The 101,469-nt window shown below is 42.7% G+C and overlaps 9 protein-coding genes and 1 long non-coding RNA gene across 11 annotated transcripts; 5 read left to right on the forward strand and 5 right to left on the reverse strand.

The window, feature by feature from the left end:
- The first annotated feature begins 14,798 nt into the window (after nt 1-14,798).
- si:ch211-13f8.1 (uncharacterized) lies at nt 14,799-27,982 on the forward strand. The gene is made up of 10 exons (XM_063219896.1): nt 14,799-15,804; nt 17,011-17,080; nt 17,841-17,978; nt 18,245-18,264; nt 23,353-24,534; nt 25,577-25,727; nt 26,214-26,460; nt 26,818-26,933; nt 27,168-27,337; nt 27,708-27,982. Exons 1-10 carry the CDS (start codon nt 14,799-14,801, stop codon nt 27,899-27,901), a joined length of 3,294 nt encoding a protein of 1,097 aa, XP_063075966.1. The 3' UTR covers nt 27,902-27,982.
- A 513-nt stretch (nt 27,983-28,495) lies between these two features.
- Nucleotides 28,496-37,307, forward strand: LOC134465224 (T-cell acute lymphocytic leukemia protein 1 homolog). Of its 2 annotated transcripts, none has more exons than XM_063218771.1 (4): nt 28,496-28,524; nt 30,769-31,319; nt 31,833-31,924; nt 33,221-37,307. In XM_063218771.1, the coding sequence occupies exons 2-4, from the start codon at nt 30,856-30,858 to the stop codon at nt 33,730-33,732; spliced, it is 1,068 nt and encodes a 355-aa protein (XP_063074841.1). In that variant the 5' UTR covers nt 28,496-28,524; nt 30,769-30,855; the 3' UTR covers nt 33,733-37,307. The 2 variants fall into 2 exon arrangements, with proteins under 2 accessions (XP_063074841.1, XP_063074840.1); XM_063218770.1 differs by lacking the exon at nt 28,496-28,524 and adding an exon at nt 29,476-29,566.
- A 6,052-nt stretch (nt 37,308-43,359) lies between these two features.
- On the reverse strand, nt 43,360-46,200 carry otol1a (otolin 1a). Its single transcript, XM_063218773.1, has 5 exons — nt 45,965-46,200; nt 45,514-45,709; nt 45,257-45,356; nt 44,884-44,955; nt 43,360-44,328 (listed from the first exon to the last, which is right to left on the reverse strand). Exons 1-5 carry the CDS (start codon nt 46,195-46,197, stop codon nt 43,448-43,450), a joined length of 1,482 nt encoding a protein of 493 aa, XP_063074843.1. The 5' UTR covers nt 46,198-46,200; the 3' UTR covers nt 43,360-43,447.
- Nucleotides 46,201-49,383: 3,183 nt separating this feature from the next.
- On the forward strand, nt 49,384-50,704 carry LOC134465228 (uncharacterized). The gene is made up of 2 exons (XR_010038122.1): nt 49,384-50,273; nt 50,437-50,704. It is a non-coding gene; the product is annotated as an uncharacterized LOC134465228 (long non-coding RNA).
- Nucleotides 50,705-52,832: 2,128 nt separating this feature from the next.
- Nucleotides 52,833-61,988, forward strand: ppm1la (protein phosphatase, Mg2+/Mn2+ dependent, 1La). Its single transcript, XM_063218772.1, has 4 exons — nt 52,833-53,824; nt 58,120-58,294; nt 59,506-59,667; nt 60,803-61,988. Exons 1-4 carry the CDS (start codon nt 53,426-53,428, stop codon nt 61,153-61,155), a joined length of 1,089 nt encoding a protein of 362 aa, XP_063074842.1. The 5' UTR covers nt 52,833-53,425; the 3' UTR covers nt 61,156-61,988.
- An 820-nt stretch (nt 61,989-62,808) lies between these two features.
- Nucleotides 62,809-65,920, forward strand: arl14 (ADP-ribosylation factor-like 14). Its single transcript, XM_063218774.1, is given in 1 exon segment — nt 62,809-65,920. A coding segment is annotated over 1 exon segment (663 nt). The 5' UTR covers nt 62,809-64,561; the 3' UTR covers nt 65,225-65,920.
- A 1,077-nt stretch (nt 65,921-66,997) lies between these two features.
- Nucleotides 66,998-68,883, reverse strand: zmp:0000001127 (uncharacterized). Its single transcript, XM_063219898.1, has 4 exons — nt 68,878-68,883; nt 67,771-67,857; nt 67,337-67,459; nt 66,998-67,129 (listed from the first exon to the last, which is right to left on the reverse strand). The coding sequence occupies exons 1-4, from the start codon at nt 68,881-68,883 to the stop codon at nt 66,998-67,000; spliced, it is 348 nt and encodes a 115-aa protein (XP_063075968.1).
- A 1,279-nt stretch (nt 68,884-70,162) lies between these two features.
- LOC134465231 (schwannomin-interacting protein 1-like) lies at nt 70,163-79,300 on the reverse strand. The gene is made up of 7 exons (XM_063218776.1): nt 79,104-79,300; nt 77,819-77,928; nt 75,780-75,897; nt 75,252-75,458; nt 72,470-72,593; nt 71,685-71,778; nt 70,163-71,129 (listed from the first exon to the last, which is right to left on the reverse strand). The coding sequence occupies exons 1-7, from the start codon at nt 79,131-79,133 to the stop codon at nt 71,084-71,086; spliced, it is 729 nt and encodes a 242-aa protein (XP_063074846.1). The 5' UTR covers nt 79,134-79,300; the 3' UTR covers nt 70,163-71,083.
- Nucleotides 79,301-81,376: 2,076 nt separating this feature from the next.
- On the reverse strand, nt 81,377-85,084 carry LOC134465229 (uncharacterized). The gene is made up of 4 exons (XM_063218775.1): nt 84,567-85,084; nt 84,187-84,302; nt 81,576-83,717; nt 81,377-81,481 (listed from the first exon to the last, which is right to left on the reverse strand). The coding sequence occupies exons 1-3, from the start codon at nt 84,973-84,975 to the stop codon at nt 81,576-81,578; spliced, it is 2,667 nt and encodes an 888-aa protein (XP_063074845.1). The 5' UTR covers nt 84,976-85,084; the 3' UTR covers nt 81,377-81,481.
- A 7,852-nt stretch (nt 85,085-92,936) lies between these two features.
- On the reverse strand, nt 92,937-97,891 carry selenot1a (selenoprotein T, 1a). The gene is made up of 6 exons (XM_063218777.1): nt 97,720-97,891; nt 97,005-97,115; nt 95,402-95,528; nt 94,448-94,535; nt 94,176-94,342; nt 92,937-93,616 (listed from the first exon to the last, which is right to left on the reverse strand). Exons 1-5 carry the CDS (start codon nt 97,869-97,871, stop codon nt 94,218-94,220), a joined length of 603 nt encoding a protein of 200 aa, XP_063074847.1. The 5' UTR covers nt 97,872-97,891; the 3' UTR covers nt 92,937-93,616; nt 94,176-94,217.
- Between the last annotated feature and the right edge of the window lie 3,578 nt (nt 97,892-101,469).

Raw genomic sequence — 101,469 nt, forward strand, 5'->3', positions numbered from 1 at the left:
CACAGTTTTGCTCAACATTTTGCAATGCACACAACATTATGGATGATGTAGGCCTATCTCAAAAATGAGAAATTCTTGGTGCACGTGTAACTGTTGCATCTTTGACTGAGACAGCAAGTCTTTGTGATTTATCAAGAGCCGTAGTATCCAAGGTAATGTCTGCATACAACCAAGATGGATGAACCACATCCAACAGGATTAACTGTGGACGCAAGAGGAAGCTTGTAGTTATAATGTTCAATCTCTGTGCGTGTAAAACTGAAGACACATTATCTTTAAAAATATATATTTCAATAATGGAAACAAATTAAATTGCACACATTTTTTATTTGAGAAAAAAGTAACCAGATGTTGGCAAACAAATAAGTAACCAAATGTTGATAAACAAATAAATTAAATTTCACACAACTAGCTCACAACTTGCAAACTAAAAAAGTAAGAACATATTTACCCCCGCGAAGGAGGCAAGAAAACAAGAAAGATAACAAGAAAGACTTGAGATGAAAAAAAATGGTTTGAAACCCCGGACTTTACCCCACCACCAAAGTTATGAACGAATTTTGATGCAAATTTGTGGAGTTGTTGGCAATGTCAAAAGGAACAAGTGATTACATTTTGGTGGTGATCTGGAACACGATCCAGATACAGGAATTTAAAAATATATATACTTCACCATTGCGGGACAAGACAAATTTAGACAATGCCGTTTCTAACTCCACTAAATCAACACAGAAAGACTTGAGATGAAAAAAAAAGGTTTGAAACCCAAGGCTTTGCCCCCCACCAAGAAGGCAATGTTTTCGCTCACCTTGCTATGTTTTTCTGATTTTCTTTCTATTAGCAGGATAACTGAAAAAGTTATGAACGAACACATTTTGATGTAAATTTGTGGAGTTGTTGTAAATGTCAAAAGGAACAAGTGATTAAATTTTGGTGGTGTTACGAAACACGATCCAGATCCAGGAATTAAAAAAAAAACTTCACCATTGCATGACAGGACACATTTTGACATTGCAGTTTCTAACTCCACTAAAACAACATACAAGCGGATTCCAAAGAAGTTGGGACACTTTGTATTTTGTGAATAAAATCAAAATGCTGGCATTTTCAAAACATCCAATATGTTAATAAGGTAGAGCATTATGTACAGACAACATATCAGTTGTTAAAGTCGAGCAGAATTATTGTTTTGAGGTAATTATGTGATCATTTAAAATTTGACACATGCAACAAATCTCAAAAAAGTTGGGACAGGGCCAAAACATGTTGTAATAGTTGGATCATTCTAAAAATTACACAAGGAAGAATATTTTAAAAGGAACTATATTGACTGCCAACATGAATGCACAAACAGAATACCATCACATAGAGGCTGTGGCACTCAGCAGCGAATATTTTGAGGGACTAATTACTTATCTATTACACAGAAAGATTGAATTATCAAAATTGCAGGCATATAAGGCCTACTTCCGTAACATAGAGTTCTGAGTAATCATTGTACGAGTTATGAGATCATGACATACTCGTGGTAAATAAGCAAACTATGACACTCCAACAATGACAGCTCTCGAAAAAATGACCATAAACACAACACTTGATTAATGCACATGATGCAGACATTAATCAGTGTTGCGTGCAGAAAAGCTCATTCTATGGACATGTGGACCATGTGAAACTGTCCTCTGATTACAGAATGGAAAATATTTAATCCTTTTTGAAAATTATGGAGTCATGCACCCTCTAGGTTATATAGAAAATGAATACTTCAGCTTGATTTAGTGGTCAGTCTGAAAGACAGCAAATATGATGGTAAGGGGGTGCAGAGGTGACTTGGTTAGGGTCTTCTTACTCACGTAGAGCATTAAAATGAATGTTGAATGATACATACAGACTTTAAACAGCAAACATAGCTACCAAGGCATTATATTTTGGAGCACCGCCTTTAGATATTGCCCCATAATGGTGGCAAATTTCAATCTCTACGATGTTCCAACAGTGTGGTTCCATCATAAGAGTAAACAGGTCACAAAATTGTTTTCTTGCAGTCAGGATATGCCACACATTAAGCATAACAAAAAGGTAAACAAGTTGAGGAACACACCTATCAGTTGAGCTGCTGAAATCATGTCTCGCATATCAAAATATCTATTTTTTGAATAAAATTACGCCATCAGTCAAAGTATTTAACTGTTCAGTCTCATCCCTTGTGTTGTGTTTAGTCTTATCCAATATAAAAAGCATTTTATTGGCCCTGTCCCAACTTTTTTGGGATTTGTTGCAAGGGTGAAATTTTAAATGATCACATAATTACCTCAAAACAATAATTCTGCTCGACTTTAACAACTGATATGTTGTCTGTACATAATGCTCTACCTTATTAACATATTAGATGTTTTGAAAATGCCAGCATTTTGATTTTATTCACAAAATACAAAGTGTCCCAACTTTTTTGGAATCCGCTTTGTAGATAAAAAGTGGTTTGAACGCATTGACCACTTCTAGTTATGAATGAAAACGGGACGCGGCCTTAGCCACCAGATCAGTGGTATCAGGTCTTGGCACTGGGGCGATGTTGTGGAGCAACCTCCGAGTCCGTGCTGGACGAGGAGGTTCTGAGTATATGACGGTTGTGTCATCTCTCCTGTCCAAGACACGCTGCATGAGGTTGTCACGGAATGCAAGGCAAGGCAAGGCAAGTTTATTTATATAGCGCATTTCATACACAGGTGCAACTCAATGTGCTTCACAAAGTTAACAAATGTAAATGAAAGGAAAACAGGGAAATGAATTACAGTCAAAAAAACATTTAAAACATTAAGATAAAACATAAGGTAAAAATAATAATAAAATAAAACATAAAAAAAAACATAAAACCTTGAAAAACATACGCAGTCTTCAGATTTTAACTGTTCGACGACAGAGGAGTCTGGCCTCCTTTTTTCCGTTTACCTGATAGGGTCTAGAATTGTCAGGGTTTTGTCTTCTCTTATTTTACCGTCTTTTCATTCAATAATTTAAGAAAGCATCTGAGAACAGCGTTGTCTTGAGTCTAGATTTAAAACTATCAATAGTGGGTGCATTTTTTACGTCATCTGGAAGCTGGTTCCAAAGCTTTGAAGCATAGAAGCTAAAGGCTGCCTCTCCACACTTTGTTTTGACTTTTGGAATCACCAGCAAATTCTTCTCCATTGACCTTAGTGACCTGGTCGGTGCATACAGCTGAAACATATCCAGTAGATATGTGGGTCCCATTCCATTTAATGATTTAAATACAAGTAGCATTGCCTTAAAATCAATTCTGTAGCTTACTGGGAGCCAATGCAGCGATCTTAAAATTGGAGTAATGTGGTCAAACTTCCTTGTCTTTGTAAGAACCCTTGCAGCTGCATTTTGCCTGTTGCGTCTTTCTGTAGATGGGCTTGGCAACCCAATGGTCGCTCTGCTTTGGATAGACAAATCTGTGCCTAAGTTCCCCTAAAAGAAAGAAGAAAAAAATATTTAATGCCTTATAATGGCTTATAGACGCCATAGACGTACACCTTCTTTCCACGTGAAGCAGGGTCAACTTTCAGACATGCCACCTCAAACACCTGTCACTGATCATCAATGGTGCTGCTGCAGAGAGAGAGACAAAATTACTTTCAGGGAACATCAGAGGGGGCCTCTCCTGGAACACCAACACTTCCTTCACAAACTGAAGCTGCAAAGTGCACATTCAAAGAGTGACCATCAACAGCATCTTCTCCATCCGCATGACTGTATGGGGAGGAAGCAACATGTACAAGAGAGCCATGCAGTGAATGGTGAACACAGCTATGAAGGCCAAACAGCGATGCATCCCTGGACTTCCTGGAGCCTACATTCCCAAACCACTAAAGTCACCAACAGCCTATACCCCATGGCCATGAGGGAGCTATGGTCTACACCATAGGCGCAGGCAGGGGTGGGCACTTGACATCCAGGCCCACCCCATTCACACTTGAAAGTCAACTGTTGCCTCATTGAACTATAATGAATGGCATAGCACTGAGCGATTATGAATCATTTTGTCAAAAGTCTGGTTCATCTTCTGTGATTTCTATTATTTCAATTTCAAAGTATCATTTTTGAGCACGATGTTATAATATCTACCTACGCGTTTTCGGGTTGGGCCCGTCCGATTCAACATCCCTCATATGTAATTATACCTTTCAGACTTGCATAGCATGTTATTGTCCACCTTATCCCGGTCTAGATATGGTATAGTGAGAAATTTAATTTTAATTACTTTCCATGTCCATAATATATGAAATAACCAACAATAAACCGGACTTCGACTCTTTCTGCCTCAATATGCTTCATGTAAATATGACTGGGACAGTTGAGTTATTTACACACTGAAAAACATGTTTACTTTGATAGCTAAGGGTGAAAAACTGTCATATTAAACTTGCATAAGACATCTGTCCAATCATACCGTTTTTGCAAGTTGGGTGCGGGCCCTCATGCCGTCGTAGCCGTAATGCACCTGTTTCTCCGCATAGCAGACCATTAGAGATTAAATATTTTGTATGTGAGTAAATGAATACCTGTGAGCTTGCAGAGCGCCATTTGATTCAGGTCTCTTTGGAGGTTTTTATCCATGACTACTGTCTGCAGTCCAAGAAAAGCAGGCGAGTTTTTGTCCAGCCACTTCTTGCGCTTCTGCTGGTCCTCAGTTAGTGGTGGATGTGGGCAAGCATATTCGGAATCACCATCTTCCCATCTGTGAATTCCGCTGATGTGTTTGAGGAGAGACATCCAACGACCAACGCAGACCTTTGAAAGGCAGAGCCAATAACAATCACAATCATGTTATACAAACAGTAAATTCAACAAAGGGATCTACAGACCATCAGAGGTGTCAAAAGTAAAAGTGAATTCATGGTGTAAGTACAACACTGGCAAATGATATTACATAGCATTTACACCATTTACTCCATTGTACCTAATGAGTTATATAATAGACTGTGTGTTATCGAAAGACACTAAAAAACAACAAGAACCAACCACAAACTTGATCCAACCACTAAAAGAGTCAGCTGATCCTAACATAAGTACACAAATGTACTGGTTACTCTGATAATTTACAGGTGTAGGTTTGACACCTCTGCAGAAACATTTCCTTTTTACAAGGATTGAATGTGTAGACCACCTATGCAATCATATTGTACAATGTATGCCTCACAGTTTCCCATTCACACACACTAACTAAGGCAACCATGCAAAGCTGCCATACACAACTGCAATTTCAAACCTACCACATGTATTATCACCATGCCCAAGATCTGCTTTGATTACATTATAGTTCATCATTACCTCTTTATCTCCCTTGGATGAGCCACATGAAAAGTACAAATGATTTCTACTGGATTTTATCCATGGCTGAAGGGGTTTGTTGTCCTTGTTTGAAATGGCCATCAGCTTTTTCTTCACACCTAAAAAAAAGCAAAGGATGTTTCGTATTTTTCATAGGCATACAACGGCAAGCATAACTGTACAGGTGCAATTTGCTAAACGGCGCACAAGTTATTTTTCTTATATTCATTTCACCTTTCGCGACGTGCCAAATGTCAAATTCGTGTTGAATACTGCTGTAGTTCTCCCTCATGACTTTGCGAATTGACGGCGATCTGTCAGTTGTCACAGCACCAACTTTCAGTCCCCTCTCCAGTAAATAATCAAGTCCCCTCTGGAACCCTGTCAGCTCCATTGCAACAGAACTGGATACCTCGGTAACCTGGAAAGTAAGCACATCATCTTCACAAAAGTTCATGCACAGTTGACAAGAGTTTCTGAAATTACATTCATTTGCTAAAGGATTTACCTGGACCAACTCAAAGTGCACAATTTCTTTTGTGGCGTCATCAAGAAAGCTGTAAGTGCAATACTTGCTACTGAAACCTGTTGTAATAAATGGAAAAAGATAAATGATTACAGAAAGTACATGCATTTTTGCAAGAAAAACATGCTTGTGACTTGTGTCACTGTATGGCCTTCCTGTGAGTGTGTGTATGTGTGTGTGTGCATAGTACAACGGCAGGCCAGGCATATTGTAACACCAGAATTCTAAGGAGGTGGTGTTCATATGATTGCGTGAGAAAGAAAGAAAGAGTGTGTGATAGTTTGCTGTGTGAGAGAGAGAGGGAGAGACAGTGAGAGTGAGTGTGTGTGCCCAAGTGTACTTATAAGTGGTAAAAGTAGAACAAATAAGTACAAGTCCCTGTCCAGCATCAGACTCACCGGGGCTGTCACATCTTGCATCACCACTGAGGTCAATTGTATGGCACGATGCACAATGTTCCAGGAGACGTTTGATGATTTCTTCGTGCTGGTCTCTGTAGGCCTGTTGTACAGCCGGTATGAGGTAGACCTCTTGCATCTTGTAGAACTGTGTATTCTTGGGGATTGGTGTGTGTGTAGAAGATTAGCCCAGTCCATAGGGTTGTGTGCGAAGTCCCAGTGAAAAGTATGGATGCGCTGATGAGGAGGTTATTTTCAGCCATCCCTCGCCGATCAGGACAGGAAGCCCACGTACCGGAGTGATTATTCAGGCAGATCCACTGAATTTTTATTTGGCTTGAATGAGTTGTGGTCCTCGTCTCTGCAACAGCTACACCACATACTGTACAGGTTACACAAAGTTGAAGGAGTCTTGATTCAGATACCAGCCACTTCCTTTCGGCCCACCCATCTCCATTGGCAGAAGCTGAACCAGAATCACTATCAGGACTTGATTGAGATGATCCACTGGAAGGTAAGTAGCTGACGTCTGAGGGATTGTCCTCCAGTGACATCTCCTGACAGCTCACACTCATCTCTGAGGCAGCTACATCTTCTTCAGCTTCCTGTGGAATGTGATCATATGGATGGCATGTTTACAATTACATTGTAGGATGCTATGTTGGAAATCATGGCCAAATTGTAGATAATTAAAATCACTCACATGTATATCAATCCATGTTGATGTGTTGGGGACCATCAAATCCTGTGTTGATGTTGTGGCACTGGGATCCTTGAATATAAAATGTACAGACGCTTATTTATGAGATCAATGACAATGAGGGCTACACATATTATGGGTTTGGAAACACGATGAAACCATGGCAGACTTACAACTGTTTGCTTGCAAGAAGGAGGTCTTGCTTGGTACATCCCAGACAGTGATGGCCTAGTTTGTGTAGTGGAATGTTCCAGACTTGTGAGAAAGAGTCAGACTGTGTTGGAAGTTGGCTGTTCCTGATGTCCTGGGTCCGTGTGTAGCCTTCGTTTCTGTAGACTGTGGGCATGCAGCTAATTCTGGTCCCGAAACAGTGGGAAACTCACCACTCCTCTAAATATGAGAAACAAAAAGAGGATGAGTGACAAGAGTGACCAGAGGATGAGTGACCAGCTGGCGGCTAACTGGTCTCATAGAAGTCAATGTTAACTGCTAACTTGAAGGTAAAATTGGCACTGCCGTACTCAGAGAATGGTTGAAAGTACAGGAGAAATATAACACTCAATTACTTAACTCAAGGGGAGGTGTAATATGAGCGCATTTACAAAAATGGGACAGTATCACTTTAAAACCAAACGACTATTGTGAACACGAAGCAAAAAAAATATGGGGCAAATGTTAACACTATTTTAATGGTTCGCTATTACAGTGGATCTACCACATTAGGTACAGAGTAATAACCTAGTAACAATATTCAAATGTAATCCCAGTATCAACATGTAACACCATGTACCAATTTTGTACTTACATCATGTATTTGTGTGTAACTGGTATTACATATTACATATTGTTACACTGGTATTTAATTTGTATTACATGGTATTACATATTGTTACACTGGTTATTACACTGTACCTGATGTGGTAGATCCACTGTAATAGTGAACCATCCAAATAAAATGTTACTGGGCTAACCCTACTCCTAACCCTCTCAGATACACACACTCACACAATGGGGCACATCAGCATTATCCTTAATTTCTTATCCAGTGTAACTCCTTAGCCTACTATACATTCTGTCCTGTGGATCCAGTCCTGTTTCATGATCCAGTCCTGTTTTCATGATGGGCAATCAAACATTCTCCAAATTCACAATTTGTATAGTAACTGCCAGTGTTAACTTTGAGCTCGTTTTATTGTTTTAACCAAGGTCTTCCTGCATGCCACTCGGGGCTTGAACTCGCGTGCCCGGTCCAGTTTGGCATGGGAGGCACCGGTACAATACCACTGAGCTATAGGCTAGGTCTAGGCAATGTTACAGCATCAGTCTATTAGGCTTCGGGAGGGAGGTCGCATTGTACTGCCAGGAGGGATTGTACAGGTTGCTGTTAATACCTGCTGGGCATTGCTGCCTGTCGCACCTCCTCCGGTGCCCATGGGTCAGCGAGAGAAAATAGGACTTGTGACACAAACATCTTTATTGTATCAATTACTAGACCAGTGGTTCTCAAACTTTTCCCATCATTCCCCCCTTCGGAGGGTCTGGATGCTTCCGAGCCTCCCCTAAGCAACAGCAGTACTCGCGCAGACTGATTTTACGATCGCTGCGCTGCACAGAACCAAAGGATAGGTGACCGGTGAGACAAAACAAAGAGGGACGTGTGTTCCTATGCTATTTAAATTCACGGCAATGATGGTGAGGGCTTACAATGTATTGCTTATTGGAGAGACAGGAAATCATTTCCTTGGGGGGGGGAAACCAAAATCAGATGTCACACGCCCCCCCTGCAATGCCTCCGCGCCCCCCCAGGGGGGCTTGCGCCCCACTTTGAGAAAGACTGTACTAGACAAACATAGGGAATGCCCATTCATAATGCATGCACAGGAGGTGCCTTCCTCAACCACCTTCGCAGGTAGCTGTAGCCTTACGACAGAAGCAGATGTCATCAGGTGGTGTCCAGCCTTCTCTGTGGTGTTTCGGCCCTGAACCACAACACTGCCCACTCCAGCTGGTGGGCCCACAGTGAGTGGCCAGTCTCACTGCCCATCTGCTCCTGGCGTACAGCTTTCCTCCTCTCTCTTACACCAACAATACATACGTTCCATACATTTGATAAGCATAAAAAATAATAGCTAAATAAAAGGTAAAATAAAGGCAGTTGAGCTGTTTGGTGTTCGTTGGCTGCTGGCTTTAACCCCTTTTAGCAGTTGTCCTCGGGTGCGTTGGTTGCTGGGGCGGCAACAGTGCTGGGTGAAAGGTGCCGAATGCTCCGAATGCTCCGAATGCGCCGAATGCTTACTGACGAGTTGTTTGTGAGGCAGTTGAGCTGTTTGGTGTTCGTTGGCTGCTGGCTTTAACCCCTTCCAAGCAGCTGTGCTCGGGTGCGTTGGTTGCTGGGGCGGCAACAGTGTTGAGTGAAAGGTGCTGAATGCGCAAGGCGGTTGGGAGATAGGCTTGCTGTTCCCTGCAGCTGCTGTCTGGGGTTAGGTGTTCTACCCCCAGTTTCTGTCCTTCCTCCGCAGCCAGAGCCAAAAGCTCCCTTTCTCTGCCTCCTCTGCCAGTTCCTTTGTTGCCTTCTTAAGCCACCTTCTGGTGACTCCCACGTCCTTTAGGAGGCATATAGTCGACAACACCATAAAGCCTCTGCATCCAACCTCCACTGGGTAGATGGTAGTCTTCCAACCCGCCTCCCGGCAATCAGGAGCCAGTTCAGAGTACTTGGCCTTTTTCGATCAAAGGCAGCCTCGATCCCTTCCTCCATTGGCATGGTGAGCTCAATGAGGGCCATCGCTCTTGCCTTTGTGGACCACGCCACTATGTCTGGGCGGAGAGATGTGGTGGTAATCTCTGTGGGAAACAGAAGCTTCCTGTCCAAGTCGACCTTCATGCTCCAATCCTGGCCGGGACTGAAGGGCCTTGATGTTTCTCTTTGCCTGATGCTTCTGATCCCTCCTTCCGCAACAAAGGTGGTGGGGTCCTCTGTCGGCGATGGTATCGTGCTATCCTGTCTGCACTCCTCCAGTACTTCGGCTAACTTTCTCAAGACATGGTCGTGGCGCCATCTGTAGCGGCCTTGTGATAGCGCGATGACAAGATATGCTGGAGGCTTGCATTGGGAGCATTGCAGAGTGTGCAACATTCCTCATTTCCAAACCACTGGTGGAGGTTCCGAGGACAGGGGAGCGTGTCATAGGTTGAGCATATAAGGAAGCTGAGTCTTGCCTGTGGGATCTTCCACACGTCTGACCAACTGATGTTCCTGTTTGAGATTCCCTCCCAGGTTGTCCAGCTTCCCTGCCGTCCCTGAGACACAGCCTTGATCTTGTAGCAGTCTTCCTCCATCCTCGTCACCTCCGACACCACCATCTCCTTCCTTTTCTTGGTGCATCTCCCCATCCTAGGCCTGCTCTACCTACCTGCACTCTGTCTATGATTTCCTTGTGCTGCAGCCGGCTTACAGCTTGGTCGACCTTGGTCTGGGTGTTCCACTTGTGGCCAGTCAGGACCCTGGCGTTAGCCTTCCTGACTGATTCGTCTGTGGACTCCCGAAGCTCAAGGACCCACCTTGCCTTCTCTTGCATGTAGCCCAACTGTAGTGACTTCAGTGGTAGTTGCAGCATATTTCTTCCGAAGAGGCTAGCTTCAGATAGGCAACGTGGCAACCCCAACCACTTTTGTATGAATGAGTTGGCTTTCCCATCCATCTTAGTCACGGTTGATGAGGGGATCTCGCTCATTTCCAGGGGCCACATTACCCTCTGGTAGAGTGTAAACTGGTAGCACCAAACCTTGTACTTCCCAGGGAGTTGGCTTTGGTCGATACTTGCCAGGCCTTCACATAGGTGTTTCATGACGGTCTTTCCCATCTGTTTATCAGATAGTTCCGTGCTGTACTGCCTCCCCAGGCTTCTGATGGGTTGCTCGGCAAGAAGTGGTATCTTTTCCCCTCTGACAAGAAAGGTGGTGCAGTCATTCCTGACTTCTTTCCGAAGTGACAGGCTGCGAGACTTAGCGGGCTTGATCTTCATTCGGGCCCATGACATCAGCTCATCCATCCTTTTCAGCAGTCTTGCTGTACATGCTGCTGTCTGAAGGAGGGAGGTGACGTCGTCCATGTAGCTCCTTAGTGGGGGAGGCCTCTGACCATTTGGCAGTTTGATCCCTCGGAGAAATTACACATCCCATTGCGATTCCGACTTCAAGCCGTTGCCACCTAGTGTTGAAGTCTTGTATGGAGAAGCACATCTGCAGGTTACTGAAATACTCTGCTACCAGGGTCTTGACACAGGTGGGCATGTGAAAGAAGTCCATGGCGTAGTTGATCAGTTGGTGCGGGACTGATCCATACGCGTTGGCAAGGTCAAGCCAGATGACATGCAGGTCAGTCTTCTCCCTCTTTGCCTTCTGAATCTGGTCCCAGATCATTGTGGAATGCTCTACGCATCCAGGGAATCCTGGCACCCCTGCTTTCTGACAGTAGGTATCAATATAGCCATTCTCAAGCAGGTAGCGGTTCATTCTTTTGGCTAGAACTGAGAGGAAGATTTTCCTTTCCACGTTTAGCAGGGCGATGCTACGGAACTGGCGGATGTCCTTGGAATTTGTTTCCTTCGGGGTGAAGACTGCTACCGCTCTTTGCCACTCAGATGGAATGATTTTCTTCTTCCAGGCAGTTCTCATTAGGTACCATAGCAGCTCTAGTACCTTGGGGCACCTTAGCTTGTAGGGGACTCCATTGGGGCCTGGTGCAGAAGAGGACCTCGCCTTCTCCACGACTTGCCTGACCTCGCTGAGCTTGGGAGGCATGATGTTAAACTCAGCTGTTGGCTGTGCAGGCTGGGGTACATATCCTGGTGCTCCAAGGGGGACGCTCCTTTGCGGATCGCTGTACTGTTCCCCGACGTGCTGCTCCAACTGCTCCCTGTTGGTTTCAAGCTTGCCAGTCTTCTTCTCTTCCAGCAGCTGTCTGGCATGCTTGAAGGGATCCTTGAAGAAACTGGCTCGCTCGTTTTCCTTCTGCCTGTTGCGCTTCCGAATACGTTCGGCTCTGCGTAGTCCAGCTAGTCTTTTCCTGGCCTCCTCTCACAAGGCTTTGAGCCCCTCTTTCTCCGCTTGGGTTGCCTTTCTCCAGTTCTTGCGGAGTTGCCGCCGCTTTTGCACGAGTTGGAGGATTTCCTTCTCTCTCCTCCCCTTCTCTCTTAGGGTGGTCCTCTATCTGGGGACAACCTCGTTGAACCTGTCCTTACACGTCTGATATATAACGTCCCCAATCAGATTAAGCTTAGTCTCTGCCCCTCCATGCAGTGATCCCTCTAGGTCTTGATCAGGTCTGCATCCAGTGCTCGCCATGCCTCTGCTTCACTTGACTTTGGTCACTTAATCTTATTTCTTCTTGCTGATTTCTTGGGCTCTGCCTTTGGCTCTGTTCGTGTGAGGTGGTGAGGCCTGGGTCTTCATGCTCAAGTGAGGGCATGTTCTCCACCAGTGGGATTTCTTCCTCTGACACTCTCATGCCTCCAGCAACATTGAGTCCGTTGGCACTGTGGTTTTTGTCCTGGCTTTTGGTCCCTCTTGTCTCACCTGCTGTCGCAGTGCAAGGTTGCTGTTGGCCCTTTTGGCCACACTTCGCTCTCCCCTGGTGGATCCGGACGCCTCTGAACGTGGTCACTCTCTCCCATCCACATTCACACCTCCGGAGGATCTTCTCCTCGTTTCCTGGAGCTCTGGTATTCTCGAAATCCGTTTCTGTTGCCATCATCACCGTGTGGTCCGTCCTGTTGGGCCCATCTTCCATCCCACCTCTCGGAGGGCCCCCGAGCTGTTGCTTCTTACGATTCTTCGTAGTTGGGGTTGGGCTTCCCTCTAATGAAGGAGCTGTGGGTTGGGTAAATAGCCGCCCACGCCCGGTGCAATCTTTCCCTGCTGTCATCCTGTCTCTCCTGGACGTCCTCCAGTCTTCCCTAGACTCCAACTGCCCTATATTCACAGTAGTCACTGGGTTTGTCAGAACTTCAGGATTGTACAGGCAGCTGTTGTACCTTCTGGGCATTGCTGCCTGCCGCACCTCCTCCGGTGCCCATGGGTCAGCGAGAGAAATAAGACTTGTGACACAAACATCTTTATTGTACCAAAATTCTGTAGGCCTATGAATGTACCCGTAAGCCATATAGTCTTCTAGGAATAGAAATATCATGCACATTATAAGGGCCGCTGACAGCTTTGGTCGGACCCAGGACAAAGACATCTGAAAGGCCCCCCCACACAATACAATGTAATGAAAACCAAATTCTGAGCCCCCTCTGTCCCTGGGACCGGGACAACTGTCCCCTTAATGAACAATTGAACACATTTATTGCTTATTTAGGCTATACATCACACAATGGAGATGCTGAGAATTTATGTGAGCAAATAAAAATATGCCTACTATGTACAACCCAAACTAAACGCCATCAGCCCAACTAAATCTCGTGTAGTCTGTTCCAAATTGCATTGGCCTATAGGCCTATGTTGAGGGCAAAAATGAACTACCTCTCCAACCCCGCCCCCACGCACGCACACACATTGCATCTCGAGGCGAAGTGTATTCGCATCCACCCTCCTCTGTGCTGATGTTGTTCTCTGAACTTTTCTGGCAATTTTTTGGTGCCGTTGTTATGCAAGGACCAGTGTTAACGCTCACTTTTACATAAACTCACGATGAGTATTCGTTGTGATTCAGGCAGTGAAAGAAGACTGTGAGTAGTTAATCCGATTATTAACGGAATAATATCTCACGTAATTATAACCATAGACTATCTCGGGGAGTGCATATGTTCACATGCGCTTTCGGTCAGTGACAGACAGAACTGACACCCAAGTCATATTGTTCTTTTCTGGCATGGCACAACTGTGGTAAGAAGAAACAAGTCTCATAGTGCTTTTTGCTGTATGTTAACTCTATTTGGGAGAAACTAAACTAGTAAGAATTGCGCGGATTTACGCAACAGAATGCTACAGTTGGCAACAACGGAATTAAAGCGCGCATTTATTTTCCATTTTTGTCTAATCCGAATGATTTCTGCGGGGATTAACAGACCAATCATGAATATGGAGAGACAGTATGTGTAGGTTAGAAGTAGCTTTGCTCACTGCTAGAGTGCACTGGGGACGCAGCTGGGCAAGTTAACAAGGAATGCCAAGGTTATGCCCATTGGGAAGAATTTGTTGTCCAAAAGGAACAAGCTTGAGTGACCCACATGACGTTGACGCTGTCATATCATGCAACATGGAGGGCTATATGTCTTCTTTTCTTTTCTGTTGGGAATACGGGAGCAGTGAGCCGGTGTGAAAAACGTCTGTCGTGAAATTGCAGGTAATAATCTTTACACCACTGCAATAGGAAATGAATAGCCGCACATGGCATGTCATTTTATTATTCTCAGTGATGGAAGCGTTGTTTTGACACATCTGTGATTCTGTGGAGATTCTCATTCATGTGCATTTGGTGAGACAGTTGGCAGCACAGTATAGCCTTAGTTTGCTTCATGTAGCCAAGCCTATGGTTTCCTGTTAGTTGTGTTTCAGCAGGTAAAACTTCCATGGATGAGGTCATTTCTGAAAATGAAGTCAAAATATGATTTTCATTCCCATGTTGACCTCATCCATTTAGGCTGTTAAGTAACATCATTTGCATTATGCAAACTTTGACGCATATGAGAACTGCCTGAGTTTTTAATCCTTGTCAAATCAGTAGGCTACATATGACACTCAATCAAAGCCAGTATGTTGAATGGCATGGCATAGTCTAAGAGGGATTTCTGCCTGTTTTTAAGGGAGAGAGATGGAGGGTAGAAAAATTACGATGGGAGCAAAACGTCCTCCACGGCCAGTGCTACAAATCAAGGGACCAGAGGCAGTGACTCAGCTTGCGCACAACATGCAGGACATTCTCTCTGTGTCTGAGCCAATAACACCTTCATCCTCTTCTTGCTCGCCGTGTTCCTCCCCTCCTCCTCCTGGATCAGCTGTGCACGCCTTACAGTCCAAGGTTAAGGCCTTGTCTGAAAAGGAACCACAAGAGACCAAATTGCTCCTCACACAAAATAAATGGGAGGAAGCCTCTACCTCTTCCTCAACGCATGCCCCCGAGTTGAACGTTTCAGGTGGCAAGGATGGAGATGGAATGTACCACGTCCGCAGGAGCGGTTTTGTGAATGGCCCTTCTCCTCTTGGAGAGCCGAGAGCTCCGCTGGCAGCCGAGAGTGACAGAGACCAAGATAACTTTTTCATCAGTGCAGTCGGCCAGACTCGGGGTGTTGGAGAGGGAGCAAGCTTAGAGAGTCTTCTGACAGATGACTCTGCAGGTTTGCAAGGGGACAGCCCCACATCCAGGTCCACATCCACATCCTCCAGGACCTGGGCACCACCTAAGGGCTTCTGGCGAGTCGCCCGCCCAGAGACGCTCCTCTTTGACGGAGAACACGTTTCGGGGGACATGTTACTGGTAGGGGGCGAGGGACCCCCGAGGAGGCCGAAGATGAAAGCGACAGGTGTGGAGCTGCGCCGGAACCGCAGGGAGCTGCACCATGCCGACAGCCTGGAGTGCCACCACCGGAGGCGCTTGCAACAGGAGGTGAGAGCAGGGGAATGTGGTGAGGAGCTGTGGAGCACTGACAGATTGGACGTCAGGAGTGCTACGGAGAGTCAGGGTACACCCACTCTGTCTGAGAGGACGGAGCGGAACCAGGGTGCTGTCAGACAGGTGCAGTCCCTCCGCAAACACCACACCAAAGGCCTGGAGGTGGCAGCGGCCGACGCAAACATGCAGCATTGTGCAGAAGAGGATGCCAGACTTATGGACAGTTCTGGTAAGAAAACATATACTGTATGTTGTAGCCGGATAGGGTAGCATGTCTCTAGCTGTACCCTGGTGAAGTTTATTGGAATCATTTACATGCTGAAGTTGACCTTACACTATGCTAGTCTTTGATCCGGGCTCCTGAAACATATGTCCCCGCACTCTGTTTTATCTCCCTAATTCATTTTCTATCCATGATGGCATACTCAATTGCAGCACAGTACTGTACATGAGAAGTGCCAAACAATCAGGTTGCTTTTTAGATTTAGTTGGAACCATTTGTACATTTAAAGGATTTTGGTTGTGTGCTCGCTCAGGCATCTTATTACACACATGCTTTTGTACAGAATGTACAATGTGCATATGATGACCATCCAATCCTCAACTCTGTTTCAATCTGGCACTGGTCACGAGCAGGTCAGAAAAGCAGAGCCCACTGTGTGCATTCCAATATGCGACGTCGCGTCCTTCACTTGGGATTCTGGCCTCACATTTTGCTGATGCCCTGCCTCCGTGGAGAAAACCACTTAGTTTCCCTGCTGTCAGCCTAGCCAAAACATTTTAGGGGACTATTCTTCATTTACTATCTGGTTTGCAAATCGGAAAATGACTACAATTGAGCTTTTGCGAGATATTGAAATATAATGCTATTGTCAGTGATTTCGTCACTATGTATTACTTCCTGGTACGAGGCCACAAGCACAAGTGGAGGACGCAAGGCTGCATATTGGAACACACCCACTCTCTGTTCAGAAGCCCCAGGGAGCAGATGTGCTGCTGCTGCCTGTTGGTCGTGATTACGCGGCCTGGGGGAGGGGTGGGCGGGAGAGCCAGAGCCGGAACAGGAGCTGCACTGCCCGAGTACAATCACACTGTACTGTACACTTTTAATACCACACAGCAAAACTCACAGCCTGAAATCTGCCCGGCTTCCGCTGCTCAGTCCTGCCTGTCCCGAGAGCCTTATGCAACCAGATGTGCAGACTCCGAGAATATTCACGTCAGAGAATATTATTATGTTTTATATTCCCCATTGTTCCATCAATCCCCCTGAAGTGTCACTTGAAAACACATGGGTTCACCGTAGCAGTATAGACATTCAGATTGCTAAAAACGAAAATCGAAATGCTCTGCCACTTAGATCTGTTGAATGGTTGAAATATATTAAATGTCTACAAATTGATGAAGTGATATAATATTGATTTCCTATCCTCAGGCATGTTTAGTGATGGAGACAGTGAGCTGGTGTACACTGTGTCGCCATACGAGTTCGAGCAGATTTACAGGTAAACCTAATAGAAAAGGAGGCTGATCGTCATGCTCATCTGCTGTAACTCAATAATAACTGGTGTGAGAATCATTATTTGTTTATAACATGTGTTGGTATAGCCTATACATATACATATTATAATATGTGTTGGTATAGCCTATACCCATTGCAACAGACACCGTATGTCTGTGCATTGCCTATATTTCATATCATGGCATGTGTACAAGGTAATTTATGTCTGGGACCACCAAGTCTTACCACTGCACCATTCTTGTGGTGAATGTGTTTGTGAGAGAGTTACGCATGAAAGACATTTGTAATCACCTCGAGATAAGATCAGCTTTCCTATGCACAGCAATAGTACAGTGTGGCGCTCGTGCTTTTAAAGAGATTACATAAAGCAGCTTTGCAAGATGATGGTGTTGATATAGCTGCCACACCCAATGGTTTTGCTCTTCATATCGAAGTGCCCTGCCTGAGTTCACACCATTGACAGCTTTAATCTGTATTTCCTGGTTATCAGGCGGCAACTAGTGTTTTTCATCAACATTTACTGAAAAGAAATATGTTGATGTGGAAAAATGACTGTGTAGTCGAAATTGAGTCATAAAAGCTATTTTACTCTCATACAATTTGAGTGTATATATTAGATACTTAATCATACTTTCCATGTTCGCTATTACAGCAGTCAACATGTAGGAGGCTATATGTATAAATCATGCCTGTGTAAAGAATGGCCATTGGTCCACCACGTTTTTTATGTATTGTCATTTCAGATGTATAGTCACAGATGACCTGCCCTTGAGCCCCCGCCATGAACAAGCCAAACGTTTGCTTGAAAGAGCGAGGCTGAAAGCCCGATGTCAGTTCTCCAAATCCGAACAATCAGCCCGCTCGTCTCCAGGAAAAGTACCGTAAGTGAGCTTCAGCTGCTGTCTACCTGTTTCATTTCTGGTGGTTCTGTTCAGGTGTCACATTCATTTTGGAGTCCCCTCCCTCCCAAAGTGTTGGATTTTTTTTTTAAAGATATTTTTTTGGTCTTTTTCGACTTTATTGATGACAGGATAGTATGTGAGGTGGACAGGAAGCGAATGGGGAGAGAGATTGGGGAGGGGTCGGCAAATAACCCAGGCCGGGAATCGAACCCGGGTCAGCCGCATGGCAGACAAGTGTCCTGTAGGCCACGGCAGGGCCCAAAGTGTTGGATTTTACCAAGGTTGTGTAATGGTCTATTTGACTCATAATCATAGCCCTTACATTGCGATTTACACGCAATATGATCCCTGAACTACTGTGGGCTGTTTTAGTTATGTAATCTTGGTTGTGATATTTCATGATTATTTTTCTATGGCCATGTTGTTCCACAAATCCTGCCTTATGTTAAGAAGTGTCGACAAGTGACCATATGTTCCATTCACTTAACATTGGAGCATCTCTGAGAACTGGTCAGTGCATGCACTGCATTGCTTTTGCTTATCACATATATCATATATTGCATAATATCTGCAAACATTGCATAATTACCATGAAGTACTATGCCGTTAAATGGACTATGATATTTCACCAGTAGCTATGTGTGTGAGTACATCCCTTCACATTTCTGTAGATTTGAACATGCATGTTTATTTTTGTGAAATTCAGCTTTTCAACTTCCCAATGTTGACAGCATTCATGCTTCCCCAAACCATGTCAGTCCCACTACCCTGCTTGACTGTAAGAATGGGTCACTTTTCTTTGTACTACTCTCTTGGTCACCACCACATATGCTTGACACCATCTAAGCTAATTTGTTTTGTTCACCTAATTTGTCCATTGAAAAGATATACTTACAGTGCTGCAGATTGAGTAGTCTGATTTAAGTAGATATATGGCTGGGGGGTCCATTGGAGCTGATTGTACACAGGGCCCAACATTTGCTGCTACACCCCTGGGTGTGCACACACTGCATGCTGCACTTCATGCTGCCTACAATGTGAATCCATGCTATCTTCATTATTACAGTAAACGAACCCTGATTGCTGAGTCATATTAAAAACGATCCATACCATCATCTGTGTACACCAATGTGAATGGGGCTACAACAGACTACCGTAGGTTTGATGTTACACTATAAGACATTACGTTTTTAACCACAGTCTCTGATAATATCATGTCTGTTGCAGGGATCTTGTGTCGCCCACTCCCCCACTGCATAAGGCTGTTCAAGTCACCCAAGATGGAGCAAGGTATTTTAGAGGATGGGGGGTGGTCAGCATGAACTGTGTTGTTTGAAATGCCACTGTATGTACGGGTACTGTGTATTTCCACTGTGGTACACTCAGCCTAATGTAGTTCATTGTAGTGTTATTTTGTGTTTTCATACACTGTGAAAATATTAATAATTTGGACATTATCCATCTTCTTACTAACTTGTTGACAAATGATATGGTGGGCCACAGTGGTGGCCAATGTTAGCCACAGTGATGTGTAAGCAGTGTGTTGAGGTCACATTTGAGTTTTTCTTTTACTTCAGACATGTAAAAGTTTAATCTTTTAAACTTTAATGCTCATGAAGACGGAAGTTATACTGTGGAAACATGTCAGGTAAAAGATCAAACTTGTACAGTAAAGAAAAACTCAAATGTGATTAAAACAGTTAGACATAATGAATGATATACATATACCGGTAGTGTGTATGGGTTCCCATATTCTGAAACTCTGTGCCGTATGTGTAGTGAACCAGCGCCTGGATCACCTCCACTACTCAAGGGGGCGCCAGTACCATCGCAGGAGGAGACTAGCAGGTATGTCTATGAATTTATTTGTCAATATTCTAAGTGATTACGATACACATCATGTAAATGTTTGTGTTTTGATGCTAGCGACAGTGGGTCAGTTATGAATCCGCTCCGGGAGAATTTCGTCTCATGTGATGTGACCTGTCTGGAGAGGTCAGCTTATTATATTATAGGAGAGATTAGCTGCCTCTATCCCAGTGAGAGCACTTGCTATCTCTCTCTCTCTCCTACAGGGATCCACACCATGGCAGCACTCTTCAGCATAAGGCAGTGCAGGTAGCATCGCAGGAGGAGCCACAGAGGTAGCTACTCTTGTTATATGCTCAAAAACCTGTTGCATGATCATTATGACTGTAATAATGCACGTTTTGTTAGAAACGAAAGTTTGAAAGAAGTGTAATGAAATTTGACATGCCTAATTTACCACCTGCATTCTGTTCTCCACTCAACTGCCATTTGCCTGAATTCAGCGCGAAAAGAGAGGCACACCTATTTAACCAGCTGCATCTCATTGTCTGCCGTCATTTGGTGGAATTTCAGCGCACTGGAATTTGGAACGCCCCTTAATTAACTATACAGCATTTATTTTCTGCTCACCTGTCACGTCAGAATTTTTCTTTCTCGCTCGCACCCACCCCTTTCGCCTCCCTTCTACCGCTGTTCTATCGATTTGTCAGGTGTCTTGCCCTAGCTTCCTTCCAGTTCACCTTGCTCCATTGCTCTCCAACCATCATCTGCCGGGGGGTGTCCGCTCAGATTTCGCACAGATTTCTGAGCTCTCAGCGCCCCGTACTCCCAAGCTCGAGAATGTTTGCTGCATAGACATTTCTCGGCCGTGGCAGTACTTCAGCACCACGGCCAGCAATCTTGCCCAATGCGCCATTTAATCTATCTCAGCTTCTTGAGTGCAGTGGTCCCTGCGGACCCCATGAAGCACTTTGATGATCAGTCCATCGCGTGGACAGCCACTCTCCTGCGAGAGCGGCGCGATCATGAGAAGTCCGTTGTCCAGCGAGAACGAAGATGTATGCATACATGCTTAATCCAAACTTTAGAGAGTGAACTAATTAAATATTATTTCCTGCCAACCAGCCAAATGCTGGTGAAAAATCAGTTAGTCTGGTAGATTAAGAGAACTTACTAGCCACTTTGATAGGGAGGGTATGTGTGGCTAGTAAGATTTAACATCTACTAGCCAAATTGGCTAGTGATGAAAAAAGTTAATTTATAGCCCTTGTAAAGTTAATTTATAGCAATTTGACTTTCGCGCTATTTTTTCCCCCCTAGGTTTACTATTACTTCATGGTCAAATTGGACAAAGGACATGTCCTGGGGTGTGGGTAGAGGTGATTTTTGCATAGTATATCCAGACATTTAAAATAGACTCCACACATTTAAATTAGCTGTTATTTCCTTATAGGGACACACCATCAGGATCTCCCCTGTTGCACAAGGCTGTTATGGTGGCAAGCCAGGAGGAGCTATGCAGGTGTGATGTTACCTGGTTGACTGCAACATAGATTTTCATGTTTTTATGTCTGTAAATGCTATATAATATTAAATATGCTTAATGCTGAATGTTATGTCATTCAGTGCATTCAAAGAATATCTTTTTATAAAGAAATATGAATGTTTCTGTTGCAGGGAGGTGCCAGTAAGATCCCCACAGCTGCTTAAGACGGTATTTGTGGCAGCTCAAGAAGAGATATCTAGGTACAAACAGTATCATACTGAATAAGTGCTTATTTTGAAATAATTCACTGTATTAGAATTAAAGGTGTACTGTGTAAGTTTTTTAGTTGCTTATTTCCAGAATTCATGCTACCCATTCACCAATGTTGAATTTTTCATGAATACTTACCACCACCATCAAATTCTAAGTATTCATTATGACTGGGAAAATTGCACTTTTCTTACATGAAAAGGGGCATCTTCTCCATGGTCCGCCATTTTGAATTTCCAGAAATAGATTTTTTTTGCTGCAAAAATGACTGTACTTGGGCCATACTAGAAAATATTAGTTTATTACTCAGTAAACGTTCATGAAAAGATCAAATTTGGCAATAGGCAACCCAGTTTCAATGAGCAGCATACAGACAGGGCTGATAGTATTCAGGCTCCATGCCTGATTTTAGGCTTGACAGAGTTTGCAAAAATAAAAACATTGACAATAATTAGCCATTAGGTTATTCTTATCTCAGAAGGTGTTACAGGTTCAGGGTTTTCTTCTACTATCAGGTTTGAATAATGGTCATACACAGGCTATTAAATGTTTGAATAATGTGTCAAAATAGGCCTACGTTACGTCACTATGCAGTATCTTGTCGTCGTCGTTAGAGCAGGGGAAAAAGTTCAGGCTCAGGATTTTTTTTCACTATCACCCCTGAGCATAGTTGCAGTACCTTTTTTGACCATTTCCTGCACAGTGCACCTTTAAATTCTATTTACTGATACACTTTCGCTGTATGTATTGCTTGAGAACACACTATGAAAAATGAATATAGGCCTATCTATTCTGTAGGGATCTGGCAGTGGGGTCTTCTCTACTGCATAAGGCTGTTATTGTGGCAGCCCAGGAAGACATATGCAGGTACCGTATTTTTATACTGTTTAACTTTTTATTGTCTGGCCTACAATGTGTAGTTGTACAAAATGTAGGCCAAATATGTACTGTAAATATGTTGATATAGGCTACCAAAGACATTAGCTTGTTGGTAACTGGGCTGATTTTTAGAACTTGAACATGTTTCACCTTTCAAAAAAGCATCTTCAATGTAGGTCTGATGTAGAGAAACAGGGAGTGATAATTCTGATACATCAGAGGTGGGTCTGCAGACGACTCCTCCTCCTCCCACAATTTCAAGGTGTGCTTTTAAAATTGTGAAGGATCTTCATTAAGTAAAATCAGACAGTGATTAGTTCATCCGAAGAGCAACATTCAAGCAACAGTCAAGCACCAACAACAATGCAAAATGTGTGGTGCAATGGGATGAGGAAATGAAAACACTTTGCAAATACATGGCCTATATAACACATCTTAGTGAAAGGGGTGAAATGTCACAAAAAAATAATCATCCCCTGAATTAATTAGAATCTTGAAAAATATCATTATGTTTGTATACCTTTTCTATGTAATTTGGGAAACACATATTTAAATATCAGAATTTACTATCAGACGTGGGCAAACTCAAGCCCAGGGGCCGTATGCGCCCCGCTATGACATTTCATATGGCCCGCAGAGGCTTTACAATAAAAACCTGTCCAAAGTGATACTCTCAGCCAACATTCTACAATGGTTACACAACACGGGTCTTTACAGGTTTAATGTGCAGGGAAAAAATAGTCAACAAGTTATGCCAGGGTGCATTTTTTTATTAACACTGGCAAGTTGCCTGTGATATTCGGCCCTTCTGTCAATTTTCTAAACCCAAGGAGGCCCTTGGGCCAAAATAATTGCCCACCCCTGCTCTAGATGATAAACTCTGGATATGAATGTTCTTTCTCTGTAGAGATCTACCCTTGGCATCTCCACCTCTCCATAAAGCCCTCCTCGTTGCAGCTCAGGAGGAAATAGCAATTGCGCCCATCAAAATTGTGGACTCGCGAGGACGGGAGTGTGAGCGAGGTGCGCGCCCCCGTCGCGTCGGCCAGTCTCCCACGCGTGTCCGTTTCCAGGACGAGTCTGAGAAGGAGGCTGAACGACGCTATCTGGAGCGCGTCCGGCTACGGGGACCTGTAGTCACGGAAAAGTCACACAACACCGCCACAACATCGAAATCCGACCACAACAGAGGCGTCTCCACGGCAACCATCCGACAGGACGACCAAGGTGCAGGAAGTGTGGTGGGGAAATGTGAGGCTTGCGGGTCTCTCCTGGGAATTATTATAGCGAAGGACGCGCATGGTAAACCTAAGCTCCTGAGCTCGACTGACAATCAAGGGAAGTTTGGGACAAACTGGGTCTCTACTGGCCTGTTCGGTGAGCCTGAGAGCTACAGCACAGGCGATGGGGACGCTGCAGCCGGGCAGGCCCTGGCAGACAATATGGCAAGCGACAATACGGCAAGCGCAGGTGAGGATGGCGGCGTGGACCAGCAGGTGTCTGGATTTGGCAAGCTGAGGAGGAGGAGTCTGAAGGGCGAGAGACGTGACGACGCAGGACACGTCCTCGGCCCCTACGCCCGGAGCCAGGACCTCTGGGCGCAAAGGCGGAACTCGTACTCCAAGATGCGGGCGAGCATGGAGGAGGCCAGCCTCCTGTACGCCCAGAGGATGCCCGCGCCTCCCCAGGGGGTGACCTTTGCAGTAGACCTACAGTCCCCTCTGGCACGCCCGGCAGGAGCAGCTGCAGCTACTCCTCCAGGTATTCTGAAGGACACCTCCTCTCCTCAGCTGCCCCTCAAGTCGGCCTTGAAGAACTCCTCCAAAAACCAGCCCAGTGCACAACAACGGGTGGTGACCCTCGTGCCGTCTGTCCAGTATCGGCTGGTCCACCTGGACCAGGAGAAGGAGGGGAAGCCCCACCACATAGAGCTCTCTGCGGACGAGCAGCTCACAGTAACCGCAGTAACCTCCTCGCCTACTCTGACCCCCTGCATCAAGCAGTCTTCTCTCAGGTACACTGCTGCTGCCAAGGCAACCACTGACCTCCTCACGCCAGGATCATGGGATGCCTCTTCGGAGGCAGTGGCAGGTGAGGGGCAGGGGAACTAACTGTTTAGGTCAGGGCTGGGGAACCTTTGACGTTCGAAAGGCCACTTCAAATTCATCCGAGGGCCGTACTATGAACACAAACCAGGATTTTCCCCTGCACTTTAGGCCTACGTATATTGAAGGCAGCCACCTTTAAAACAAACCCCGCCTTCTCTAGGTTCCCTGAATATAACTTAATTGTATAGTAAATGCATTTTGTATTTTAAATGCATTTTCTAAGATTGCTTTAAAAAACATGTCCTATTTCATGTGACGCTGCATAACATTAAAATTATATCGGGGGCCGGATAAAACGGCCTCAAGGGCTGCAAACAGCCCTCGAGACATAGGATCCCCATCCCTGGTTTAGGTTGACCAAATGTCTATGTACAGTATGTATGAACAAGTATATATCTATGCATCTATGTATGTCTGTTCTTTTTGTTTTTCTCTTAAAAATCTTAAGCTGCATCCACATGCAGTACGTTGCTACTCCGTACTCGCAGGGCAATGTCAGCCAGTAGATTGTGTTTGTCTTCCAGCAGTAAGAGACCTGAGGCTGTGAGAGGAAAGCAAGCAATGCAATGTTCAGGATTCAGATTTTTTTTTCACTCAAAAAATATAGTATATAATTGCTATATAAAGTCTCAAATATAGCATCAAATTTTCGGCAAGAAAGTGTTCACATAGCATTAGATGTAGTCACTTTTGTCTCCACATCTGCATTACTGCACTTGATGGGATGCTCCAAAATGTGCCGTAATCTAGTGTCTGACAATAGCTGCAGAGCATTTTGGTTACTGTTTTGGTGCTTGAAAATTGAAAATAAAGTCCGCACACCAGGCTCCCGTTTCTTTTCATTTAATGTGACGTTTCGGGCAGCTCTAAACGTCACATTAGATGACAAGAAACGGGAGCCTGGTGTGCGGACTTTATTTTCATTTTTCATGTGACTTTGCTGGTCCTGCACCCAGAATATTTTTGAGACAGATTTGCGTGGTTTTTTTTCTTTACTGTACTGTTTTGGTCTTGTCTGTCAACAGCTCATTTGACCGTAGAAGACCCCATGAGTGCCCCCGTGGAGAGCCGAGCTGCCCTGCGCGGGACCAAAGCTGACGACCTCAGGTCAGAACTCCTCAGGGCCGAACACCGCAAGGCAGAGGTCATGTGGGACGACATGCCAGAGAGCGCTCGGTGGGTCTCTCTCCCCATAGATATACTATTATCTATGATGTCTGTGGGCTTCCTCTCACAAGGCTGTCTCCAGTCACTTGCATACTTCATCAACAACAATAGCTTTACTGCTTTTGCCATGTTTTAATGATGTGCTTCATCATATTATACTGTGTATGTTCCCAGTATAATCGTATTCAGGGCTCTAAATGAACCAGCCAAAATGGTTAGTAGATGTTAATGCTACTAGCCAAACATACACTCACTAATGGGTCAAAGTGGCTAGTAAGCTGGTCTCTTCCACTAGCCAAACTGAATTTTTACAAACACTTGGCTGGTTGGCTGGTGTTAATTTAGAGCCCTGATCGTATTTATTGGTGGGCTGGTTATCTAAAAGAAACAGTAAGTGCTGCACCTTGTACCTCACGGTAGCTGCAATCAATTGTGACTAAATGTTTTCCATTCCATTGTGCACATTGGGGGAAAAAAACCAAACATCCCACACAGGAGAGCCATGATGGACCAGGAGGGCAAATCCAAGCTGTCTCTGCGGCGCTTCTTCTCTGCCATGGGGCTCAACAGTATGGGCAAGATGGTGAAGGGGAACCGCTCCAGCAGCATGGACCAGCTGTGCTCGCCGTCCGCCCGCCACGGAACCCCTGCCATCAACCTGTCCGCCTCGCCCTCCCCATCTCCCTCGCACCGCACCCAAACCCGGCTGCAGAGGACCCCTTCCCTGCAGTCCCTGCACACAGTAAGGCTCTGATCACATCATAACAAAGAGACACAGACAAGTATCTGATATGCATATAGCATATATTCACAAGCTAAATCCATCCATTTTAAACAGCATATTACATCAATCTTTAAACAGCATATTACTGTAAATCAATCTGTCAAATCAATGGTAATATATGAAATCATGTTCATACAGTAAACAAATTCCAAGTCAGTTTTGGTCATATTGTGTTAATATTCTGAATTGCTGTGTGTGTGTGTGTGTATTTCCACATTTGTTACTACAGTATGTGCTATAGGAGTATAATCATGAATTGCGCCGGCCAGCTTTGTTCACCATGAGTTTCGTTGCATTTATACTTTTCGCCACCAGGAGTCTCCTCTGGCCCAATTGAGGAAAGTCTCCTCTGTGCAGAGTCTGCAGTCTCCCAAGAGGCTGAAAGAGCGCTCCACAATACTAGGACCTGTGCCCTATAATCTGTCTCCAAGGTAAGACATTAAAACAAAAGCATGAACCCTGTCGTGGCCTAGCGGCAGGGCACTCATCCCCACTCACTTCCTGTTACCATATTCACTGTACTGTCATGAATTAAGTCAAAAAGACCAAAAAAAATATATATATATTTTTAAAAGCATGTGTATGTGTGTGAATGTATATGCTTTTTGTTTGTTTACTGATATTTTATTTAAGTTCACCCAGGTCTTCATTTTATTTATTTTTAGAGAATTTGACCAAGACCCATGCCTTGGGGACCCTGAGATCCCCCGTAGTGGCCCCCAGGGACGTCTGGTGCAGGCGTACCCCGATGGCACTCTGCTGATAGAGCTGAGCCGCCCGGCTAATGGGCCCTTTGGATTCGTAATCTCCAGGGGGAAAGGCCGCCCAGGCTCAGGTAGTGTTTCTCACTGCTCGCTCGCCTGAGTGACACACTGACACACCAGTGCAGTGCTCATTTCAATCCAGTGATAGAATGAACATGTTCACTTACTGAGACCTTCATTAAAGTGAAAGACCTTCATTTAAGTGAATTATGCACTGAAACCAACGTGCAAATAGTATGTAATAGGTTGTTTTTTTAAAACATTTTTAATGTTGTATTTATCTGTGGATCTAGTATCTGTCTATCTACTGTATGCTATTTGGGTGGAAACATTACATGTGAAAGTAAATGCAATGTGATTTACCCAAAACTAACAAACAAACAAACAAACAGCATGGGGATATCCTAAGCTGACCATCTGAAATGTCTGTTCTCCTTCTAGGTGTATTTGTCGAGCATGTGGGTGACAACTCTGCAGACAGCATCTACACCGGCCTACTGGGTGTTGGCGACGAGATTTTGGAGGTGAACGGGGAGATGGTGGCTGGCCTGGCGCTGGACCAGGTGACTAGGCTCATGACCCGCGACAGCACCGCTTCCATCCGGGTCATCCCTCACCGATGGATCCAGAGCTAAGCGGAGCCTATACAGAGATAGGATAGCAATGCTATAGTTTGCAGAAGAAGAGGGTAAGAATGAGTATCCAATAATGTGTAAATACTGTGCTGATGTACACATTATACAATGTAATCAATAAATTATATTTTTGCTCCAATGTTATGTTCTCTCTTCTGTTGCCTGGAGTATTGTTAATGCCACTGTCTCTGCCTAACACACTCACAACCTACACTTGATTTGTGTGTCATTTCCTTGATGTAAGCGTCAAGAAAAAACAACCTTTGTAAGTGACTTCATACCATAGTAATTGGATAAAATGAATCCCATTTGACTTAACATTTAAATAACATGATTTGTGGTGATTTGACACATCCTGTGCTCTTTGTTAAGAAAAGCCTATTTACATTCACAATGACATACAAAAGTTGTTCTGTACATAGCACTTACATATTTTTAGCTGTATAGAGGACGGCTAAAACCCAAAGATACCCAAATCACCCATCTCATTTGCACCATGTGATAAACGAAAAGCCAGTAGGCTAAGTCGACATTTGGACACTCGAGAATGATCGGCAAAGAAGAGATATCTTATCATCGTCATCATAACCAACCCCGTCCCTTTCTCTGAGTTGAAAGGAAAGGTAAACAATAGGATGGTTCTTTAGCGGAACGCATTCTCTTGAATAGGCCTGCGTAATGGCACCGCGCGTAATACACCACGGTGATATGTTATTGACAGCGTAGAATATGCCTGGTCTGATGGAGCCTTATCTTGCCTGCAAGTGAGGTACCATGGTTTATCCCCATGCCCGTGGACGCGCTACACAATTTCACTAACTCGTAATCATAATCTGGTGTAGGGTTGGATCAACTGATTATTTGGCTACAATATTGTGCTGTGTAAACCGTCGAAAAAATATATCTGAACCAATCTCTGAATTTTGCCTGCAATAGGCCTACATCAAGACAGACTGAACTACAGAGCACATTACAGCTGGAGATATTAAATGCATTTCGGTACAGGATAGAAAATAAGTTGTAATAATAAATATGAAATTGGCGCAGAGTTGTGCGTAATAAAGTAATGTACTCAAAATCCACAGAGGAGGATAGACATCAGGCAAATTGCTTATATCAGGCCAGGTGTTTTTTTTTGTTTTTTTTTTTACTTTATTTTTTTTCCTGTAATAGGCTACTGTATAGGCCTATAGTAATAAAATAAATTTAGTCTGCAATAGCTACGCCCACTGATTCAAAGCATTTACATTTGTACATTTGTTGCTGTTAGATTTTATTTGTATTACGGGTTAACTTTAATGCAGACTTCTATGTGGAGGATTTTTTTTTAAAACCCATAAATGCTAACCATATCGTTCAATTCCCTATTTTTGACAGGTCGTTGTAAAATGGGAACAATAACAATGAATGATTTCTCGTATAGAGGTTCTGACGCTTGTCGAGTATGAGATGGCCACGGCGCGGTCGCTTATCTTGCCTTGCCATATTGCGCCCTTGTTCCGCTCCCCATGCCGCGCAGCGGGCTGGACTCGATGAGGAATTGCACAGACCTCACTTCCAGTTCCAGTCAGTAGCCCTGTTCACTAGCTCCAAAAATCTTAGACATGGATGACCCCCAAACAAAATGGCTTCTTGCACATTAGAAGAAATATGACGTCGGCATTTGTAAGTTCACATGTTTAATTTGAACTACCTTTAACTTGGAGAGACTGAAAAAAATCTGAGCTAAAATATGTAGTATTTTGCTAATGTGTCATGAATAGCTGTTAATGTCCATGAAAAACAGGCCTGACCGTGTAGACATAGCTTATTAAAGACAACAAGGCCTGTCATTTGTTTCCATTTAAGGCGTTTTGTTGTCATCTTAGTGTTGGAAACCTCTCGGAAATAAATCTATAATCGAAATATTTTTCTCTTGAAACCCATATTGGCACCCCTTCAAAGCGTCGTTTCGTTTTATATTACCGAACGAAAAGGAATAATCTTACATCGAACCTTGAAAGTGAATGTAAAACGAACGGATTTTTTGCGTTTGGGAGCCCGACACCTGGGTTTCTAGACGTTTTGCATAGTTTTGCCTGATTAAAATGTAACATCAACATCTAGGCTAAAACAACAACAACTTTCTGTTTTATATTATGCAAGGGCACGAGAATCCATCGAATGCCGGTGGACCACACAATTAGGGTAGCCTAATAAACACGATTAGGCAGAAGAAGAAAAACAAGAGGGAAAGTGAGGTGAATTGCCATGTCGTAGCCCAGTGCCAAACTACATGATTTTAGTGTGCCCATCGTTTCAGTCAGCCACCGTTGCATGCACTGGTTCAGTGTGCCATAAACAACAATTAATTGGCTAGCCCTGTTCCCACGAAATAGCTACCAACGAATATCTTACAGTTTGGGCAGGTCCTCCATAATAACAACGGGTTTGTGTTAGCCGTTAGTGTGTAAAATAACTTTTGGCTGATAAGGTTCTGATAACCCTCTGAACCACAGAGGGGGTAAAGGAAAACGTTGGCACAACTTCTCCGGTGTGACTCAATCTGGTATGTAAAACTGAATTTGGGGTTAATAATCTAGGGTAGATATATAGAAAATAATACAACTTCGTCGTATCAGAGGTGTGGGTTAGTATCCGATCAATGTTTGCATTTTATGTGAAATTGAACACAAGCATAGGGCTGCGGTTACGCACGACTGGAATATTTTTCCTGGAAATATAACAGGGTTAATGACACATTATCGCCTGACAAAGTCTCTGCTGCCCCGATTTATTTATTTTTTTGCTTGCGACATGTTTGCCCTATTTTAAACAAGTTGGCACATGCAGCCTAACAGAAGATATATCCTTTCCTCATCCTCTAGAGTGGTGTTCAGTTCTGTGCATATGGAGACAAGCTGAACAACGATTACGAATTAATTGTCCTTTTTGTTGCGCCATATTTTGAGAGAATGAAAGACAAATCGGAAGCCGGGAATTGCAGGAAAAGTCCAAGTGCAGAGGCCAGTGGTTCGTTGACGCAGGATTCAGTCATCAGGGTTGCTGAGGATGAAAACCAAGACGATCCAAGTTCAAACGACATATCCAAAAGACAAGAGGTGTCTGATAAACCGCCTAGCGGGATTGGCATCCTAAACGGTGATGCCAAGGGAACAGCTTACGCCCACCATCTAAAAAAGGAAGTACCAGTGATTGAACTCACCAGGAGAGATGATATAAAAGGAAGAAACCACTGGTCAGACCACCACAAGGTGCAGACAACGGAACTGTGCAGGCCACCTATTTCTTTGCCCCTGCCGCACCGAGACGCGCCAAACGACACTCGAATGGTTCAGCTGAGCCCTACCGCTTTCCCTCTCCCGGCCAGAGCGATGCTCTACAATAACGTTACGCAGTCGCTCGCCACAATTAACAGGTGAGTTATTGTCAAGGATTCAGATGTACATTTTGTTTGGGCTTCGGTCAGTCAGAATGCAGCAGTATTGCAAGCAATGCGCGGTAAGAAATTACCCATTCCTGTCTTATGCAAGGTGCGACATAGTAGGCTACCCGTGGAAATACAGAATGGTAAATAATGTCCTCACCATGCTAATGTAAATGCATTAAGGAAGTGTACTGTGTGTGTGTGTGTGTGTGTGTGTGTGTGTGTGTGTGTGTGTGTGTGTGTGTGTGTGTGTGTGTGTGTGTGTGTGTGTGTCACCTTAATATCTCATTGTGTGTATGGATTTGTCCTCATGCACTCATTTTAATCTAAATAATGCCTATGTCTGTGCAAACTGTGTGTATGTGTGGAGTATGTATGTGACATATACTGTAGCATAAGTACCTATGATACCTATAATGAACCTACCTACCTATAAGATTGTATGTCTGTATTCAATGTTGTGTTCCAGTGTGCTTAACTCAGACTTTTCTCCAATCTTGTCAGTGCCTTTGGCGGTGAGTTGGAGCAGTATGGAATGTACCCTGGTAGCAGGGTAAAGCGCAGACCTACGCCTTACGAGGTTGAACTCGACGAGGGTAGGCGATTTTTAGATCTTTATAAGTATGGTAAGGTGCAACTCTGCTGTGTTGTTATCCATTGTCCAAATTCTCCGCCACCACCTTAAAAACCACCCTCCACCACTGTGCATTTTTTTTTTGCATCTTCAGTTCAACCAGTCATTTGCTTGCTCCTGGTATTCAACACAACCGCATGTTTCACAGACTTGGTTGTATTGATGTAAATACCTCCTCCTGACACACCAATAGGTTTGCCATGTGTGAGTGTGTCATGCATTTATTCAGGTCAAGGTTTAGCGATATCCAGAATATGCAGCTCTTCTCCATAATCTTCACTAAACAGCAGGGCTAAACGATTGCATTCATTTTGTCTAGGAAGGGGTGCTGGCTGACTGCTGTTCCAAACGGCAAATTTGCCGCAGTCAATACAAAGCACACACTCAATAGAACATGGATGAAGTAGTGTGTTTTATTAATTGGAAATAGTTTTTTTTTATAATGGTGCACTACATTCTACAATATATTCCTTTGTAGATTGCAAAACACACATTCAATATAACACGGATGAAGAAGTGTGTTTTATTCATTTGAAATAGTTTTTATAATGGTGCACTACATTCTACAGCAGATGCCTTTGTAGACTTTATCATGCAATGCCACAGATGTCTACGAAGTGCTTCTATGTGATTGTCCAACAAACCAGAATGACTCGGGTCTACAGTTTTACACTGTCTTCACAATTCATTCTTTACCCAGCATGTATGGAAACGTATTTACCTGTGTTCCACTTCCAGAAAATCAGACATCATCATCATCCTTGGTTATCTTCCAATGAAGCTTAAACATAGTGACCATATTCTCTTTGTCTGGTCCACTGTGCTCTGCATTAGATGTCCTACAAAATCTTAATGTAGTATTCCTTTAATCTGCGTCATCTGTCTTCCAGCTGGCCAGCTGTCAATATTGCCTATGACCTGAAGTTGAAGTATCCAAGGCACTCTTCTAATGGTTAAAATAGCTTTAAAAAAAACGGCTAAATCATTACAGAAACACATTTTTTAACCTTTGTGTAATTATTTAGACGTTTATTAAAGCTATTGTAACCACTGGAAGAGTGCCTTGGATACCTTCGACTACCTTTCCAAGACAAACGCTGTAGCCCTCCAAACCTGCCCTTTGTATTGCCTATGACCTGTTTGAGTTATTGAGCTGAGGAACACTGCAACATCATCCTACTGGCTGCTTGACATGTGCAGTCGCATTGGCTTGTCATTGGTTTGACCTCCCTTGTCAATATATTTCTTGTCATTCCAGCTGGTGAGCCAAAGATTGTGCGCCGCATCTTCACCAACAGCCGCGAGCGTTGGCGCCAGCAGAACGTGAACGGGGCGTTCGCAGAGCTCCGTAAGCTTCTCCCGACCCACCCGCCCGACAAGAAGCTCAGCAAGAACGAGATCCTGCGGCTGGCCATGAAGTACATCACCTTCCTCACCAAGCTGCTGAGCGACCAGGACAGCGGCACGGAGGGGATCCTGATGACCGCGGCCGGCGAAGGAGGAGGAGACGCCCGCGAGATCTCTGCCGTGGTGCAAGGCCGGGTGGTGAATTGCGGCGTGGACGGAGCGGCTGGCGGCGTGCTGGCCAGAGAGGAGCTGCTGCTCTCCCCCGGCTCCAGCTGTGGCAGCCTGCTGGACGGAGACGGCAGCTCGGAGGGCTATGCAGAGGAGCAGGACTCTCCTCCTGCAGCCGACCCACCAGTACTGCTCAGCAGAGGAGCACAGCACCCGCGGTCCACACGGACACACGACGGACACGGCCAGCGATGAGGGGAACATGTTGCAAACCCCTGGAGTGGAGACACGTACTGGATACCAACAACGCATATGTAAAGAGACTCACCCACTAAGCCAGTTCACCAAGTCATTCTAAAAGTCCTGATCATTGTACAACTATACACTTTATACCCAATCTGGAGACATTTAGAATTTATCTACCAAACTGACATCAACAAACTCCTGTTCCTAATAGTGACATAGCCTACCACACAAGACCAGGAAAGTTAGATCCAATGTGAGACATTCCGTGATGCCTGTACATGCAGCCTACACTACAATCTTAGTCTACCCCATGCTGCTGGCAGAAAAAATCAATGTCATAATAATTTTGGACACTGCACAAAGTTCACATTTTTAATGTTTCCCCCTGTGAATAGTTGGTAAAAAATCTGTGTATGAAAACTTCCAACTTTAGATGACATACCCATCTTTCGGTTGCTCAAGCATCACCCACGGCACTATTTTACTTGTGTGTTATCGTGTCAAGTGATGGAGGTGTCAGTGTTGGAAAAGGTTTCTGTATTTAGTCCATTTAAATCAGGGATGGGGGAACCTATGTCTCGAGGGCCGTTTGCGGCCCTTGAGGCCGTTTTATTCGTCCCCTGATGTAATTTTAATGTTATGCAGCTTCACATGAAATATGACATATTTTATCATAGAATCTTAGAAAATACATTTGCAATACCATTACGTTATATTCAGGGCACCTTGAGAAGACGGGGTCTGTTTTAAAGCTGACTCCCTTCAATATAGACCTAAGGTTCAGGGGGAAATCCTGGTTTGTGTTCATAGTAAGGCCCTCGGAGGACTTTTACGGCCCTCGAATGAATTTGAAGTGGCCCATCGAAGGAAAAAGATTCCCAACCCCTGATTTAAATGTTGGAAGCCTGTCATCCCAGTGCCTCTCAGTGCCAAGGTAGCAACAAAGATCAATGGTGCTTTTTAGGGGGAACTAGAGAGAAACCCATCGCCATTGACAACCTTACCACCCCCTCGGAACAGCTGTCAGTCATCTTCCAGTGACTCTCCATTATGCCGATACCAATTCAATCTTAATATATATGGACATATCTTTAGGTGTTGGTCAACTAAACAAAATGAATAGAGGTTCACTGAAAAGGGGATTATAATATTATCTTGGTTTGTTAACGCCTGGATAATATTTACAACAAATAAACACCTATTTGGCATGGTACCAAGCTTTCGGTTTAGCAAGGCTAACGTAAATCTTTTTGTGGAAAGCAGTAGGTTGATAAAGGGATACGATTTCAGAAGCTTGCAATTGAATACAAACAAGACGTTAAACTAATAATATATGATCATATATACAATGTCATCAGACAAAAGCACAAGTCTTTTAACGGTGCTTTCCCTGCAATATGTCAGTGTCTATGTACTACCCAGCCATGGGTGTTCTTCCTCACCTTAAGTTAATGTGTGAATCATGCATGGGTGTCATTTTAGATGTGGATGGTGGGGAGTGGGGACATGTCCATACCACTTTTGAGATGAACCTAGATTGTCACCGCCACTTATTAAATATAATGCAAAACATTATTACAAATCTAATGCAAAAAGAGCATATCTGGCAGTTTGCCATTGTAATGTCCCCACCACTTTCCATGTCAAACCTACACCTTTGTGTGAATGTGTAATCACACGCACTCACACACACTACAAATTGTGCAAGTTTCCACATTTACATTCTAAGTAGCAAAAGATGACACTCTTATTCACATTATTTCCAAGCAACTTTTTATCCTCTGCGATGGAGGTCACAAAGGATATCTGTGAGTGAATATAAATGCAGTCTCTGTTATTGATCCATTGGCAAAATAATGTATCTGTACACAGGCTTAACGTTAGCCTGGACGCCATGTCATTCCAAACACGTCCAGACAGCTTGTGTGGGGATGCTCCTGTTTATCGCTTTCTGCAGAGCTCATAATTTTGGATTATTTTGTTGCTGTCATTGGCAAATTACCTCATGAGATATTTGATGGGGCTATTTGCAGGTCCAATTGCAGATGCACATGACCAATCCAGGAGCAGGCATCTACCCAGGGGGGCGGTCCCATGGGGACCCAAGCTAGCAGCCTGTCTCTGCCTGTCTCTAACCGGTAGCCAAGTGTCCTATCCACATACCTTGCATTCAAATGCAGTTTTGCTCCTGTCCTGTGTTGTTGTTGTTTTTCTTTGTCACTGCAGTCATACACTTATCCCCCATGTTTAATGAAAAGTACAGCTTAGAAACGAGAGCAAGTCCCGATGAAATAGGTACCGCCATTTTACTTTCGATCGCAGAAAGGTACAGAAGCATGCAAATCGCATCAAAACATGTCACGTGCAGTCTGTAGACTAGGAGTATACAAAATACTGTAACAGTTACAACCACTGCTGTACCAATATGCAAGAGTCATTACTTTGAAGTACTCACTATGTAGTGAGAATGTACAGTATGTGGTTGTAAAGTTAGTCTTTTCCATATATAAGTGACTCTTGTGCAGGCATACATGTGACAAGATCTGGCAAAATGGGCCACGGTTTTCCAAAATTGCAATTTTGGCAACAGGGATAAGGCAAGAGCAGTTCTGGATCAGTTCCACAAATCTTTAAGAGTCAAACACTACAGTTGACTCATTTCTGTCATGACATTCCACCATCTTTTCCTTTTTCAATACTTGAGAAAATGACATTTACTTTGAACATATTGGACATATTGCAGTGGTGCGATTATACCCCAGACCTGCTTAGTTTGGTAAAGAACAGTGATGTCTTTGATGAAGAGATGTTTGACACATTTAACACATTGACCAGGAGTATAATTTGATCAATTTAAGGTTTTCTACCTTAACTTGCTATTTTCAGACTGATTTTTCACATAATCATGTTTTTTTGTCCAGACAACAGCACAAATTATTTGGGTGCTTCCTAAATTGGTATTACATGTAAATAACCTTTCAATGTGGTAATTTCATGATCTGTAAATTTACTGAGAATCTAAAAAAATGCAAAGTACGGGGCAGAATGTGTACATAGTCCCTGTAATGGAGATAGTTGAAGTCAGGAGGTCTTTGTATTCTTTCCAATTCAGGACTTCATCTTGAGTCGGCATAGTTTTCAGTACCACTTGTCATCCAAGTTATTTCCCAAGGCTCTGGGCTATTGCTGTATAATTATAATGATACCGAAGGCTATACTTTGATGTTAAAAGATCAAAAATAGTTCCTGATGACCTGTAAGGTACACAGAGAAGGTCAAAAGAGAATGTTGATTTCTTATTTAAGTTTTTTTTTTTTTTTTTTTTTTTTACAATTTTAATGTTAGCGTACATATATATGATGGTACATTCCTCCTATTTACACATTCCTAAATATTTTCTTCTGATGATTGTGGCATTTCTTTAGGCCTCTTTGTAGTCAGTTTACTCTAGGTACACAGCAGCATTATTTTATGTTTTAAAGCTTTGTCAGTTTTGTAATAAACATACAAATAAGCAACACTGTTTGTTCTTTGATAAATACAGTATAGGTATATTGTTATGCAATACTAAAAAAGGTATTTGTATAAAATAAAAAAATAAAGTGTTTATGTTGACAATGTGCTCAGACTACATACACAGTGTACATTACTGGTTTTGACAGAATAGATACCATGTTTGGTTGTATTGTTCAACAGTAAGTTCATTTCAAGTCATCCAGAAACAGTTGTACCTGGAGACAGCCTCATACCTCTGCTGTGAAATCCATAAGCAGAGTTCTCACTTCCTTTACCAAGTGACGACTTCCTGTGAAGGTCAGCACTCAGCAGGATATCCTGCCATTGTATAGACACTAACCTCCAGGCATCCCAAATATTGGGGAAACCTTCAAACTAAATGTGTGACAATTACGTTGCTTATATGCTCATAACTGGAAAGCAAGATAGATGTTTTCCTGATATTAATGTAGGATACCTGCTGTGTTTAAAAGCAATATCAGAAAAGGCTATGTTGGGAAAGGCTAAAGACATGTGCACACAAGCATGAGCAGTAAAGCAGGGCAGTTATGGAAGAGTAGGAAAGGTCTGCTGGAGTGAGAGAGTGAGCGACAGGGACGGAGGGAGAGAAGAAAGGGGGGTGAGAAAAGGGAGGGAGAGGCAGGCAAGGAGGAGGAGGAGGAGGAGGTAGTGGTGGATTTATCAGGGCTCTGCAGATGGGAGGCAGTGTGGCTGGCGCTGCGCTGCCAAGTGATTCAGTATGCTAATGAGGCTTTATCAGCCGCGCTGCAGGAACAATATACTGGATTCCACACAGGGAGTCCTGCCTGCCAGATAGAGATTACACTGCCTACACATTTATTTACTTCAATATGAGAATAACCCTCTCTCTCTCTCCCTCTCTGCTGCTGCACACACACGTAAACACACACACACACACACCCTCACAAACAAACAAACAAATTTGCGCACATACACATGCACATCTACATATATGTACAGAACACAGTCATCACCACTGTATATGATCCACACATACTTTCAAACATTGAAGACTATGGAATTGCTCACTATTAAATACAGAAAATAATTTTCGTCAATGGGCTAGCATTTTTGTAAAACATGTCAATGATTTAATAGAGGAAAAGCATATACATCTTTAATTTTCCCCAGATTATATTTTGTAATCTTGACTGATAGTGCGAGCAATGCATAGGGGCTGTGTACTGTTTGTATGTGAGTATAAGGTATAGAGTTGTACTGTATTTCAGTAGGCGAGTGCATTACCACAGAACATGAAGAAGTGATTCAAATGCAGGCGCAGAGCTGCATGACATTTACATCATTTTCAAGGTTTATTATGTGATCTGCTTTTGATGAATAAGTCATAACATGTCCCATAGGTCTACATGATTTTCACCATTAAGTAAATTGTCTACAACATAGGTAATTTGATATTGCTGAAATATTTAGCATTTAATATGAATTGAAATGGATTTTTTTCAGTTTTTGTTTCTAACACTAAATAATGGCAAGAGACATCTATATGTTACTTGTATTGATCCCCATTCCCCATGTCTTTGGGTATGGGTATGGCCATGGGTAACTGCAATTCAGACATGTTTCATCTCTGGTTGGGGGGTTAGACACCTAGGCAGACATCCTGTCCCATTTCCTGATAGTGAAATCCATCTCTCTTCTTTGGGTGATGCTGGATGACTGGATGAATTGATTTGGTTTTCTTTTTTTACATGAGCAATTAGCTCTTTCATTGTAACCATTATCTTAGTCACAGGTAGTCTACACCTGAGCACATTTATAAAATAGATATGCTGGCCTATATATTACATACTGCACGTATGGGTTACTTAAAAAAACACCATATATTTAGTGTCACAGCTTTACAAATATATGGCTGGAAGCAGAAGCTTTGAGATCCTAATTAAATCATGATTAATAGTAAAAACAAGTGAAATGGGGTAAAATTGGGGTGCTGTATTCTCTTTGACATTAGTCATGTGAATCTCCTTGATGGGTCATACAGCCATTGGTTTTCTGGTGTTTGGTAAGATCTCTGCTTAAGCGACACCATGGTATGTCTTGTTGTAGAGTCCTCATCTTGTGCGTTATTTCAAGCAGATGGGCACATTCCTACTTTCAAAGTGAAGATGGCAGAGTGAGTGATGTTCCTGAAACATCTTCCTTTCAGAGAAATGTGAAAATGTGTGGCATAGAAAAGGAATGAACCCAGGAGTTAGTCATTCTGGAATGGTGTCATGAAAAGATATAGAACTGAGTAGAATAGAATAGAATAGAACAGAATAGAATAGAACATGTATATAATAGTCATCAGAGACTTATTGACTAAATTAATATGCACAAGACTGATGATTAATTTTAGACAGGATATTTAGCCATCTGATTTTAATCTTGATTCTTATCAACAGTTTCTGTCCACCTAAAATCAAAAGTAACTGGGAAAACAGAGATGAAGGTGTGCTAAGTATTGAAGGGTCCTTCTCTCATGAACAACCATCACACGTCTGACTCTGGAGGCGTGTGTTGTACTGACACCTTAGTTTCACAAAAAACCATCATCATCATCCTGACATTCCAAAACTGCAAAGCATTATCTCAACATTTCTGGCACATAGGATGAAAGAGTAAAGTGCTCTTGGCGCGTATATCCAAAAAATAGGTGTCAGACAAAAAGTAAAACCGTAATAATATAAAATATAGTGGGATGTCCACACGCTTGCTGCTGTACAATGCTTTTACTCACCCCAAGTGAACCTTTTCAAGCATGTAATGTACTCTTCCGAAGAACTATGCAGACAGACCTACGTTAGACCTGTGTTTCCTTTAGGTACTGTAGCCTATGACATGTCTAGCTATACTCGAATCTGATAAAGTGTGCCAGTTTAAAAGCATTTGATTGTTTGTGACGAATAAAAGAATAGAACTAAGTAAGTCTGTGGACATTCCACTTAATTTTATTGGTTGTGAATTACGTTTGCCATGTGTAAGGCAATACAAAAGAAAACGGCACGGATATGTTTCACAGAAAGTGTGACACAATTAGCTTCAAAGCCCATAATGAATACAACAAATATATTTTCCGGTTCCGGTTGGTCTAAACCCATTAGCAATGTTTTGTATGGTTTCTGAGTTGTGATGCAACATGGTATTCACCTTTTACATGTTGGTGACACACACAAGCATCCGCGCACAATCTCTCCCTCCCTCTCTCTCTCTCTCTCTCTCTCTCTCTCTCTCTCTCTCTCTCTCTCTCTCTCTCTCTCTCTCTCTCTCTCTCTCTCTCTCACTAGAAGTAGAGTAGTAGAGAGAAGTTCAAAGATGTATCACAGACTCACATAACCCCCCCCACACACACACACACACACACACACACACACACACACACACACACACACACACACACACACACACACACACACACACACACACACACACACACACAGTTTTGGAATATTAAGTCACATTTTCTTGTTTTTGTTGACCATTGAAGACATTTGGGTTTGAGGCCAAAAGATGAGTATGAAACAAAAGTTCCAAATGTCAGCTGTTATTTCCTGATATTTAAATCTAGATGTGTTAGTTTTTTGGGGATTTATCACTATTTGTATCATACCACATCATATTTCATGTGAGCAACAGTATTGGAACAGATAATCATAAAGGAAATAAAATGTTATATTTATTGCCATTCCCCTTGTTTGCAATAACTTCTTCTACCCATAGACATCACTAAATGGTGTATTACATATTCATTGGTGATGATATCGCAGGCTTTTACTCTTTAACTTCTTTCAGTTCTTGTTTGTTTAAATTGTTCTGGTGAGTTTTATTGGCTTTTCTCCCTTCACTCTCTTCTTCAGGAGGTGAAATACATACTCTAAGGTCAAATGATTGATTTTGCCCAGTTAAACTTTTCACTCGGGGACTGTACATTCATTACTCAGCTGTTCCAATAGGCTTGTCCTCTAAAAAAACATACTGTAACTGTAATGTTGTGTGCATTATTTTGAGGAAAAACTGTGCTCTTACCATGCTAATTGAACCTTCACACTTCACTTTATTGGTGCAATGTACAATTAATGAAGATTGGCCAACAGGCTGGTCCACTACTTGAGCCATAAAACTTCACTAAAATGACAGGTGTCTCAGTTATTTTGTTAAACCCCTGTATGTCAACACATGCTGTATGGATAAGATCCTCCAGGCGTCAGAAATAATAACAGAAACATTAAATCTAAAGTATTTGTTTATTCTTTATGATATTGACCATACTATGAAATAATTATGTGACAGAAACCATGTTTCACTGTCATTGAAGAATAAAAGGATTTAGAAGTTAAAGGGACACTGTGTGAGATGTTTAGTTGTTTATTTCCAGAATTCATGCTGCCCATTCACTAATGTTACCTTTTTCATGAATACTTACCACCAGCATCAAATTCTAAGTATTCATTATGACTGGAAAAACTACACTTTTCATACATGAAAAGGGGAATCTTCTCCATGGTCCGCCATTTTGAATTTCCAAAAATAGCAATTTTTAGCTGCAAAAACGACTGTACTTGGACCATACTAGAAAATATTTGTTTATTACTTAGTAAACTTTCATGTAAAGATCAAATTTGGCAATAGGCAGCCCAGTTTCAATGAGCAGCATAGTTGCAGTACCTTTTTTGACCATTTCCTGCACAGTGTCCCTTTAAAGACGAAAAAGTTGCCCAGAAGTTAAATATGAACAGGCCACATGTTAACTCCAACTGTACAAGCCTGTCAGTCTTTTTTTTTTTAACATTCACTATCTCACAACAACACATACCATTTTGTCTCTCTCACACTGTTATTTTCTTTACTTATTTCCTGAAATACATTTCCTGAAAACATTGCTTGGCATGCTTCATTTGAATCAATATTGTTTGTTCAAATGTCAGTGTTTCTGTGTAGCGAATGTGCATTAATCTAATCTCCAATTACAGCTATTATAGCTCTTCTCAATTGATATGGATGGAATGTTATTAGGCCTGTGTGTTGGTGGACATGCATACTGCATGCAATGTGCTTTCCAAGTGGTTTCATTTCTGTATGACTGAAGCCTCATTCTGCCCCCTAGTGGATAAACATCAGTAATATGAAAGTGAAGTGAAAGCCCAATTGGGAAACTATAACTCCCATTGTCATTATGACACAGCACTCCGCAGCACACAAATGAACACTGCACACTGCACACAACGGAATTGCATTTATGCCTCACCCGTGCAAGGGGGCAGCCCTCAACTGTGCCCTCAACTGTGCCCTCAACTCACCGCACTGATCAAGGGAGCAGTGCGGTGGGATGGTACCATGCTCAGGTTACCTTAGTCATGGAGGAGGATGGGGGAGAGCACTGGTTAATTACTCCCCCCACCAACCTGGTGGGTCGGGAGTCAAACCGGCAACCTTTTGGCTACAAGTCTGACGCCCTAACTGCTTAGTGACTGCCCATAATACCCTAATATGAGTTATGAGAGAATAAAAGTGCTGAATGGTGCACCTACAGCAATTCAATTCAAAGTCACCGAGGGCCAGTTTTTCAAATTCCTTCCAGTGAAGAATCTGTAAAATAACTGCAAGCAGCACAGTGTCTAAGGTTAAGGTGCGAAACAAGCGGATGGCTTTCCAGACAGAACAGATATTTGCTTCTCTATTTCTTACTTAGAATGGTCTACTGTATTTATGACACAGTTTTAGATGTAATTTCACTCTCATATGAATGCATAGTAGAGATATCCCCAACCTGAAGTGTTATTGATCGCAAATTATGTATGGCCACAGATAGCACACTATTTGTTTTCACTTTGTTCTGACCTTATGGGGGCCAGAACCTTGCCACCCAAGGGTCGCATCTGGCCCCAGGGCCTCCATTTGAATAGTTGTTGATAAGCATGCAGTTAAATTGAATTGAATTAACACAACAGATTTTGCAACACAAAATCTTTATTTCAACTGACATGGATAAATATATATATATTGTGGGTGTGATGCGACACACTAGTGATCAGTCACATTACACCATTATTTCATTTACTCTGTTTTACGCTGTTGTGCTGAGTTGCAAGAGGAGTACTAAGCATAACTCTTGCACTCATGACTATGGTGTACACAATATAGGATTAGCAACAGCAACAGCATCAACAGTAGTCAGAGAGCGTCATGGTCAGTCCTGCACGTCGGCGTAAAGGAGGAACCCGGAGAAGGTGCTGTCATCCTCGCTGCTGGAGTAGACTCCATTCCAGTCCCGGAGAGTCTCGAGCCACACCTGGTCTCCATGCAATAGCCGGAACACCGCCAAACTGGAGGCTTGATCGATGTCCTGACCATAGAGCGAGTCGCGCGTGCGTAATTTACGCACGCCATTCACCACCAGGGCGGCACGGAGGGGCCGGTTACGGACGGTGATGTGGTACGAGAACACATACACGCCCGAGTGTGTGCAGTTGAATTTGCTGGTGACAGGATCCCAGTGGCCCTCGTCATTGTAGAAGACCTTGTCGAATTTGACAGGCAGGCCCGGAGGAGGAAAAGACCGGCTGGGGAAAAGACCCACACTGAAGGCAGAGCGAGCCTGCACCGCACTGTCCCCTTTGGCTCCCTTCAGTCCTCTCTGGCCGCGGGGGCCTTTGGGCCCTCTGGCACCCTTGGCTCCTGGTAGCCCTCTCAGCCCCGGGGGGCCTGGGGGGCCCATGGGCCCCATGTCCCCTTTGACCCCTGGAGACCCCTCATGGCCCGGCAGACCATCAGCCCCCGGAGGGCCCTGGGTGCCGTTCCTTCCAGGAACCCCAGTCTCTCCCCTTGGCCCGCTTGGTCCGATCTCACCCCTCTCGCCCTTCTCTCCAGGTAGGCACTCTCCCACTTCCCCTCTCTCCCCCTTTTCTCCCTTCATTCCGTCTAATCCGGGCGCTCCCATCAACCCGACGCCTCCTGGATCCCCCTTCTCCCCCCTGCTTCCGAGCTCCCCTCTGTCTCCTTTCTCCCCCTGGGCTCCCTTCATCCCGGGAGGGCCTGTGTCTCCCTTCATACCGCTCAGGCCTGCACCACCTGTTCACACGCAAACATGGAACAAAAAAGTAGGGGTGTAAATAATAATCGAAATATATCGATGCATCAGCATCGATGTATCGACAGGCGATTTAATCGAATCACATGGTATCGTGGGGCAACCTTAAGAATCGAAAATAATTGGATCGCTGGCTCCTGTCTAATGCCCTAGCCTAGCTCAATAACATAATAGTAGTGGAAAAGTAATTGGCAAAAATCTAATCGATAAGAATCGTATCGTGGGGAATTCTTATCGATCTAATAAGTATCGAAAAGAATCAAATCCCTGCTTTAAGAAATCGATACCGCATCGTATCGTCATGGAGGCTGCGATTTACACCCTTAACAAAAAGGCGGCATTGCATTGTGGAAATCGAGCACTATTGCTATTGTACTATTGCCACTGTCCTAAGCAAGAAAACAATCAAAAATGCAAAAATCTTTTTAAGAGAAAGCAAGATTTGATATTTGTTGCACATGCAGAATAGATAAATTACACAAATATTATTCCAGTAGATGATAAGGGACGATGTTTTTCTGAAATATGAATGGCACCTTTATCCCCAGGTCTTCCAGGAATACCAGGAATACCAGGTACACCTGCTTCGCCGTGGTCTCCTTTTTCTCCTGCAATAACAGGATTAGAGATTGAAGACAAATTAAAGACAGAAGTGAAATGTAACATCTAAACACAATCTAATAAATATTTTGTTACATAATTACAGGCTTTTCTTCTGACATTTTTTTAAGGCAAATCAATAAAAAGAATGTGTAATTTTAACATTTGAGCCAAAAACATCTGTAATCTTTCCTGAAACATTGAGCAAACGAAGAAAGACTAAATCCAAATGTCAAATGTCCCTTTGTGTGTAAGGTGGTGTAATCAGTGTACATTATTGTATATTTATGTACTTTAAGATGCGTTTACCTTTGTTTCCAGGAGGTCCTGGTGTGCCTGGGACACCTGCCGGACCAGCCGGTCCTATTGGGCCTAGCTGACCCATCTCGCCTGGTGGTCCTGGAATCATACAAATCATTACATTACTTTGCCTGTCATTATTTCTGAACTCATTTTTGCAGCGATCCTACAAATACTTCTCAGTGTTTTGTTCGATTATAGATAATCCCTATAGTAATTAAACACCAAACAGAGTCATAGAATCCAATCTTGTCTTTTTTTCAGATTTTATTTACATCAGTACCTGGTGGCCCTCTCTCCCCGACGGGCCCTGGTGGTCCTTTCTCAGGTGGGCAGCACTCGCAGAAGTTGAAGAAGCACTCGTTATAGTCCAGCGTGTAGTTCTCCGGCAACACCCCGGCCGGCACCATGGAGGCCTCCGTGTGGTAATCCGTGGAGTAGGCATCGACAGAGTACGTGGTGCTGTCAGTGGGGGGAAGAGGAGGTTTGAGGTTTAAAAAGTCCTTTATTGGACCAAAAGTCAAATTGTTACAGAGCCGTCAGAACATCATTTTTTTTCTAGCAGAGAAAAACAAAAGACAAAAAAAAAACAGTTCCCTCCTCACAGCCTCAACACCAACTTCTCCTCCTCATCCACGTCACACAGCATTCCTCTTATCCCCCAAATTCCCCAAAAAAGACTACATCATTCACTAACTTGTAATAGGCAAACTCCACCTGTCAGTGGGGGAAGAGGAGTACCCGTCCATCATGGACTCTGTGGTCTCCTCTGTCCCGGCCGTGCTGGAGGGGCTCGTGGTGGCAATCTGGTGGATACCCTGGCGAGGGGGAACACCACCTTGCCCCCCGGGCCTGGGCCCCCCACCACTGCCTCCCCGTGGGGGCTTCTTGGTGTGCTTGGGTTTGGGCCATCGAGTGGTTCTCGCCGCCGCAGACGTCTGGGTCGCCATCAGGACGATCAGTAAGGCCATCGCCAGGAAGACAAAATACAGTGTCCTGCTCTGGGTCATCTCAGTGTGTCAATGTTAACTTAACACAACAGTTTGCATCAAATGTGCTGATAGCAGGCAAGCAAGGCAGCAGGCAGGGACGGCCAGATGGACTGGCTAACAGACAAATGAAGATCTCAAATCACACCTAATTTGTCCATTCTGAAGACACAACCAAAGTGCTGCCTTTTAACCACTCCTCCTTAGCCATTACGGAGCATTCTGGCCAATAGGAAGGAGAAGCTTTGCTGCGTTTTGAGAAGCAGAGGGACCCTGGCAGCCACTCCAAAGCTGACATATGAGGACAGCCTTGTGTTGTCCTACCAATGGTCACTCTTTTCATCCCTACTCTTTGTTCTTCGGTGTATGAAAAATAAAGCGCCACAACTCATTCTCAAGAGAACAAGGAAACCTTAATTAATACTATGCAAAGTAAGGTCCAGGTTGTGGAAGTCATGATTTTCCCAAGGATCAAAAGGGAAAGAGAAGATGGAGGTGGGAGGGGGTAAAAAAAAGTATCCCCTCTGTTAGCTGACACCAACAGGTTATGGTCAGTACACGGTGTGGGGAGCTGAATAACATTACTGTGTTTGAGTTTACATAAACCCACATCCAGGTCCTCTAAGAGCTGGGTTGAGATTAGGCCTTCGCATGTCAGTGTGATCCACCCTCCTCCTGGCAGCACATCAAACGGCATCTGAAACAACAGGGCATTTCAATCTTTCAAATGGAAGAGAAGGCAATCCCAATTCAAAAAAGGGTTCCTGATATTCAGCACTGCTAACAGTTTCATCTCTGGAGAGTCGCCTCAGAAGGTCTGTGCGGTCTTGTTAGTGGAGTAGGCTATCTGGGTACGAGAGAGAGAGACACCAAGCTTTTAAACAGTGCCAGGGATTGAACACATTTACTGGAAAACTGAAATCTGTGCTATCAGTGATAATAGACCCATATCCATTCAGAAGACTAACTATTAAAGAGGAAGTTGTTTTATACTAGCAGCTCTGACATATGCTCTTAGTTTTTTCCCTTCATTTCCTTTTCTCTTTTTTTATACTCTAGGTAATACATTACAATACAACTATTGGCTTGAAACAGTTGAGAGGGAAATATAACACTTTTGTAGCTTCCTATGTTTATTTTTCACATTTGCTGTAGGCCTATTAGTGCATTTGCAGCCTGGTCTATGGTAGTGTAGGCCTATGACAGAAGTGTGTGAAAGAAGGACATAGCCTACTATAAAGTTCTTTCTCAGATTTCAAGGACATGTGGAATTAATATTTTCTGTTTAAAACTCAAATTTCATTTCAGAGAGAATTGCTTACATTTTTTAAGATTTTTCCCCAGGTTTTTTTTTTACCCGTGTTATATTACTCCTTTGTTTTCTGTTTGTTCCAAAACTACATTTGGAAAGGCTGCCAATAATGACGCACTACCATGCGTCGGAAACTGGAAAAGGCCCTTGTGGCCCATTCTCTCTATAGTCAGAAATGTTCTAAGCTATGAGATAGGCATCTGTCATTGGCTCCCATTATAGCCCCGTTGGCGCACGCAGCCAAGTAAAAGATGAATGGGAGCCTATTGGGCTAAATGGCTCAGCAGGGATTTGTGACGATTCTGTTCTCTGGTTTGTAAAGATGTGTGCACATTCTGTACCTTATCATGGAAGTTGTATTAGAAGTGAAGTTAAGGTTCCTGACATGGCTTTGTTCTCCCAAAGACGTGTTAGTTTTGTCCTGCAACACGCTAGCATTCGGCTAATACCTGCTGGCTGAGGAATCTCTGCGACTATTCACGACCAGAGCTGACGAGAGACGTACTCTGACTGATCCTCCTAGCAGAGACATCTACGGTCACACACCTCAACCCCCACCACCATCCAACATGTTAAATTGAAGGTGCCCAAATTCTTAAGGATGAGCGCAGTCATTTCCTTTACCCCATGTACACATGCCGCTTTTCCACCACCTTAAATGCAATAAATAACAGGTGTCCGCAACAATCCTAACATAACTTTAAACACATCGACATCTGAAGTCAGACTTAAAACTACAAAACAAATGGCGTAGTGCCGTAAAGTCGATTGTCACGTGTTATGTCATTGCTATAGTTGAAATAAGGGTCATTTTCACGAATCTAACACTTGACAAGATGCAAACGTGTCGGCAAATGCTTTCACTTACTCATATCTATCGAACGCAACTTCATTGTTTCCAGGGAAAAAATCACACGGGCAGATAGTTCTATGAGAAGCGTACAGCCCCATGGGGGAGTAGCAGTCGGCTGCAGGCTGAAGCTGGTTGGACGTCCCCAGGGACATTCCAAACGGCGGACGTCCCCAGGGACGTCAAGGCTCCCGTCCAAGTTGATAGGGTCACCGGCATGAGCTCAGCCAGCCGAAGCAAGTAGCCGAAGCGGACAACGAACCTCGCAGACGAAAATACAATGACAGTAAGTGAGAAATACACGTCCATGGTATTTGTCATCAATGATGTTTTAATATTTTCGAACAGTGTTTTTTGTGTATTGCACATCGATATCGATATTGTTCGGCTGTCTCCTTGCGTTCGTTTGTTTGCTGGTGGCATGTAGCCTACTTGAATGTGCTAGCCAGCCAGCCTTACTGACAAACCGCGGTTATCTCAGCTTTAGAAGTATTTCGGCAAATGGAAATAAACACTTTAATTAACAGTTCCATCGTGAACTAGCTGTATTCAAAGCTTTTTAAACCAAGAATGAGAGTGCCTTAGATTTGTTTCATTAAACACTAATGTATTACACCAATGTCAACGAAAGATCCGATGGACGTGGTCGTTGGTCGCATATGCACTATGTTGCTAAACGATAACACGTGGCTAACTATTTGGCACACAGTTTGATGGCTATTCTTCGAGGCCGTTTCAAAGTAAAGTGTTTGCCATGTGTTAGTTGGCTATTCTTGCACGGCAGAGTGTCTTTATCGCGTGCTACGCGGCTTTTATGCCGACGACGACTGGCCCCTGGCTACTGCTGTGCTGGGAGTGTTATGTTCTAGATGGGGGGAGTTGTAAATAGCTGGGTGGGGGATGTATATTTCAGGGCAAATGTTCTGTTCTGTTGTCCCTCTTGTTTTGAAGAAAAAACTATTTATTTTTTTGTAAACAGCAAAACCTTTTTGTTTTCTTGAATGTTCTATTTAAATAATTCGTAATAAATGACCATGATCTCTTTCAGAATCTGATGATATCCTAACCTTGTTGATTTCATCTAGCTGGTGCTATGGGGGAAGGGATGGTGGCCTCACCTCATAACCCGGATTAACAATTTCTTTGTTTTCAGAAACCAATTATGACCAATTATGTAATGATGTTTTAATTAATCGTGTTTTCATTTCTGTGTTAACTCAACTCTGAGCAGAGATGTCAAAAGTAAAAGTAAAAGTACTTTTGTGGTGTAATTACAACACTTGCACATGGTAGGCCTATTACATAGCTGTTACAGCATTTACTCCATTGTAACTAATGGGATAGATGGACTGTACTAAAAAACACTGAAAACCTGACAAGGACCCACCATAAACTTGATCCAACCAGTGCACAGTTAGCTGATCGCCAGACAAGTACACAGATCTACTGTGTTTACTCAGATAAGTTACTTGTGTAGGAAGGAAACTTTGTTTCTTTTTTTACTTTTACTTTTGACACCTCTGACTCTGAGTCACTTAATTAGTGCAGTATGAATGTTGTTTACCTCTTTCAGGTCAAGTCTGCCTGGAGATACAGAGCCACAAGGCCGCAGGAGAAGATACCAGGCGAAATGAAAGATGTGAATACGTGTTAGTGATTTGATGTATTTGGATAAGGCTTTGTGATTTGGTTGCATGGCGGTCTGAAAGAGTCACGAGGCCTAAAGATAAGACACGGTTTTGCACATGGGTGAAAATGTATGAAAAGTAAAGTTTTAATCTAATGTCTTTTTAGGTCGAAGATGCAGAATTCGGGACATCAGAAAAACAGCTTGACGTGTTGCTGCACTTCCTTTCACCTGTAACCAAACTGTCAGTAAGTGGTTGATGCATGGTGTCACTAACTTGATATATTTGATTCTAGACACATCTGGAGGGTGGCCTGCATGATTAACATTTGTACACACATACAATCTCAATGTGGTTTTCTATAGCAGGATATGGATGCTCCATTTCAATGTTGTGTGTTGCCGGTGGAGTGGATTGTGCTCTTGTGTGCAGGTGTGTGTTGGTGTTCCAAGCAGACGAGCAAGGCATGAGCATGAGGGCCATGGGCTAGACGTAAGGAAGCAGATGGGCAAGTCAAAGGCCATGAAGTAGGAACAATGGAGACCGTGGGCGAAGAGGAGGTGGCAAGATTATCGGAGTGACCCTATCAAGGCTCAAGATTATTCAAGCAACCCAACCTGCTTATTTTGAGATTTCATGTGCTAAGATTAATAAATCATCATTATTATACAAACAGTGTTCAACCTCTCCGTCTCAACTTCTTCCTAATGAACAATTCAAGTCTGCTTTATTAGTCAATGTCTTAACATGTGCTGGTCATATAAAGAAATGAATGCCTATACATATAGGCCTATAGACGTAAGTGCAAGACTGGGCAACAGAAAACTTGCACAGAGCAGGAACCAGCTAACAGGATTACCAACAGGATTGTAAAACAGTTAATAATTGTATGCTGCCGTTGGTATAATAGTCATGATTTCATGAACCCAGTCATTCAAGTGTTATTGTGTAATAACTTAATACACAAGGACGATGAGACTCGGGTATAAATGTCACAGTTGATGTTTGCATTGTAACTATCAACTGATTGACCCACCCCAGAATACAGAAACGCGGTCAACGTTCTAGTACACTCGGCGTAGGGTAGCCTACTAGTGCAACATCAATCACAAAGCACAACACATTTCGAGTATCCTAATGTTTTATTGCATAAACATGTTATTATTCAGCTTTTAATGCCTTGTGCAGCGTGGAACCTCGAAGTAGATTAAACAATTCGAATGTGAAATCATGCCGCTAGCAAAGTTCAAATAAAAACAAAGATAGGCCCTATCGGCCTATTACCACACTATTTGAATATGAACATGAAAAAGAACGAAAATCAGTCTTGCACGCTTTTCGTTGACCTGCTACTAAAGTTTAGAAACATTAAATAAATTATTTATTGTATTCCGGTAGCTTGAGGAATTCCTCAAACATTATATGAATTCAAATTTAAATGAATTTTACATTAAATTTTACGGTTTAAACATTTACGGTTACGTACGTAGCCGAATTACGGTAATATGGACGAGGCGAGTTACTTGGACGTGTGACGTAATCAGCTTGTTCGATGAACGTCCCTAGGGGCGTCCAACTCACAGATGAACGTCCCTAGGGACGTCCAACTGGCTTCGTGCCGCAGCGAACTGTACTTGCCATTGGCACCCATTCATTATTTACTTGGCTGCGATAACATAGCTACAGTGCCACTCCTGGCCACACCAGCTAGTGGTCGTTCTTGTAGGGTAGACTGAGTACAGTTGGGTACACTTTTATTTTTGTCCCCTTCCACGCAGAAATTAGACTATTAAAAGGTCCTAAAAAGAAAGTTGTTTTGGACAGAACATATTTTCAGGATGTTGGCAAATATATAATCAAGGAATTATATCTCTGGGATGTTTAATGTTTTTGTAATTAATCAAACAAAAAAGGTGCACTTTTGTCCAAACTGTACCCTAGCTAAAAAACGGTGGGGTACAGTTGAGACATAGTAGAGTATAGTTGAGACACCATTCTAATCAATGGGAGGTAATAGCCATGGGAGCTAATAGCATGGCTGATAGCAAAATACTGTACTCAACTGTACCCGTTAGCATCTTTACATTGGTTTTACATAGTGAAATTAGCATACAGGCTAGCGTCTAAACTGTCCCCTTCTGGCCAGATCACACATCGATAAAGATTTTAAAATGGTTTTAACTGTTATGATGTCAGGAAATATGTCTGCTTTTAGAGCACATATCATGGCTTGCAATCATGTAACTTATATCAAGAGGATAACTACTGGTCATTAGATATTCATTGTTGAAGGACCCTGGTGAAGGAAATCTGACCTGTCGAAAACAGCATTTTCCCAATATCTTTGGATCTGTGTTATGGGCTGGTTTCAAATTTTCCAAGATCTAAGAGGATATCGATGCCCATGTCCACAGCAAAAATTAGATCAGAATTGCGTTGTTACCCAGAGATATTTGGTTTGTCTCAACTGTACCCTGTACTCAACTGTACTCAGTCTACCCTACATGATTCCATTTTCTTTGCTATAGTCGACCTAAAAATGCCTGAATACAAATAGGCTGAGTATGTCGTGAAAACAGCCACTGGTTCGGCGAGGTGGATGGCGTGCGTAACGCCTACCCGAGCACATAAAATGTTGATCGGGGTTCTTATTTTATGAAGAAAGACACTCTGCCATAGAACATGTCGACCTCTCGCCATGTTTTACATATAGCCTCTATATATAAAAAAAATCACACACACACATCCAATACAAACACATGTCCATCCAAACCCATCCAGCACAAACACACTGAGGGCATTATTTTATTTAGACCGTCCGCAATGGTTATTTCCTTTTTCGGGAAATAGACGCTGTTACATTGTTGAGCGCCTACAATATCTTATTTGTGGTGCAATGATTCACAGAGCATGCTCACTACAATTTGCTAGTGGAGGCTACGTAATGCGCCCACTGCATGCTTCATTGCTGTGGTATCCCGAAACTTTGGGAGACGCGGCGATTTATTCTCTCTCACTAGGCCTAGGGTCGGTATGCTTAATGAATAAACTTGATAACTTCAATGGCACGGCGAAGAATGGACTGTGACCGACGACAGCTTCCATGCAGTACCGGTTGCTCATGCTCCCGTTGTAACCACAGCTACCCTCGATTGAGGTCCCCCTGTTCTCAGACTGCAGGCGCAGGAGCTATCAAACGGAGTCTGTTCTAACAGCTGCCCACTTCTTGCAGAAATCAGATGCGGTGTTCGGGGAGCGCTTTGTTGCAAGGCCTTTTCGTTACAGACCTCAGGAGGACAACGGGGTGTTCTTCTAAAGTTTATAACTGTATTATTTATCTGCTGTGTAATGGAGTAATTTGTGCGATAGGAAGAACATTCAGCAGTTTATGCGCGTGTGATGATAGGAGACACAATGACGCTGTTGTCTCTTTTAGGTCGGATCATGCGTTATTTCTTACTCAGGCCAGAGACCTTGTTTTTGCTATGCATAAGCTTGGCTTTGTGGAGTTACTTCTTCCATACGGATGAAGTGAAGACCATTGTGAAATCCAGCCGTGATGCTGTGAAAATGGTGAAGGGTAAAGTGGCTGAGATCATGCTGAACGACAGACTTGGGGGTCTTGATGTCGCGGATGCTGAATTCTCCAAAACGTGGGACTTCAAAAACAACAATGTTGCTGTCTACTCCATCCAAGGCCGGAGAGACCACATGGAAGACCGCTTCGAAGTGCTCACAGACATTGTTAATAAGAGTCACCCATCCATATTTGGGATATTCGACGGGCATGGTGGAGAGGTAGGTTATGTTTTGTCTTTGTGCGCAGAGCGTACTGATGCTGTTCATTACAATCCAGTCATGGGCCGTGTTGCACCTGGTCTTCCTCCTCAGCCCCGTAGGCCTAACAGTTAGGTGAAAGAAAACGAGTTTCACTCTGACAATTCATTTTTATACTATATATCTAACAATGTCTTCATCAGGGGGTACTCTAATTTACACCACTGTCATCACTGTTTCACCCCAATATTTGAAGATATCCACAATTCTGTTGACATGAACCTTAGTGTGAGTGGCACTGAGATTGAGGATTTGTGTCATTCAGTTAGGCTATAACCCAGCCTTCTATATAGGCCTAAAGTGCAGGGAGAAATCCTGGTTTGTGTTCACAGTACGGCCCTCGGAGGACTTTTACGGCCCTCGGATGAATTTGAATTGGCCCCTGGAATGAAAAAGGTTCCCCACCCCTGCTTTAGGAGCTATGTTTGTAATAGGCCTACACTCAGTCCACTTGGCATTCATCACCGCCTCATGAGGAATAGCACATCTGTCACTGCCTCTATGATGGGCGCAAAGTACATTTTACTGCTCATTCCTTCAATCACTGTATGTTGTGTGGATGCATCTTCTTGATGTTAAAGACAGTATCACCCTTGCATTATGTATTCTCTGTATAGCACGGATCATACCGGTACTAGATATTTACAGAAATACATTTTTTTCTGCTAGTGTGTTATAATGGAGTTGCATTTGCACCACCTGCTTTTAGTTGGTTTGGTTGAAAGCAAATCAGAGCTCTTATTTTTCCATGTTTACTGTACTGTACATCAGCATTTAAAGAATAGAATATGCCTACATAGAATAATGACATAGAATATAATTATTCCACTAAAATGGTGAATCAAATTGTAAAAGTAGGAGCAAGCCACTCAGTGATGGATAACGGTTTCTGTAAAGCACTTCCTGCCATTACCCTGCACCATATTAAATATTTAGCAGTCCTGTCTGATGTCTACTGTGTGCTCACAGTATGTTATTGTCTAGAAAGGGAAGCCTCCTGATTATTTGTCACTGACAGAAGCTCACATTGTGCTCCGACAGAATAACAGGTCATTATGACCCATGACATACATCTGGAAACAAATACTGCATGGTTTTGGATAAAATACTCTATTTAATTTAGGCCCATAGTTATGGGCAGAGGCAATTCTAGGATCAGGAGGGGCCTCAAGTGAAAATTCGAAGGCATGAGCTTTTGAAACAAAATTGCCACTACTGTAACAAAGTGTGAGCTGTTATTAACAGTATAGAGAGGCTTGGGGGCCCCAAGCGGCTGTCTGCCTAGCCTGGTGACAAGATGCACCTCTGGTGGTTATGGGACACAATAAACATATATTCTATAACAAGGGAAGATATGGATGGAAGTGGAAAACATGCTCCTATACTCCATCAACATGGGATAGTGAAACACATCTGGACAGTGTGACCTTGCAGTTCTGGAGATCTGATAAGAGCATCTGCTGTGCTCAAGAGATGGCAGCCATTTATCCTGACTGGTTTTGAGTCCTATACACCAGGGATGGAGAACCTATGTCTCGAGGGCCGTTTTATCCGGCCCCCAATACAGTTTTAATGTTATGTAGCTTCACATGAAATATGACGTATTTTATAAAGGACACTTAGAATATTAATTTGCAATACAATTCAGCTATATTCAGGGGACGTAGAGAATGTGGGGTTTGTTCTAAAGGTGTCTGCCTTCAATTTAGGCATAAATTGCAGGGGGAAATCCTGGTTTGTGTTCATAATACGGCCCTCGGAGGACTTTTACGGCCCATCGGATGAATTTGAAGTGGCCCCGTGAATGAAAAAGGTTCCCCACCCCTACTATACACCCACTCATCAAGACTGACCCCTTCTCCACACACACACACACACACACACACACACACACACACACACACACACACACACACACACACACACACACACCGATAATTACAGGCAGATTCAGTTTTCAGAAGAGTGGTTGTATGTATGGTTGCGTCTTCATACTTCCAGGACTGGTGGCAGCCACAGTAATTGCGGTTTTTAATCATCGCACACATTAGTCAGTGTTAATGGTCTCATCAGTGAGGGTTCACTTCTGACTTCTGTTTTTGAGGAAGCTCCCAGCTGCTGTAATTAAACCAAGCTGCAAGAGTGGGGTGACTTGCCAAACCCCAGACAGTAGACTAGCTGTGGCGTCAAATACTAATCAAAGCAGCCAAGACCTCCAGAGAATGATGAGGTAATATGTAAACATAAAGGGTTTAAATATAGTCGGGTACCCGTAAACTGAGCACACGTGTATTTATAGTTTTCCAACTTCATCCAAGGGTACTTGATGTATCCATCGTCACTATGATGCCATGAGATGTGTTCGGTACGGAATAAAGTTACAAACCACTTTGCGGTCTGTCCGTACGCATCAGAGGAGGGTAACGGGAAAGCACTGCTTTGGACAAAGTTTCACTGAGTCAGCAGGGTACAAAGTACTACAAAACCATGCTGTGTGTTGTGCACATAGTATAGGACTGATTTTCTTCATTATCACTGGATCGTTTTGTGTCGTAGCCAGTAAATTGAGGTTGTATGGACATGAATACGGTTTACATTTATGAGAAAGTAATAGCATTTTTAGATGAGGATGAGGAAAACAAAAAAAACATCATGTTGTTGAGTCAACGATAGAATAGTTAAAAAAAATAGGCAATGGACTATGTAGGAACATCAATCGAGCAAATGGTGCCTGGATTTTTCTCATTTCTCTTTAGGTCTCTCTCTCCCTCTCTTTCACACACGCACGCACAGCGTCACTATCGCTCCTCTCCATGGGCACCAGCTGCTGTTGGGATGAGCATTGTGCTTAACCCATTGTGTCCTGGAGTGACATATACGCTGCATTCAAGTTCTTGAGATTTGAGCTGTTTCATTGAAAAATGTGGGTATGTTAGACCTGAATGAACACATTCTAGTGCAAAATGAAGATCTAGCTTTTAAATGCAACTCATTTCATGTTTTTAATGTGCTTTGGACGCGGAGATATTTAGGTTTTAATACAGAGAGAGGGCACCTTTTCTCAAAAAGTACTTAGGCTAAAATGTTCTGAAGCCAAGGCTGAAGAAGTAGTGGGGGTGCCTCTCAGTCAGTGGCCTTGAGGGGTCATGAGGGGTCCTTATTCACACCCCTTTCTTTGTCTGCATGTTACCGTGATTCAAAGTCTTTGAATATGCAAAACTAAAGCATGCAGCTAGCATGCACAATGGCACAGAGGAATGGACTTTTTTGGACTACTGAGAAACCGTCTAAAACAGTGGTTCTCAGCCTTTTTCGAACAAACGCCCCTTTGACCTCATCATAAGCCTCCCAAAGCCCCCCTGACCTCATCATAAGGCTGCCAACGCCCCCCCCTTAGTATTGAAAAATAAAGTAGACTTATGCCCTCCAATGGGAACTGAGCTCCGCCCCCACTCAGCTGTATTACTCAACGCCCCCCAATGCCCCCTGGGGGGCTGTAGATCCCCCGTTGAGAAAGACTAGTCTAAAATCTTATCCAATCAGATGCTGGGATTGGATCTGATAAGTTTGAGGCAAACCTAAGAGTTATTGTCAATTCATAATCACATTGTTTACTTCAAATGTATAGATCAACATTTGGGAAATACTGAATCTCTCAAAGTCATGTAGGTGGTGAAGGAGATAAGCGGAGGTAAAAACATGAAGAAAGTTGTAACTGCTTGGCAGTATAGCTATAGGAATAAATGTACAGCACTCTATCAAACTTAACTGTCATTCAGTGCACTTGATAGGAAAGAAAGAGAATAGAGAAGGAAAACATTATCGAAAACAGAAAGTATATTGAGTATTATAGAGAGTAAATAACTTACTTTGACCAAAGACACATGGAAATACAGCTGTTTTTAACTTTTTAAAACATGATACTATAGGGGCAGTTCTAATTTGAGCAGAAAGCTGATTCCAGGATTTGGCAGCATAATGGCTAAATGACAATTCACCCTGTCTGGATTATCCATTTCCATTTGATTCAAATGCCTACATTGCGCTGCAACTCAAGTCATTACCACATCAGTGATAATGAGATGTCATAATGGTTTATATGCCTATAAAGCAGTCTTGTCACATATAATGACCCAATCAGTGTTCATGAGAAACGAGAATGCACTGTATTTTTCCCCCAATAAAGATTTAGTTTCTGTACAGTTCTTCACTATGTTCTAAAAAATCCACACCGTGTTCCTCCTGTCCCTTTTCAGACAGCTGCCGACTATGTGAAGGCCCACCTGCCCGATGCCCTGCGGCAGCAGCTGCTGGCCTACGAGAGGGAGAAGAGGGAGAGCCAGCTGTCCTACCCTGCCATCCTGGAGCAGCGCATCCTGGCTGTGGACCGGGACATGGTGGAGAAGTTCTCTGCCTCCCATGATGAAGCAGGTGAGGGTGGCAGCAAGAGTTTTGTATGAGATTAGAACCGGTGACTGGCAGATTTGCACATTCAATTATCATATTGAAAATTATTTTTTTTATGAGATGGGATCAGATTTGTTAACCTGGTTCTCACGCAGATGGATGTTTCTAAGTGCGAGCTCACAAAGTTTAACAAAGATGCACGAAGCATGAAAGGTCTGCTTGAGAGCCAGGCTACAGATTTGTGGCAGGGATTTTACTTTCTGATTTCCATCTCGGCTGATGACTGCAAGTAGGATTTGGAATGTCAATGACTGCATTAGAAAACTGGAAAATGCTCTTTGCCTCTTTACCAGTTCAATCTTTGGGTAGGATTTACAGGAATTCAAGGATATATGCTCAGTAGCTTTTAGTTTAGTCGTTCGTTTAGTGATAGTTCTGTCAAAGCTCAGAACAACAGATGATTTGCCTTCTATGGCTCAAAACTGGCAATGGGCCCTGGCATTTGTGAAACGACCATTTCAACCATTGCATGCTGGATTGCCCAAGTATTTCTGGGAGTTTACTGTTACAGTAATTTCAATGTCCCCGACATTTGGGACAGTGCAGCTAAACACTGAGAACAATCATCTTATGATCAAGATCAACAAAAGCTTAGCAGCTCAGAAGAGAACAAAAGAAGAAAGGGGGCGGAGAGGGGGCTGGAGCACAGAAATGATTCTGTTCTTTTGAACATAAATCATCTTGTGTGTGTAAAGTCCTAATAATATCTGTCTCCAGAACCACATTTTCCCCATGCATTGTTGTCTTTACAATAAAGCACTCTAGATTTACAAAGGACCTTTCATTTGTTAGGCTTGATGCAGTATCTCATAAATGTGTAGACTGATATCACAATGGGTGACTTTGCTATTGCTGAACTATTACTTTGAAAATTCATCACACAGACAAATTGTGGGTTTTTTAAAGATATGGGTGGATAAGATAACATAAACTTTATTGTCTGTTTGCACAGAAATTTGTCTTGCATGACACCTCTCCACAATCCACATGTAAACACCCACTAAAGACACATAAAACACATTATGGCCTATTAGAGTCTGGTCATCTGGGTCCATAAGCCGTTAAGGCAGCACAGTCCAATAAATTAAGTTACTGATTAAGTTACTAAGTTAAGAAAGAGGAGGAAAGAGAAAGAGAGGAGGGTGATGGACACCTTTTATGGTTTTTTTTTTTAGGTACAACGTGTTTGGTGGCCTTGCTCTCTGACAGAGAGCTGACTGTGGCTAATGTCGGAGACTCCAGAGGCGTTCTGTGTGACAAAGACGGAAATGCTATTGCACTATCACATGACCACAAGCCCTACCAACTCAAAGAGCGAAAGAGGATCAAGAGAGCTGGTGAGTGTGTCTGAGTCGACGACTGGCATCAAGGTTTATACTGTATGTGAACAGTGTGGTATACTGCCATCTTGTGACTATTTTAAGGTTCTTCCAACACAGAAAGGCTCTGCAAAAAAACAAACAACATTTTGGCCATTATTATATGGATTACATTTTTAGGACAGTCATGGGTAAGCGGTAAAGGTGTCAGACTTGTAGTCCAAAGGTTGCCGGTTCGACTCCCGACCCTCCAGGTTGGTGGGGGGAGTAATTAACCAGTGCTCTCCCCCATCCTACTCCATGACTGAGATACCTTGAACATGGTACAGTCCTGCTGCACTGCCCCCTTGCACGGGTGAGGCATAAATGCAAATGTGTTGTGCGCAGTGAGCACTGTGTGCTGTGGAGTGCTGTGTCAAAATGACAAAGCGAGTTTCTCAGGTGAGAGGCTTTCACTTAATGGATTGTAAAAATCATCAGCTTTTGTTTTAGATCAGTCTAATACCATTTTATGTGAATACAGTTTTATTGTCATGGTTAAACCATGTGAAATCATGATTAATCTGAAAACCCAACCTGAGATTTTTTGATAGAACATATAAAAACTGCACAGGCTTAACAATAAGATAGAAGTGAAGCTTATTTATTTGTGCATTATCAACATTAAAAATTCAGATTAGAGTGGAGTAGAGTATCATTTATTAATTCCAAGGGAAATTAAGGTGTCCAGTAGCATACATACATAAATACAGAAAAACACAAAGACATTACACACATCATTGCACATGTAACGGAGGCAAACTAGCAAAGTGTGACGTGGAACGTTAGTAAACCTCCCTCCCGAAGCCTCAACACAGTGCAGTTGCGTTGGGCAATGGGACAGGCCCTTTAGCTCAGCACGCTCGTACTGTGACTCCCATTGCCGAATCGATGTATTTAATGAGATGCCAGGTTCGCGCCGCGAGGGGGACGAACTGTGCAGGAACACCTCCGTCACACACATCCGTGACATACATGTAGGTGATCCAATCAGGTGACGTGTGGTCTTTTTGCAGGGGGCTTCATAGGTGATCCAATCAGGTGACGTGTGGTCTTTTTGCAGGGGGCTTCATAGGTGATCCAATCAGGTGACTGACGTGTCGTCTTTTTGCAGGTGGCTTCATCAGCTTCAACGGCTCGTGGCGCGTGCAGGGCATCCTGGCCATGTCTCGCTCGCTGGGCGACTACCCGCTCAAGAACCTCAACGTCGTCATTTCGGATCCGGACGTCATGACCTTTGACTTGGACAAGCTGCAGCCAGAGTTCATGATCCTGGCCTCCGATGGCCTGTGGGACGCCTTCAGCAACGAGGAGGCCGTGCGCTTCGTGCGAGAGCGCCTGGACGAGCCGCACTTTGGCGCCAAGAGCATCGTTCTACAGTCCTTTTATAGAGGCTGTCCAGACAACATCACTGTCATGGTGGTGAAGTTTAAGAGCGGACCAGCAGGTGGCAGGGTCCCAGAATAGACCTTTGCTGTGTGTGGCTTTTCTTTTTTGAAAGAGGACGGGACACCTTCAAAGAGTTCAAGTACAATCTTTACCTTGATAAATAGAAAGGTTAAGTGTATTGTGCTGACATGCATCTCAAACAATGATATGCATGAGGACATAACAATGTTGTTTTCCTAACCACTGCTGTGAAATGAACACAGTATCATTTTTAGTAGTTGTCTGAGCAACACAACTGTTAAAGATAAAAAGGTAAACATTTTTAAGTTCAATCACTGGAAGATTTTTTTTCAAATGTTATTTAACCTATGCATTCAGGTGTACCACATACTGTTTACTGATGATGATCGCAACGCTGCATATAATCTAAAACACCAGGTAGTTATTACACTGATATAGTCTAGGTATTCTTTTTTTCTTTCATTTTTCCCCTCAAATAACTAAACGTTGTCCTGCCTGAGCTTACAACCCAGTTTCCCATTCACATACACACAGATGGGATTTGACTACCTGCATGGCATCCAGTGAACAAGACTAGGGATCAAAATGCTGAATTGTTATTTTCAAGTAAGATGTTCATGGGAAGTACTTGGCAATAGCAGGTGCTTTTAATCATTCATTTGTGAATGTGTTACCTTACCATAAACAAATTGTTGGGTAATACACATCGCAAGGGATTGCATGGTCATCTGACAGCTTTACTAATGGTACTGTCATTGTGTGCTGCTTTGTAATGTCACTCTCTTTTGGTAGAAGTAGCCTTACTGTATATGTATTACCAATATTTTGTGGCCTTTTCCTTTGCCTATGAGGTCATTGCCAAATAAAACATGCACATATCGGTCAAAAGACATTACAGTGCTCCAGTAACCTCTCTTGTGCATGCTTGTCTGAACCCCATTTTATTTAAGGAGTTGCATTTTCACAATTTGGTGAACCTTCCAAAGGGGTTAATGCCAGATTAAAATGTTTCCATAAAACTATATTCATTGCTGCTATACTGTAGATGTTGGTGATTGTTGGACATACAATGCCAGGGATTCCTCAATGTGCAGGACATGCCAAAACATGAAATTGAGAGTACTCGTTTTGGTGACTGGTTAAATTTGCTGGTCTTACAAATATTTTGAAAGCCCAGTGAAAACTGATGTTTTACTCCCGTAAAATCTAGCCTATTGCGCACATTAAGTCCAAGGTGCTGTCGGTCAAAATGTTCACCCCAATGATCGCATTGATCAAGCATCGGACTTCAATAAGAAGTCCTGCTATTCATTAGAATTACCGCGCTAATCACCACTTCCACGCGTCACTCACAATACGTTGCGGGTACTTGGATGGACTTGGAGGGATACCTATGCGCGCCAACAACATTCCAGGTTGGGAAAGATGCCGGTAATAATGTTAGGCCACTGCACAGTCAGAGGTGACCATGTCCTTTGATGTTCTTGAAAGACCCCGAAAGATATGTTCCGAACTGCTGATATTATTTCACCATGCCTATAACACTTTCCCAACAATGACGCTGGTGCCAAAGAAAACATTGTACGTGGTTTCCATGCCCCTGGTTTATATAGCCCCGATTGTAAAACTAAGCTTCGTCAATGCATTTGTTCAAGAGAGAAAGAAAAAAACCCAACGTCCAATGATTCAAATTTTATACATTCACTGACTGTTATGTGATGGCCTAGATTACTTCCCGAACACTGCTCTGGGGTCTGTTGACAAGCCGGTCGGTGTCACCAGTCACAGCTGTGGTGACGCAGCTTGAGTACCGTCAATCGTGACAGTCGGTGCCAGGTGGACCGCCTAGAATAGCATGCACATAGTAAAAATTATTATTAACACAGCCTTGTATGCCGGCGCTAAATGGGGCCATAAGACGTTTTCCGAAACTCGTTCAGAGTCACTGTTAGTGCGCGTTGTTACCAGAATTGATCACAAGCCAAGGCTGCTGTCGATTTACATAAGGGGCAGTCGCCGTCACCCACAACCAAACTGTCCCGACTCGAGTTGAGGAACAGGAGTAACAACAACGGAGCGTCGCCCAGTCACTAGCCCTTTACTTTGACCATGGGTCAGCGTGGATCTAAAAGCACAGCGACCTCACAATTGCTGTTCATCTGTGAAGGAGGTGTTGCAAAACCCATTGAAATGTGCGAGAAACAAGACGAACTTTCTCCACCAGCCATTGGCGCCACCAACGAAGCTTCTCCACCAGCCGCGGGTGCCACCCGAACAACGGACCCAAAATCGTGGCAGGTTGGAAAGCGCAACGGGGACAGTGGTGGTCCTGAGAATCAAGAATTTGTGTTCGTGGAAGATCCGATAGGTGGTGTTTGGATGAACCCAAAAGACATCGCCTGAAGATGGGGAAACCGCATATTTTTGTCCGTTTCCGCTTGCCAACATCAAACTGGCCATGCGTACTTGCCTGAAGTTGTGCGTTGTGCCACAGATCTTTGGGTCAGTGTTGATGTTGCGAAAGCTGGGAGTTATGCCGTTATGCGTAATAGGCCTACTCATCTACAATAACATGGATGGCTTATTAACAGCAAGGGTTGTGCTAACACCCGACTAACGCTGTTCTGGATGGAAAGAAAAACGGCCAATGATTGGAGACAGACAGAAAGCAAGGCATTGTCTGAAAAGGAAAATACAAAGGATGCTGCTGAGTAAATGATCTCATTGTAAGCTCCAAGCACGTTGTGGGACTGACACCATGGATTAATCAGTGAACTGTAAAGATCTGTATGTAAAGAACATCTTACTGATATGGCATCCATAATTATTAACCAAGACAATGAGATTGTTATCATGAGATTCAGAGAGTGCTCCCACCCACACCCGTGCGCACGCGCGTGCGCCGCTCGCTCGCGCGCGCGCACACACACACACACACACACACACACACACACACACACACACACACACACACACACACACACACACACACTGAGTGAAATACTTCTATTTTTCTAGTGTTTTTTCTGTCTATAATAGTTTTTAATCAATAGGCCTACTGTATCTGCTCCCTTGTTGTATTACACATTATCTAGGCCCTATACATTTGACAATGAAGTTGACATCCCAGTTTTGTTTTGAACTAAATTGTGATACATAATCAGTGTTACAATAAATGACACTGCGTGGCAAGATCTGTAAAGTTGTGGTAATTGTCCACATGGCAGAGAATGTCATGCTGTAGAATCATTAGCCGTCATCCTTGCGGAGCTACCCAACCTAGTATGTGCTCAGTTGACTATACTTTGACCTCACAGACCTGGCCTACCCTTATCAGTGAATTTTGAGCTAGCCACTAAATCCATAACTCACCAAGCAACACAAGGAAACACACTCACTGATTAAATACACAGGCAAGAAGACTAGCAGCACACAGCTTCAGTGTTTTCTCTCGCTGTCTAAAATGGGACAGAAATCTGGCAAGTCTGCTGAGATTCGAGTGCTGCTTTTAGGGCTTGACTCAGCTGGGAAGTCCACCACCCTCTACAAACTAAAGTCCAACCAACACTTTTCAACAGATCCCACAGTTGGATTCAACGTGGAAACGATTGATGTCAAGAACAAGAGAAAGCTGGCTCTCACTGTGTGGGATATCGGAGGACAAAAAAGTATGAGACCTCACTGGAAAGACTTCTACGAGGATACTGCAGGAGTCATTTTTGTTGTGGACTGCTCCGATAGGCAACGCTTGAGCGAGGCCAAGAAAGAGTTTGAGCACATCCTGAGGAATGAGCTCCTAAAGAGCCTGCCAGTAGTGATTTTTGCCAACAAACAGGACATCCCTGGAGCTATGACAGTACACGAAATCACAGAGCATTTCAATATGAACAAGACATGCAGCGACAGAGACTGGTATGTTCAATACTGTTCAAGTACTACTGGAGTTGGACTGGAGGAGGGCATGCAGAAAATGGCTAATCTTGTGAAGAAGTTTCCCTGAAGGCACTCTTGGAAGAAATCACTACATTCGAAAGCCGTATCAACCAGACATTTAATTTATAGCTTTGTGATACAACTCAAAGATTATTGGGTCACTGATTCATTTTCAGTGCCACACTATCCTTAATTATTTCATGACTGACGATGTCTGAAATTGGACACCAGACTCAAAAGGAATTCATCACCAAGTGTGTGACCTTAGTGTTGTGGGTAGTATCAGGGTAGGCCTAAGTGCTCACAACAATTAAATGTCCACTTAAATTAGTTGCACTGGCCTCCCAAAACGTAATGTATGATCTAAACAGTGTTAGTCGCAATATGCTCCACTCTGGCACGTCTGTGATAGCCAAGGGTGTGGTGTCATGATAATGGCCTTACAATTGTATCATTATGGGTGGTATCATTCTCGGTTACATCACGAGAACTCCCATGCTATCAATACAAACACCGATCCCAAACGTCACCTGGTTTTATGTCACTATTCCTTCGGGTAGTGTCCTTCAAGGCATGTTGGCCTAAACTCTGTGGAGTTGCCATTCAGCATTGGCACTCCCAGATGGAGCTGTGTGTATTTCAGATATGACATTGCGACATTTGGAGTATAGCTAGGCCTATATTTTGCTGTCTCTGTCTCTATGGTTTTGGTTTTGATTGATTTTCTTTACATCTTAGGCATCTTGGGCCTCACCTTGTTTAGTCACATTTCATCTAATTGATTTTCAGCTGTTCCTTTAAACTCATATCATAGTTAAACTCTGTGATAAGCAGTAACTCATTGTTATTAACATAACTGTTAATAAAGTGTTTGTTCATTTACCTTTCATATCTGCTCTGGACTGTCCTACATTTGCTCTGTTGTTGTTTGCTGATTAGCCTATGGTTTGATATTGGAAGTCACCTAATCTTCCATGAAGTCAGATTATGATAGTACTCATTTGGTGTCTGGGATTTCATGAAAAGAGGATTTTTATAGCCCCAAGTGTGGTGTTACATGATTTGACCCAACTAAGCAATCATCACTTTCAAAGTGAATGTTACAGACAATTGAATAGGCTATAAAAGAAGAAAGCCATAAATGATAGGAAATAATACACACCAAAAAGTGTTAGCGTTAGGCATTTGGTACGACGACCACAGTTGTGTTACCTTACCTCCTAGACATACAGGGGTTGTACAAAATAATGGAAACACCTGTCATTTAAGCGTATTAAGTTTTATGACTCAAGTGGACCAGCCTTTTGACCAATCTTCATTAATTGCACATTGCACTAGTTACACGCGCACCAAGAAATTCTCCTTTTTGAACACTGATATATCACCCATGTTGTGTGTATTGCAAAATGTTGAGTAAAACTGTGCTTTTACCCTGTTAATTGACTCTTCACACTTCAATTTACTGGTGCAATATGCAATTAATGGCCACCACGGCCCTGTAAGTAAGGCTATTGCTGGGAGTCATGCTTGCTAAGCACAATCATGCAGACATGGTTTGCTGGGCAGATAAAAAAGAAGATTACTAGGTATGCATGCATTATTTTATTTAAAACCAAACACAGAAATATCAGTGTGCATACTTAAATAGAGACCATTTTGGGTGCAAGGTATAGGCTGTATAGGCTATATCACTACTACTACTTAAATAACAATACATGTGACACAATAGCCTAATAAATATGTATCAACATAACATAAATAAATAAATAACAAATAAATAAATAAATACCTCAATTACTTTCAATTGCACCTATTTCAATAACCTCATAACCCAGGGTCGCAGCTGCGCTTCACAGTTTAGTCAAGAACCCTTTTTAATTAACCAACCATGACTTCAGCCTACGGGGCCTTCAAAGTTTAGAAAGGTGAGAAGTAATAACATCAGCACAATCGATGAAAAGAATATTTAAAAGTCATTTTTGGCACAGAATATATATCGGAGGCTTCTGTTTATGGTGATGATGCGCGCGCGGAATCCCCAGAGTGTTTTACAAAGGCGCAGCCTCTCCTCAAACTTGTTTTCAGGATGCGCCGAAACCTGAGCACATAATGTTTTGATTATTGATGGTCGATTGAAGTTGTACATAAAATAATATGAGGACCGTTTGAGGTTACTTACGTTTTGAGTGCGCTCGAAAAAAGGAGAAGAAAAACAACCCTGTGAGCAAAAGAAGGTCTCAATTTAGGCTCATTCGTTCAGAGAAAAAGTTGGTATGGGACATGACAACATTGCAGCAAGTTCTACCTGCATGAAAGTGTCAATATTCTTCAACACAGTTGGACCAAGAACTGCGTTATAATCAGGATGGGACTGCAAAGCGCCTCGATAGAAGTTTAAATCCTCCAAAATATTCAGAAGACAGCCATCCTAAGAAAAATAGCTAAATGTTTACTGATGTGTTCAATTAAAAACAAGAAAATCGCCAACAACGTCAAAACCACAGAATAAACTGTAGCCTACCCGATCAAAGTTGAATGTATGTCCGAGGCAGGTATGCTTCTGGAAGTAAAAAAAAAAAAAAGAAAGAAAAACTGAGGTTCAACCACATGGACAAAGAACAACAGCAAAATAAAGACACATCCACATTCCACACATCATAGTTGAACATATAATTCAATTAATTCAATGAATTGCATTGGTAAATCACATGAACCCTGGGTGATGAACATACACTTTACCTGTGGCGCACACGCGGATACTGTCTGCGTTCTGGGATTTATTTCCATGCTCTGCTCAGTGCAGTTAAGTCCCTTGAATAGATCATCCTGTTCAGTAGGAAATCATATATTTTAAACAAGTGTCTTATTTTCCTACAGTTGGAACTAACATTTGTAAGATGCTGCGTCATCGGATGTCTTACCACTGCTAGGGTTCCAGTTACGCTGGAGTAAAGTGCAGACCCGAGAGTCGCACAAGCGCTGGGGTTCAGATGTAGGCCTACATCACCATAACCCAAGCTCAAAAATGAGATGGCCAACATGAGAAACCACATGATGCCTTAAAAACACACATGGAACACTGGTTGTCGTCGCATAAACACACATAAAGGAACTTTATCCTGAAAATTCAGCCTTGAAAGATAAATAGCCTATCTGCGAACCTCTACTATTTGGCTCTATTAAATAAATTTACATGCCCAATCCTTATTAAGGAAATAGCCTACTCCAAGTCATAAAAATATAGCCTTACCTGGATTAAGTAACTGTTGCATTATCTTACAACTCCACAATTAGTCGGTTATTGATGGCTTGGTTGATTGTTGTGAGTGAGGCGCATGCGGCTGTAATATATAGGCATAAACTGCACAGCCTATATAGGGAATTCCCCATCAGGTCATTTTGCCCTCCTGAGGTGCAAAAAGGAAAGCATGATGCCGCTACACTGAGCCTCATTCGTGTGTTAATTCCTTGTGGTTGCATATTATTTACAACAGAACATATTTCTAACAACAGTGGAATTAACACACTGTCACCTCTCATTTTGGGCACAAACTCTGAATTACGCTGAGAGGGGATGATCATTTTGTTCATTCCTCTGACACACCACAGCAGTCACCTCTCTGAACGCCCTTCCTTTCACTTTCACTGACCAGGGAAGCTGACAGGGGGAGGGGGCAAAGGAGACAGTTGTCCCGGGCCCAGGGACAGAGGGGGCCCAGAATTGGGTTCTCATTAGGTGGGAGGCCCTTTCAAATGGCTTTGTCCTGGGCACAACCAAAGCTGTCGGTGGCCCTGTCAGTGTCCATTCATGCCGTCTGAGGGGAAAGAAGTTATCTCCTTCCAGACCTGCATTTATTTCTGTTCCAAAACAGAATTGAATTGATCTAAGTTACTTTTTGACTCAGAGGGCAATGCTGTATGCAGGGCTGTCGTACAGGGGGGTAAAGTATGACTGAGTCACCAGGGCCCCATGTATAAGGGGGCCCACACACAGTCCGATGTATGTAGATTCATATATGGCTGTGGGAGTCCATTGGAGCTGATTGTGCATAGGGCCCACAATGTGCTGCTATGGCCCTGGCTGTATGGTTGAGGCTTCGTATGAAAATAGGCTTAATGACAAAGGCCTCTACAGGACTGTGCTATGGTCAAGACGGGGCCACTAGCAAATATATTGTCTTTCAGTAGATGTCCATTAATAGAACAGCATGTGTGAGACCATTACATCCACCTTTTCATAGGTATTGCCCCTTTTTATTACTTTCTTCTTTGTGTGTTAAGAATGCCAGTATGGTATTTTGCTGTGTGTGTGTGTGTGTGTGTGTGTGTGTGTGTGTGTGTGTGTGTGTGTGTGTGTGTGTGTGTGGTTCAGTCCCACTGTAAGCCCTGAGCTATCGGACCCATGTGATTCCAAACTAAACACCTTTCAGGCGATTCCATGATACGCACAGTATATTTGTTTAATTTAAAATTACACATCTGGAGTACTTGTGTACCGCAATTTCAAATCCTCTTATAAGTTTCATAGAGAAGTTTCTCAATGCAACACATTTGACTTGTCTTACCTAAGCATATTTGAATCTTTAAGGGGACTCACATTTTCTAACAAATCCTGTGCCCATGAATGTTGCGTTTGTGGTGGTCCAGGTGCTGATGATTTCAGGGGCGTCCTATCAAGCCTTAGCGCTCGTGTCCCTTTACACTGGCCCACCCTGTATTGTTTTATCCAAATTAATTGAACACAACACTGACCGACTCCCGACCCGCCAGGTTGGTGGGGGGAGTAATTAACCAGTGCTCTCCTCCATCCTCCTCCATGACTGTGGTACCCTGAGCATAGCACCGTCCCGCCGCACTGCTCCCTTGGGGCGCCATTCGGGGCTGCCCCCTTGCACGGGTGAGGCATAAAATGCAATTTCGTTGTGTGCAGTGTGCAGTGAACACTTGTGTGCTGTGGAGTCACAATGACAATGGGAGTTGGAGTTTCCTTTTCACATGAGGAAATAAATCAGACTGGATGACCAATGGATGACAGGCGACAATTGTTGACAATGTTCAAGTTCTTTTGGTGCCGAGAGCATCAAATACATTTACAGTGGGGATTGTTTGAAAATACACAGGGGACACAGACTAGTGTTTATACTTTGGACCAAAGCCATTTATTTAGCGATTCTTCATCATCAGTTATGGTATCTCACTTCATAACCAAATAAAATGATGAATTAAAAATAGAGCACACCAAAAAATAGCCTGCAATTTAAATAATGAGTGATTAGACAATTTTCTATGCGAGTCAATATGACAATAATAAAGTACTGTGAGGTACTGCATATCAAATAATATTCCTCCACTTGGCAATTAAAATAAATATTGACACTCTTTACTGCATACAAACGTATAACTGGCACTGGACATAAATATTTTAATACCCTTTTCCCAAAATGTGTTTATACCTCATTTCTATTGGGCCTTGGCGATACGGTAATGTTTGTTATCTGTTGTCATGTCTGAGAGTAGGTGGACAACAGGGGCCTATACTATAAAGCTGGTTCAGGAGTAAACCAGGTTAAGTTAAGAGGTAAATCATCTAATAGAGGAGCCTGAGTTCGAAAATGAGGACTCCAGGATCCTCTATTTGATGATTTACCTGTTTTACTCCTGAATCAGCTTTGTAGTAGCCTATTAGGGCCCAGACCTACCTCAGCATACCACAGGCCTATGCCTTACGACATCTCCTCTCTGAGCATACCTCACCATCTGCAAATATCTAGAGACTCATCAACAACCCACTGACTGTGTATCTAAATATCACAAGACGTTGGACTGAGCACAGTGGTCAGCCACAGTGCAGACATGCATGAAAGCGTATGGTGCTCGCGTTTAATAATACACTCCACACTATACAGTATTTTTGACATGTGCAAGGACTGAGCTATTAGACATCTTCAGTGACATGACAGCTGGCACTACTTATGCATGAGGGTGTGCATCCTTCATCCAGTATCCGGGATAGGTAGGTGTGTGTGAGGGCGCATGGGGAGCTGGGGACGTCTCACTTGGAGAGGGCCTTCTCTGTCACGTGTCTCTGCTGTGCATGTCTGAAGCAAAAAGAGGTACACTTCAGGGACGTAACCAGACATTTTCAAATACAGAGGTCAAATACTGCGGGCTGTACTGTATACTGTACATATAGAATGCTTCAAATACTTAAGTCAAACTCTTAAGTTTGCTTTTATTAATCACTGCCTTGAGGATAAATGGGGGTGTCGTACACAGACTGAATTTATCATTGTAGATCATATATCAATTTTCATCATAGATACATTTTACATTACTGAATGAAATACAGAGGACATGACCTCTGTGTCCTCAATGGTAGTTACGGTCATAGTACAGGCCTAAATAAGCAATATAGAGTGGGAGGGAGGGTGTTAACTGACATCCTCCCGGGAGTGGTTCGGCCATAGGCAAGAAGCCGAAGGCTGAGTGCCATCGGCAATCACACCCGCGAGGATGTCAGTTAACACCCTCCCGACCACGAGGGTCATATTGCTTTTATACAATAGTTCAATTGCCAACAAAAATACCAGAATACAAAGTTCTATAATGCATTACACCCAGTGTGAGTAGATATTTCCAATCTCTGATTCTACCTGGTCATATCCTCCACGTCCACTAGCATGGCGTCCTGCTCCACATGCAGCTCATCTCTCAGGACCAGCAGCTGCACAAGCTCCTCATTCAGGCCTGTGACAACAGACACAATACCATACAACCACTTAGAAGCAACTGCACGCAATCGTATCAATGATATGCAACAACACAGAGGCCTGCTACCATATACAGTTAGGCCTACTTCATATGCAACAACACAGAGGCCTGCTACCATATACAGTTAGGCCTACTTCATATGCAACAACACAGAGGCCTGCTACCATATACAGTTAGGCCTACTTCATATGCAACAACACAGAGGCCTGCTACCATATACAGTTAGGCCTACTTCATATGCAACAACACAGAGGCCTGCTACCATATACAGTTAGGTGTACTTCATATGCAACAACACAGAGGCCTGCTACCATATACAGTTAGGCCTACTTCATATGCAACAACACAGGCTTGCTGCCATTCAGGCACTTTACTGAATACACAATGACATGGAGGAATGTTCTGTGGCTGCTTACACAGGTATACAGTTCAGGTTCAGAAACCACCACAGAGCAAACTAGTGTCTGTCAAAACAGCAATAAAGTGTTTCGAGGCAAGCCTGGTATAACGTCTTTGGTTTCCCTTTTTGGTACCTAGCTTTTTTGCTTCGGTTAGTATGTAGTACAGGCACAAAGGCTTGAAAAATGCAAAACACCAAACGGGAGCCCAAAAAGGGGATTTGTCGGCAAACAGAGCATTGAGAAGATTCTCAGCCTGAGTTTCTTACTCTGTATCTGTGAGTGCAGGTTGTTGGTGATGACCTGTAGCTGCCCCAGGCTCATGTCTCTCAGGTCCCCTGGCCTCAGGCTCCTCTTCATCAGACTCTCACTGATGTGGGCCAGATGGGGCAGCTGAAGAAACACATGCATATGGAAATAAACACATAAGAACATGCACACACAATGAGTAAGGGCCTCTCCGCATATTAGCCTAATTATCATCGACTTTCAAATCGCTTCGAAACATGGTCTGACCAAGAGCATAACAATGAACATTTCCCAAACGGCAGGGTTGACCCGCCTCCCCTGGTTTGTTACTGGTTGTTTACTTCCCGACAAAGTGGGAGGAGTTCACGATTTTTCCGGACTTCAGATATGATATTTGTATTGCTCCTGGCCTGATTAGAAGCGCCGCTGAAGGTGTTGCGTCACTAGGAGGGCGCAGCCTGGCTATCCGCACATGAGTTCCAACAGCATTGCGGAGCACTTTCGCTTCCGACAATTTCAATGACCTCCGCACACAATTTCACCACAGCAGAGCATAGATAATCAATGGGTGGCTCCGATCATATACATAGTTGTATGGTTGAATTGAAAACAATGGAATCGAACTTTGGCAGAGCAGTGCTCTGCACTTTGTCGGAGCTAATGTGCAGAGGCCCTAAGCCTATTGCTCCAGTTGATGGTGTGTGTGCTGTACTGCAACCTGTATAGATTTCTGCTATATGGTCTTGGAATGTTATTTAACCAAAGCTTTTATCACACTGACTGCATTGTGAGAGCTTGGTTAATTAGCAACTTTGCTCAAAGGACTCATTCATTAATGTACTGTATACATTGGGGATGAGCCTGGGTTTGACGCCATGACTCAAACCCAGGGCTCAGGGGTGGAGAACCTATGTGCCGAGAGCCGCGTCCGGCCCTTGAGTCAGTCTTTTCCGGTCCCAGCATAATTTGAATTTTATGCAGATTCACATGAAACATGACATGTTTTCCAAAGAAATGCTATAAATTACATTTGCGATACAAAGTTATATTTTCAAGAGACCTTGTTAAGGTGGGGTCTGTTGTAATGGTGGCCGCATTGTATACAGGCCTAAAGTGTAGGGGGAAATTCTGGATTGTGTTCTTCATAGAGCGGCCCTCGGAGGACTTTGTAAAATTTGAAGTTGCCCGTCGGATGGAAAGGATTTTCCCACCCCTGCTCTAAATACTTCAACTTTTCAATTCTATTGTCCCCAAAAGGGGCGATTAGGTGTGCAGCAAGACATAAACACATATAGACAGCAACAACATACCACAAGACAGACATAAAGTGCCGTGGTCAATAAAAGGTTAAAATGACCATATACAAACCCCAACTCCGGTGAAGTTGGGACGTTTGGTAAACTGAGAATAAAATCAAAATGCTATCTTTTTCAAAACATTCAATACATTCCTTAGATGGAGAATAGTGAAAAGACAACATATCAAGTGTTAAAAAAAAATATTGTTTAGGGGACATATGTACTCATTTCTAATTTGATAACTGCAACACGTCTCAAATAAGTTGGGACGGGGATCAGTGAAATGTTATAAACATCCAAATAAGATAAAACAACAAGGAAGAACATTTCAAAATGAATTGTACTGATGAACAATTTGAATGTCCAGGTATAAGACAATAACAGAGAGGCTGAGTCACTCAGAATTAAAGATGCAGAGGGAACAATTACCATAGTTATTACATAAAGTTTTGAATGTCTACTACACCAAAGAGCCAGTCAGAGCACACCCACAACCCTAGTGATGGTCACTCCACCACAGTGGCCGAAATGATTTCAAGATACAAAATTAGACATTTCAACGCACAAAACCCCTCAACGTACTTTCCATTTGTGACCAGTTTAGAAGAAAGTTAAGGCTCAAATGAAAATACCCATGGTTGGTTTATGAGATGCACAAAATTATGTGTATATTTTCTTGAAAATCTCATCTTAAAAGTTCAATTCTACCATTCTTATTCACATGGAAAGAGTAAACATTGTACTGTGAAGACCTGCGTTGAAAACCGAAACAAATGACTGAGAAATACACCATCAATGTCTTAAAATACATGTTTTACATTGGCAGATGGAAACTGGCAATTTAAAAAAAATGTCTTATTTCTTATCCCTTCATCTGTCCAAAGGCTGTCTGTTTCTATCAAGGTAAAGGCATTGATGCGGACATGAATCCAACCTATCAAACTGCAATGTAAAACCTTATACATATACCTTAACCTATTTTAGACTAAGGGCCTTGCAAAAACACCTGCTGAATGCCTAAGCCCTTTTCGGGAAAAGGTGCCCTCTGCCTATTAAAATCCCTTAGCCTCGAAACACCTAAAAACATGAAATTCAAAGCTAGGAACCTAATCTTGTAAGTAAGTGTATTCATTCAGCTCTAACATAACCACATTTTTAATTTAAAAAGCTCAAATCACAAGAACCTGAATGCGGTGTATATGTCACACCAGGCACCACAGGTCAACATATACGCAGCATCAGGCTAAAATGGGTTCATTTACCCCTGGTGGGGATCAATAATGTGACTCTACTCTACGTTTTCAAACGCATTTTAACTACTTGATTTATGTCCGCAATTCATAATATGCATATATGGACATCAATGTTGCAGATACAATGATGCTAAGTCACAATCCAATGTGGGTCTCAAAATAGCAGTTTTAAGGGTACAAACAAAGCCCCACGCTACACAGTAGGCTCTGCAGGGGGTAGTAGTAGTAGTGGTGCCGGTGTTGCTACTGACCAAGTGTGCGACGGGGGACCGGCGGTGCAGCTGGATGTGCCTCTCCACCTCCACCTGCATGCGTGCCATGGGCCTGGCCAGCGCCAGCGCCACCCGGGCCTCCTCCTGGAGCCGCCGCTGCAGCCGCCAGAACTCACTGTCCTCCAGCGGGTCCAGATCCTCCTCGCCGCCTGTGTCCCGGTCCGACAGAGAGGAGCTCTGCTTGCTCTGAGGGGAGGGTTGGGGTGGGGTGGAGGGATAGGGGTGGGGAGGCAATTGTATCTTTATTTGTTTCCACTGTTTTAGCCAGTTTATGGCACAACATCTTTTTAAAATTAAAGGTTTCATTTTGACAATACACTTGCAGGCACATACAGTACAGTACACATACACATTCATACGCGCATGAGCGCGCATGAGCGCGCGCACATACACGCGCGCACACACACACACACACACACACACACACACACACACACACACACACACACACACACACACACACACACACACACACACACACACACCCCAATTCCAAAGGTCCATTACCACAGGTGAGAGAGGTGTGTCCAGGCTCGTCTCTGTTCTGCTGTCCTCTGCATCACTGTCCTTATCACTACTGCTGTCATTCACAAAACACATCTGCATCTGCACCCCATTCTGCTGCCTGTCAACATCACACCACAACACACATCACATCAGATTATTATTAGACAACAATGATAAACTGCTACATGGTACTGTAGTGGGGTAACAGGCAGTGGGCACGTTTGTGATGAAGCAGTGCTGCTTTTGCTAAGCAACGCGCCTGCACACTTTGCCAGTTGGATGCATCAGAATGCATCAAAATGGCAAAGTGTGCATGGGTGCTGCCTTGCAAAAGCAGCACTGCTTCATCACAATCGTGCCCAACAATTACACAACTACACCAAGAGGCCTTGAATGGTTATGACATCAAACATATTCTAGGACAGTGGTTGAACAAACACCCCCTTGACCTCATCACAATCCTGAAAAAACGCCCCATTTAGTATTGAAAAATAAAATGGACTAAAGCCCCTCAATGGGAACTAAGCTCCACTCCTACTCTGCTGTATACCTTCTCAACGCCCCCCTAGGGGTCCCCAACGCCCCCTGGGGCTTCCTGAAGCCCGGAACTCTACCTTTCCATTCTCATCTTGCATAATATCACACTTTTAACAATTGTATGAAGGAACAACCCCCCAAACCCCTGACAACTTAGGGTCTCTGCGATGGAGTTGCCATCACTATGTTGTAGGTGCACTCTGACTGATGGCTACACCAAAGAGACCGGCTCGTTGACTTGACAGATCCCCAGTATGGTACCCCAGAAGGTCTAGGTTCGAGTCCCGTTGGGGCAACTCTACTCCCTTTTGCTACAAATAGTCAGAAGTGGGATGGTTGCCGTGAGGTCAGGGACAAAGTACCCATTGTGTATGAGCCTTAATGCCATGTGAGGGACCGCCAGGATTGGTGACCCCGGTGCGAGGGACCCTAGTGATGGGGTCAACCACACTAGGGTTGTGGTTGATTTCTGACTGTTATGCCAACGAGTCTGGCTCTTTAGTGTAGCAGTCAGAGACCCAGTATGGTACCCCAGGAGGCCTGGGTTCAAGTACCAGCAGGGAAACTCAACTCCTCTTCCCTACAGTCTCAAACATCTGGTCTATCTCTGTGTGCAGGAAGATGCCATTGTAAACAGTTATTCTGCTAATAAGACTACGAAGTCATGTGAAGGATATACATGCTACTCCAATTAAACATAGCTAAGTCGTAGCAACTGCCATAAGATGACACCAGCTAATGCTAATCAGTGTCGGCTGCAACGTAACAGCAATGTGGTCTTTGTTCAGAATATAGTCAGTGACCAATAAATCATGAATATGTTTACTATTGTAATGCAGTTTCCCAAAGCCACAAAGGTTTCCTTATGCAATAAAAATGAATGCTGGAAATTCCTCTAGAACTGACGGATGAGACTCGAGCTGTACCCTGTGGGTCACACTGGTTTTACACCAGCTCAGCTGAGCTCCTCAAGCACACACACAACACAAGATTCGGGCACTTCTTCTTTCAAGACTTCACTGACCACATTCAGTTGCAGTTCCACTGGTACGGGTTGAACTTCAAATCACAAACCACCCCATTTTAAACACTCTAAAAATGTATATGAATAAAAATACGCACAAATGTTGTATGTACAAATAAAAACAAAAAATAAAGAAATGAAATCGCTAGAGGCGGTGTGCATGTCTTGTACTGTTTTCATTTCTATGTCTTGTGTTTTCATGTCCTATGTCTTATGGATCCTAATTCGTTCAGATTGAGACCCAAATAAATAATGTTGACTTTGAATGCATTCTCAGTCACAGAAATCACAGGTATTGCTTCGATCAATTTAGCTGGGATTATACTTTTCTGTCCCCTGGTGGAGAAAAAGATAACAGCATCATTTGGAACACCCTCTTCATTCGTGTACCATATTAGAACTAACAGAAAAGAGCTACAATATTTTGCCATCAACAAATTTAATTTCTCATGTTGAACAAGAAACAGCGCAAACGTACCGTGAGGATAGAGAGCTCTTGCTGCAGCCCGTGAAGATGACAGGCCCGTCGTCATAGAAACTGCCCAAAGCCAGCTTCTGCCTTATAGACTCTCGCTCGATTCTCTGGGCCTGTGCAATAAGACATCAGTAGGCTACTACACAACCACAACACCAGCATCTGAATCCCAGCCTAACTGCAAAGCAGGATGGTTGAAAATAAATGAATGCTTCCCCCAACATACGCAATGATTGGTAGGATTGTATTATTATGTAAACAATTCATTCCCATAACGTAGGCTAGTCCTACTGAACAGATTAATATAGAAATGAAGAAGAAATCCTACTACACTGGAATGAATTCAGCCTTTGCTAGAAATTAAATCATTGCTGGCTGAATGCACTGGTGAAAAGGAGAAAGAGTAAAACAAGCCTGAGGCACAAAACACACGCGCACGCTTCACGCACACACACACACACACGCACAACACAAACACACACATATAAAAGGCTATTTTAGTTTTGAGGGTAACATTTTATTGAAAACACAATAAAAATGCCATAACAAAATAGAAAAGTGGCTGAAATATTTTCTATAATGAGAATGAACTAAAATACCCCATGCATTATTTTCTCCCTGTACCAACTCTTCTTCCTCCTTCCACTTTCCAGTCCAAATGTATGGGAAATCACAAATAACCGATGACTTAAAGACATTAGAAAAAAGCTCTTTTCCCATTTCTGCTTTTCATATTTTCCCATTTGCCTTGATGATGCCAACTCATTCTGTGATGCATCACAAGATAAGCAGCTCCAAAGAGTTGTAACGTCATCAGTTACATCAACAACTCCCCTGTGTATCTGTGAAACTAGACACCATGAAACCACTACAAACAACCCACATCCATTTACCAGGTTTGCTCACATTTGTACCAGGTTTGTACCAGGTATATTCACATTATTCCCATGATTAATTGAAACATCTACATCCTATCCACAATTCCTTATGTAAGATAATCATGCCCATTACAAAAATGTATAGATTTGCCTTTCATCAACACAAGCATTTCACGATGTCTGGAGAAAAAAAACAGCCACAGCCCCTGCAGTTGTGATAAAGATATTCAGTCAATGTGTATCTCAAAAATGATCACAGCCATATTCAGCATCCATCTATACACAGAAAATCAAGAGTGACACAGCTAAATCTACCCTCTCCTCACCACGTTCTGGTACCGCAAATTACATGCCACAACACACAGCAGAGAGGTCAGGCACAGGAGCACACCATCAACCATCGATCTCACCTGGTAAATGCATTTCTCTTGATGAACCATCTTGTTTCATATTCTACACAGCGGTAGCGTTAGCAGCAGCAGCAGCAGCAGCAGCAGTCCTGCCCTTCTCCTCCATGCACTGCAGCATCTGAGCTACACCCAGGAGACGAGACGATTCACTGCAGCCACGTGCACACATGCGAGAGTGGGAGGAGGGGAGATGGAGATGGAGAGATTCTGCCTGCCTGTTAAACCGGAATACATGCAGTTGCTGCAAGGCTACCAGGATGAAGGATAAATGGCTGTCATTCATTAAACAGGATTTGTAATTCAGATATTCCACAAAATTGAATTCACAATATTGAGTTTTCAGAATTATACAGCTCTAGCAAATATTGAGAGACCACCTTGAATGTTGAAATTACCAGTTTTTCTGTTCTTACTACTTATTGGCATGTGTGTCAGCAACATGAACATTGTTGTTTCATTCTATAAACTACTGACAACATTTCCTCTTGAATAAAAATATTGTCACTAATGCCTCTTTTACGCCAGTTTTCTGGCAGACCTACAGCTCAACACGGTGTCACTCAGCCACCACTTTTTGCTATTCAAATGGGCCCGACACAGCTCAATCGTAAAGCAATAAGTGGTGGCCGAGTCAAGCTGTGCCTACCAGAAAACTGGCAGTGGAAAAGCGGCATTAGGGCAATTATTTGCAGAAAGCTGCAAATTTTCAAAATAACACAAAAGATGCAATGTTTTCAGACCTCAAAAAATCCAAAGAAAACAAGATGATGTTAACTTTAAAATAACACAACAGTAATGTGTTAAAGAGTTCAGAAATCAATATCTGGTAGAATAACCCTGGACTTTAATCACAGCTATCATGCATCTCGGCATGCTCTCCACCAGTCTTTCATGTCGTTTTTGAATGATTTAATTCCACCTCTAGGGCAACGATTCAAGTTGCTAAGATTTGTTTTGTGGCTTATGATCACCTGTCTTCCTTTTGATCACATTTGAGGGGTTTTCCATGGACTCTGGAGATTGGACTGGCCATGACAGGGTCTTGATCTGGTGGTCCTCCATCCAGACACTAATTGACCAATCTGTGTGGAGCATTGTCCTGCTGAAAAAGATAATCTGAAGAGTGGGAGGACATTGTAGTAAAGGGAAGCAAGTTTTCATCCAAGATAACTTGGTGGTTTCAATGGAGCGCCGTTTGCAGAGATGAATCTGACTAATTCCAGCCTTGCTGAAGCATCCTCAGGTAACACCTGTTATCTACTAAATTTCACAGCAGGTGCAAGACACTGGTTTGTAGACCTCTCCAGGTGTCTAACCAATAGTTGACCAAGTGTTAGATCGGATGTTTGGCCAAGGATAGATGATCTGAGGGAGCTTCAGCAAGGCTAGAATTGGGCAGACTCATCCTTGCGAAGGGTGCGCTACTGAAGCCACATACAAAGTTATCTTCGACCATAACTTGCCTCCTTCTGCTTTGACAATGTCACTGAACTCAGAAGACGGTTTTTATCAGCAGGACAATGCTCCAAGCCACACAGCTTGGTCAATAGAGGTGTGGATGGAGGACCACCAGATCAATATCCTGTCATGGCCAGCCCAATGTCCAGGCCAGAGTCCAATGTAAAACCCCTGAAATATGATCACAAACCATCAAAGCTTAGCAACTTGAAATTTTGCAATTAAACCATTCAAGAACTACCGGTATGTGAAAGACTGGTGGAGAACATGAATGACAGAATGCGATTTAAAATCAAGGGTTATTCCACCAAATATCGATTTCTGAACGCTTCAAGTCAACTCATATTATGTTTTAAAGTTAAGATCTTGTTTTCTTTGGATTTTTGAGGTCTGAAAATTGTATTGCATCCGTTATTTTGACCATTTGTAACTTTCTGCAAATAAAGGCTCTAAATGAATATTTTCATGCGAGATTCAGGAAATGTTTAGTTTATAGAATGAAACAATGTTCATGTTGCTGACACTTGCCAATAAGCAGTCAGACCAGAAACACTGGTAATTTCGAGGTGGTCTCAATTTGCCATAGCTGTACATTTGTATTTCCATAAAGACCAGAGGATGAGAAGTTATTTGGGCAATACTGTCCATTAAAGAAGGCACTCCATTCAGATTTTACACTTGGAACGGCATTATCCATAGCTTTGTGCAGTGCATCTAAACCAGCAGTGCATCGAAACCAGGCCATTTCCTCAAGAAAAGAAACACAACTAAGACCTCTTCACTTGAATAATGAAATGAAAGTCAGAACAACAGAGTTCCATTCATTGTAATTTTATTAAAATATGCATTGGCCTTCAAGAGACAACTGCTGTAAACAGATGATGGGGGTGACATCATGATGTTCTTCGGTGATGTTCTGTCTGCAAGGAAACCAGCACATGTTCACTGTTAGGATGGAACATCAACTGAAGGATGACATTTTAATTTTGAAAATATAAAAGAGCAAAGACTTACTCATTTAGGAAACATGGCTTTATCCTTGGTGTTGTGGTGTGGGTCCATGAATGGGTAATTGTGGGAAAACACCTGGGTCCAAGATTTGGACTTGGCCTGCTGTGGCCTGTTAATATCAGATGGATTGAGGTATCTGATAAAGAATGGTCTGAAGTTGGACGTGTCCACCTGATTTTGAGATTGTGGAGTAGTTGCTGGTGCAGCGGTAGAACCTGGAATCTTACTTGGCGTGTACTGAGGGTACTGATTGAAAATCTGGTAAGGATTCATAAACTGCTGCTGCTGTTGCTCCTGTGGAGGAATCTTCGAAGCTGTGGTGGTTGGAGCTGCAGTGGTTACCATGGTATCCTTTCCAGGAAGTGGGTGATTGGGACTAGGGTACCAATACTGCTGCATGAGCTGCTGCTGTGGTTGTTGCATGACTTGTTGCTGTTGCTGCTGCGGTTTCTGTTGCATGGCTTGCTGCTGTTGCTGCATGAGCTGCTGCATTAACTGCTGCTGTTGCTGTTGCATGACTTGCTGCTGTTGCTGTGGTTGCATGACTTGTTGCTGTTGCTGCTGCGGTTTCTGTTGCATGGCTTGCTGCTGTTGCTGCATGAGCTGCTGCATTAACTGCTGCTGTTGCTGTTGCTGCGGGACAGCTGTAGGGGGCATCGTGGGCGCTGCTGTAGCTGAAGGATTCTTCATGGGTACAGGGTTGAAGTAGCTGGAGTAATAATAATAATGCGGTGGCTGCTGTTGTTGCTGCTGCTGCTGTTGCTGGGAATGACCCTTTCCAGGACTAGATGTTGCCCCAGTGGTTGGTGCCGCAGTAGTTGCAGAGGGATCCTTCACAGTTTGGTGGTTGTATGCAGGGTAGATTAAGAAATGGCTCATCAGCTGCTGCTGCTGTTGCTGCGGTGAAGGGACCTTTGAGGCAACGGTTGTGGTTGGTGCTGCAGTGGGGTCAGAAGGATCTTTCACACTGAAGGGATTAGGGAGCCCGGGGTAGAAGTAGTAAGGGCCCATCATCTGCTGCTGTTGTTGCTGAGGAACCTTGGAGGCCATAGTTGTTGCTTCAGTGGTCGGTGCTGCAGTGGTTGCTGAGGGATCCTTCATATTGAAGGGGTTGGGGAGCCCTTGATAGATACCATAAGGATTCACCATCTGCATCTGCTGCTGTTGTTGCAGTTGCTCTTGCTGTGAAGGAACCTTGGAAGCCACAGTTGGTGCCTCAGTGGCCGGTGCCGCACTAGTTGCAGAGGGATCCATCACAGAGAGGGAGTTGTAGTATCCAGAGTAGAAAATAGGATGCATCATCATCTGCTGCTGCTGGGCAGGAACCTTGGAGGCCATATTTGTTGCTTCAGTGGTCGGTGCCACAGTGGTTGCAGAAGGATCTTTCACAGCATGGGGGTTGTAGTAGTAGCCAGGGTGGAAAAAGTAAGGATGCATCAGCTGCTGCTGCTGTTGTTGTTGTGCAGGGTCCTTGGAAGCCATAGTTGTTGCTTCGGTGGTCGGTGCTGCAGTGGTTGCAGAAGGATCCTTCATACCGAAGGGGTTGGGGAGCCCATGATAGAGCAAGTAAGGGTTCACCATCTGCATCTGCTGCTGTTGTTGCAGTTGCTCTTGCTGTGAAGGGACCTTGGAGGCCACAGTTGTTGCTTCAGTGGTCGGTGCTGCAGTGGTTGCAGAAGGATCTTTCACAGCATGGGGGTTGTAGTAGTAGCCAGGGACAAAGTAAGGACGCATCAGCTGCTGCTGTTGTTGTGCAGGGTCCTTGGAAGCCATAGTTGTTGCTTCGGTGGTCTGTGCTGCAGTGGTTGCAGAAGGATCCTTCATACCGAAGGGGTTGGGGAGCCCATGATAGAGCAAGTAAGGGTTCACCAGCTGCTGCTGCATATTCTGCGCCTGCTGCATATTCTCAGATGGCTTTGCTGCAGTGGCTTGAGCTTCAGACGCAGGTGGTGTGACTGAGTGAGAGGGGAAATTCATCATCAACTGTTGCAAATCTTGTTGAACTTGAGAAGGCTCTTTTGGATTGTTTTTTGAAGGCATTGTTGGGGCCACAGTCTCCTTTTCAGTTTGAGTTCCTGGGCTCACAGGACACGACAGGGTCACTGGATTGCCATGCCACGTCATCTGAAGCAAGTTGTTTCCATGCTGGAGAACAAAATCAGTTGAAGACACAGCACAATTGTCAATATTAGCTTCAAAATAACTTCAAGAACTAGACAAATAGAACCATTAAATACCAATAAGTTCATTCTTGTGTCCAAGGTTCTTTAAAAAAGGTACACTGTGCAGGAAATGGTCAAAAAAGGTACTGCAACTATGCTGCTCATTGAAACGGGGCTGCCTATGGCCAAATGTGATCTTTTGATGAAAGTTTACTGAGTAATAAACTAATATTTTCTAATATGGCCCAAGTACAGTCATTTTTGCACCTACAAATGGCTATTTCTGGACATTCAAAATGGCAGACCATGGAGAAGATCGCCCTTTTCATGTATGGTTATAAGTATTCATGAAAGAGGTAACATTAGTGAATGGGTTGCATGAAGTCTGGAAATAAACAATTAATCTTACAGTGTACCTTTAAACTGCCATAATCTTGAAAGTCACAACATACCTGATTCATCACATCACAACCATTGTACGGGACAAGAAAGACAAAGCCAAACTGGGTCCTTTGCACAGAGTATCCACAGTCCCCAGGCAGCTGGTTTAATGAGAGCGGTGTGCCTGCTGGAGAGATGGAGGAGAAACCATTTGCTACGTTTACATGACATCTCATTCGGAATTAATTTAATTCTGAATGAAGCTCAATTCCGCTTTGAAAACACCAGGTAAACACTTCACAATTAGGAATTAAATAAAAGCTCAAAGTAAACTTGTCTGAACCATTTAATTGTGAATTATTAATTCTGAATTAAAAACGCCATTTAAACGTAGCCATGGTGTTGGGAGTCACAGTCACTGATGCAAGATGTGAAATTAAGGCCTACATACCTCTATTTAATAGAAGAGATGAGAAACCTGGACCTTGAGCACAAAACTTCATGAAATCGTTAGTGCACAACACAGTTGGCTGCATACGATCGAAGGCTGCCTTTGAAGAACTGGAGTCGGCACCATTTTCACCCATAGATTTTACAACCATAGGAGAGTCAGCTTGCATTTCTTCGTCCACATTCCTCTTTCCATCTAGTTCAATTCCCTCATTCCTGAAATGCTGACCTCCAAATGCTTCTTCTTGGCCAAATGTTATCGTCCCCTTCCAAACATCACTTGGTTTGTTCTCACCTTGCAGTTCATGTCTGTTCTTAATTCGAAGGCTTACACAACACGTTCGATCAAAATAAAGTAAGCTGAGACAGAAATTTAAAAGAAAAACCTGTTCTGTTGTTTTGAGCCTCATGTCTGCCTGTTGTTTCTGCAGGGAGTAACCTGCAAAACTCTTAAATGTTTAAAAAGAGCAAAGGTGTATGCAGTTTCAAATCAAGACAGGAAGTTGCTTACCACCTTCCTAATTTAACAGATGGTACAGCTGATGTGCAACTTAAGTAATCAAGCTTTGTCACTCTGTGACCAATCAAAATCAGTGTCTTCATCAGCGAGTGGATGGTTGGATAATTAAAGATCATTTACGTGTCAGACTGCAGTCAGCTGCATGCATGGTTGATTGCTTTTGGTATCATGTAACCTCTGACATTCTGCTATTAGAAATTGAATATTGAGGCCTTAAGAGCTGTTTCCACGTAGCCGGATGTTTTAAAATGTGGATATTTTTCTCCTGTTCAGCTGAAAATGCAACTTGAGGATAAAAATAGAAACTCCAGTATCAGATAACAGGTGCAGTTTAGCCCCCTAAATGGGATATTTTTAAAGCTGGATTTTTTATATCTGGTTTTTAAAACTCTGCCCACGTGGAAACGGAAGGCCAAAATCAATGTAAACAGGAGAAAAAATATCCACTTTTAAAAATATCCGGCTACGTGGAAATAACACCTTAGAAGTTTCACCAAGCCATTGGTAAAAATGGATGACTTCATAGTTGGTCATAACTTTGGCCGTCTGATAGAAATGATTTCACACATTAAATTATTTCTTTAACAGGTAAAACAAAGAATTGGCTGGTACCTCCTGAAAAACACTCTTAATAAAGGAAACATCTTGGGTATGCTAGATATCTTATTTACCCCAGTCTTATTTATCCATTCTCTTAAAGGGACACTGTATGAGATTTTTAGTTGTTTATTTCCAGAATTCATGCTGCCCATTCACTAATGTTACCTTTTTCATGAATACTCACCACCACCATCAAATTCTAAGTATTCATTATGACTGGAAAAATTGCACTTTTCATACATGAAAAGGGGGATCTTCTCCATGGTCCGCCATTTTGAATTTCCAAAAACAGCCAATTTTAGCTGCAAAAATGACTGCACTCGGACCATACTAGCAAATATTTGTTTATTACTTAGTAAACATTCATGTAAAGATGAAATTTGGCAATATGCAGCCCAGTTTCAATGAGCAGCATAGTTGCAGTACCTTTTTTGACCATTTCCTGCACAGCGTCCCTTTAATAGTGATGGATAATAAATATAATACTGCTTTTTTAAATTCATTAAACCTTTTCACATTATCTTTTGCTTTCAGAACCTCCTTCAATTTTGTTATATTATCGAACAGCTATGAGCTGTCTCCCTATTCCCCTCTCAATCCTTATGTAGTGACCTATTACTTCCTGAGATTGTTGTTCATTGTCAATGGCGACAATCAACAACAGACTTTTAGACTTTACACTGAGAGACTGCAACTGTGCCAAGTGGGAGACAGAACACTGACTACAGCCTATTCATTCTTTTCAATCAATACAGAGCATATCAGGGGATGTATGGATCCCAGTTTTCAACCATTTTCTTTGATACAGCCATAACCCATTTAATCTCAACTTGCAGATTTGTATTATAAGATGGATATCATCAGCCTGAAAATGTCCGAATCATCTGCTGTTCTCCACGAAGAGAGGAGCAAAATTGAGAAAAGACAGACAACCATGGAGGTAGGTGTGACATTGAGATAATTGAACACTTGGGTTAAACTTGAAGCAAAACATTACCAAGAGTGCTAGCAAGTCGAATGAGATAAGGATACCTTTGTCACTTAGTGTACTTAGTAGTCCTTAGTGGTGTGGATTGGCACTGCCCTCACAATCCGATTCGATCACGATTCGGGAGGTAGCAATCCGATTCAATTCTACAATGCATTGCAATGCATTACATTTCTACTGAAAGCAAAGCAAATGTTTCATCAGTCATGATAAGGCAAAAAGTAGTCAGATACTGAGCAACAATTTATTGGCTGTTTTCTGGATCAGTCTGGATCAGTCTGTATCAGTCTTGCAATGCTTTGAAGTACTTTTATTTAATTTAACATTAATTTGCTCTCAAAATATCCACGGAAGTAATTGAAACATTAAAAAATTGCCGTATCGATCCTGGAACTTGCCGCATTGAATTGGATCGTCCATGCACCGCATTGGATTGGATCGCCGAATCGATCATTGTTGACACCACTAGTAGTCCTGCTCTACCCTCTCATATGCCTATATTTGTGGTGTAATTAGTAGGCTCACATATCTGTGTGTGTGCTATTTACGTCATGTTGATGTGCTACAGATCCTTCATTCACTGACATCTGTCCCACATGGATATCCAGGGATTCTCAGATACAAGGGAGAATATCAAGAGAACAACGTGGACCGACACAATGCACAAGTAAATTATTTGTGCACATTGTCTTCAAAATTGTAATAAAAATTCACCATTTAATTCAGAACACTATTATTTAAGAGAGAAGAAATGGTTAAAATAAGTTTTGTAAAAAAAAGAAAAAGGTAATTATTGGTTTAAGTGCAAATTATTGGTCAAACATCACATTGGCTACGTTTACATGAGACATTTAATTTGGAATTAACTCACTTTAATTCTGAAAAAAGCTTCATTCCACTTTAAAAATGTCATGTAAACACATGACAATTCAGAATTAAAGTAAATCCGACTGAACTATTTAATTCTGAATTTTTCATTTGTAATTAAAATCGTCATGTAAACGTAGCCATTGTTGGGAATTACTTTGGCAGTTTTGAGACATGTGTATCTTTGCCTCAGGAGGGGCCAAGGTCTTCAAGTGAGTTGTGTGAGTTCTGCTGTAGGAAAGCCTGGCCTCCTATGCATCCACCCTTCAGAAGCTCAGAGGTCAGTGGTCTCCGAAGCACACGAGGAACATTACTCTACTCTATTACACACTACTGTGATGAGGTCAAAGGTCAACCAGATGCTGTTGATACACCCTGTATCTACCAGAGCCGTCTATTCATCTAGATTCTACAGCTGCCCAAAGTGATGTAAAAATATACAACAGCCAGGGCCGCTGACAACATTTGTTGGGCCCAGGACGAAGTCATCTGAAAGGGGCAAATACATAGGGCCTACATTGTAATGGGGACCCAATTCTGGGCCCCCTAATCCCCCCCATGGATTTGTTTTAAAGACTTGAAGAGTTGTTTTGGTTTTGCTTCCTAGGAGTTTTGTTGTGCTGAATATGGGCGGTTGTTTGACATGGTTGCCAGGGAGAGTGGTGGGGCATGGAATGGACCAGATGAACCGCCCGAGTCGATGGCCCATATTGCTCATGTCATTGTGAAGGAGAAGGAGGAGCTACGAGCAAGAACCGGTGCTCTGGAGGAGAGCAGGTTGCTAAAGACCCCAGACCTTTAGCTTGATGTATAAAGTGAAATGACTGCACTTTATATGTTTACAATAGTATATAAGCCACTTTCTCGGAAAACATTCCCTTCTCCAATGAGCCGTTAGCATTTTCACAAAAGGCATATTAGACAATGAACATATGATGTCCTCCTCTGCCCCTGTAATGTACATGTTTGTGTTCTCTCCTGCAGAAGACAGCAAAAAGCAATGGAGCAGTATTACAATGAGGCAAAGCACTTGCATACAAACACCCATGCTTCTGACCACTGTATGTATGCTGTAGCACATACGGCCAATAACGGTCATAACGTATTTTTGACCATTTACAAAGGATTAATGTAATTTAAGATTACATCGATCTAGTACATGGGAGTAGAATTGTATACACATACTGACTTTCCAATCTTAAAATGCTGTTGTCGGACAGTAGTACCATGTCGAGAAATGTGTTGCCATCCTAAGACAGTTATATTGAATTGTGGTTATAACATGTGTCAGTAGAACTTCATTGTGCACCGCTTTTTTTCAGACATATCACACACAAATACAGTTGCATTCCGTCTCTCTGACGGCCTATTCAGAGAAGACACGCAGACAGATGCAGAATTGGAATCCAGAACATTTTTAGAGGAACCATGTGCATATGAATACAGTGTTTCAAAGCATCAGGTAGGTTAAGGCGGTCATTTTTGCTTAGTTTATGAGTTTTATTTTATTTCTTGAATATGTGATATATGACTCTCTCAAAATCTTGTCTCTCTTTCAGGAAATAATGACATTTACAGAGAAGTATTATTCTAATGGAAAAAAGTTTCTCACTGTGTTTCCGGATGGTTCAATGCAAGTTTTGTATCCTTTTGCTTAACACCAGTGTGACCGCAATCTCCTGTACATTGCTGGTGGTTTACCTGTAGTGCCTGTGTCCATGGAGTCCAACAAGATTGATTCCTATGACTGATTTAGATACCCTTCAGGGAACCTGGCTTTGGTCATCTCCAGTGGGGTTGAAAGAGTTTGTATCATTCAGGATGACCAATCACTAAAGCCATCCATAATAGGCATCTTCCAATCAAATGGAAGGGCCACATGTTACCACAGTGGAGGCACCATATGGTGAGTCACTGAGGCAAAAGAAACCCCATCTAGAGTATATAATTCAATCTATACACTGCGTTTGAGGTCAAATACAGACTAGTGCATGTTTGTGCATCTGTGGAACACTTTTTTTCCCAAAAGAAGTTGTGCTTTTGTTATTGGTATAAGAGGCCATTTGACAAAACAGTAATGTTTTTTTGCAGAAAGAGGTAGTTATGCGTAGAATCACAAGTTGGGGACGTGGACGCTGCACCATATTACATTATCTATCTAGAAAACACAAATATATTCAATAGCATTGAACTGAAGTCATAAAATGTTTTGAAAATATTTGGTTACCCATGCTAGACAGCATTTTGCTCATGTAAGCCTGTGTATATATCATTTGGTTATGTTTATTGTCCTTAACAACTGTAAGCGAAAAGTTGTCTGGCACGCGATTATTTAACGTTCATCGTCTATTGCAAATGACATTGATGTAATCTTGCCTTCTTCTACCAGGTTGAACATGAACATGTGGGGAGGGCAATGCCTAAGCCCAGAGGGAGAAAGAACAAAAAGATGGTACTGGAGCCAGTCCGCTCACATACCCACCCCTCTCAGCCCCATCTTCCTGTCTCTGAACAAAAATGTCGGCGTGAGGGTACTAGGACAGCAGCGGGCGTTTGTGTCTTTCCTTGCCATGGGACGACAAGCCAAATTCAAAGTAGGGGCCACACTGCAAGTAAGGGGCCACGGCCACACCTTTGTAAGCTTTGTAACCGCATGAGAGAACATTTGAGCCTGGCATCACCAATCATTAACAAAACACGACATGATTAATTTCCCCATCTGTCTGCTTCCTCACAGGTAAAAGAATATGCAACTACTGCTCCCCCAAAACTGATTTCAACAGAGGAACTGCTTCTCTTGGCTGCCCGTATTGGTCTGCTCCGATCACTGCTACGTCTTCAGATTAGCCATCAGTTCCCATCAAACCCCAGATCCCGACTGCTGAACCACTCTACATACATCCAGTCCCTGGTTAGAAAACTCAGAGCTCTTACTGACGTTGTACCAATAGGACCCCAAGACAGGGTTTTTATTGACAAACATATAGAAAACTTGCTGTGACTTAAGTGATTAAATGTAGGAAATGCCTAAACCAGTGTTTTACGCGCATTGGGCAATTGGATTTGACATCTGCTTACAACTGTCTGCAAGATACTTGGCCCTAAAATCTCCAGTCACTATGAGGTTACGGCAAGGTCAGAGTAGATTAGTCTGAGCCAGGCCACGACTGCATGACCTCACAGATGGGTTCACCCAACTAACAATAAACGGACACAGCCCAGGAAGAGAAGTTCTGAGGCACTCAAGGTTACGATTTATTAAAATACTTATTTGACTACAATGGCCTACGCGTTGCAGCCTTATAGTGATACTGTCCCATTTTTGGAAATAAGCTCATATTACACCTTCCCTTAAGTTAAATAATAGGGTTTTACCATTCTCCTGTACTTTCAACCGTTTTCTGGTTATGGCAGTGCAAATTTTACCTCCAAGCTAGCAGTTAACATTGAGTCCTATGAGACCAGTTAGCCACCAGCCGGTCTCATAGGACTCAATGATAACTGCTAGCATGAGGGTAAAATTTGCACTGCCATACCCAGAAAACGGTTGAAAGTACAGGAGAACAGTAAAAGCCTATTATTTAACTCAGGGGGAGGTGTAAAATAAGCTTATTTCCAAAAATGGGACAGTGTCACTTTAAAGGCCGTCATGTCATGTAATATGCCCTGAAGGCGTTAAGGCTCAAACGCGTAGGCAATTGTAGTCAAATAGAACGTATACAGCTCCAGGCCTTTTTATTAGAATACCATGAAAAAGTTGATTTATTTCCATAATTCCATCAATAATGTTAAACTGTCATGGATTGTAGATTCATTGCCCAGTTTTTTAACTATTCCAATCATTATTTTTTTTCTTTTTATATACGTTGGCCTTCCAGCTCAAAAAACCCATGAATTGGGGAATTCGCATTATTAGAATATTGTTATAAAATCAAAATTTTCTTCATCAAAATTCGGGTCACATTATATCAGTTGAAATTTGGTACTTTCTACATAACATGCAATGGTCAATACTTGGTTAGGACATTCGCTGTCTTCATAATGGCCATGATGCGTTTAACATTGAAGTCAATGGAAAAACAGTGCATGGCAGTTATGGAAGCCCAGATATCCTTGATGCTTTGCTGTCAGCTGTTCTTGTTTGTTGACCTGGTACCCCACACTTCACTCTTCAATATACCCTGTAGATTTCCATGCCACGTTTTGGCGCTAACTCACCAGTTTAATTCTAAATAACCAGAAATGAATCCCCATTGAAAATGAATGGGGTTTAATTTCTGTTGAGTTAGAATTAAACTGGTGAGTTAACACCAAAACGTGGCATGGAAATCTTCGGGTATATTGAAGAGGGAAGTGTGGGACACCAGGTCAGCTATACAAAAACAGCTGACGGCAAAGTATCAAGGATATCTGGCCTTCCATTATTCCCATGCACTGTTTCTGCCATTGACTTCAATGTTAAACGCATCATGGCTGTTATTATTAATAATATTAAGACAGAGAGAGTCCTAACCAAGTATTGAACATTGCATGTTGTGTAGAAAGTACCAAAGTTCAACTGATTTGATGTGCACTGATGTGAAACAAATTTTGATGAAGAAAATTGTGATTTTATTACAATATTCTAATGATGTGAATTCCCCAATTCATGGTTTTTTTGAGCTGGAAGACAAAAATGTGTAAAAATAAACAATTTAATGATTGGAATAGTTAAAAAATTGGGCCATGAATCTACAATCCATGACAGTTTAACATTATTGATGGAATTATGGAAATAAAGCAACTTTTTCATGGTATTCTAATAAAAAGGCCTGGAGCCGTATATATAATTTTTTTTTTTCATCGCAACCTTGAGTGCCTCAGAACTTCTCTTCCTGTACTAAACTTGAGAGCCCCTACACTGATGAGCACCAAGGAAAAAAGGTGAAGACCCAGAAGCACTTACCAATTATTTGTTTGTGTTATTAAACGGTCACATTTGACCCCCAAGGTTGACTAATATTAGCCAAATTGCCCGGCATGATGCCACAGCATAGCCTTGCTGGATTGGAATTTCACGACCACCATTCAAAAGACCAAACTCGACTTCTTGTACACAGTTCCCTCCCCTCACTTTACATAAGAAGCCGTGGGGAGGACCTCATGTGACAAGCATTGTGGAACTACCACTGAATTCCTTTTACACCAGCACGAACAAAGTCCTTATTGTGCACCTCTTTTCCCCACCATGAAACAAAGGCATTTGCTATCTGTCCAAAGTATTTCACACGCCGGCTGTAAAACACCCATCTCCTCAATGTGTTAGCAAGCAGTAGCCCTAAAACATGCGAGTAAAAATTGGGGCCAATGCAGGAAAAAAAACCTTGTAAAAGAAACTGAAAAAGACAGCCTACATATCCACATGGTTAGAATCCATTTTATTGTTGTAGCCCTCACATTCTTCTATACAAAGAAATATAAAAATTACAATGGCTCAGAAATTAAAACATCTGCTAAATTGTTAAAACTCTTGTTGACTTAAATTGAATAAATTAGCTATTAAATTGTACAAGAATCAGGTTCTAAGGATAGAGGGATAACAAAAAAGATGAATTGACTCTGCTGTTAATTATCTGATTTTAGATGTTAGCAATTGCTCATGTCTCTGATAACCATAAATGTACACAGTAATCTGATTTTAAGATCTTAGAACAACAAGGCTGTTGACAGTTTGATGTACTTGGGTTGTAGCATCTCACCTACAACGACTTCAGTTTCTTTCACCTGAATGTAATAACAAATCAGGATTTTAAGACAACAAAAAAAGAAAATACAAAGCCAGACAGAACCCTGTACTCAAAAAGGTCTCATGTTGGGAAATGCATATCTATACAACTAATTGCACAGGGAAGAATGGTCTGCAGTAGTACAATGGCCACAAACTTGCCAGGGATGCCAGCACATCAATAGGAGCCGCATCTCAAGGGGCATGGTGGGAACCAATCAGGACATCCGGCCTGTGCTAGCAGACAGCCCGCTTTCAGCACAAACCTTCATAAAAGAAGTCCCACAGCCTGAAGAGATGCTCACCTACAACCTACACAGTGGAGGGGGATAAAGTGGAAACACAGGATGCTGTTAAAGAATATGAAACCTACACATAAAAATCAACAGTATACAAAGGAATATGTGGGATTAGCAGCATGTGACTGGAGGCCGCACCTTGCATAAGTTGCAATAAGAACTGAATTTATGCAAGGTGCGGCCTCCTTTTTGAAAAATTGAGTTCAACATTTGGGACAGCAGCACCCTCACAGTTTAAGTATTTAAAGTGATACTGTCCCATTTTTGGAAATAAGCTCATATTACACGTCCCCTTGAGTTAAATTATTGAGTTTTACCTTTCTCCTGTACTCTCAACCGTTCTCCAAGTAAGGCAGTGCAAATTTCAATGTTAAATTTCAATGCTAGCATGGAGGTAAAATTTGCACTGCCATACTCAGAACAGTTGAACGTACAGGAGAAAGGTAAAACTCAATAATTTAACTCAAAGGGACGTGTAATATAAGCTTATTTCCAAAAATGGGACAGTATCACTTTAAGAGTGACGCCTGCTGAACGCCAAGCTGAACAATCCACATGTGATGGACACGTACATGACTAGCTCCCAGGCTCCACCTGATGGGCCAAAGGCTGGGTTAGGAGCGATGGTGTGGAAGTGTGTCCATGTGAACGTTCATCTTCATCTCGTTCTCCAGAATCTGCACCAGCTGTTGCATGGAGGGCAGGTGACCCGACTCCAGCTTTGACCAAACGGGCACGTCTGTTCACAGGCAAAATAAAGTGGATGTCACACACATGCACCTGTAATTTCTGACAAAGAATGATACACCACCATTGTACAAATGGTAAATATACTTTGACTTACCATTCAGAGAGATCTCAAAAGCACCTGTTGACATCAGCTGATTCTCAATCATATTGCTGAAGAAGAACACCATCATGCAGGCATAAATCTATGGGGAAAAAAGATAACTTTGCAATCAGAGAGAAGGTAAAGGGTACAGAGGCCACACAATGATTTATGGTTTGTAATTAGCTTAACTGAAATGGCATGGCAAAACATTCTAGGGAAAAAAACAACTACGAGAAGGACTGCAAATTCACTGTGTCTACTACTTACAAATCCATGTCCATAAATGGGTTCACAGTGTTTGTAAACACAGCGTTATGAGGAGGGGCAATACACTGGCAGCCAACCATGTGAGAATTTTTTGACCGACAGCGGATTCAAACATTCAGAGGTTGAATTTTGTGCGCAGCTAGTGTCGCACTGTCAGGTTAAAACAAAAATGTAGAACCCATGTCTATAGGGTTAGATAAGTCAGTCCAGACATACGAACGCAGGATGGAACAGGCGACACACGAAATCGAGCACAGCAATATAAACTGAAAACGGCTGTTAAGGGAGTTTCAAGAAGCATAACCCTGCAGTGCACACAGGGAATTTGGTTACTGTGGATATTTAAACCTCTGGGGAAGGTGCTGTGTATTGTGGTGCTAATGGGGCCCTGTGGGTCTGGTATCCGCCAAGCTCCCGATAACTGATGCTTACAGCAGTGAGTGGTTCTCAACCTTTTTTGAAGAAACACCCCCTCAGCCTCTTCACAAGCCTCCCAACACCCCCTTGACATCATGAAACTGACAACACCCCCCCCCCCTTACTAGTGTATTAATATTTAATGGACTAATGCCCTCAATGGCAACTAAGCACCACACCCTCTCATATGCATCCTTCTCAACGCCCCCTAGAGCTCTCCAACACCCCCTAGAGCTCACCACCGCCCCCGTTGAGAAACACTACTTTACAGAAATAGAGTACCTTGTTCTCTTGCCCCCAGGTCCAGATTCCTGGAGTTTCCACACCAAATGGTGCAAAGGGGTCTTTCCCAGCTATGACCAGTCCAATCAGGGCTAGTTTGAACACGGACAAGAAGGAAGCAACATATCTGGAAGAGGGGGAGAGTGAAGTGAAACATTAATTTAGCATATTTTGCAGATATCAGACAACATTTAAAGACACAAGTTGATACCCATGATACAGTGTGGTATTGCACTGAATTTGGTATTGGTACTGGTATTGCAAATGCTAAAATTTTACAAAATATAATTTCATGTGAAACTGCCCAACATTAAAATTAGGTCGGGGGCCGGATAAGACTGCCTCAAGGGCCGTAAACAAGACATAGGCTGAATCTCAAATGGTGCACTTGTGCACTTTAGTGTTCATGTTTCAGTGCGTATGCCGTATTAGTTATGCACTGAAACATAGTGCCCGAAGTGCACAAGTGCACCATTTGAGATCCAGCCATAGGTGCCCTACCCCTGGAGTAGATGAACCTTGACCCCTTGACGTTTCAGTACCGGTAATTGCTGATGGCGATGACTTGACCCTTCTCAAACAGACTTAATAATCTTTCAGATGACCATGCGATGTGCCTTTTGACATGGTTGATTAATAAGTGAGAAGCAACTCACTGCACCAGAGTGGTTCAAGGAACACAGGACATTTTTACACATGGATCGGCCACCACCACTGACTACAATCTTCAACCTCATTGAGAAACTTTTGTGCTGGAGAAGGCTTTTGCACAGTTCAGCGTTCAGAATCCCATCATCAAGAAAAGATCTTGTTGAAAACTTGTGCAATACAAGATAGAAATAAATCCACACATTGAAGATGTTGAACGAAACATTGCAATGCACAATGTGCACTCTAATCAAAGCTAAAGGTGGTACAACAACAAAGTGCGAGTGAACTTTTTACTGGTCATGATTTTTTTTGACTAGGCCGAGTACTTTTAAACCTGACTTGCGAGTGAGGGTAGTGTACTTTGACTTGAGTACCAAATTTCAGTACTTTTCCCACCTCTGCACCACACCTTACTTTACTGAATGTCACTTAGATCTACAATTTCATTGACAAATCAATATCAATAAACTGTTCATATTTTAGAATAGCATTGCACACACATCATTTTCAGGGAAGCATAGGATTTGTAATTGTGCTTTGGGCCTTGTTCAGTTCACCACATGTCTGGGTTTTGGTTCATCTCCCACCCCGCCCCATCCCACTGACAAAACTAATTGGACCAGATGCAGCAGCAGCAACTTTATGACGGGGCTAGAAAAACAGGTGTTTTTTTTGCACATTCAAGTATGAGTGGAATGAGACATAATGATGTTAAAAGCACGTGCAGAGTCTACTCGTTGGGCAGGTTCCACAGTTTCACCACATCTAGTCTACCTAATCCTGACATGGTATTGGAGCGGTACAAATGTCTTGTCATCTTGTCATCCGTTCTTTCTACTGTCAAATACAAGCAGGGCCTATCGGTTCTCATTTCATCACAGCATTTCATTGACGGTCAAAGACGTTTACTTTTCAGACAAACGTTGGAGCAGCAAAGACAACTAAAACTCACCGATAAAGGGCGTGAGGAAGATAGTTTTCTCCCTCGATGCGGATGTCTGGGTACCGCTGGTACAAAGCCTGCGTGTACTCTTCAAACACCCGCTTGTACCCTCAGGAAATGCTGTGGGGCAAAAAACAAACAAAGAGAAGATCTACTTCAACAATGCAGAATTGCACGAGTCTACACAAAAAGATACCCCGTATCGTATGAATCAGCGCTCCCAGTTAATGTAATAACTACTTATTCCTTTACGAAAAGCTTAATCCCTCATCTTGACAAATAGCCTACGTTTCGAGCTCATAACCCACAAAAACCTATTATGGGTAGCATGTACAACGTGGAATTTAAATTAAAATGCATTGTGCTATATAGATGAACACATGTATGACTTGCTAGAAAGCTGTAAAAAACAAGGCCCTGTATCAAATAAAGACAAGCATTGTCAGCTAATCCACCGTCTGTGAAACGCTGGTTTATTTGATCTTTACAATACCTCAATTTAGCGACAACGCCAAAATGTTTCAACTCACGCCGTGACCTACAGGTCTGCAAATACTTCGCGGCAGAAAGTACCTAAATTGATCATATACTTGGTTTTACTCCACCTTTCAGAGCTACGATATATTAGCTAACATAGCTAACCAACGATTGCCAAATTGCTAGGATACACGCTAAAGGCAGCGTCTTCCGTATTTGTGATTTAAATAAGCTAGTTGCTGCTTACCAAATCTGGAATTTGAGCAGTGGCCCAGCGGCATACTGCATTTTCATCCGTTTAACACCATTATCAGCGGACACCGAATAAAGGGAGATGGCCCATAAGAAAAGGACCGAGAGTGGTAGCCACCGAGTCCTCATTTTGACTTCTTCCCCCATGCAAGTAGCAGGAAGCGGTGGAATTTCACGTTTATGCAGCCGTATATTGCGAAGACTTCTGGGTAACGTAGTACGGACCAACCACCAATCAAATCACGGAAGAAGTGTGTCAGAAGTCAAGTGTAGCCTGTAGGCCTACTTTATTGACAAAAATCTATGTAGCTCTTGGGTTAGCACATACATTTGAAATTGCGTTTGACCAGTCTCCAATGTGCATTTAAGCTAGGCCTAAATATGACATTGACAAAAATCGCACACTCGTCACACACACACACACACACACACACACACACACACACACACACACACACACACACACACACACACACACACACACACACTGGAATAAGACAAGCATACTATAGCCTACTGATGGACAACACACACACACACACACACACACACACACACACACACACACACACACACACACACACACACACACACACACACACACACACAAGCAGCAGCATATACAGTCAGTGGTCGTAGGTTGTGTTCTGTAGTGTAGATGCAGATGTGAAGGGCAAAGTGCAAGTGGCATGGTGAAATAAATGTTCATGGAATGTGCGGTAGCGCTTCCCTGATTGTAGTAAGAAGAACAGTTTGTGTGGTGGGTGAGTGGGTTTTTGATAATGTTCATTGCTCTCTTGGAACAGTGTGAGGTCTACAGACTCACAGAATGGTTAGACCTTCACCATAGGCTACTGCCACAGATGCATCAGGACAGGTCATAGTGAAGTCAGGCAGCATCTCAATAGATAATTAAAGGAGCACGTGGTCATTCTATGAGGGTTTGATAACAAAGAGTGAGTAAATACTTGTCCCACAAATGTGAATTTGTCAATGTATAGTTATTAACCATATTTAGTCTCTAAAAACGTAGATGAAACTGTTGAAAATATACAGCAGTGCAGACCATGTGTATGGAGAGGGCCATGGGTACACTCCTTATGGAGGTTTGAAATGCATTCATTTTATTCTAATGTTTGAACATAAAACCTGATTTCAAACAATTGGCAAAAAATTAGGCTATTCCACACTTTGTCGTAGATGAATAGATGAAGGTGTGTGTGTGTGTGTGTGTGTGAGAGAGAGAGAGAGAGAGAGAGAGAGAGAGAGAGAGAGAGAGAGAGAGAGAGAGAGAGAGAGAGAGAGAGAGAGAGAGCGAGCGCATTTGTGTGTATGTGAAATGGTGCTATATGCAATGTGCAATATGTGTATTAGGTCTTAGTGTATATCTGTATTTGGGTGGTTGACGTTTAAGGGCGTAACACCCCCCCAAAAAAAGTTTTTCCAATTCCTGAAAAAAATAGAAAAAAATAAAGCACTTAGAATTTCGCCTAGTTTTGGCCATTTTTGGGAAAATGTGTCCTGCATCAGCACATTGCATAGGCATGTCACACCACAGGAAATTCACTGAATTATGGCCATTTTAATCCTTTTGTATACATGATTGACATCTGAGCTCATGCTAACTTGATAATGATATTGTGTTTAATCTTAATATGTGTTTTCATTTGTAAAAAACGTTCTTTTCCTTCTATAAGAGCAGTCACACCACAGGACACCATAAAATGAACCTAAGCATTGCGTGACAGAAACATTGCAAAACGAAGACATATTAAGAGGTTAATAGTCACCTTAAACTTCCACAGCACTCTCCAATAACTGAGGTACTCACTGGTAGGAGGCAGTCTTTAAGACCCTTGTAGTTGGCCTTGCAGCTAACCGTTCACAAACATTGACATACATGTCACCCCACAGGACGCAATTTGTGTTACGAAATTGAACTTGTAGTTAATATTACTGTCTTGAGTTTTTTTCACATTCACATATCTTAATATAAAGTTAATATTTATGCAATCATGCCGAATGCTTCATACTTTATTCAAAATGTTGTTGGTTAATTTATATATATATTATATTCCAGGTTTCATTAATGTTACAGTCACACCGCAGGATATTTGACATATAAACCTTTACATGAATCTTAACAAAAATGTTTCTTCTCATCTAAGACTAATATGAAACATAATGTACCACATCTTCTTTCATTGACATTTGTTTTTTAAAGGAAAAATGAGTTTTGTAGGTTTTTAACCAATGTTACGAAAAAACAAGGCGTCACGTCAACCACCCATTTGTGTATTTATGTAAACTGTCAGACATCTTAATTTCCCTCGGGATTAATAAAAGTACTCTACTCTACCCTACTCTAGATTATACAGTTTATGAGCTGTCATTTCCATGCAGTGTGATTTGAGTATAGGCCAAGGCTATACCATATGGAACAGTAGGCCTATAGTGTAACTGCTTTTTTAGTCTAAGAAAATGCATGCAATGACTAAATAAATTGGTTTGCAATACATTGAGAAGGAGATGATACAGAATGGACTGTTGCACATCTACTGTTTTAATTTTGGCCAGTATATAGCCTACTCGCTTTCGTATAATTTACAAATAACCAAAGTGACTTTCAAAAGAGGACATAATCAAGCCAACATCACAAGCAAATACAAAGTGCACAGGAGCTATACAGAACAACAAGTGCAGTTGCAAAGAGGGGTTAGTTTAAAAAAAAAATGTAAAAAAATATATAGAGTAAATAACGAGTACACACACAAACACACACACACAAACTAAAGTAAACTAAACATCATGTCAGGAGTCTGCCCTGGGGCAAACTCCTGTTTTTAGAACTGGTGTGAGTTGCCTGTGAGCAAAAAATACATTTCAATACAACGGTTATAGTTTAAGTATTTGTAGGCCTCTATTTTCAACACAAAAAAAATCGTTTAAAAAAACAAAACAAAAAAACAATATTTTAGTTGGCTATCTAAACTTATAATTTTGTCCACTAGGGGGTGGTGAAGAATAAAGTCATTGGAGGAAACCTGGTCTGAAAAGGCCTGATATGTCAGCTTTCATTTGGTCGTGCACCGTGGATTTTATAACTGGACTCAAAAGATGAACCAAAGCACCTGTACGTCCATGTGATTAATTAACCAAAAGAGGAAAATAAATTATTAATGGCCATTAAAGCAATAATGTGAGTGACAACCAAAGAAACTCGACACAGAAGAACAATCTATCGGGGAAAAATGCATTGGCCACGGTGTAGTACGGGGGCGTTGCCTGAGGACACGAGTGGATGGAAAATTAACTCCCTTGCGCATGGTCATTGGTTAGTGGGTGCGATCACAGACATCATATAGGAAGACTAGATACGTCATCGCGTATTTCAAGCACGTCCGCACAGGTCGGCCATATTAGCGCAGCCTAAACTCTCCACAGACCCTCCGTTACACCTGAAGTAAACTGAAGAGTTGAAACGTTGGGATACTTGAAAATGTATACTGTTGCTTCGCTGAAATATTGACGTGTTTATAAATGGTAGGGCTCCTTAAAACTTACGTGTAGACTGGGGTAAAACGCCCAGGAGAGTAATAGGCCTATGCTTCCCACTTAACCTATTTGTCCAAAAAATTAGATAGACCTACAGCAAATACACATTTTAACCATTGCTGTGCATTACGTTGACGGTATGGATATATTCATTGCATCAAATTATAGACGACAGAGATGACGTACTGGA

This window comes from Engraulis encrasicolus, chromosome 16, assembly GCF_034702125.1.
Source record: "Engraulis encrasicolus isolate BLACKSEA-1 chromosome 16, IST_EnEncr_1.0, whole genome shotgun sequence".
Classification (NCBI taxonomy): Eukaryota; Metazoa; Chordata; class Actinopteri; order Clupeiformes; family Engraulidae; genus Engraulis; species Engraulis encrasicolus.

What these genes read in the sequence shown, in the direction of transcription:
- si:ch211-13f8.1 (XM_063219896.1), top strand. Translation starts at nt 14,799, where the DNA reads ATGGGAGCAAAACGTCCTCCACGGCCAGTGCTACAAATCAAGGGACCA. An exon ending in TCGTCTCCAGGAAAAGTACC is followed by an intron (nt 17,979 to 18,244) that starts GTAAGTGAGCTT and finishes AGTGTCCTGTAG; the next exon opens with GCCACGGCAGGGCCCAAAGT. An exon ending in GACATGCCAGAGAGCGCTCG is followed by an intron (nt 25,728 to 26,213) that starts GTGGGTCTCTCT and finishes CATCCCACACAG; the next exon opens with GAGAGCCATGATGGACCAGG.
- LOC134465224 (XM_063218770.1), top strand. Translation starts at nt 29,510, where the DNA reads ATGACCCCCAAACAAAATGGCTTCTTGCACATTAGAAGAAATATGACG. An exon ending in GAAATATGACGTCGGCATTT is followed by an intron (nt 29,567 to 30,768) that starts GTAAGTTCACAT and finishes CTCATCCTCTAG; the next exon opens with AGTGGTGTTCAGTTCTGTGC. An exon ending in TCGCTCGCCACAATTAACAG is followed by an intron (nt 31,320 to 31,832) that starts GTGAGTTATTGT and finishes CAATCTTGTCAG; the next exon opens with TGCCTTTGGCGGTGAGTTGG.
- otol1a (XM_063218773.1), bottom strand. Translation starts at nt 46,197, where the DNA reads ATGGCGACCCAGACGTCTGCGGCGGCGAGAACCACTCGATGGCCCAAA. An exon ending in TCCTCTTCCCCCACTGACAG is followed by an intron (nt 45,710 to 45,964) that starts GTGGAGTTTGCC and finishes CCCCACTGACAG; the next exon opens with CACCACGTACTCTGTCGATG. An exon ending in TGGAAGACCTGGGGATAAAG is followed by an intron (nt 44,329 to 44,883) that starts GTGCCATTCATA and finishes GCGTGTGAACAG; the next exon opens with GTGGTGCAGGCCTGAGCGGT.
- ppm1la (XM_063218772.1), top strand. Translation starts at nt 53,426, where the DNA reads ATGATAGGAGACACAATGACGCTGTTGTCTCTTTTAGGTCGGATCATG. An exon ending in TCGACGGGCATGGTGGAGAG is followed by an intron (nt 53,825 to 58,119) that starts GTAGGTTATGTT and finishes GTCCCTTTTCAG; the next exon opens with ACAGCTGCCGACTATGTGAA. An exon ending in AAAGAGGATCAAGAGAGCTG is followed by an intron (nt 59,668 to 60,802) that starts GTGAGTGTGTCT and finishes GTCTTTTTGCAG; the next exon opens with GTGGCTTCATCAGCTTCAAC.
- zmp:0000001127 (XM_063219898.1), bottom strand. An exon ending in TATCCGCGTGTGCGCCACAG is followed by an intron (nt 67,460 to 67,770) that starts GTAAAGTGTATG and finishes TATTTTTCTTAG; the next exon opens with GATGGCTGTCTTCTGAATAT. An exon ending in ATATTGACACTTTCATGCAG is followed by an intron (nt 67,130 to 67,336) that starts GTAGAACTTGCT and finishes TTATGTGCTCAG; the next exon opens with GTTTCGGCGCATCCTGAAAA.
- LOC134465231 (XM_063218776.1), bottom strand. Translation starts at nt 79,133, where the DNA reads ATGGTTCATCAAGAGAAATGCATTTACCAG. An exon ending in AAGAGCTCTCTATCCTCACG is followed by an intron (nt 75,898 to 77,818) that starts GTACGTTTGCGC and finishes TGATGTTGACAG; the next exon opens with GCAGCAGAATGGGGTGCAGA. An exon ending in ACACACCTCTCTCACCTGTG is followed by an intron (nt 75,459 to 75,779) that starts GTAATGGACCTT and finishes CCCTCCCCTCAG; the next exon opens with AGCAAGCAGAGCTCCTCTCT.
- LOC134465229 (XM_063218775.1), bottom strand. Translation starts at nt 84,975, where the DNA reads ATGAGGCTCAAAACAACAGAACAGGTTTTTCTTTTAAATTTCTGTCTC. An exon ending in ATCTCTTCTATTAAATAGAG is followed by an intron (nt 84,303 to 84,566) that starts GTATGTAGGCCT and finishes CCATCTCTCCAG; the next exon opens with CAGGCACACCGCTCTCATTA. An exon ending in GTTGTGATGTGATGAATCAG is followed by an intron (nt 83,718 to 84,186) that starts GTATGTTGTGAC and finishes TTTGTTCTCCAG; the next exon opens with CATGGAAACAACTTGCTTCA.